The following is a 144,179-nucleotide window of genomic DNA, read 5'->3' as shown; positions in this document are numbered from 1 at the left end:
TGTGTTTGAGTGTGTGTGAGTGAGTGTGTGTGTGTGTGAGTAAGTGTGTGTGTGTGTGTGTGTGTGTGTGTGTGTGTGTGTGTGTGTGTGTGTGTGTGTGTGTGTGTGTTCGTTCATATCCTGTATTCTTCAGGCTGCTCTAGCTACAGGGCTGTACATGGCTGTCATCACATAGTCATTTAGTCAAGGTCTGTATGTCTCTAAATTACCTCAAGGGTACAAGGGTATGGAGGTCCTTGCATTAGATATAGAAAAATATCAGTGGAATTTATTTGAAAGAAATCTAGCACAAGCGCACTTTTCAGCGGAGGAAAGCCCAGACATTTAGACTGAATTAAATGTGTTATGGGTTAAAAGGATGTATTATCACAGAGAGAGCATTATCATTTCTTCAAAGTCTCAGATTTTGCTCTTATTTGGGCAAATGATCTGCACATAGATAACAGTGATGTGTTTTAACTGTCAGTTTGCATCTCAGATTAGTGTGGCATCACAATGATAGGGTGTTGTTGGTGGTTGCCAGTGTTGCTAAGAGGATTCTAGAGGTTTATCCACGTTATTCAGCCCCGCCCCTTTACAGCGCACCGTTCTTCTGCATTTTGTCATCTAACTTCCTGTTTGTATAAAGCTACTGAGAAGAATCGATCAAAATGGATAACGGAAGAGTTATGGAGAACAGAAAGATCTGATGGTGTGAGTCTACAACAATCCTTTACTACGTGAAAATGCTCGTGAGGAGTAACACGTATCTTGTAATTTTCAGTGTTTATGAGTTTTTCTATGCTCTTGAATAAGCAAGTTCATAACATTATAACTGTAATATAATTCCAATTATTAATTTTTAAATTAATTTGTCACCATGACATTTTTAAGAGGCTCAAATGTGATTAAAATAGCTGTAAACGGAATATAAAATGAAACATACATTCACATGTGTGTATGCACGCGTGTGTGTGTGTGTGTAACACTCAAAAAACACAATAGGTGAATGACACGAGAAGATGGTCAGAGGTGTCATGTAGAGATATTTTTAATGACTTTGTGTTGTCTCTTGGAGTTTCATGAGCACGGAGGAATATCAGTACATCTACAGCATAAAGTTAAGATCTCGTGTTTATGAATGAAGTAATCTTGTTTTAAAATCTCCCCTCTTTGCTCTCAGTTGTTATGACATCCACTGAACACATTAAAATACTCATGATAGCTTATGACAACTCTATAACCCGTAAATCCACTTCACTAGCTAATTACACTTTGACATCAACACCATAGATATCTATATAGAAAACGCTAGACCAGAAGTTCAAAGACAACATTTACAAGATGGCTGAGTGCTAGTTTCTCTGCCGCACAAGGTGAATAGAATATTGCTAAGTGGTTGCTAGGATGAGCCCATCTCCATCTGGTCTAGATATAGCGGATTTTATCCGTTTATAGGGATTTTATCACCCGATTTGAGAAAATCCCCTAATCCTAAGTATAAGCAACCCAAGCTATCCCAAGCATCACTAATAATTGAGATGATTCTAAAAGCACTATATATTGCTCTATATCAAATTAGTTTCTTTTATTGGGGTTTTCATACCAGTTGCATTGGGAATAAGCCACTTTTCTATTGAGAAATCTGCACATTGTAGTATAGACTTATAGGAATTCTGGCTAGTCACACAAATTAAATGAAATGTAATCAAATTTCTCCAGTGGTTATCTGGGTAATTGAATACTGAACATGTGGATGAGACCAAAGCATTCGGTCATCAATGAGTAGAAAAACAATATTAATGAAAAAAGCAATGAATAATGAAAAGAAACTATTTTATGCTCAAAGAACTCAATATTGCTCTGCACATACACTATATCATTGGTAAGTGCCTGTGAGTCCATTTTTTCTCTCTCTGTGCATTCCTTTGCATTGCCCACCTCTCAATTAAATAAATAATTTATTTAGAATTAAATACTAATCAATATTTAATTGAATACATTATCTTACATTTTCCTATTAAATTAATACAATAATTAAACGATTAATTGAATTAACTTCATTTATTTATATTTGCTGAGAAAATCACACAGGATTTGTTCTTGTATAAGTACACACACACACACACACACACACATATATATATATATATTAAGAATGCAATAACGCATTATGTGTGAACAGCTCTTTATTCTGTGCAGCCTATGAAATATATGAGTTTTTATGATTTATTATTCATATTTATGAATTAATTACATAAGTTGAATTTATAACCCTAGTTTTTCCTTATCCAAGAGGAGGGGATTGTGGTATTTTGTTGAATGATATCTTCTATCAAGCCTGGACACAGATTTGTCCTCCTGCGGCACTTTTCATATTCACGGCCCTCTGTCATGACATGTCTTTGGCACAAGTAAAAAGCCATCAAAGACAAGTGAAAACACTTGAGGGGAGATTCTGTTTATGTCTGAAATAATTCATCTACAAGTAACCATTATTTATAGCAATCACTTGAGGTGGGCATCGCTCCATACATCAGCGTTAGCATAGCCTCACTTTTCATCACTAAATGCCGTTAACTGCGTCTCAACATGCCAAAACTTCAGAAGCTTCAATGACAGCGCAGATGAACTAAGAATGAGTCATATTTAGGGGTGTTCTGGTGTTGTAGTGGTTGGGTTTGTTTGTGAAGTGGACTAGTACCAGGTGTGCCATCTTTACCTCACTTTAAGAGTAATCTTCTAGCTCCCTGAAGGCTGAGGATGTGTTTGTTTAGCATCTCATAAATTCTTCTGTTTCAAAAGGTGCTTTTCTATAAAAGACAGGTGATTCAAAATCCATAGAACCATGTACAAAACAGAACTGAATGGAATGATGTTGGGGAAAATATCAAACCAGTTTGTCTGCAACAGATACAGATACCCCAAATACTATCCTTTCCCTTATTATACAGTTATTAAAATAATTAGATTTGATCACCTTGAACAAATGTGAAAATGACAAATAAACATTTTGTCTCAAAATAAATGTGATAATTACATCAAAATCAACCATTAGGCATTGCACAGTAATGTTGTAGTACATAGTAACAAACAGGTGTTTTAGGAAAGATGTAGTAGTTTGTGTTGCTGTTTAGTGTTTTGGAAGAAAACCTTTTCCCTGGGGGCATAAGCCTAACACTACCCCTAACCCTAAACCTAACCGTAACACTACCCCTAAACCTAACCGTAACACTACCCCTAACCCTAAACCTAACACTACCCCTAACCCTAAACCTAACCGTAACACTACCCCTAAACCTAACCGTAACACTACCCCTAACCCTAAACCTAACACTACCCCTAACCCTAAACCTAACCGTAACACTACCCCTAAACCTAACCGTAACACTACCCCTAACCCTAAACCTAACCGTAACACTACCCCTAACCCTAAACCTAACCATAACACTACCCCTAAACCTAACCGTAACACTACCCCTAACCCTAAACCTAACCGTAACACTACCCCTAACCCTAAACCTAACCGTAACACTACCCCTAAACCTAACCGTAACACTACCCCTAACCCTAAACCTAACACTACCCCTAACCCTAAACCTAACACTACCCCTAACCCTAAACCTAACCGTAACACTACCCCTAAACACAGATTTGTCCTCCTGCGGCACTTTTCCTATTCACGGCCCTCTGTCATGACATGTCTTTGGCACAAGTAAAAAGCCATCAAAGACATGTGAAAACACTTGAGGGGAGATTCTGTTTATGTCTGAAATAATTCATCTACAAGTAACCATTATTTATAGCAATCACTTGAGGTGGGCATCGCTCCATACATCAGCGTTAGCATAGCCTCACTTTTCATCACTAAATGCCGTTAACTGCGTCTCAACATGCCAAAACTTCAGAAGCTTCAATGACAGCGCAGATGAACTAAGAATGAGTCATATTTAGGGGTAACCCCTAACCCTAAACCTAACCGTAACACTACCCCTAAACCTAACCGTAACACTACCCCTAAACCTAACCGTAACACTACCCCTAACCCTAAACCTAACCGTAACACTACCCCTAACCCTAAACCTAACACTACCCCTAACCCTAAACCTAACCGTAACACTACCCCTAAACCTAACCATAAGACTAACCCTAAACCTAACCGTAACACTACCCCTAAACCTAACCCTAACAGAAAACATTCTGCATTTTTACATTTTCAAAAAACATAATTTAGTATGATTTATAAGCTGTTTTCCTCATGGGGAACGACAAATTGTCCCCACAACGTCAAATATTTAGGGTTTTATTATCCTTATGGGGACATTTGGTCCCCACAAAATGATAAATACACACTCACACACACACACCGCGCACACACACACACACACTCACACATGTAGTGTTTCCATGTTTTATGGGGACTTTCCATAGACATAATGGTTTTTATACTGTACAAACTATATATTCTATCCACTAACCCTAACCCTACCCCTAAACCTAACCCTCACAGAAAACATAAAGTGATAAATACTCACTCACACACACACACACACACACATGTTGGTGTGGCTATCCTTATGAGAGCTCTCCATAGACATAGTGATGTTTATACTGTACAAACTATAAATTCTATCCCCTAACCCTAAACCTAACAATCACTTAAACTTATTTTAATTATAGGGACACTAGAAATGTCCTCATCAACCTCATTTATAGCATAATACCCTTGTAATTACAAGTTTGTAACCTAAAAAAAGTTCCCCGTAAATCACCCAAACCCACCAACACACACACACACTGATCTGCTATTATTATAGGCTGCAGTACAATAGATGTATAAAATTGAACTGCACACTCTTATTAACTTGAAAATCTCTGCAGATTTTGAAAAGTGCAGGTAATTGAGAGGTATCGCATGCCGCCTCAGCCCAACCCAAGCTAATATTTCACTGTAATAGATCTCTGTGCATGTGCACATTATACAGTTTGTATCAATCAGTAACCCAGTTTTCACTACATGGTTTTAAATATTTGATGTATTATTTTCTTTTGCCACATAAGTCAGATCCTGTTACGGCAATGGACTTACCAGAAGTTATGAAAACATCTCAACTTGGTTGCACAAAAATGTAAGTGTCATCAGCTTTAGATGTAGTTTTAATTATTTTCTTTTGCATTTCTGAAATACATTCTGAAAACACTTCTGCGATCTTTCTTTCCTCCATGGAGAAAAAAAAGGATGTGTTAGGCAGATAGTAAGCCTCAATAAAAATGCAGGGATTGTTTGTGCAATACATTCTCACACAAAAGAATAAGTCAATTAGTCAATAAGACAATCGCAAACTGACAGGCCAGATATTTAGCAACTCACTCTCCATTCATCACAGTTGTGCAAAGGCTTTTGGCTGCAACGTTTTCCATGGGGGTCAAGCTCGTGAATTTAACTCTCACCCCATCATCAGCACAGATCTCAACTATCCCTCATGTTCTGTTTGGGCTCTTAGAGACCCCAAGGCCCTTTTATTATCTCAAAAATATACTGAACGTATTAGTCCAGCAAAAAATGTAAAGGTTAGGGTTAGTTGTTACAAAGTAGTACACTGTTTTTATGTGATTATTTTACATACAACCACTGTTCATAGTGACTACGTCTATCAAGCTCCAGTCTACATCTATCAAGCACCATAAAAGTAGTCCATATGACTTGTATAGATTCCAAAAATGATCCAAAAACACCATAACTTTTAAAGTAGTCCATACATTAACAGCTTGTGACCGCAAATATAGGAGGGGCAGACTCTTGCTCTGAACATTATGTTTAACCACAGGGAAGTTTTGCATTATTTCACTCGTTGAACACATAAATGCATTACCTGGCAGAACGTGTTGTAACAAATGACAATATTGGCAGTTTATTATATGGATATTCTTATTCAAGTGGATGAATATTTTGTGGGGAACTGCCCGACCTGGCCATATCAACCTTTTCCCTGAATCGTGTTTTACGATTCACAACGAGAGTTTCCGTTTTTTGGTCTCCAGTGTTTTCACTCGCATCTGCTCATGTTTTTAGAGAGTATTGTGATGTTAAGGATATACGTTAGGTTAATATTATTAATTACTTCGATTTGACAGCCAACAACTGCATAAGTTGAGCCTGAAGTACTTTTACTCCAACTAAAACTTAAAATTGTTTTTAATCTCCATCTGGATCGCTTGTTTTGGTCGTTTTAACAATACTTCTAATGGAGACCGTAGCCATAAACCAGTCCAGCGGCAATCAGAATCATCATGGCGCCACCTAGTGGTTGTTCAGGACAACTGTGGATAGATTAGCCGCGGCTGGTCCAAACAACTTTACGTTCCATGTCTTCTGAAGCCATACAATAGCTACAACAGACCAAGATTTATGTCATTTTTGTCCGAAAATCTCCCCCTCCGCTGAAGCTTTCAAATCTCATTCACTGTTGAACACATTTGAAATGGCGCATTGTGTTTGGTTATGGGATTATGCTATCATAAGGTTTTAGAAGACTTAGTAACACAGTGCATAAGACATATGGACTGCCTCATTGTGCAAATATATTAAATATATCTCAAAATATATTTTATTCTATTATTTTCTAATTGTCTGGGCATTTTGTAGATCGTTTTGTGATAGATATAAGTGCTGGGCCAGTAAGAAACCACCCACAACTTTCTAACAACCACTTTGCAATGCCCTAGCAACCCCATAGAAGCACCCTTGTAATGTGGCAGCGAGTTTTGGACTTTTCAACTAACCCAAACTAGGAAATCAGTTTGGCGATGATCATGTTTGTTGCCCTTAAGAGTTCCCAAAATCCCAGAACGTTTCCCTCTTTCCAAGCCCAAGCCCACGTCATCCCCCATTTTTATTTCCACTCCATCTAAGACCAGAAGATTAACAATAAATGCCACGACTACCTCTGCTTTTTGTTTGGTTAAAGTTGCATGTGTGCTGTAGTCGTGGGCAAATTTTGAGAAAAAGGTGAAGCTGTTGTCATCCTAAGACAAATCCCTGACATTTCAATTTCGTCCGAGAAAGTTGACCATATGGTGCCATTTGGTTGAACCCTTTGTTGGATTGTTTTCATTTAATTTCTCATGCGCTTGCTTAAGAGAATACACAGATATTTCTGTTTATCTCACTAATGGAATTTAGATTTGTTTAATGGCTTTGAGTAAATGTTTATGGCCACAGAGAGGGAAAATAAATTATGCTGGTGACGATTTCGAGAATGAGCAACACCAGCAGACCCTCTGCCAACAGTAAACAATACTGATTTTGCAAGCGAGATCTTGAAGAACAAATCACAAATGTTTAGTCTCCTTGTATTTATTTCCGCAATTATATTGTTGTGTATATCTATCGGTTTGTTCATTTGGCGCCATTCTTCACAGGCGCTAATCATTTGGTCTTTGGTGTCACCTCATAACAGTGAGGATCTCTAGAACATTGCACATCTGCTAGATGTCATATTTAGTTAATAAAGCTACACTGTAAATACTAATAGTAATCTCAAATTTAAAAACAATTTGTTTATTCAACTTAATCTTACATTTTTACTATTCTTACCAGTTTTAAACAAGTTACCGTTTGTAACATGTTCAAGGAATGAGGAAGTGGGAGACGGTGAATACAACTCAAAGGTAAGTTTATTCTTCACACAAACACATTAGCTTGACTGCATAATGGTAAAGCTTCATATAAATACTCATAACACTCGCCCCTTTTATTTCCCCCATCTCCCACTGAAAAGAGAAACAGCAATTACCAGCAGTTCATCACAGGTGAAAACCCTTACTGCTTCCTCTCTCCCCAGATGAATGCTCGACCACGCCCTCACCTCCACATACACCCCCCCCCCCCTTCTCGAGAGGAAGTTCTTGAGAGACATCTGTGTCCCCAGCCAGTGGACCACCTCAAACTTAAACTTAAACCAGATACCAAAGGGTAATCCGGGCATTGGCATCCTTCATGCGGTGGAGCCTCCTCCCCATCCACCACTTGGGACAGGACAGCACCCAGTCCCCTGTCTGTTGCACCCATCTGCAAAACAAAAGGGAGAGAGAAGTCAGGGAAATGCAAAAGCGGCCCAACACAAAGTGTGGCTTTTACCTGCATGAATGCTTGTTGGCATGGCTCTGTCCACTGGACCAGGTCTGGAGCTCCCTTTTTTGTGAGATCAGTCAGCAGGCTGGTGAAGTCTGAATAATTAGGCACAAACCTTAAATAATAGTCAGCCAGCCTATTTATTATAGAACTGTCACACCTCTTTGTTCTTAGGTCTCGGGCATGTAGCAATCAATTTGGGGCCACACCTGACCATAACCCAAGTGGAACCTCAGATACCGTACCTCCATCCACCCAATTGCACACTTCATCAGGTTTGCTGTAAGCCCCACTCGTCGCAGCGACCTCAGAAAGGCCCAAAGATGCTGCATTTGCCGGCATACACGGCGTGTGGTCTGAGGACCCTGTCCATAAGATGCTGAAACGTAGCCGGTTCCCCAAACAAACTGAACAGAAGGGTCACAAATTGGCCAAACGGTTTTGTTCATGGGACATTGATGTTAAGGGGATCTGCCAACATCCCTTTGTTAAATCCAGTGTCGAATAAAAGCGAGCTGTGCCCAACAGATCGAGCAGTTCGTCAATATGAGGCATTGGATAAGTATCAAATTTCAACACCATGTTAACTTTTCTTCAATCCACACAGAACCGGACCGATCCGTCGCTCATCAGTACCAACACCATTGGGCTTGCCCAGTCACTGTGGGATTCTTCTATTACTTCTATATCAAGCATAACCTTTAATTTCTTGTGTTCAGGTAAGTGTTATGGATGACTATGTACCACTACCCCTGGGATTGTCTCGGTGTGGTGTTTTATGAGATTAGTGTGGCTGTGGAGAGGTGAGAACACGCCAGAGAAATTAATTTGCAACCTGGAAACCTCTGTATGTTGTGATGGTGAGAGGTGGTCTCCACAAGGGGTGAAGTGATTAGCTTTTAGATTCAACTTTGGTCTGAGCTCCTCCCTCTGCAGAACTACAACCCAAGCCGTCCATTTGTGGATGGTTCACGCATGTCCGAATCGATTTAATACCCAATAATTCATACAGCTTGCGTAGTGTATGTGACAGAAAATCCATGCCCTTATCAGTGAGCACTGCCTCCAGATACTGAATTGCGTAATCCACCAGGACTAATGCAAAGTGAGGCCCGTGTAATGTCCGTTCTAATGGCCCAATGAGGTCCTGCCAATTCATTAGAAAGGAACCTCGATCAATGGAAGGGTGCTCAATGTCACTTTTGGTGTGGCCAGTGGATTCACCAGCTGATGTTCATGGCATGCTGCACACCACCAGCGAACATTCCTGTGAATGCCCGGAGAATAGAAATGGGTTATGAGACAGCTTAGTGTTTTCCCTGTCCCAAGTGACCTGTCATCGGATTATGATGAGCCACCTGGAATAACATTTCCAGATGGCTCTTTGGTATCAACAATTGTGTTATACTTTCATTTGACCAAGTGTCCTGTGTCACTCTATACAACCAATCTTTTATAATTAAAAAATATGGATATGTGAGTGCGATGCCTGGCTGGAGACATTAACCATCAATCACTTTCACTTGGTAAAATCCATGCTTCAGGGTTTTGTCTCAAGACTGCTCTAGCAGGAAATCCCTACCGGGAATTCCCTGAGGTCTGGGGAAGATGACACCTCCCCTTCCCCAGCATCAGCCTGATGCAGAGCAGAGCAGACGCCCAGGCCACGCCTCCCCAGCCAGCGCTTTGCACATCCCACACATTCTCAAAGAACCCATCCACACACAACCCCTTCAATAATGATTAAAAAGCCGGCCAGTTAGTTCCCAAAATTAGCGGATGGGTGAGGCAAGGACTAACCATGGCCTCGATATTATGCTTTTGTCCCTGGAATATTACCGTGATGGTCACTACAGCATAATCATGAAAATCCCCTTGCACACACCTCACCTTCACCCGATTATTTTGCTCCAGTGTCCCATTTTGAACCAAGTACTGATGAAGTGATTTTTGATTACAACCTGAATCCATAATATTCACAGGTATATGGTACGTCCCTGCTCACTAGGGGTCAGTTTGTGGGTTGTTGGGGATCCAGATCAAGGCCCCCACCTCCATTAACGTGCACTGCTCTCGAAAATGACCCAGCTCCCTACAACTGCAGCAGACTGCCCCAAGCTTTCCGCCCACACTTATGGCAGCGGACTCTATCACCTGGGATGAAGAGAGGGGAGATATGAGGAGTTTGTGGAAGCAGATAACCCCCATGACCGGGGAGCCAGTCTTGGGGGAATGTTCCCCTGCTTCTTGGAAAATGGAACAGAAAAGAAGGAAGAGGTGAGGGGAGAGAACAGGGGAGGAGACATTGGAGGGAAGAAGGGTATGGGGAACACCGGCCCCCGGATATGCTTCCAGATGGTCTTATGGCAGCTGGATCACTTTATCCACTCGGCCGTTCCCTTCGGCAACCAGTAGAGGAACAGCTCTAGCACCACCAGGTTGATGACATCCTCGGCGTCCCTGTGCTCCTTGCCCAGCACCACTGCCAGCAGGCATCACAGAGCTGCTGGGCAAAGGCAAATGGGATGGACTTCTTCAGCACTGAGTAGTCCAGGAGGTTGGTGACCGGAAGCTGTTGTGCCACGATATGGGCTTCCCCGGTCAGCAGCAGTAGAAGATGGACCACCCCCTGTTCCGGCGGCCATTTCAGAGCTTTGGTGGTGTGCTCAAAGAGCTCAAGGTTGGCCTTCATATCATCTTGATGCCCCCTCTTGGTGAGCAACATGTGGGGGTGCACTGCTGCCGGGGACGGAGAGGCCACCCCCTTCCTGGGGTACTAAGCTCCGCAGCACCTGCTGGTCCTCCTCCTGGTCCCAAAGGAGTGCCTCAAAGCTTTGATGCTGCTCTCTCTGAAGCTTGTGGCCTGGTGTTGGCCCTGGTGGATGCTGGCAAGGGGCCGGAAGACTTCCTCAAGCGGCAATGACTTCATGACACCGTTACTTTCTAAACCTTAAAGTTGTCATTAATAAAAATTGTCTGGTCAAACAAGGGAACTTATGTAGTAAAATAATATACATACTTTTTTTATTATTTAAAAATGTATTAAGTTTTCATTCTAATTACTATTGCTGTTGTTTTGTTGTTGCTGGTTGATAATTGAGATTTTTGTGAAGTCACAATGAGTGTGATTAGTGTTACCTTTAGCCTGTTAAGTTTACTCAATTTTACTTTAAGAAAGTGCAAATTTATGTGCAATAAGAAGTACTAAGTAGAGTCCAGTGTGCCATATGGCTAACCTAGAGTCTAGTCATCAGTTCCCTTATACAGTATAAAACATGTTATAACCCAATTTAAATAATTATATCAAAACAACAACACTTTAATCATAGATGAGTTAAGCTTACTTGTAACTAGTTAACGTTATTTTAAAAAATTAAGTTAATTTAAAATAATGAATTTACTTAGAAAATGCATGCAAACCGATTGTCTTGAAAAATCGATGTAAGGTCAACTAATTAGATTGTACAGTGTCAAAGAAATGACATAGTTCATTGAAATACAGAGTGTTGAAATAAATATGTGTGCACTGTTTTTCCTGTTTTGCGGACTCTTTGGCTCTTTGCTTCTATGACATTTTCGGCTCACAAGTTGACTCGCATGCTCTGGGTGAACTGATCATTTTACAAAAGCAGCAAAACTTTCGAAATGCTTGACTTGCTAAAACCACACATCACCAGTGCTTGGTCAAAGCACCTGGTTTAGCTGTTGTGATGATATGTCAATAAGTTTCTTGACCCCATGGCCCTGGCGCTATCGAGTTCAGCTATCAAATGACCAAATAAAACTTTGCCAAGCCAAGAAAAAGACAACTGAGCTCGGTAGTGAAGGCTTGATCAATGTTCCATGCCATCAGATAGTGAAATAGAGGGTGCTTTGGCAGACCAGACTTTCAGGGTGCATTCAGGTACAATGGAGCCCAGTGTCATCTGGGAAAGCATGCTACAATCGAGCTCCTTAAACTGACCACCAACATGAATGGAAGGTCTTTGGGCAAGTACAATATTTATCTGGTTAACTCAATTTAAATCGATAACCCCCATGTCTTGTAAGATGGAGTTTGCTTGTGATTAAGTGCAGCCAAGCAGAAGGAGAGATCGAAAAGAGTTTCCTGCAACACATCATCTACAGACAGACAAAGTGGGCTGTAAATATAACTTGGACTACATTTAGATAAAACACATGAAGAAACATTTCTTAAAGTTAAATCAAAATGTTAACCGTGTGCTCAGTCTGTTATATTCATTTGAGATGCAGAGATTAGACTCTCTAAATTACAATTTGATACAGGTCTCATGGAATTTTCGCCAAAACTGACAGCTGTCCAGGTTGACGAACACCCCACAATTTGACAAAAGTTGGGGATTAATTTTATATATATATATATATATATATATATATATATATATATATATATATATATATATATGAGGATTACATTCAAAACTCTCCATGCCTTTTGTTCATTTTAATGTGCTTTTTATGTACAGGGGACAAATGGGGACAATGGAAAATTTCTTCTGGTTGCTATGGAGCCAGAATTCTGACAAAACAATTTGAATTATAAGTGTGATTTGTCCAAATGTAATATTACGTTGTATTTTAAATAGGTTTGAATTTGAAAATTTTTAAACTCCAACATTTCATATTTAACAAAGTTGAATTGTTTTTTTTATATGGCACAATTATGTATTTTCAAACAGCAAATTTTTGGTTCTGCCACTGTAAATATTCAGTTTTAAAAAATACAGCTTCAAGTTTTCAAGATGAAGAAGAAATTCAGAACACCAAATTCAATATTACGTAATATTACATTTGGACAACTCACACTTATAATTCAAATTCAAAAGTCTATAATTCAAATTTACACAATTCAAATTCAAATTGTTTTGTTAGAATTCTGGCTCCATAGTTGCAAAGTGTATCAAGATTGACAGAATATGTTTCTTTTTATTGAAAATGGATGAAGCAACACCTTGTGTGGGGGGCCTCGCTTGCTCAGTGGTGAAGATGCTGGATACTACACCTGGAGTTCACTAGTTTGAATCCCAGGGTGCGCTGAGTGACTCCAGCCAGGTCTCCTAAGCTACCAAATTGGCCCGGTTGCTAGGGAGGGTAGAGTCACACAGGGTAACCTCCTTTTGATCGCTACAATGTGGTTCGCTCTCGATGGGGCACGTGGAGAGTTGTGCGTGGATGCCGCGGTGGATAGCGTGAATCCTCCACACATGTTATATCTCCACGGTAACGCGCTCAACAAGCCACGTGATAAGATGCATGGATTGACGGTCTCAGACGTGGAGGCAGCTGAGATTTGTCCTCCGCCACCCATATTCAGGACTTAGAGCACATTGGGAATTGGGCATTCCAAATTGGGAGAAAAAGGGAGGGGAAAAAAGAGGTCTTTTTTTGTACTTTTGCATTCGACCCCACACTTGTTAAAAATAAACACTTCAGAAAACAGTGCACCATTTTCAGCTCATTTCAATCACATTTGGCATTTCATGATATCTCAAGTAGTCTGTAAACAAATTAATCCTGCAAATTAATCCTGCAAAATTGTGATTGGATCAGTCACTGTGAGCCCACTTGTATCATTTTTCACAACAATTCCCACTTAAAAAAAAAAAAAAAAAAAACTGTTTTATCGGGGGCTTTTAGCCTTTAGCCCCGGCAACACTTATCTTTTCACTTATTGGACAGTTAATAAAAACTTTTGATTTAATCACATTGAACAAAAGTGAAAATAAAAAATATAAGTATTTTGTCTCAAAATAAATGTTCTAATTGCTGCTCTAGGTCTTGCTGTTTTGAGCACAAACATCCCGGACACATTATTTCGCTCATCTGCATTTTTGTAAATTGTTGGTTTATGTATACATGCATTAGATGGACATCTTTGACTGTTTTGATGCATTTCCATGAACCAGTCATAATACGATTGAAGCTTTGTAAAGGAACTGTTATTGAAGGATGGGGCCGTTAAAACCACTTGGACCTGATTAAAAACGTAACTAAACTGTTTCATTCATGAATATTTCAAGTGTCATGACTATTTGATATTTTATGGTGCTGAGTGATAACAGTTGTAATTGAGATAAACAGTGTAATATAACCGGATGCAATGTGTTGGATGTGAGTCATGTTTAAACCCTGACATTTTGTTTGATAATATTGTTGAGCTTGTTCATTCTGTTCCAATTGAGTTTCAGATATGTCCGTATTCGAGGGGCTGCTTGATGTTAGCCAATCAAAACAGTGGGGGTTTATGTTGAAGTTTTAAGGAGGCGCTGAAGCCAAAACCAAGCCTTTTAGACAGAGGGCCAGAGACAGTCAATACTAATTTATGACTGTTTTGGTGCAAAACATCTTTACTAACATTATCAGTGGGGCACAGGGAAGATAATAAAAAAAATGTAATTGTGTTTCATTACCCCTACACTAACATTAACATTAACTAATACAATTAAACTATGATAACCTGAACAAAGACTAAAATAAACCAATTCTATATTTATTGTTGTTTTCACACAATCTTAACGTTGTGGTGTCATATGTGACCAAAATAAATTATAATAATTTACTAGTACTCATACTAATTTGCTGTATGTTTGAAATCACAAAACTGTCATAAATGTGTCAATCTCATAATTTCAGATTTTAGAGTCTTATCTCTGATTGTATTTAAATAGTACATCCTACATGTCTATGTTTGTCACTGTTGAAACACACTTACATTTTGGCTGAAATGTCCTCAAATCGCTTTTAAATCTGTGCTGTAACAGCCATCTTGATTACAGGAAATATCTCTAGGTTGAGCAACCCTTAAATATTCCTATCAGATTCGGCGCTCTGTGAACCCTTTAAACGCCGTTAGCAGCAGGAAGTAGACATGAACTGCACATGCAATTTGCACAAAATTGCTAAAAATTGCAACGAAAGCATTTGCAGTGTTTCTTAAGTTTCAAGAGAGCTCTTTGGAAATAAGTCATATATTAAATGTTTTTGAGAGACATTTCTTTATATTAACCCTCTGTGGTACATATTGTGTTCTAGTGACATAAAAATGCCACAACAGAAAATAGTCAAACATGTATTTATTCCTGATAAAGAATCAATTTCTCCTCTAAATTAATTAATGGTTCTTTATAAAAAAAAATGCTATATTTTATATTTGTAACTATAAATTCAAATTAAGTGAATTACTCTTTTGTGTACTCTTCTTTATTGGTATTTCTGAGCCGACTTCCCATGTGATAATGTTGGCTCTACAAAAAAAATTTAGTAATTTTTTCTTATTTTATGATACAAATATCTAAATATACGTAATACAAGAAAACAAATTGCAGATGGATTATGACAAATAATTTCTGCTATCCCACCTTAATATTCAAAGACTGTTATAAGAAAGTAATTTATACCGTAGGTTAATTTTCTCTAAAACTGTAAACACTGTGTCTCTCTTGCTATAAAAATGCTTGTGTTTGTTTTGAGACCATCTGATTGTATGAACAACAGTAGAGGATCAAATGAACATTGTTTATTTTTGCAATTCCATTCAGTGGCGCTAGTGTCACAGAAATGACATGCTTCAGCTATAAAGGTGCACTCAGTAACTTTTGTCTTTGCGTCATTTTGGACTTACAGTGACACCTAGTGGCTTGGATGCAGCATCATTTAAAATCAATAGTTTTCAGTTTCAGATTGTAGGCATTGTAGAAATGTTATATTCACAGTCAGCCATGATTAATCACTGAGTGTCAAATAACAGGATGGTTACTGAGATTAAGCGAGAAGTATTCGGCTGGTCATGTGATTATAACATGTCAGCCCCATGTGGACTTCTCCATGTAGAATAAAACAGCTTTTATAAGGTTACTGATATGACTGGAATCTACATTTTAATGTGACTGCACATGGTTTAAAAAATATATTGCAAAATTACAATGAATGACTTTTTGAGTTAAATGTTTTTGATGAGGAAAAAAATTACTGAGTGCACCTTTAACTTATTTGAGACAAACCCATTTGGGGAGAAAATCAAATATCATGGGGTCTAAAAACAGCATAGTATTGGTCTCTTGTAATTGCAACAAAGCATCTTTTTGCTTTTTGAAAAGGCAAGAGAGTATTGACCATCATTTCTATCAGGAAGACTCACAGACTTGAGTGAAATTTAAGATGACATTTATTTGATGAATATAAAACAGATAATAAAGTCTCTCTTTGGTGTAGGCCCCGTCTGGTGGGCCAAAGAAGTTGTACTCGGAACCGTCATATCATGCAGGAGGCAGGGGCGAGGAGCCTACCCCTGTGTGGGACGGGACTCAACTGGTGGTGGTGGGGTAGTGGAGGTTGCCTGTGTTTAGCACACTGAAACAGCAATGTGATAGATTGTGAGCAGACTTATAAAGCAATGGCTTACATGTGATTGGCAAGGGGTTACCCAGCTAATGGTCGATGATGTGCAGCTGCTAGTCTTTTCAGGACAACCACAGAAAGTAACAAAAGCATTGCATGTTGGAGTATGTAGCACTCAGCTGGCTCTCTAGAGATATGGCAAGATGCTCATTTCTGCATTGTGGGTAGTGTTTTGTTTTATTGCTCCATCAAGCTAAACTGATGCCTTAGCCAACACAGGCATGCCAGAGGTGTCATTTAGCTGTTTTATGTCATCATAAACATGAACATTTTAAAACCTCAAGACCAATCCAAAGCCACGTCGACACACAGGAAGGATTCATTTGACATACTGAATGTGTTTATGTATTCTCAAATGAAGACGTATAGGTATTCATTCAAGTGCATGCATACATTCGCTGATTTTTAACACTGATTTTCTTGTGTATATACTGTACAATAGAGACTAGGGCTAGTTGTCACAATGGCTATATCTCATTAACTATATGGCTATCAATCAATTGTTTTGAGTTGGTTTCAAAGATCTAGTTTTAATTTCTTAATTGTATATACTGTATATATATATATATATATATATATATATATATATATATATATATATATATATATATGGCTGAAGGGTATGTGCCGAAATTTAAGCTCTGGTCTCTCCTATTTATTTGTGTAATTTCATTTTATTTTCATTTTTTTCCATCCACTACTTCCCATTCACACAGGACTCATGACCTCATAGTGTGAGATCACACAAGCTGCTGTTAAATTTATATCGTGTCAGCTATTCAAACGCTATTCAAAACACCTGGGCACAGACTGGTACCACCCATAGCCTTAGTCTGGAGGGATTACATTTGATTGATTCACTTTTATTTTTGTTTGCAATTAAAGTTTTTTTTTTTTTTTCCTGGAATGTTTCTAATTTATTTGGATGTTGTTAAGCTGTCATCAGCCAGAAAATCAGCTCATGTGTGTCTGTGTGTATTCCAGTGTGTGTGTATTCAGTTTTGGCAAGGACTGTAATTGCATTAGCCATTTGTAACAAGTACATTGGACCGCTCATGAGTTTGACATTCTAATAAGAATAAACCAAAGGGGAACACAAGATGCATGCAGGAAAATGTGTAGCAGGAGAATTATGAGTAATATGATTAAATATGACTGCTAAAGAGATGGAGGGGTGAAGCGAAACATAATCAAAGCCTGATAAACCCATTATAACTCATTAAGAAGCTAAACATCAAACACAAATGTTACAGTTGGTCCATAACAGACCTTGTTCAATCTTATAGGCCTCATGTAACATTTTTAAATCTAGACCTTTGGGGGAAAAAATACATTAAAACAAGTTTTGCCCATGCAAAACCATCTACCACCATGCTAGGGTGTTGTGCCTGGTTGCTACGGTGTTCCTATGCTGTTCCAGGTTGTTCTGAGTGGTTGCTACTGTAGGTGGTTGCTTACTGGCCCAAGTCAAAAGAGCCCACCCAAAAGTGTCTACGATATTCATTACCATACAATCCATTACCATTACTATAGATACATTTTTGCTAAACTATTTTTACATGCATGGCCTGATGTACATATTGCATCAATTTCCTGGTGAAATGAACACTAACTGCGCTACAACAACCATGACTTTCATGTCTCACAAATTACAAGTAAAATGGCAGATGAACAGTTCATAAACACTTACTTTCGCCATGTTCGTCTAAACACTTTTATTGTAGCGCATATTATAGCGATACATTTTAAAGTTTGCGTTATGTAACCAACTACATTTACAAGCTTGATCACATGTGATCAAATTGCATGGTAGCTGAACCAATAGAGCGCTGCACTTGTGATGCAAAGGACCGGGGCACAAGAGCGCACGAGTCAACACGTGAGCCGGAAGTGTCATAGAAGCACCATAAAATTACATGGTTGCATCATCAATTGTGTTTTTCATCTCACATTTGCTTTTTATGACATTATCGGTTAGTTTTAGTTTTAGTTAGGCAAAAGCCACATCATTTTCACCTTAAAAAACACCACTAAATTGTTTAAATTGTCTCAGAAAGAGAGGGATGGACCTAATGGATCATAAAATGATGTGAAGAAAACATTGTGTCTGTACTTTCAAGTCTAGTAGCCCACAACGACAGTTAGTTTAGGAATGAGAGAGAGGTAGTATTAGTAACGACGTCGCCCATTACTGGTTCCGGAGTTTGTGGCACCATCCTGTCTGTATAGAACGGACTCGAGAGGCCAGGCAGATAGCATCACAGCATGGCCAGTGAAAGGCGAACTCCCCCCAGATAATCACTGCTGAATTCCAGCACACAGGAGCCTGAAAATATCGGGCTGGAATGATATGGCGAGATATTCTACTCCCTTTAAAAACGAGCTGCAGTAATGGGCCGTGAGGCATAGTTTGTCATGTTTGGTTGCACGTGCCTAGTATATTGCTGCACTTATAGCAAATGCTGTCTTAAAAACTGATTTGATTTACTGTTCAAATGAAGTCTGAGAACATGTGGACACACATTGTCACATGCCAACAAACACACTGATGCTATGTTAAATTTGACTAGTAAATATATTAATTCTTAATATAATGTGGACATAAATGATACCTTCTGGGGTACCAAGATTCCAAGGGACCCGAGGGATCCCTATAGAGACCAGTATGCCACTTTGGGGTTGGCTCTTTTGAATTGGGCCAGTAAGAATCCACCTAAAAACCACTCAGAACACCCTAGCAACTACCTGAAACACCTAAGCAGTGTAACTTTAAATGCAGTTATTGAGCTGTAGAAGGTTGATAATAAACATAATGCAGCTAAATGTGAATTTTAAGTGATTTTAACAGGCTCTTGAATACCAATGCCGCAGTGAAACTGGGCCAGTCTGTGGTCCAAAGAACTGCGCTGTTAATGACTTTAGACTTCCTAAACTTAAGCATGGAAATGATTCAACAGGCATAGTATGCATTGCCAAAATTGACACATTGTGTGCAAACATACACGCATACCACACTAGATAAGCTTAACCACTAATTATCTGTAAAATAGCAGATTTTATAAAAAGTATTTATCATACATGTGCACTGTAAAAGTCATAGAAAAACACAAATTTCCAATTATTCATTGTTTATATTACCAATTAATACAAGTCACGACAAGCATGTTTATATGCACGATTGTACACCGATTACACTTAATAATATGACAACATGTGTGGTCATGTAAACTCCATATAAAATCGGTTTTCCTTTACTGATATAAGGTCATAAACATGATCACATGGGAAGTCTGCATGTTGTTTTTCTAGAGTTGCGCATATTTTTCCCACAGATAAATACATTTTTACTCCACTGATGGTTAGGTTAAGGTTTGTGGTTTGGAGCGTTGGGTTTATAAAATATGCATTTTTTTTCACAGTATCACAGCCTTTACAGCTGAAAAAAAACCTCACTTTTGGTGCCTCTCTGTGGACATTACACCAGGAATATAGAGCTCACTTGTGCCCATACACCCAACAACACTTACCGCTTTGGCCACCGGGGGCAGGATTTCGCATTTCATTAAGCACAGTGAGATTTCACTGTGAGATCAGTCAGCATAAACCATTTAAGTAAAAAACAATCTGTATGCCAAGTTTTTACGTATTACCCCAATTCCATGTGACTGTACATGTTTCGACATCAAAAGTTGAGAATAACCTAACGATTTCAGGTCGCATGTAAACGTGGTTAGATTTTTTTTAAAGAGCTGATTTTTGATAGTTATTACCATATTAAGTTGCATAAACATACTTATTGTGTAGATTCAAACTTGATTGAAACCATGAACCATGAAACAATGCAATTGTATTGAGTCCAGATCTGTTTTCTTAGTGTGTTTGTGTTCATTGGTGTGTGAATGAACGCATATGTGTGTTTCATTTGTGTAAGAGTTTGGGGCACATTTCTCTGTTTGTGTTGGCCATCTGGAGGCAGAGTTAAATATCAGCTCTTTTAAAGCAAAAACATATTTCACACTTCCTACCACAGTAAGAGAGCAGGACCTTACATCCTTTGCCATAAATCACACACACACACACAAACACACACACACACACACACATGCACACACACACACACACACACAAACACACACACACACCATCTTTATTACTGATTTTCTCTCAAATTAAAGGGGGTTCAGAAAACAAATCAGCAGTTTTAATTTATACATCAAAATATTGCTAAAAGAGAATTCCAAAGGCTTACAAAAAATTTTGTCCAGCATGTTAACAATAACGGAGTGACTATTTGCACTAGATGTAGCACCTGCCACACAGTGCGGCTATTTGCACTCTGGTGTAAGTCTGGTGTAACGACGTATGGATGTGCTTTTCGCTTTTTCTCCCTTTTGTCCCACTAGTTCTCATCCTGTTTCCTGTCTCCACTTTTAATATTTCCTTTCATTTCCTGCCATTGAGCAGTTTCTCCCCCCTCTGCAACGGTGCACAGCAGAGATCGCCCCTGGGCGCTTAGGCAGAACCCTAAAAGTGTATATTCTAAAAGAGTGTAATCCTGAAAGAGTATATTCTAATGAGCGGCACACACGGAAACGTCTTTTTAAAGATGCCTTTCCGTTTGTGTGTTGTTCCTGGTTGCGGTCGTTATCTTTCGCCTTCTGATGGCCACGATTGCTGTCAATTACATCGTTCGTTGATGAGTCATGTGCTCATAGTTTTTATGCAATTAACCATGGTGTTACTGTAGTATATAGTAGGGACTAAAAACGGTCCAAGGAACAAAAATGGAACCGAAAATGAACAACATTTTTAGCAGAATGTAACTGAAAAGTGGAACATGGTGATTTTCAATTGTTCCATAGTGAAAACATTATTTTGAAATGCTGGAAACAGGTTGTAACCTGTTAATTTTGTTCCGATAATTTTTTCATGAAACTAAAGGCCAAACGGTTTATCACAGTATATTTTTGGAACTACACCACTTCATGTTGGCCGAAAAAAAATTAAACCTGTGCTTTGATCCTGAAGGAAACTTCTGCATCACACATTTCTTTGCCTAATTGCCTGCTGTGTATGTCGTATTCTGTGAATTAAGACCATTTTAACATCTATGTATAAATACCACATATTCTGTACATGCATGGTTAATCCAGAGACAAATTATACTTAACTGTTAATTAAAAATATGCTTGTTATGATTTCTATACTAATAAATCCACCACACTGGAAATAATATAACTGCTTTTTTCCCTTATTTTTATTTATTTTTTAGCTTATTTTGGTGAGGCTAGGTGCTTATTTTGAGCTTGTTTTCCCAGACCAGGTTGTTTGTTTCTCTTGTAAGATCTGGCAACACTGCAATTTGTATTTCATCCACCCCTTAGCGCAGAGTACATTTTAAAAGAACATTATTAATTGTTCTTTTATTTTGTTCTAACCAGTAACCTTTTGGAAAGTAGGCTGCAGAACTTGAACCGGAATGAAATTAAAAACATTTTGTTTTTAGTCCCTGATATATAGTAATCATGTTTAAAATCGTTGTTACTATAATTTTACTTCAACATACCATTGTGATTACTGCTGTAAAACCATGGTTACGTTTGTAAGGGAAGGTTAGGGGGGTTAGGGGAATCTTTACATTGGTCCTGATTTGGAAATCTACAGTATAATTGAATGCTATCCCTCTTAGCAAGCCACCCATATATTAAGATCTATCAAACATGGTTAACCCCCCCAAATTTCATATTAATCCAAAGTATGATTTATGGTGGTCATTATGAAGATTTAATATGTGCTTCATGTGTTCACGTGACACCCGTTACACTGTTCAGAAAGGTCCCTCTGTTTCACATTCTGTGTGTGTGTATGATGTGGCGATGAGTTTTGTGAGCACCAGTCATGCCTGCTATAAATGGCTCAGTTACAACAAAAAGTGGAAGCCAACACACAAAAGCCTTTATACTGTTTAGCTATGTTGCTGTGCATATACGAGTCTGTCTGTTTGTACAGTACGTATGCACTCATGCATGCTCAGTGACTTTGGGGTCATGGGTTGGCGATTATTGGCCCAGAGATGGAAGAGCACACTTTTACAGCACCATAGCGGGTGAGTCTCATGGGCAGTTGTGGTTCAAGCACGTCGTCCACTGCCAACCTCTCAACCCACAAACAAATATTGCCTAATAAAAGTATTAAGGGATCATTTCATACTGTATTTGTTGTTGTTGTTGTTGTTCCCTGAGGTCAACTTATAATGTAAGTATCCAGTATGTGTGAAATAAACAACCTGATCTCATGAAAACTATGCGACTGTGACGTAATTTTTGCAAAATTATATTACGTGGTTCCATAAACATATCACAGCAGTTCTGAAGTGAAATGTCCACTTTGTGGCACTAAAAGTGAGTTAAATGTTCTCCCAAACAGATGAGGTTTTTAAGGTTAATGCTTTATCGGGTTTTTAATCATCAAAACTCCCTACCCTAAACATTAAACCTAAACCTAAATGATAGTGTCATGAAAAGTAAATGTAAGATGAAAAACACAATTGCTGAGACAACCATCTTGACAAACATATTGTTCTGCTTCTATGACATTTTGAGCTCACGTGTCGACTCGTATGCTCTGGATTCATCCCGGTCCTTTGCATCACAAGTGGTCAAGTGCAACGCTTTATCAGTTGAGCTACCACACAATTTGATTGCACTCAAACAAGCTTGTAAAGGGCGAAATGTACGTGTTTATGAACTGATAATCAGTCCCTCCAGGATTTTGCAAAAGTTCTGGCAAATTCAACCAATTACATTATTTGGGTAATTTTTTATATAATTCCGCACATTTTCCACAAAAAATATCTAATATGAGGGGATCCTATAGCGTTCCTTCATGTTTGACGGCAGCAAAACAAATGCTTGAAAAGCTTGAAGCAGTCGCAACATATCAAAATGCACAGCTGCCATTGTAGCATCTCCATAGCAACAAAATCCTCGTCTAAACGTTCGCAGGACTGCAGACCGCACACATGCCACATACATCACAGCTAGCGTTTAATCTTCACACTGAGTGCTGTGAATGAGACACAAAAACCCACATATATACAAAGAATCCTGAACACTTGCTTAAAATCCCCATCAGTTGTGTAGTACAATGTGATTACAATTTGACATTACAAATTTATGCTGTACATTATACGCTGAAAATAAATGTCTATAAATGTTTTACTGATATGAAAAGGTCACACATATACATGTATGCAACATATATTTAAAAATATAAATAAAATTGCCATTTTCATATATGTGACATTTATATTTAAAACATTTGTGGAATTTAAATATGTACATAAATGCTCAAATATATGAACTTGTAGATGGCCATATATCAGACAATGTAATAATTGCAAACAGGCCTAATGAATCCTCATTTTTGTTTATAGTTTACAGATTTATTGCATGTCTATTTTAACCTTTAGGTACGTTTTCTTGCATTGTCTGAGGCAGAACATTTTAATACAAAATAATTAAGGGTCTTCCAAAACCCACAGGTTTCACCTAAATGTATTTTATAATTGTTTTTTAATTTTTTTATTTGTGCTTGTTAACTGCATATTCAGTTATATTTACATGTATTTGCATTTACAATTTAATTAACACAATTACAGAGGTAATGATGATTTGTGAGTTTTCACTGCAAAACAATCCCTAAAAATGCTGCAAATTGCATCACAGAATTTGAGAAAAGCCACAGCAAATTCAATCATTTTGGGCCGCAAAAATCAGGAAAAAGTGCTGCAAAATCCTGTTGGGACTGGTTAATCTCCCATTTTAATTGTGATTTTAACTCTTTGTTATTGTAGCGCCTCCATTGTTCATTTCACCAGGAATCTGCCACAATACATCCAGACACATGGTTTTTAGCGTGCTAACAGTCCAACAGAATAGCACACTAAATCAGCATGCTAATACCCTCGCTGAAAAGATATATCTCTAAATGCATCCCCTTTAAAACATTTCTACAAAAAATATTAGCACTAAAAATGAAAACTAATTACAGGGAAAGAAAATCTAGCTAAACTCATTAGTTGACCGCAGTAATGAACTAGTTGGTTGCTGGACAACTAATCACGCATCCTGACCACATATCCATATCGTGCATAAATAAATAAAAAATGCTTGTGTTTGTAATATTTCATTCAGACTTTCAAAATAATGTGTAATTTGCTCCACCTCTAAAACAGGGGTGAAAATGATATATTGTCATATTATTTCGATATCTGAGTCACAATACAAAAATAGTGATTTTTTTCTCTATTTAGTGTATAGTTACTTAAGACTGCTATATTGCAATCCTTTACTCACTTGTTTCTCTTCTGCATTGGACTTTGTTAAATTACAGTATATTCTTAGATTGTTCTGAGGATGGACTTTGCGCAAACGTCACCAAGCCCTATTATTTTTATTTATTTATCCTTTTCTTAATCCTTTCCCCTCCAACCAGGGCTATAACCACCACAACAAATTTTGGTAGTCCGAAATTATAAAAATTAGAAATCTTTTTTTTTTTTTTTATGTGTCAAGCTCATAGAAATGTAGTATATTTGTGTATGTGTTGGTTTAATATATTTTATAAAAATAATTATTGCATTTTCTACAAATAAATTATTTAATGACTTGGTGTAACCATCAAATAAAAGGTAAGTCTACACAACTCAATCATTCATTTCAAAAAAAGTTTTCAAACATATTTTTAAAGGATTAGTTTTTTTTTTATAAACAAATTTTAAAAATGTTTGAATCACGAATATCAAAAAGCTTTCTTGGGGTTGTTCCTTTTGACCTAAAGAAAATGTGTGCTTTTTAAAATAAAAAATTTGTTTTTACTTCACATTACTTCATATGGGGTCCTCTCTCTTATGTTTGTTTTAGAGCTGTCAGAATTAATGCATTAATGCATGCAGTTAGTTTAAAAATGTTAACTTGCGTTGAGTTCAAAGCGCTGTTTAACGCTGGCATTGACACTCTGAGGCGAATCACGAATGCCTCAGAATTTTTTCTGCTTTCATCTCATATAGTGTTGTACAGAAGTTAGAAAGTCATGCAGGTATGTAATGATGTAAAAGTGACTTATAAATTTCATTCAGGTGAACTATTCATTTAAATATCCAGAATAATATCCTTAACACACAACTTATCTTCATCAAAGACAGATCAGCTCTAATGAGAGCCATATGGAACAAACTATAAGTCAGAACCCAAGAGACAGAAATAATCTATATTGTGATGGGCTGCGTTTTCCTCTTATCTTTATAAAGGAAACGCTGCAGTCAGGACTGACATCACTCAGGACAAGCTGAAGGTGGGAGTGTGCATGTAAACACTAACACACAACTATACAAAAACACACACACACACAAAAAAAACACACACACGCACACGTTGGGTTTCCATGTTTTATGGGTACTTTCCATAGACATAATGGTTTTTATTCTGTACAAACTTTATATTCTATCCCCTAACACTAATCCTAACCCTAAACCTCACAGAAAATTTACATTTTCAAAAAACATAATTTAGTATGATTTATAAGCTTTTTCCTCATGGAGACCGACAAAATGTCCCCACAACGTCAAAAATGTCGGGTTTTACTATCCTTATGGGGACATTTGGTGATAAAAGTGATAAACACACACACACACACACACACACACACACACACACACACACACACACACACACACACACACACACTAGTCTTGAGTTATCACTAACTAGAAGCCTCCTTTCTGGGGTCTTTCTGGGGTCTTTCTGGCCCAGCAGGGTGGTGTTAACAGGATTTACTGTGGTTTAAGTAACACATACTCAACTAATATTAAATCACAAATTATTTCTAAGCCTATAAGAATGTTTGGTTGTAAATCTGATTATATGTGCAGCACAAAAGCTATTAAGTCCACAACTTCTGTTTAACTCAGATCTCACAGAGGTGACCATTTATCATTCAGTCACCATTCACTTTCAATGCATTTGTTTTCAAACAATGAAAGTAAATGGTGACTGCAGCTAAAGACGGTCACACTAGCTGATGTTTCCAGCAATTTTCAGGTGTAAGCTTCATTTACACTGCCAGCCAGTAGGTGAGAGATGAAGCGCTCATATTATCACAAATGCAGATTGTAATCCACAGTAATTGGGTCACCAAGTGTTTTTTCCTGGGGTTCTCCAACACTAGTTAATGATTCATGAAATCAGAAAGCAGAGGCTTCACATTCTGCAATACATCTCTTTTTGTATTCCTTGTTATATAGAATTTCATACGGGTTTGGAACAGCATGAGGATAAGTGAATGTGACAGCATTGTTATTTTTTAGGTCCACTTAATAAACATAATAATAATACGGTTCTAAATATGATTGTAAAAACACATGTATTTAATTGTATACTTTAAAGTAAACTTGGTACTATGTTGGGTCAACTGTATAATATGGTTTCTGAAATAAGATCAATTGTGCTAATCTTTATTCTGGAAAGTTCAGAGACCCTGTTGTGTTGTGTGTGTGTGTGTGTGTGTGTATATACAGTATATAGCATTTATTATTTTGGCTCTGATTGTAATATCAGGTCAGTATTTTGATAGCAATTAGCCTGGGTCATTATAAATGGTTCTCATAAAGTATAGAGGAGGGTTTGTAAGATCTACTTCCTGTTCTGTCTTCCTGCCAATTCTGTACATATGTGAGCTTAAAAGTTTCCAGGCCGCAGCCTATTTAAAGCTCATTTCATGAGTACGTTTTGACTCGAATGAAATTGAGGGATATTTAAGAGGGTCTCTTAAATGAGATGCACAGCATAAAGCTATCAAAAAGCTCCGTGATCACATCTCATTTACCACAACTCATGTTGTCTGGAGTTTTTCGTCTCAATGTTTCATCAGCAGAACGATCCAAAAACATTTTCAAAAGCATAGCTACAAGATGTAAATGGTGTATATGTTAACATGATTTAGTGTCATAAAATTTCTTACTTACCTTATCTATTTAAAGTTATGATCCATATTACAACTTCATTGTTTTAATGACATAACACCAGTAAACCCTATAAGCAATTGTTTTAGACTAATATCATGTAGAACAGATTTTATCACTTTAAATCAGGTGTCTTGTGAATATTGAAACTATAATGTACACTATAGACTATAACATTTTAATGTTTATGGACTGGCCCAATTCACTTTCATTGTAAGTGCCTTACTGTAACCAGGATTTTTAAATAAACTAGGGGCGAGTTGAAAATATGATGCAAATTTGTTTTGCCTTAAATCCATACTTCAGGTCACTTTGGTGACCCGGGACCTCGTTCCACCTCCAGGTACTCATCCACTATTGGAGATGTACCCACGCCTCTTTAGTATTCTTCAATCTCGCTCTCTTATAAATAGTGTCACACAAAAAAATGCCATAATTAAAAAAAAATGTTTTACAGATAATAATTATAATGGTTTAGGCCCCAAAAGTGTATAGGGTCATTAGAGACCCTTGGTATGTAAGAGTGTCTTTTTTTTTTTCTCTCTTCCATAAATGGAAGCGCAGCGTAGTTCTAGCGGGAAGACTAGCAGCTGTACATCATCACATCATTAGCTAGGTAACTCCTAGCCAATCGCATGTAAGCCATTGCTTTATAAGTCTGCGCACAATCTATCACATTGCTGTTTCAGTGTGCTAACACAGGCAACCTCCACCACCCCACCACCACCAGTTGAGCCCCGTCCCGCACGGGGGTAGGCTCCTCGCCCTTGCCTCCTATCTCCGGCAGAACATGACGGTTCTGAGTACAACTCCCTCGGACCATCGGACGGGGCCTACGCCAAAGAGAGAGATATTACTTCCTGTTTTACATTTATCAAATAAATGGCATCTTAAACTTCACTCAAGCCTGCGTGTCTTCCCGATAGAAATGATATTTTTATGATTATTTCATATCTATTTAAGTTTGCTATCACAGTATTTCTATTTCTTTGTTAATTACATATTACATATATAGTACTATATTCATACAAATAACATATAAAAACTATAACATTGATGTTCAGTGTAACAATGAATTAACAACAATGATGATTTATTATTATTCCAAACGCATGTACAAATACATATTATTCATGCTATTTATTCGTCAAGGTGGCGCTGTTGATTTAGTGATTGAATTTATTTACATTTTACATTGCTATTTGATGAAGAAACAACATGGAAGTAAACTATAGCAAGTTTAACACGAGAACAGTATGATATATTTATTGTCATTTTGGTATACTACTGAAAGGATGTAAGTTGTGCATCTAGTTATACTCAAAAAGTGCCTGTGAAAATACTTATTTGTATCTTATGTGTAGATTATGTGTTGTGTAGCTCAATGAGCTCAAGCCAGATGCGTCTCATGAAATGTCAGTGTGAAAGTCATGAATACTGTTCTAGCTTTGCACTGATTTGTTGCATTTTCTCATTAATATACAAACAAATAAAACATCAGATTATATAAAAATAATTTTTGTTCTATTGTCTACAAAAAAGTTTGAAAATGTCATTTTGGGCATTTTGTAGATCGTGTTGTGATAGATATGTGCCGGGTCGCTAAAATATATAAGAATGTTTGGTGAAATTCCCATGCATTTAATGGCTAAACAAAATATATAATTTCTTATACCTTAATTGGATTTTTGGGTGAAATGTGACCTGGACATGTTCATGGCAGGGTTTGTGAGATACAGTTTTGTTTGTCTAATTTATTTTACATTTAGAGAACTGTCCCAGGACTTTTCAGACAGGCAATAAATAATCTCAAATATGGTAGCCACAAATGTTACTTACAGTAATCTTACTATATAGATTTCGTAATAAAAATTAAATATATTTACATTTAATCTACAGCTTTTGATAATCATTTTAATCACAGTGAAACTCATTTTAACATTGAAATGAAACTTTGAAATGAACGTGTGAGAAGTAGCAATGAAGAGAGAGAGAGAGAGAGAGAGAGCCAGCTGCCACATGTCTGCTATTAGGTCTGCACTGTGTTGCGGTTAAGTGGTGATTAGGTCACTAACCGGCTAGAAGAGGAAGCACTTCATACTGGAGTAAAATGTAACCAGGTAATGAAAGGCCAATGCCATGACCCTCAGTCAGGAGGACCACGCATGACTGGACTACTGACATACTGTATGCAAAGAAAGTGACTCTAAAAGAGCAAAACTGCTTTTTGAAAACATGTTTTTCACCCATTATATCATCTGCTCAGCAAAAATCCTAAGTTTGATCAGAAATCTGATTGTTTGGGAAAGTATTGGCACATGATTTGAGGTATAGTTCATGTCCATAGCACAAACAGTGTGGGGATGAATGGGTACTTTGTAAATCCCGAATCGTAAGTACTATGTCAGCAATAATAATAGTGATGAAAAACTAATGAGCTGATTCACTGCTGAAGATAGACACAGTATTGCACAGTTTCTGTACCCTGAAAGATTAATTTTGAATAATCGTTTTAAAAAGTTTAGGCAGTCAACTGGCAGGAGGCGAATGTAGTCATGTTTTGCGTGACTGAGGTTCATATAAAAAGACTTTGTCCCATAATTTGCTTGATTTGGGTGCTGTCCAGCAGCAAGGGGTTTCTATTTGGTGCCGTTGGTGTGACGGGGTAAACCCATGCACAAAAGCTTATCTCAATATGGTTTGCATTTCTCATCTCACTCTTTATGCACAGTGATTAATTTGCTGTCATAATCATATAAGAGAGACTATTGATCTATATAAACACACATTCACTCACACACACAAACTTGCATCTGTGTTTATATCCTAGGGGGAATGAATTCTATCCCATTTATAAACACAGACCAACACTGACAAAATGAACATTGAAAGCATAGACTATTGAAACCGCTTTGCGGAAAACTGTCATTTCTATTACTCATGAATCTATGTGGCAGACCTCCATTTGCTAACCATTAAATAAGTCATTTCGAGATCTTCCAAACCAACAGATTCCTGTTCTCTTCTAAAGTTCAAACCACACAATCATTGGGATTGAATGTTGCTCCTATGGATTCATAGTTGCAGTATTTCAAGCCCACAAAACTTGATCTTGTGGTTCTTTTAAAGATAACATGAAATGTTGTTCTCAGCCCGTTTCATTTTTGATAATCTGACGCCTTTCTGAGAGAAACAAGTATATTTAAGCTGGCACATGAATGGTACCTCAATGGAGAAAGATGCTTTTTTGCAGCATGATAGTGTAGTTATGGCATCTACCAGCAGGGGATAATTCACGAGGGATATGTGATGTCAGCCGAAAGGGAAAGTCATTTCAGAGGTGGAGCAAGTTAATAATTTTTGCTTAACGATAACCAACTTGTTTTTTGCATGATGAATCATGCACAGTAAGACCAGGAAACCCGGTCATGATAATAGCAAGAGATGTTGAAATCGTGCAAAATCGTACAAGTTGACTCGTAAAAAAAAAAATAGTATGAATTCTACTCACATAGAGAAAAATAAATAAACCAATGAATGATTTTATTATGATTTTTCTCAAGTCTAACCCCTTAAACCTAAACCTTACCATGATATTAATAGCAAAATTACTTTTGTGTATGACGAAAGAAAGAAAAACATCAGGACTTGTAATAAGATGAGGGATTGTATTGCATGTTATCGGCATACATCAGTCATCTAAATTGTTTAAATAAACATGTAATGTAATGTAAAAGTAATCAAATTTGTTCACCTGATGTGGCGAAATGTCCAAGTCACACCAGCTGACCTCTGGTGTTCCTCAGGGATCAGTGCTTGGACCCCTCCTCTTCTCGATCTACAGTACATCACAAGGACCGATCATTAAGGTACATGGATTTTCCTACCACTGCTAGCCAGATGATACACAGCTTTACCTGTTGTACCAGCCTGATGACCCCACCATCTCCACTTGTATCTGTGCCTGCCTCTCGGAGATCTCAGCTTAGATGAACGAATGCCACCTTCAGCTCAAGCTTGCCAAGACAGCACTTCTCATAATCCCAGCCAACCCGTCTGTTGACCAAAACATTCTTTTCATCTTGGTTCAACTACATGGCTGTCCTAATGCCAACCAGGACAGCCCGGAAACTGGGAGTGGTGATAGATGACTAGCTTAATTTCATCGTTCACATCTCATCAACCACCCGGTCACACTTTACCACATCAGGAAAATCTGAAAATTCTTGTCTGAATATGCTGCACAGCTCCTGGTCCAAACTCTGGTAATGTGGGGCTAAACTGAACTACTGTGGGGGCCTGGGGTAGCTCAGTGGTAAAGACGCTGGCTACTATCCCTGGCGTTTGCTAGTTCAAATCCCAGGGCATGCTGAGTGACTCCAGTCGGATCTCCTAAGCAACCAAATTGGCCCAGTTGCTAGGGAGGGTAGAGTCACACGTGGTAACCTCCTCGTGATCGCCATAATGTGGTTTGCTCTCAGTGGGGTGCATGGTGAGTTGTGCGTGGATGCCGGGGTGGATGGCGTAGATATCTCCGTGGTAACGTGCTCAACAAGCCATGTGATAAGATGTGCGGGTTGACAGTCTCAGACATGGAGGCAACCGCCACCCGGGGAGAAAATCAGCCAAACAGGTCTCACATCACCCCACTCTTTATTTCACTACACTGGCTACCTGTAGCTGCCTGCATCAGGGTTTTAACTCTGGCCTTCTCCACTCACTCGTTGCAGTCACAAAACGAATGGCATCTGGTGGTCCCATCGCAAGTCGATTTCACAATCACTCACTTTCTCTGTTCCTCTTTGGTGGAATGAGGTTCCAACTTCCATTCAATCTGCTGATACCATCTGAATATTTAAGAACCAGCTAAAAACACATCTGTTCCGCGAGCACTTAACAAATCCACACTAATTGCATTTACTATTATAAAAAAAGTCTTACCTTGTCTCTCTCTTTCTTCTGTGCTAGCTTCTGTACTACTCCAGCCTCTTTGTGAACTTGGCAGTGTGATACTGCAATTAATGTTGATTTTTGTATGACAAATTGCTTGCGATGTTCCTCATTTGTATGTCGTTTTGGATAAAAGCATCTGCTAAATGACTGAAAGTGAATGAAATGTAAATGATTGGTTGTTCTGAAAAAGTTCAGAATCAGAATCAGAATGAGCTTTATTGCAATTATGCTTACACACACAACCATGGAGTGGTTGTGGCGTAGTTGGCTAAAGCAATAAACTGTTAAGCAGAAGGTTGCTGGTTCGATCCCCACAGCCACTACCATTGTGTCCTTGAGCAAGGCACTTAACTCCAGGTTGCTCCGAGGGGACTGTCTCTGTAATAAGGGCTCTGTAAGTTGCTTTGTATAAATTGTCTGCCAAATGCATAAATGTAAATGTGTCAGATGCTTCCAGTGCAAGAGAATGCAACATATATACATACATAAAAACGTGTACATTAAACATATATACATATAGTGACATAATCTTTTTGTAAAATAAATACAATATAACATACAAAGAGAAATATACAATAGTACCATAATGTTGTTAGAATATTTTATATACAGATATACTATTATGTGCAGGTGATGTAATGTTTTGAAGAAGAGGATATGTTGAAAAATATAAATGAAATATGGATATAAGTAGGAATGGATGGATTGAATATTGCACATGGTTGTATTGACCAAAGGAAAGTATTTAGGGGCAGTTTTAACTGTTCATGAGGTGAATGGTCTAAGGGGAAAAAAACTGTTCCTCTGTCTGGCTGTTCTGGTGCTCAGTGCTCTGTAGTGCCGGCCAGAGGGCAACAGTTCGGAGAGGAAGTGGGCTGGGTGAATGTGGTCAAGAGTGATTTTACCAGCCCTTATCATCACTTAAAAATACAAAAGAGTCAATGAGGGTCTCCCACTTCAGGTCCTGTGAGATGGTAGTGCCCAGGAACCTGAATGACTCCACTGCTGCCACAGTGCTGTTCAGAATGGTGAGCAGGGTTAATGTTGGGGTATTCCTCCAAAAGTCCACTATCATCTCCACTGTTTTCAGCGTGTTCAGCTCCAGGTTGTTTTGACTGCACCAGACGGCCAGCTGTTCAACCTCCCTTCTGTATGCAGACTCATCGTCATCTTTGATATGCCGATGACTGTAGCGTCGTTGGCGAACCACTGCCAGATAGAGCCAGGAACAGAGAGCTGTGTTAATTTAGTCCATAGGAATGGGGTTGATGGCGTTAAAAGCAAACTGAAGTCAACAAATAGTATCCTTGCATAAGTCCCAGGTCTGTCTAGATGTTGAAGTAGGTAATGCAGTCCCATATTGACTGCATCATCCACAGACCTGTTTGCTCTATAAGCAAAATTGAAGGTGATTCAGAAAGGGGGCAGCTGGTCAGCAGAGGATTGTATGATATCTTGTATGAATTATTAAGAGTTGTCATGAGACTATGTTGGACCAGGAACATGCATTAAGAAAGTAAATAGGGTCAAGTTTGGTTTCATGTTGACTTTTACAGTCGTAATAATGCATGTGGAATTCCTCTACAAGGAACATTGAGCTTGGGTTGCTGATGTTGTTGACAGACACGATGAGTGTTTCATTAACATCATCGATCACTTCTGATGATTTTAATATGGCCAACACAAGCTCTACTTACTCTAGATGGATGTTGAAAAGTCCAAAAGTGGTTCAACCTGTATTGACCTTTTTAACCAAGAAATGTACGTATTGTGTTTACTGTCATTGTCCAACATTGTTTATGTTCAGGGATGGCCTAAGATTTCTTCTCCCATGTGAATGGAGCTCCGATTTGGGAATTAAACAGACGGTATGACTTGTTTTTCATCCAGAGATGGAAGGTTCCAAGTTGGGTGGGGTTGGGTGGAGATGCTGGGGCCAGCTGTGCGCTCCACGGAGAGTGCCAGCAATGGCCTGGACGATGGCCTAGAACCACAACCGCTGACGGGCCTGCACCTCTGTCAACCTGAATCCCAGGACAAAGACCTTTTTAGAACTCTCTCACTCTGCTTAACTCGCGTTTTTCCTTTGCAATGGTCCAGCCACCTCCAGGAGCTTGGAAGCAAGTGAAAAAAAAAGATGAAATTTCCTAAATAAATGTAAAATAAACATTCATAATTTCCATTACAACTTTCATCCTCAGCACTGACCGAAGGGTAGGGAAGGTCTTTGTCAATTCATTTTTAAGGAACACATCTAAATGTTGTGAAAACATTTGCAAAAGGAAGACAAAATGTAATAAAATAAGTCCTCAGAAATGCATTAATAACACTTTTTGCACAAGCATCTCACCATAATGGCCACAAGACTCTTCACTCTTCAATTACAGAACAAGTAACTGTGAACCCTCTCTGTTTTTTGGATAATCTGTTTTAGCCAAGAGCACTTCAACAAGAACAAGCAATAGAAAGAGAAAAAGAGAGTTAGGGGGCAACGGTAGTTGGAATCTGGAATAAGTGTGTCTTGCCAAGACAAGATTGGAAAGGTTCTTGTTCTCACAGGTAGACTGCATTGAATCACAGCCAGAAAGAATACTGATTTAATTACATTCTAACCCCAAGACAAGCACAGACATTCCTGAGCTTTTGGAAGGGCAGTCTCCTTCAACCCGCAGCCGGCAAGCTAATTATCTACACAATAGACACTGTGTGCAGGTAAATGACTTTAGATATTGAGCATTAGCCGAGGGAAAATGGGAGGGAACGTTAGCAGGGTAGCAGGTTATCCCTCTCTCATATGGTGTTGAATGAACCTTGCGTGTGCTTTGCATTCATTGGCGCATTTATTTCCCTCAAAATAATGTGGAGTCTGTGATGTCCATGCTCTACATTCTAATTAAGTCATGCTAAAACCGAAACTGCCTTGCAGCCAGCAAGTATCACTCAAAACGCTATAATAAGGAACACCAAAGGCAATATTGGGAATTGAGAGCAGGTTCGTAATCTTCCACAGATGTTGACAAAAACACTTTGTGTTTCTTATGCCGCTACTGAATTTACAGCTTGCAGTTGTGAGCCTGCAGTCTGAGTTAAAGCGGAAGTGCAAATTTTCGTTGTTAAATGCTTAAATAAATCTTTAAAATTAATAAATCTCCACTTTCAAACAGCCCTACTAAGGTCTCTCTAATCGCATTCTTCGTGCATATCGTCACCTACTAGGCAGGGAGGAGAACTTACAGTAAAAAACGACTTTTTATTGTTCTTTTTGTCACCCACACCTATCATATCACTTCTGCAGACTTGGATTTAACCACTGGAGTTATATGGGTTACTTTGTGCTGCATTTATGTGCTTTTTTGAGCTTCACATTTTTGGACCCTGCTTACTCGCATTGTACAGAGCAGAGATATTCTTCTAAAAATATTTGTTTGTGTTCAGAGAATGTGAATTTTCATTATTGTCGTGAAACTACCCTAGTTCACCAATCGTTCACACTTCAGACTGAAAAAAGACTTGCAGAATAGGCGAGAACAAATGTAAACATGTGGGCGTTACGGAGGAGGAAGGCTGGCAGGACAGGAGACAGCTGTAAGTAAGCCATGTGTAAGATCATTTTCTTGATAACTTTAAACACGGTCTCTCTGTGGAACTATATCAATTCCTCTGCGACCTGTCCATACTGACAAAATAACACTGACTCTACCAATGCTGTAAGTTGAGGCCATGACAGCTTTAAGTGTGATGGAAGTGGAAGACTGTGCACCACAAAATGACACATACACCATTAGATGGTGACAAATGGTCATCTTTTATGTGGTATTACGAGTGATTCTTTATGACTAATTTGTAAAAATAAATAAATGGTCTGCACTTATATAGCGCCTGTTTAAGCCTTAACGGTATTAAAAGTGCTTTACACTGTGTCTCATTCACCCATTCACACACACATTCATACACCAATGGCGGCAGAGCTGCTATGTAAGGTGCTAGCCTGCCATTGGGAGCAACTTGGGATTCAGTGTCTTGCCCAAGGACACTTCGGCATGTGGAGACGTGTGGACCAGGATTCAAACCACCAACTGAGCCACAGCCACGGTTGTGGTTTTACAAAAATGTAAATTGTTCACGAAAGAACTACCATTAATTATCTTTGTAAGTTATACATGAATGCCCCCTCAAGTTTAATTAAGACTGGGAAACTCTGAGATAATTTTCATAACTGAGTTTCCGAGTAGGAAGAAGTCAACATTCAGCATGTTGGATGAGAGTATAGTTTCAGTCGTGATTATACACACCCGGTCCCTTATCAGGCTAATTGAGCCTCCGAGAGGGATAAAGGCCGATTGCGGACGGTGGTGCGATGAGAGAGAGATCGTTTACGGACATGTCCGTCATGTGTGCGTGTTTATCTTTTGTTTAAGTTTATCTTTAAAATATTATTTATATCGTCTGCCTGGAGAGCCTTGCTCTCATTCAAACACAAGACTATTAGTGAGGCTATTAGTGAGGTCAGGAACTGATGTTGGTCGATGGGGCCGGACTTATAGTTGCTGTTCCAGTTCACCCCAAAAGTGATCAGTGGGGTCAGTGGGGTCTGGGCTTATTACTATACTTATTGAAAATGTTCACTAAATGTTGATCTCCTGTGCACGTTCATGATAGGGCACGAGAGCAACAGTTCACGCAGCCTCATCGCAACATTGGAGTATTTAAGCGAAAACTTGCTTTGTTTATCTAAAAATATGTCTGACACAGCGATAGTGACAACAGAACAAAACACAGCCTCACACAAAACAGAGGACAGAACTTACAAAACATGCCTGAAGAGTTTGTAGTTGAAGATTTTATGCATTTCTATGTCCTACCTTATTATTATTATTACTAAGATATCAAACAGAAACACAGAGGAGGCTCCAGGCAGCCACAGTCCCACCGTGTCCTAACCTGACAGCAAACGACATAACATAAAAGGCCAAAAAAACCAGCTGTGACAAGCGATGGTACATTGTATTGAAGGCTTGTTTTAACTTCTTCCACTGTGAACTGGTGTCCAAAAACATTAAAAAGATCAAATAAAAAATAAGGCTGGGCATAGAAATGCATAAATTCTTTGAGGCTGTGTTGTGTTCTGTTGTCACTATCGCTGTGAAGCCCTGTTTTAAGATAACACCCCAATGTCGCAAGGGGGCTATGTGAACTGTTGCTTTCGTTCCCTATCATGAACGTGCACAGAACATTTTCACTAAATAATACATTCGATTTTGGTTTGTAACAATCATGAGTCTCATGGAATAATTTATTAGACTTATTATTTATCATACTTTTGTTTCTTTTTGAAACTTGAATAGGGGGTCACCATAAACTGCCATTGTATGACATCACTGAGCACAACATTTTTCATAATTTCTCCCTTTGTGTTAAGAAAAATAAAGAAAGTCATATAGAGTTATAACAACACAGGGGTGAGTAAACAATGACAGAATTTAAATTTTTGGGTGAAATATCCCTTTAAGAGCGGTATTGTAGAGCGGTGTTCTACAATGCACATTCAACTGTAATCAAATGTTATCAAAATCATGCAGAGGCAAAGCTTCAGGGTGACTGATGATCATGTTCCACCTAAAGGTAAGAGGGGAAAAACCAAGATAAGTCAATTCACAGCTCTCATAAAGACACTTTTCAATTAAAGCTCATTTATGAGGCTCCTGAACTACTTCATGGCTGTTTTTATTGCCGAATGCTAACACTGGAGTTTATGACAGTGGCTGCACATCTGCTCACCCTCTTAAACTTCAGAGCCTATAGATAAAATTGACTGCTTAATTCACTTGGAGATAGACAGAGTGATAGCATCTATATCTAGCAGTAGCGAATTCTCAGGGCCAGCAAGCCTTCTCTGCTGGCCTAACATGCCAAATAAATAAATATTTTCATGCTTTCATTCTCAATCACCGTAATTAATCTACAAACAAATAGAGAAAAACAAAAAGTTTAACCAGTCAGAATTTATTCCTTGATGCTTACAAGCAAAGTGTGACAACTGTTTCACAAATCGTATGGCTGAAGCCGAGCTCATTAGCCGAAGCAGCGCATGAGTCTGAGCTCCACCTCGTCAGGCCTTCAGAGTTTCTTCAGAATCTCTCAACAGTGAATGAGAAATTAAAGTCAGATTGTCAGATTCATCAGCCAATCAGATTGATTTATTTGTTCTTGGTGGTGTGATATTTAGTATATGTCCCAGTCGAGGCCTTCTGGCCTTGAGTGACGCAATCACGCTTTAAGTGATGTAATTTGAAAGCGAAGAGCGTGAGATCTTGCTGACAATTCGGCTGTCATCACAGCCGCTATCACCATTGAGAAAGATATCCTTAAGGATTTAAAAACTCTGATTTTCACTTCAAGTAAAATGGAAAGTGCTTGGAATGAGTTTGTTTCCACATTACATGATATTAAAGCTTGTTTGACAAACGCCTGCAGAAACAGGTGTATAAAACATTATAATCTCTTTTGATAATCGTACACCTGTAGCACAAATGCTAGAGCTGCAGCATTGTTTATCAGTTGGGTTGCTAGGAAACATCTCTAAAGAGAGTCGAACCCCTGCTTAGCTAACGGGAGCGTTGCAGCTTTGTTTCCTTAAACGTCATCTTCCGAATATTTGTGAGCGGAATGCATTTATGGTTTGAGATATCAAGTAGGAATATCCCACATCCAACTTGAATGTAATGCAGCATAACCGTGTACACTGACAAAACGACATTTATTGCAAGCAACATTTAAATCGCAAATATTATTAGATCGATTTTTCCAGGTATTATATGGGGCTTTTCCACTGCACGGTACAACTTGACTCAACTCGACTATGCATGCTTTTTTGGGGGTTTTCCACTGTGGATAGTACCTGGTACCTGATCATTTTTTTAGTACCACCTCGGTCGAAGTTCCAAGCGAGCCGAGCCGATACTAAATGTGATGTCAAAATCCTGTAGATCACTGATTGGTCAGGGAGAATAGTCACTCTCAGCGTCACTGGATTTCCGACACGCAACATCAACCCGCTAGTTTAAAAGTTAGCAACAGCGATAACAGCATAATTTGTTCACGCGACTTCTGAATTGTGAAAAAAGTAATGGCTGTGTGCCAAACAACGCCATGTTCAATAAAGGAAGTGCAGACGGTCCACTTGTTAGCGATGAGCGAAACGATAAAGTCTCTCGGGAAGTGTCTCAGCTGTTGGCCGCACACGGCTACCACCGGACCTACCAACAGTGTAGGGAAAAGATTTAAAAAAAAATGTATCTACAGAACCATCAAAAGTGACTACAGAACCATCAAGGAAATGTGGAAGTGGTTCGACCAAATGGACGCTATCTAAACTGGCGAGCAATGGGAGGGAGTGTGCCCTGTACTCAGCCACGATGGAGGATGGTACGTTTTGTTACCGTAACTATATTCTGCTTGAAAGCTTCAGTTTATTTAGTTGACCAGCTACTGGAAAGCTTCTAAAACAACCAGCCCAATTTAACTGTTACACTTGTGTAAAATCACCATGCTACAACTGCTTTATGCAGCACAATGAGCTAGTAGCTAACAGCTAGCGGTCGTGATATTGTTTTGGTCAGTTTGTGTCACGTTTAAGATGATGTCACGGCAGTAGAGACGGCGCAACTATGATGATCAGCCTATAATCCCACCCACGTTGAGATGGCACTAAACTGCAGTGGAAATGCAAGCTCAGAAAAGTAAAGCGAGAAAAGTTGAGGCGAGTTGAACCGTAACGTGCAGTGGAAAAGTGCCAATAGACCTCCTTGGTAGATTCACATGAAAAATTATGATTTTTGACATTCATTTTACAAAACAGTCCTGCTGCAGTTAAAATCAGGCTTGCTTGAGCGTTAAGTGTCATTTCAAGTTCTGGATTTTGTGCGTAGACGTGTTTTTAAAATGTCAGTTGGTATTACTAGTTGACCGCTACGTAATGTATGATGCAGCATATGGTGTCTTATTCATTGTGAAACTGTGTTTTCTTAATAGCATGAATCGCACTGAAGGCCTAGACTTTAAATGCACGGCCTGCGACTGATATCTAGTATATTATGTATGATGCGTTCTTGTAGCCGTCATTTAGTGCGTCAAATCCTGACCAAACATAAACTATTTATTATTTTTTTCTTTGAATAGAAAAGGGGTTGCGCCAACTCCAAAGGGGGCTGTCACCACCTCTCTCAGTTAGGGTTAGGGAAAGGGATATATGTATAAATGTATATGGGCTCCCTACAGTATGTCTGTGCTGTGCCCCTTTTTGGAGCTCTGTCTGCAGTTTTATCCTTCTCAGAAAATGAAGCAAAACATAGGATTTGGAACATAAAAATCAGTTTGCAAAATGGCGGTAAAGGTGTTTACATGCAACACGAATTCAGTGTATCTACCCATGTCGATCGGTTTATTCATAAGCCGTTTATGACCTTGCATGCTGTTTAATGCATTTACATGACCAAACACACGTTGTTGGCTTATTAAGCATAATCAGTGTAAAAACGTGCATTTAAACGCACTCATTGTATAAATTCACCAGCTAAGTGCAAATGTATGAAAAACTGAGGCGCCCTGCTCATTGTGGCTTACGTTACTTATTAACTCCGAGTCCCGTCCTCCATCACTCGTCTTATCTGCGAGTATGGGTCTGGCAGGGACTGTCTCGCCCTCTCACACCCAGTTTATGTTGACATTCCAGAGGACCCTGCCTTTTGCAAACACCCTGACCCCTCTGACAGATGGAGGGTACAAGTATGAGTAGTTTGAGTAAGTGATGGTAGTGCAAGCTCTAAGCCAACTTTCTGATGGGCCCTTCTCACATATTTCAACACGACTCTTAGCTGTATAGGTTTATGTGACAGATGTTAATCTCAGGCTCTCATTGAAGGGATAATGCTGGTTGAGACCTGTAATAGGGTCTGAATTCTTCTGTCACTGAAAATCCTGCTTTTATTTTCAGATTTCTGCCACCATATGTCTTCTTTTTCAGATGAGTAGAAGGTTATGCTCTCTTGTTCTGAGGATGTGAGCGGACACACCCGAGTAGGCAATTCTCACGAAACCTCTCATGAAAAAGTCCTGGTCATATCTAAACCCAAATACACACACACACAAATACATTTTATTTTCAGTAAAGAAAATGAAGCCTACAGTACATAAATTGTCATGACTGCTATGTTGCTCGGAACTGCACACAAGACTTTCACCCACTGTTGCACTTGTGCATATGGTCATGTGACAATAAAGTGATTTTATTTTATGTATTTTTTATTTGACATAGGACCAAGATTTTTAGCATTGGGACTTCATTTTCAGGGCACTTAGCAACACTTTACCTGTCAGTGATAAAACGGTAGAGAAAGGATCTCTTAACGCTATTTGATGTACAAAATTAGCCCAGATGGGAATTGTGATAGAAATCAAGTATTTTTAAGAAGCATGTAAGGCACGTTTTCATTACCACAGAAGCATGTCAAATCTTAACTATTACCAAAATGTAAAATGAGATGTTTTTGTTTGCAAACGCTTTTCATGGTTGGTTGCAACATTGCTGGTATTGCCGCTTTTTGACGTGAATCATGACCGCAGCTTCACGATTGCTGAAACAAAGCGGATTGTCCCAGTCTACCATGAGGTTAATATTGTGAAAGACGACAGTTTGAGGGATTTAATGAATATGCAACCTATGTCAGGACTAGTTTTATTCAATTAGACAAACTCCCACTTAGACTTTGGGAAATATTTAATGTTATTTGAATTGGTGATATTTTAGTGCATTGTCTTTATATTGTTGAAGGCTTTACAATGTTGTTTTGTTTTCTTTCCTAAGATGGAAATAAATATATTAAAAATCTGTGATTATTGCAATTAACTACAAAAAATTACGATTAATCATGATTAAAAAAAAATATTGACTGACAGCACTAATAAAATGTCTTGTTTTTAGCATTTTTTTGTTTGTTTCTTTTGATTTTAAAGTAAAATAGGACCAGGACATGTTTATTCAGAATCACCCGATTGGTGCCGTTGCTCTGAGCAGCTTTTTAGTGTCTTAAACTTCCATATAAAGAAACATATTAATCCTAATTATTTTTGTTTATATTTAACCATTTTTATAAAATAAATTTACTTGAGAAGCAAAATGCCAAAAGATTCGAAGCCTTATTTTCATTTTACATTTTTTTAAATTTTATTTATTCAAGATAAATGATTGAAAACATTAATAAAAAGTTAATAAAAAGCTCTGTGGTAATCGACAGCAAGACAGAGGCTGTATAGAGCTTGAACAAATAGTTAAGCATTCTACATGTGTCATTTTGAATTCACCGACAGCCTTGTCAATAGTTAATGCATGCTTTCTAATTTTAAATATGTTTAGTGAAATTTGAGTAAGTATTGGGTAAAATAAAAAATTATTTATTATGCTAAATTAAATAGCATTATAAATCAGCATTTTATTCTCTATTAAAATCAGCATTAAAATAAGACATTGTGACCCATGTGGGTCTCGTTGGAATACTTTTGAAATTGAACAGAAATACAAATTGAGAAACACAAAAGACACATTTCATTTTTTTATCTTTAATTTTACAAATCTGTCAGGAACACTTGTTGAGAACAGTCTCGTCTTATTTGACCAGAAGAAAATAAACAATGGAAAGTCTTAATACTTTTGATTTCTGCAAACTGTATTTCATCTAAATGAATGGATTGAGTGGATATGGGTATAACTGCAAAAAAAAAAAAATAATAATAATTTCCACAAGTATTTGTCAAATTCAAATGCAGACTTCTGTGCGAGTAAAATAGCCAGATAAAAACAACATTGTCTACTATAGAAAAGGGATTAGCTGTCTATAAAATGTACGTTATTTTTGTATTTCAACTTACCGTTCACATTCAGTATATATATATATATATATATATATATATATATATATATATATATATATATAAAAAGGTAAGAAATTCAGATCTTTCTGAATACAGCTACAAATCATTATTTGTACCATTGCTTCATTGAAATGTCATTTTAAATTACAAAATAAACATTATGAATCATTATTGTTTCTACCATCATCATTAATATTATTATCTCTTTATTACGTTGATCTTTTTATTCTTTTGATTTATTTTTTAACATAAGTCAATAAATTAACAAGCTATCTCTTTCCCTGAAAGCCAATACTTGACTGTGTCAGCAAGTGAGAGTTGCAGGACTCGACATTAAACTTTGTCCTTCAGAACTGGAGATTTTCTGTGCCCGGATTCGAACCAGCGCCACCCACCTGAGCACCAAGGCTCAATATGAATACAACACCTGCGCAATCTCCTGCACCACACTCCCAGACAATAGTTAATTTCGAGTGCTGCTGTATATATGTGTGTTTGTGTGTAAATGTATGTCTGGGAATGTCATAGAAACATCTAAAAGGGGGAAGAGAGAGGAATTGTTCGGAAGTCCATACAAAAAATAATTCATTGTAAATATATAATATATATTTTTACATATTTGAATATATTTACAAATATACCCAGCACTATATACCATGTATTATTATTATTATTTTTACCAAGAATAACTGCATGGTCTTTTGTACGATAACTGTGTTATCAAGGTAAAAACGGAGCATAAAACAAAATGCTAAAATAAAAAATATCAACCGGAGGCCGTGTTGTTATGTTTTCTTCTAGTTCGTCTTGCGTTAGTTGAACGTTTCCTTACTGTACTGTTTCCTACTTTCTCATTTTGTCGTTTTCATTCTCTTAAGAGTTCTGCACATCTTCCATGTCATTTCTCTTGGGAACGCAGGCGGACTCATGGAATGCCAAGAAACAGATCAAAATGGTGGTAAAAATGCAAGAGAATTCCAACATAAATGGAAAAAAAAAATCTTCAAAATAAACAAGAGGTGGGCCCTTGGGAATAGCTAGTCATTCAGTGACTAAACTTCGGTCCTGTCCTCTTCTTAAGAGCTTTATCATGTGTTTTTGTGTGTTTAAGTGTGTGTTTCCACAAAAAAGGCACCTGCACTTAACACACTTCAGTTTGTTTTTCGGAAAGCAGCACTGCTGGCCTCCCTCGGTACGCTCCGAAAGTTCAGCTGGAGCTTCTTGAAGAGTCTAGAGGCAGCATACGGTTTTGGGTAGGTAAAGGGAATTGTGGGTTAAGTCTCTCATTCCTTGAGAACTGATGGTGTAGCTTGGATGTGGTGGGCTTGGAGAAGATTAATGATGGAGGAGGGCAGCTCATGTTTTTATGCCTCCGTTGATGTGCTGGTACTTGGGGAGACAGGGCTCGTCCGCTAAAGGGTCGTGGGAGAAGACCGAGTCGTCTCCGGAGGAGCAGGAGCTGCGTGTATCAGGGAAGCTGGGCGAGTACTGATCTACTGGGGCACACAGGTCCAGATACTCCTATTGACATAGAGAAAGATGAACTATCAGTATATGTATTATTACATATACATGAAGAGACATACAAACATCTTTGAAAGCAACACCAAAACAAACGCTGTGTCATGTGACCTTGTCGTCATAAACGCCAATAGATAAATATCTTCCATGGAAATCTTAGGCCTGAAACATACTCAATTTACATTTATGCATTTGGCAGACGCTTTCATCCAAAGCGACTTACAGTGCACTTATTACGGGGACAATCCCCCCGGAGCAACCTGGAGTTAAGTGTCTTGCTCAAGGGCCCAACAGTGGCATCTTGGTGGTGCTGGGGCTTGAACCCCCGACCTTCTGGTCAGTAACCCTGAGCCTCAACCACTGAGGCACCGCTTCCCCGTGGCAATTATGTGAACGTCTACGGAGCCCTTTAGAGGACAAGGAGGGTAATTATGTTTCCTTGCAATTCGTTTTGTGTCCCCTCATAATATTTTTGCATTCCGTAACAATGTTTGGGATCCCTCGCAATAAATTAACCATGGTTTTAATTCAGTAACCATTGCTGAACTATGGTATTTGTAGTAAAACCATAGTTACTCCTAAATTTACCATGGTTTAAATATAGTAGCTTTGGTACAGTTTTGGTGTTTGTAGTAAAACCATAGTAATAATAATACAGAAAAATAAAAACTATGGTATTATTGTGGTTGCTATGGTTTTACTACTAATACCATAATTCTGCTATGGTTACTGTATGCTTAACACTTATGAAAATGTACCATGTCTTTACTACAGTATCTATAGTATTTGTAGTAAAACCATAATAGCCACAAAATGTACCATGGTTACTACAATATAGTAAAACCTTGGTTTCCGGCAAAAAAAATAATAAAATATTATTATCATAATGGATTTACTAGGCTTATAGTAATGTTGAAGTAATCACGGTTTTTAGCCAAAATGCAATGCAAAGTAAAACCATGGTTAATTGTATCCAAACATGGTTTCCGCCAAAAACAAATTGCTACTAACAAGGTCAGAAATGAACTTTTCCATTAGAGGGCAATATTTGCTTTCCTTTTATGTGAAATACATCATTTGAATCAATTCAATTTGAAAAATGAGCTACTGTAGGTTGTTGCCAATAAAATGAAATCAACATCAACTAATATTTGAGGGCTGGGTACTGGCGTTGATCTCCCAATTTAATTTGATTCAATTAGATTCCAGTTTTGATTGGATTCAATGTCAGATAATTTGGAAATATTTCAGTTGCAATGTCAACAGGTATGCTTCTGATCTTTACACGGGACAATGTGCATTGTGACTGGATAGGCGAACTTGTTTTTCTAATTCACGTATCTCCAAAGATTCGTTGACATTGCATTCATGTCTGCATTTCCGTACTTGCACAGAGAAAGTTTCTGCTCTTAGTTTTTGTCCCTACTAAATGAAAGAGCATAAACAGCACAACTTTTTTTTCGCATTTGATCATTTACATTTATACATTTGGCAGATGCTTTTATCCAAAGCGACTTACAGAGCCATTATTACAGGGTCAATCCCCCCGGAGCAACCTGGAGTTAAGTGCCTTGCTCAAGGACACAATGGTGATGGCTGTGGGGATCGAACCAGCAACCTTCTGATTACCAGTTATGTGCTTTAGCCCACTATGCCACCACCACAACTGTGCACAACACATCGAACATTGAGGCAGATGGGCTACAAAAGCAGATCACGTCGGGAACTTTTTAGGACACTAGTATTCCTAATTAAGTACTCAGTGAGTGAATTTTCATCAACCAAATGACTTATAGAAAATACAGCATTTATTTATATAACTCAAAAACTGACTTAATAAATCATGTAGCTGTGAAGCCACAGGAACTTTTCACTAGCACCAAACTACTTGCCATTTTCCTCCAAAATAATGTGAGTTCAATGTCAAAACAACTCCGAGTTAGCCACACTAGAAACCACTGCTTTAGATTCCATAGAACTTTACAACATAGCGTTTGACCAACATTTGGTTATTGAATTTCACTGAAGCAAGCACAAATCAGAAACAAAGAGGACCACCCTCGAAGACATATATATTTTAGAAGTACGTATCTATAAACATCCAATGCATATACAGTGTATACCACAAAAAATGTTCAGAAGGAAATTGTTGTCCATTGTTCCTCAAACAAAATTGGAGCCTTTTACCCTTTGTGGCTGGTACTGAAATATTTGAGTTGGAGAGGAAGAGGATGGTTTTGGGTTGCTGAAAATGAGCGTTGGCTTGAACTCTCGCTGCTCAACACAAGGCAGCTCACGTTACTAAAGATCTTCACATCTGTGAGCAGTGTAAGATGGGGGGGGGGGGAGGGCAGAGGCGCTTTATTACGTTTGAAAGTTCAAAACAAAGAGGGTTTTTGGCATCATCTCACTACCACGGCTCAATCCCCCCTCCGACAAGTCCTGACAGATTTCCATCCCTCCCCATCCCTCAGTCTGCCGCACGGATATAGTGTATGACAGCCAGGAAATGGAAAGAATCGTCTGGCGTAGCGACGGAGGGATTCATCTAACCACTGAGCAATGCTAGCACAAGAGTCACGCTCAATCCTGGATGAAATCAAGCACATGTAACTCTTAACCTATACGTTGGCTATTAAAACCATCTGCTGATTTATTTCTCTCAGAAATAGCGAAAGTGATGGCAGAAGTTTGATAAATCCCAGAACTATAGAAGAAGTGTTAATGGTTTTGAGTCTGTTTTCGCTGAAAGAACAGATTGAATGAGTGCGTGTGGGTGGGTTTGTTTATGTGTAAAAACTCTCACCTCATTGGTTGCCAAAGTGAGAATGCGGTCCAGGTCCTCTACCAGCTGTTTGAATGTGGGTCTGTGAGAGGATATTGCATGCCAGCAGTCCTTCATCATCATATACCTGAGATAGAGGACAAGACAAAGAAAAGGGAGATAATACCAGTATCAAACGAAGCATGTGACATCATTTATTTGATCAGAAATCAGTGTTTTAAGTCAACACTTTTTATTGAAAGCAAGTGTTGCAACTATTTGCGTAATCAGACGCAGTCAATGAATGTATTGGAGCGATAGCGATTTCCCCTCAAAGCGTTCTGGAATCAGTCCGGTCAAATTCCACACCCACCAAGGGTTTTACATTTGCTTTTCCTTGCACACTTCCTACCCACTGTTGAGATAAACACGCTTCAAGTTCGCTCCATAGCCAAATTTGCCCTCAGTTACTGCTCCACTGTAAAGATCTTTCAATATATATATTTTAAATAATATCAGGAATTTGCGAGAACAAGATGTAATAAGTGAACTCACGTTTGTGCAGTTTCCATGGTTGCAAGGGCCTACATTCCACAATATTATGATTGTTCTGGAAAAATTGCTTCGTGTTTTCTTGACATGTCTTTTAAATTGCACAACGAATTTAAAAAATATGTAAAGCTTACACAGAAAGTTGGTGGCCAAAATAAAAGACACTTACTGGGATGCTAGCTCATGGACCCAGTGCTTCATTATCAATTTTATACTAAATATAAGAGGTCGACTGATAGTGAATTTTGCCGATACAGGTAACTAAGCTGGTGGCAAAAGCCGACGACACCTTTAATCAGCAGATCATTTTAAAATCGATTAATTGAATGTTTAATTTTTTTTCTTTCATAGAGGCAGGCAAAAAGAGTCCAAAATTAGACAAATCCAAGATGCAGATTACTGTGCAACCAAAATCCCAATAAAAACCAGAAATAAAGTTAGATTTGCTGCATAACGTGGGACATTTAACTATAAACAAGCCCAAAATACACCGGGGACTCTTATTTTGAAATTTCTGTCCTCCCAGCTCAGACAAACTAAAGGAAACAAAATAAGCATTGTAGATGACTGTAAGAGTGTATTTCAATATAAACACTATAAGAATATATGTTAGACTGTAGAGCTCTACAGGGCTAGCGACAGAGGAATTATAATACAACTATCTGCAACTATCAGCATAGATCCTTACAGATCACCGATATTTAGAAAAAGCAACTATCGGTACCGATATATCGGTAAAAACCGTTATATCGGTTGACCTCTACTAAATATAAACATATTTTTAATATGACGTAATATATATACTGTATAAATGAATAATACCAGTCTTACTAGATAGTATCAATAATACAAAATACTGACTCACCCACGCACTGTCTTGTTGGTTTGTGTAAGAGCACTTGCGATTGCGCATATCATTTAGCAATAATTTGTTTCTCGTAAGCACCTATTTAAGTCTATTTTCAGCCTGCAATCATCAATACTAACTTAAAACAACCGACCAATAAATCATTGGCTTCAAAAGTGTCGATTGTACACAATGTGGGTCGACTATGAAAAGCCAAATGGGACAAAACAGGATCTGAAGCTCAGACAAAAGTTAAAAAAAGAGTTTTAGTTTAAAAGTTTACTTTATAAATGACACCTCACATTTAGACTTTTATTATAAAGTATATTTCAATATTTTCATCAAAGAAAGTTTTCATTCTTTCCACAGAGTTCCGGGATAAGCCCCAAATACCCAATGACTCGAGAACCACCCCTGTGCTATCTTAACTGTTGCACTGACAAGATAAATCACAAACAGAATTTTAATCTGAACAAATTTTCATGGCCAGATAGCAGATTTTACAAAATAAAAGATATTAAGGATCATATTTATGAGCAAAGAGCTACCTAATTTTTTAGGGGTAGGTTTAGGGTTGAGGTAACATTTCTATGACCAATGAGGTTGTGCTTTCCTGTTGAATAATACCGAATAGTCCAATCAGGAGCTTTCCTCACAAATATAAATGACTATTCCCCTTTACAAAATGTCAATTTCTAATTTCAGAAATGAGCTGCCAGGTAAGACTGCCATTACAAACACAATCTTACCAGCGAGCATTATACAGACAGGTGTGAAAACTTGAGACTTACAATTCGTTGGTGCAGTTAGCAGGCTTGTCCATGCGATGACCCTCTTTTAGTAGTTTAAAGAGCTCCTCTACAGGTATTCCTGGATACGGAGAACCACCAAGCGTGAAGATCTCCCACATGAGAACCCCAAACGACCAGCTGAAGAGTGCAAAATTTACAATAATCAGATCACACCAAACACTTTCATTATGGGGTTCAGGTTTCACTTTCAATCAAATGCTCACAGCCCACTGGTAAAAAAGTTAGCTAAAATCCTGCTCCAACAAAATTTCTCTGTAGTAGGCTATACTTGTTACCAGGCACACAAACACACGCCTGAGCAACTGTCCCTTTGCCCACATGGAGTGAGGTGCCCCTCTATATAGGCTATATGCTGACATTTATTTAATTACGAAATGCTTAGTAACGTACACATCTGAAATTATGTGATTGTATTGATATGTTTTAGTATATAAAACCTTGCTGGTTATTTTGTACTGGTTTGCAATGGCTGTTAGATAATCGGGTCTACCAGATTTTGTAATGAGTCAAATATTTCTATGTTAGCAAATCTTGATTTGAACATCTTCAAATAAAGCCATAAAAACAGTTCTAATTACTATTATTTACTTTAAAAAAGTTATCAAACATGTCTCTACAAGATATAAAACATATGTGCGGTGGCGCGGAAACTTGCATACGTGCAAATTCTCATTTAAACTGGATCTGAGTGACACAACTGACCCAGAAAAACTCAATCTTTTCAACTTTATAATGTTTTCAAGTCAGGTATGGCAATAATGAAAACATGGGCTGGTACATGGCAATCAGGCCTATTGCTTATTTTGCAGATTCCCAAATCAGCATATCAAGAAGTGCATTCTGGGTTGAGTGAGCGGCCTGAGCAAGTGGAGTGGAATCTTCAAAAAGGCGCTCTCCGCTCTCGCTCTGCTCCGCTCACATGCCCTGTTAAGTGTATTTCACTACATTAACATTAAATTACATACAATAAAATGCACTTATTGTTTAAAAACATGTTGTTCTGCAATATTCTCTTACGATTCACATTTGCTGCTACTAAGGTTGAGGTCCGTTAGGTTTGGGGGTAGGTTTAGGGTTTAGGGTAAGAGTTGGGGTAGAAAAAAGACAAAAATTCCATGTCTTAGGTCAGTCAGGATCACTACTTTATTTTAAGAATGTAAAATGTCAGAATAATAGTAGAGAGAATTATTTATTTCAGCTTTTATTTATTTCATCACATTTCCAGTGGGTCAGAAGTTTATATACACTTTGTTTGTATTTGGTATCATTGCCTTTAAATTGTTTAACTTGGGTCAAACGTTTTGGGGGATCCTTCCACAAGCTTCTCACAATAAGTTGCTGGAATTTTGGCTCATTCCTCCAGACAGAACTGGTGTAACTGAGTCAGGTTTGTAGGCACATGCTTTTTCAGTTCTGCACACAAATTTTCAATCAGATTGAGGTCAGGGCTTTGTGATGACCACTCCAAAACCTTGACTTTTTTGTCCTTAAACCATTTTGCCACAACTTTGGAGTTATGCCTGGGGGTCATTGTCCATTTATAAAACCCATTTGCGACCGAGCTTAAACTTCCTGGCTGATGTCTTGAGATGTTGCTTCAATATATCCACATAATTTACCTTCCTCATAATGCATCTATTTTGATTTGCACTTTTCTCACCAAACTACATTCATATCTAGGAGACAGAATGCATCTCCTTCCTGAGCGGTATGATGGCTGCATGGTCCCATGGTGTTTATACTTGTGTACTATTGTTTGTACAGATGAATGTGGTGCCTTCAAGCATTTGGAAATTGTTCCCAAGGATGAAGCAGTCTTGTGGAGGTGCACAATTTTTTCTGAACTCTTGGCTGATTTCTTTTGATTTCCCAATGATGTCAAGCAAAGAGGCACTGAGTTTCAAGGTAGGCCTTAAAATACATCCACAGGTACACCTACAATTGACTCCAATTAGACTTACAGAAGCTAATTGGATAATTGCCTAAATGTTTGACATAATTTTCTGGAATTTTCAAGCTGTTTAAAGGCACAGTTAACTTCTAACTAAACTTCTGACCAACTCAATTAAAAGTAATCTGTCTGTAAACAATTGCTAGAAAAAAATACTTGTGTCATGCACAAAGTAAACGACTTGCTAAAACTTCAGTTTGCTAATATGAATTCTGTTGAGTGGTTAAAAAATTTGTTTTAATGACTTCAACCAAAGTGTATGTTAACTTCTGACTTCATCTTGTACATTGTAGTTAAAGACACCAAATATAAAGTGGGTCCACTGATTTTAAGCTGCAACAAAATACATCCAACATTATACTATTAAAGTGCATTTTAAGATGCATTACAAAATTACATACTTTGTTTTATATATATATATATATATATATATATATATATATATATATATATATATATGTATATATATATATATATATATATATATATAAAACAAAAAACAAATTTTTACTTTAAAAGTATATTCTTTTTATAATAAGTATTCTTTTTAAAAATATGTTTAAGTGATTTTTTTTTTCTCAAGTGTTGACTGAAGCCTCTTAGCTAACTCAAGCAATTTCACGTGTCTTTAACATAAGTGTGCAACAAATTCCAGCCTTTGCCATGTACCATCACTTCACTATCTGCAAAACCTGTACAAGGAATGCTGTGAAATTAAGTCCAAAATTTGTGTCATTTAGATCCATGTATAGTAGCGCTAACAACACATTACTACATTATTACATAACTCTAGGGCTCTCAATGTTGTTGAGCGCTTGACTATGTGGACACTGATGAAATGCCTCTAAACTCAAAGCTGGCCTTTGTCCACCATGGAAGACCACAATGACACATATTGTCCAGCCAAAACAAACATTAGTGCGACCCACAGGATACACACGTCCTGAGGGCTGAGGGAGGGTTTGAAGATTGTAGCGGGGAATGATTTTTCAACACATGCCAATTCTGTGTTGCTTCATCTACGATAAGGGAAAAAAATAAAACACAGTACGATGATAAGAGTTTCCACAGAGGGTTTGTGACCATTGTGTCCCAAAATATTCAAATGGTAATGCAGAGCCATATAATCTGCCTAAACCTTTGTTAACGCAGAGTTAATGAAAAAATGTCACAATCGCAAAAAATAACTATTTGAAATCACCAATGATGCATTAAACAACAATGCGCTTTAGAAACATTGAAAAAGTTACACACTTCACCTTTAAAGGAAGCAAAACTGAGAGCTCTATTAAGTCTTCTGAGCTATAAACGTGCAAAATCTGAGCATGTGTACACACACAAACCTTTGCTGGTGACCCACAGTGGCCGTAACACACAAAGCAAAGCAGAAAGACTGTTTACTCCTGTGGTTACCCATCCTTGCATTTGTTTACATAATCAGTTACCTTGTCTGTTCATTATCTGGTGCTGTATCTCATCTTAAATGTTTGCCAAATTCATCATCTCTATTCAATGCGTCTGTGTAACCACAGCTAACCTCCCAATGAACAATTACTCACTCACAGGATGAAAATAGACCAAAGGGTCAACGCCATGCCCTCTTGAATCCTCATGCTCGAATGCAATAGCCTGTACGTGTGGAAATACAGACTGTCATGCGGTAGTCTAGTCTGTGGCTATATACTAGATCTTACTTTTGACTCCAAAATCAAAAGAACATTTTTTAATTATATTGTTAAGAAATTTAAGTCTATTGAAGACATTTTTCAAAGCAGAATGTTTGCCTTGTGACATTATTGTCATGACAATTAAAGACATTCATACCTTACGTAACATGTACGTTTCACTTTTGCATTTATTATAATTCCAATTATTCCCATGCCAATTCTCAATATATTCTCATTACTGTAATGGAGTAAATAAAAAAATACTTATTTTTTATTATTATTTTTAATATATGTTTTCAATGATTACATTTATTTTTGAATTATTTTTAAATGTATATTTCTTTTAATATTTAAAAAAATAATTCAGCATAAATTAGCAGAGTTACTACAAATATTCAATCATGTAAATATATTTTACCATTTAAATAATACATCTTTTTATTTATTTAAACATTTAAATTTGCATCACAATAATGAGAACAACATTTTTCCACTTTGGGGGGAGGAATTGTTTACTCGTGACAATCTTCAGTAGTATTGAATAATAAGAATGATTTGACCCCAAAATCAAATGGAAAAATAATTTTAATGTTAAGAAATTGAAGCCTATTGAAGAAATTAAGATTTATTTATTTTTTTGCCTTGTAACATTATTGTTATACAGTATTTTTTAAATTATTTTAAATAAATTAATTTTACAAAAATGATGTCAATTTTAATTATTTTTAATTATTAGATTTGAAAAAAATTATCAAATGGTTTTGTTTTATATAATTCTGTATAAATGTACAGTTATTAAATGTATTTTCATTATGTATACAATATCTGTCAATTTAAATCTATCCTTATTTTTATTAATTTATTTTTGCATTAAAAAAAACGTAATAGTGTGCAAAATATCTTAAAGAAATTGAAGCATATTTTTAGGACCATATAACAAAATAACATTTATGATTTTGGGGTGAGTATGACCTGGTCATAATGTGAGATTTACTAAAATGCTAACTAGTAATATTCAAATAAAGGCAAAAGTGGAGCCAATTTGTATAAGTTAAATGTGGATGACACCTTTTCTTCAATCTAAAAAAGCTGACCTTGCATGCTGTGGATGAATCTTAACCATAAAATCAGCCATTCTTTATTTTAAAACACAAAATCCCCTCACACATACACATCTATATTTCTATTGATGCAAGCTCCGCAGGTTACATGCTGCTCCCCAGGGGTCCTGTTTGTCAAAACGTGCCAACTGCATCATAATTTATGTATTCATTTAATATGATGTCATATATGGACCTTGTTTGTCTTTTAGCCAATCAGAGAGCAAAGTGACTGATGATGCATAATTACCGTTGAACCTGCGACAAAAGATTTAAGCGTTTGCCATCAACAAATGTCCCTTTTATATTGATTAGATTTAACTGCACAGACCACACAAAGAGCTGACACGCATGACAAATGCTAATGACCTGTATTCGATTATACAAAACACACACACACACACACACACACACACACACACACACACACACACACACACACTGCAGTCTGATCATGCAACAAAAACTTCAAAACATCCCGAGGAGGTTGCATGAAAAATCCAACATGGAGCAAAGCTTAACATTCAGTTTGAGAGAAAGGAAACAAGCATGCACTAGAGGATAAACGCGCACACATGCTGCAAAAAGGAAGGATTATTTCACCCTATAGAAGGTAAAAGGAAGAGAAGAGACTTTCAAGTTTTCAAAAAAAAAAAAAAGGAAAACAAAGAGGCGGGGAAGAGACAGAGTGTTTGGGAGGGGAAGTTCGAGGGCACTTCCGTCCGGGTCTCTGGGAGGTGAGAGTCTGGCCTGCCTGAAACACTTTGAAGCCACGCAGATTAGTAACATGGCACTGGCTGCAAGTCGAGCGTGAAATCTCTCGCTTTTGGGCGTAGCGCTGGCCGTGAACAGCCCTTCTGCTTTCTCTGCCTGACAAACACACTTCCTCAACTTTCCATCACGCTTGCTCCATGTTTTTTTCAAACAGGAATAAATTCCTCTTGTAGCCTGTGCTCACCTGCCAGCAGTTCCTCTTCATTCTCGAACGACTCACGCTCTACAACAGTACAATGACTGTAATAACAGTAGAACTGCTTTCCGGTTCCACAGTTCGAAAATAAACAAAAATAAGCTATGGTTACGTCTCTTTAAATTTCTAATTTAAGGGTCACTGACTGAGTGTTTTTGTTTCTGCTTAAAGAGGCCATACTTTAAACTTTTTTTGCATTTTACTTATAATTAAACAAATAAAGGTTTCAAGGTTTCTTGCATCATTTAGTTTAACATCATGAGCATTTTCCTCCCTCTGTCTGTTCCTTAGAATTAAACAGGCTATTATTAAAATATTATTTATATTGAAAAGCCGGTTCTCGCCTCCTACTTTCCATTGAATACCTTTACACTGGTGCCGAAGCCCGGGAAGGAGGAGGGATACGCCGTAATAGAGTTCTCGCCACTACCGTCCACCCCAACAGAGCAGCCGCGGCCATCTGACGGGGGACGAGGAGCCCAGCCGTCTGAAGAGGATGATGGCCGCCGACCGCGAGGGGAGAAGGGGCTCCTAACCGACCGCCTGGAGCGGTCAGGGCCGCTGCCAGGGGCGGAGGAGTTCCCTACCAGCCGCTGACACGCGCCAGGGTTTAAGACCGCCGACCGCGAGCGGGGAGGGGCTGACTGCCGATCGCCTGGAGTGAGAGAACCGCTGCCAGGGGCGGGGGAGACCCCTTCTGTTCCCCGAAAAAGCGGCGGGGTGTTCCGTCCGCCAGGGGCTGGAGGACTGCCTCGGATCCGCCCAGAGAGGCACGGCTGTTGTCCGATAGAGGGTGGAGGAGTGGCCGAGGAACAAGCTGCGGCGTATCGGAGAACTGGCGAGTAAGAGTTTTTTTTTCTTCATCTCTCTCTCTCTCATTGTCGCTCTGCGTTGGCCTTTATCCTCTTTTAAATTTTACAGTTTTTTGGGGGGTACTACACTGTTACAGGAAGTACCCCCATTTTAATTATTTCTGTTTCCCTCCCCTTGTCCCCTCCCTCATCCAGGTAGATGGGGATGACCTGCCGGCAGACAGCGCGGAAGGCGCGCCCTCCCCCAGGGAAAGAGGGGGTGGGGGGGTGTACGTCAGGACGGGGGCTCCCCAGCCTGAGAGAACGAGGGAGGAATGTGGCAGGGCGGAGGGCGGGGCCAGGTCGTGATCCTACGCACCCGGTCCTGTATTAGGCTAATCAAGCCTCCAAGGTATAAAGGTCGACTTGTCCGTCATGTGTGTGTTTATGTTGTCTTTTAAGTTTCTCATTAAAATATTATTTATATTGAAAAGCCGGTTCTCGCCTCCTCCTTTCCATTGATTACTTTACAAATATATAACAATATATAAATAATTGTAAAAAGTGGATACATTTTTAATGCCATAAGACATGCGCATAAACTACGATGGAAACACATTCACAAAATATCTTCCTATAGAATTTATACAGAAATATATATATATATATATATATATATGCATAGGATATTTTCACAAAAACTGTAAACACTGTGTCTCTGTGGCACTTTCAAATTCCTCTGTTTGTTTTGAGCGACCCGCTTAGACCCCTTAGGGGCGGGACAATCTGACTGTTTCAACAACTGCAGACAAGGGGCGTATTCGGAAAGCTGTTTTGAAAACATAGTTTATTTTTGCAATTCTGTTTCATGCCACTAGTGTCGCAGAAATGACATCCTTCAGCTTTAAGAGAATAAAAATCAACCAAACAAACAGAAAAGAAATGGCTGACTTACACATCACTCTGGTGCGTATAAACTCTGTCGAACAGCGCCTCTGGAGCCATCCACTTCACGGGAAGACGACCCTACAGACATTGAAAAGAGAAAAGGTCAAAATTGGTCGACTCCCAACATTTAAACGCTGTGACACTTACACATCTTCATCTGTGTGAGATCCTTGTTAGCTTAGAATTTCATTAGGCCCAGAGCAGCACGCCAATAATGACTGCAAATTAAATGCTTTTGCAAGTCCTGGCGGGACGTATCCCTGACCTCTAATTTCCCTAAGGGGTCATAACTCGTTTATAAATTGAAGCTAGTGGATAAGATACAACAGTCAATAGAGTCTTGAGAGGCAGATATTGGGTTTAATCCAATCTGAAGGGCAAGAGGCTCACAAACTTCTGGCTTGTTTTAGATTCGAAAGAAGTATCTAACAGCGGTTTTATTTAGACCGAGCTGTACTGAAGTAATTGAATCTAACCCAAGCTATTATTCAGTCATCATTAGATCTACGTCATGACTCTCCATTCTTATCAAACTATGTTAAACGATTTATAGACAGACCTTGGTGACCTTAGCATTATTCAAAACTAAAGTGTTATTGCTGAATATAAGCTTGGAAAGATGGTCGTTTTAACATACACACTAGCTTGCATTTTCCTGCTGGAAAACCATTAGGTCAACAGCTAGTTTTTGGAGCATAATAGCTGGTCTTTTGCTCATCCAAATTGGTCAACCAACTCTAACCAGCTTGACCAAGAATGCGCACCAGGCTGAAAACAGGTCCATCATCTGATAAAACATCTAGACCAGCTTGGACCAGCTAATGACCTTTTATGACCAGTTTAGGCCAGCTAGAAACCATTCTAAAAACAAACCAGCTACCACCCTCCGAAGTTCCAACAGGGTTAATTAATACATCCAAACTAAATATTGAGTTGTGCTTGGGTCGATTTGGGATTTGGAAAACCATCTCATATTGAAACCAATGATTCATTGAGATGACTCAGTTGATTCAATGAGATAATTCAATGAGTATCTGAACCATTGAGGACTTAAAGGAATGTTCCGGGTTCAATACAAGATAAGTTCAATCGACAGCATATGCGTCATTATGTTGATATCACAAAATATAATTTTGATTCTTCCCTTCTTTTCTTAAAAAAAAAGCTAGAATTTAGGTTGCAGTGAGGCACTTACAATGGAAGTGAATGGAGCCAATTTTTTGAGAAATTAGAAGCTTATTGTGTTTAAATCATCGTTTTAGGGTTTTTGGGTTTATGGCGTTTATGTCGTCCTGGCCAAATAATTTTTTGGGGGGGATATAACTTTACACAGAAAAGGTTATTAATGATTTGATCAAACTAAAATCACATTAACACTCATATTGTTAATGTCTTAAGCCATAATTTTGAAACAGTGAGTATTTTAACGGTTTACAGATTGGCCCCATTCACCTCCATTGTAAGTGCCTCACTGTAACCCAGATTTGTGCTTTTTTTTTTAAGAAAAACAGGAACAAGTCTAAATTAATTATGCCACAAATGCTGTCAATTGAACTTAACTTGTATTGAACCCTGAATATTCCTTTAAATGTCTACATAAAACGACAATCACAACCCATTTTACAACCCATTATGTGACGCATTTCCAAGTACATTTACATTTATGCATTTGGCAGACACTTATCCAAAGCGACTTACAGAGCCCTTCTTACAGGGACAATTCCCACTGGAGCAACCTGGAGTTAAGTGCCTTGCTCAAGGACACAATGGTGGTGGCTGTGGGGATCAAACCAGCGACCTTCTGATTACCAGTACTGTGGTTTAGACCACTACACCACCACAACTCCATTGTAAAAAGGCTTGATTTTATCCATCAGGAATAGATTGGATCATGAAAAGATGGCATTCCAGACATCAGTTGAACTAAATCACCAGTTGAGAGATGGATCAGGCTATTGCATTTTGTTGAAAAAGATTGGATTTTTTTCTATAGAATGATGAGTAGGGAGTGGTGGTGGTGTAGTGGGCTAAAGCACATAACTGTAAATCAGAAGGTTGCTGGTTCGATCCTCACGGCCACCACCATTGTGTCCTTGAGGTTAACTCCAGGTTGCTCCGGGGTGATTGTCCCTGTAATAAGGGCTCTGTAAGTCGCTTTGGATAAAAGTATCTGCCAAATGCATATAAATGTAAATGTAATAGTATGGGGCCTTGGTAGCTCAGCAAGTAAGATGCTGACTACCACACATGGAGTCGCAAGTTCAAATCCAGGACGTGCTGAGTGACTCCAGTCAGGCTCCCTAAGCAACTAATTGGCCCGGTTGCTAGGGTGGGTAGAATCACGTTGGGTTAACCTCCTCGTGGTCGCTATAATGTGGTTTGCTCTCGGTGGGGCGCGAGAATAGCGTGAAGCCTCCACATGCGCTCGGTCAACAAGCCACGTGATAAGATGCATGGTTAGGAAACTGAGATTCATTCTCCACCACCTGGATTGAGACGAGTCACTACATCACCACGAGGACTTAGAGCACATTGGGAATTGGGCAAGCCAAATTGGAGAGAAAAGGGGAGAAAATCCCCCCAAATATAAAAATAATTGAATGATGAATAGTGCATAATAAGACTAGGTGCATGTATCAAGAATGTAAAAGGGGTCCATTTTGATTTCATGTTGACTTATGCAAACATGGACCAAAATGTATTCTTTGTAAAGATACTATCAATAATCAAATGAACTGGAACACAGACAGAGGTCAAACACTCTCAGATGAGTGATGGAGAGGAAACTACAGCCTAAAAAAGCATCTCAGCCGGGGTGCAGACTGGTATAATGGTGGGAATGAGAATTAAAGCTATGCTTTGTCACTAACATTTCTTTCTCATGAGCTTGAACAACAAGCTTTTGGAATCAGAGAACAAGAGGGCAGGACCAAATAAGCAAAGAACTAAAATCACTTTACACGCCGACTGCCTGGGAATCCACAAATCATGCCAAGACTGGCGAGAGAAATAGACAGAGAGAGAGAGAGAAAGAGAGAACGTGGTGGAGATAAACACAGAAACAAAGCGAGAAATGAAAGAGAAAAGGTAAGAACAAATAAAGAGATGGCAACAGGCTGAAAAGAGTCAAGGATGAATATGTCAATGTGCAAAGGAAGCTTAAAGAAACCGAAATCAAAATTGGAAGTTTTGTGGCATTTAGTCCGTGTCTATTTGTTTCGAGGCCTTACATTTGCTAGCGTATAGGGTATTTTCTTTCCTACAAAGCAAAAACCAGATTTGATACAGGAAATGGGTTAACAGGTAAAGAAAAGCGAAATTACATTTGTTGTCTTTTTATAGTAATCTATGTTGTTCACATCTCTGGCCAGGCCAAAGTCTGCAATCTTCATAACGTTGCTTTCCGTGACCAAAACATTCCTGGCGGCCAGATCTCTGTGTATACACTGCCGGAGAAACAGAAAGAGACCATCAGATATAACAAAAAAAACATTTAGGTGCTTTTAAGATACACTGAAGGGTAGATGTTTTGTATTCAAAAGTGTGTATGAAAGTATAATAAGGCTCATTGACATTTCAGATGGGAAGGAGAGCGTAAGGACTGTGTTTACCTGGTTTACTTGCTAGATTTTTGCTTAATAGTTCTGTGTTAAAGGTAAATAATATTTATATGTACGCACATACCTTTTGGGAGGCTAAATACTCCATGCCACGAGCTACTTGATAAGTGCAGGAGATCAGATCTTTGAAGGTAAGTGGTTCATCTGATACTCGGGCTATATCGTAGGAGTATTCCATTCCCGGGGGCCGCCTGGCCCTCAGATACTCTCGAAGGTTACCTTTAGATGCATATTCCACTATTACATATAACGGACCTACAATGAGAAAGAGTTGTTGTCAATGATCACATTGCTTTTTTTACAGCTGATAAATCAAATATGAATCAGAGATTCATGGACTGATTCGCGATTCAAAGGACTGATTCATAGATTCGTGGATTAATTGTTCGCTCACCGTCCTGTGTGCATGCCCCCAACAGATTGATGATGTTTTTGTGTCGACCAATCATCTTCATCATCTCCATCTCTGACACCAGGTCAGAAAGGTCCTTCTCTGTTGCATCATCTAAAAACAACAAACAAACAAATGAATGAACAAATAGAAATACATCTTGTTTTTGATGCATCTCCTCTTAATTTAGAAATATCCTAAATTAATCCTCCTGTTTCTTGTTGACTATATGGCTGTGTTTGGAATGTAATCCTATAGTACTTCTTACTGCATACTACTGTATATACTGCATACTATTTTCGGTATGTGAAACATTAGGCAGTTTTGACATTAACATTTCAAATGGTAGTATGCTACACTGTTGTTACATGATCTCACAGCATATGTACTGCTTAGTGAATACTATGCAGTATATACTATATGTTTTTTTTTTTTATAGTATGTGAAATTTAATATGATCTCACTATATACCATATACTATAAACTATTTCAAATAATAGTATGTGAAACATTTCAAATAGTATGCTACACAGTTGTCATAATCTCACTGCATGTGTGCTGTTTACTGGATACTACACAGTATATACTGCATACTATTTTTAAATAGTATGTGAAACAATGTAGTATGCAATGATAAACATTTCAAATAGCATTATATTTCACTGTTGTCACATGATCTCACTATTTGTACTTTGTATTGAATACTACGCAGTATGCACTATATACTGCATACTATTTTTAAATAGTATGTGAAACAATGTAGTATGCAATGATAAACATTTCAAATAGCATTATATTTCACTGTTGTCACATGATCTCACTATTTGTACTTTGTATTGAATACTACGCAGTATGCACTATATACTGCATACTATTTTTAAATAGTATGTGAAACAATGTAGTATGCAATGATAAACATTTCAAATAGCATTATATTTCACTGTTGTCACATGATCTCACTATTTGTACTTTGTATTGAATACTACGCAGTATGCACTATATACTGCATACTATTTTTTAAAGTATGGGAAACATGCAGTATACCATGATAAACACTATATACTACATACTATTTGAAATAGTAGTAAGTAAAACATTAAGCACTTATGCAATGATAAGCATTTCAAAAAGTGTTTTGCTACACTGTTGTCACATGACCTCACTGCATGTGTACTGCTCAATGAGTACTATACAGCAGAGGTCTTCGCAGGTCCACCCTAACCTCGAGGAACCGAGACCTGACACAGGACACGTACGGGTTCAGATCCACATTTTATATGGTCAGCTGGGTCCGGGTCCATTCTATCGCTGCAGGTCCCAGGTCTGTTTAACCTTATGTGTAATAACCGAGTCGATCCAGGAAGACCCCGCCGTGATCAGACAGCGCTGATGATGTTGGTGCTCTGTGTGTGTGTTGTAACTTGCAACATTGTAAAATTAGGATGAGAGAGTGTGGGCCGGGACATAATGCAGCAGAGCCACAACGAGCTGAGTGACGCCAGAGGCAGAGCGGAACTAAGGCACACAATAGCAAATTAGCAATGCTAACGTTAGCAGCCATGGTAATGAACAAGCAATCGTTATTATAGTTCAAAAGGGCAAACAGTCGAAGTTATCTTATGCAAGATACAAAAAAACTGCTAAGCTGATTCTAAGCTATTTTACCAACTTTCTTGGCAAGGAGGATGGATTATATGCGTCATGGCCAGGCACAGGGGAGAAGGCTACTGACGTTACATTAGGTAAGACATAAAGTTTTGTTTTCATAACTTGTAAATTAACTTGTTAATAGCAATCAGCTGTGAAATCGGTGTCGATCGGGTCTGTGTCGCCCGGCCAGGTCCCAGCCCTTCAAATAATAGACGGGTCAGGTTCGGGTCCCACAATTCTCGGTTCTGCATGGTAGAGGTACAAGCTTTCAAATAATAGATGGGTCCAGTTCAGGTCCGGCTAGTACATTTCTAGGTCTCTTTGAGTTTGGGCACTAATTTTTGGACCTGTGAAGACCTCTCCTTTGCAGAATATACTATATACTATATACTATACTCTTTTTAAAGCATGTGAACATTTTCAAATAGTAGAATGCTACACTGTTGTCACATGGACTGAGTTCAGAATTGCATACTACCATACTACACATACTATTTCTGCCATAGACACATATAGAGTAATAAGAGTAGTTTGAGTAGTATGCCATTCCGAACTCAGCTCTCACTGCATGTGTTCTGCTTACCAAATACTTTACAGTATATGCTGCATTCTATTTTTAAATACTATATGCAACATAATGCAGTATGCAATGACATTTTTTTAAATAGTAGTATGCTACACTGTTGTCCCATGATCTCACTGTTATGTGTACTGCTTGCTGAATACTATGCAGTATATACTGTATACTTTACACTAATTACATTTTTTTTTTTATTTCAAATCTTATGCATTATTCAATAATAAACATTTCAAATAGTAGTATGCTACACTTATGTCATGATCTCAATTTGCTATGCAGTAAATACAATATAGTATACTGCATACTAATTTTAAATAGTAGTGCACTACACTGTTGTCCCATGATCTCACTGCATGTGTAATGCTTACTGATGATACAAACAAAGATGATGGTTGATATTACTTCTGGTTCTATCGTCTTTCTGGAAATGGAATACAATGGCAATGTATGTATTTGGCAAAAGTATAAAGTATGTGCAGAGTATGCATACTGCATGCTGCAAAAATAGTATGAGTAGTACTATTACTAGTACGAATAGTACGAGTCCAAACATACCGTACGTGAGTAGATTGATCCGACTGGCCTGCTCATGTCCCAGTGTCTGTGCATGTGGTGTCGCTTTACACTGAAGAGCCGACACACACAGCTCTCTTTTCATTGCCTCACGATTAAAAATCGTTTCTTCCATTTAGAGTAATTACCTCAGAGACAGTCACCTTTTCATTATCTGCCTGCTGATCACCCGAGCGAAGCTGACACAATCCACTGACCAACATTCCTGTCTTATCTTACTTAATCCCATTTTTTTTCTTAAGAATGCTATGCACTCTTCCTTCCATAATGGATTCCTGAACATTTCAAGGACTTTTCATGAAAACACCATTTCTCTAAAAAAGTTAAAGATAATTTTACAGAAATTGGACTCTCAAGCCACACTTAAAAATGTATGCACGTCATTGCATTAGACAAAACAATTGCAAACAAACTGGAATTTAAAGCTAGCATAAGCAGACTTTTTAAGCAAATGCATTTAGAATTTTTGTGTGACAATTTCCTCACACAAATCATAAGGCATATGGCTATAGAAAAATGTATGGTGCTTTTATGGAGCTTTACAATATAAATCATCATCCCAAAAAGCACTGTAAACATTCTTAAAACATCTCGTTTTGTGTTCTATAGAAGAAAGAAATTCCAGACTTGGAACAATAGAAAGGCTAATAAATGATAGCAGATTCTCATTTTCGGGTGAACTATTTCCTTGTGTCTAAATACTTTTCGGGCCACTTTACATTAGTAATTCAAGCAGGACTAAGAGTGAACTTGCACTTGTTTCAAGTGTTTTCTACCGTGGTCTCTTCTCAGCAGCCCTGCCCCCACTCAGACCTTTTTCCTTACTTTAAAACATTTTTTGAGACGCACGCTCCCTCCCCCACTCTCCTCTCTTTCTGTCTTCTTTCTTTCTTTCTTTCTTTCTTTCTTTCTTTCTTTCTTTCGGCATGAGGGTTGGTCTTTGTGCAGGTGAGGAGCGAGAATTGTGCAGCTGGTGAGCAGAGGGTCAGCTATGCGGCCTCTTGACCCGTGCTCTACCAGAGTCTCTCAGCACCAACAATAACCCCTCGCAGGCCTCTAGACTACAGACCCTGCTTATCCCACTTTCTTCTGCAGTCACAAGTGCAGAATAAATATACACACTGAGATCAAAACACAACATTTACTAGTCTGGTTAACTTCTTAGTTTTTCTAAAATTAGCATTAAAATGGACCATGAGTGGCAAAATGCCATCACAATTCTAAAATAAACAAATTTGAAAATGTTCTGATGAAATGCGAGTGGTGCTTGCCCATGCAAAAATCGTCACCACGATGCTAGCATAAAGAGCGCAAAAGTGCCCGCCCACTTTTTAACTGTCATGGTTTCCGGAAGTATCTTTTCCATAAATTTTTTCCTGCAGGTATTTAATATAATCCTTCAAAAAACATTATAAACTTTGATTTGTAACAACAACAAAAAAACGATGAAAATCATCGTAATCAAATTGAAAATGGTAGAAATATAAAACTATTGATTTAAAGGAGTGATGACATGAGGAATCACATTTCCCTTGATCTTTTGACATATCACAGGCCATTGTACTACAAAAACATACGGTAAGTTTCAGAACTCTAAACTTCCTCATCACTGTAAAAAGAGAATTTGCTGAAACCAAGCTGTCAAAATGACAAGTTCTCTACTTCCTGCACATTGTGATGTCACACTGTTGGAGACATTTGCATCTGACGGCCTCCACAACAACGCATCAACGCCTACTTTACCTTTAATCCCACCCAGTAGCAGTGAGCAGTTTGCCAACAGAGAGCCAAACATAAAAGTGGGCGTTTACTGTTAAGTCTTAAAGGAGCAGCAGCACCAAAACTGAGTGTTTTCTGACAGAGGGTCAGAATGAGTGTGGAAAAATGATAATGTTTTAAAAATATATGACTATTTTTGTGCAAAAAAACGTTACTGATATTATAACTGAACCTTAAGGAACATTTTTAAATAGTAAAAAAGGCATGTCATGTCCCCTTTAAAGTTATAAGTACAGAAACAATACATTTTAAATTAGTTACAAAATGTTCAGATATATACAAATATAGCAGTCGTTTGAAAGTGTAGGGAAACCAGTTGCGTCATTCACAGTGTGTCATGGGAGTGGGCGGTCACTGCAGAGCTCTTTTGGCGTGCTTTGTTAATGCAATTGTGGATTTTCCTCCTCGGGATCATGGGTAGTGTATTTTTTCACCAGATCTACACAATGAAGTTAAAATAACATGTACTAAATGCTTTAAACTGAATAATATAGAATCAATTATACAACTGATCTGTCTATAAAGGTTTATAAGTTAGAATTAAAAATCAATTTGCTTATGGCGAAAATGAATGGGATTTTAGGTGGTTGCCAGGGCATTGCTATTTGGTTGCTAAGGTGTTCTGAGTGTTTCTGTGCAGTTTCAAAAGTGTTCTCTATGTTAAAATACTGTGGCCCTCAGATAAAGCTCAAGTCCCTCCTTCAGTGTAAGTCTAAGTCCAGGTTTTATTGTCCACCAGTCCAATTGGTTATAAGGATAATATCAGCACTTTCAATAAGCTGCATGGTTTGAGGTATCATTCATGTCTGCAGTATGGTGTCAGGTTTATTCAACTCCCTAATCATGAACAATAGTAATTGCCATGTTTGCCATAGCAAACTCCACTAATTAGTAAACAATCCTGAAATTCTGCGACCATCAGGATGAATGAAAACCTTCTCATTTACTCACTGTGTACAAGTAAACATGAGCTAAAAGCTGACTGGAGACACTCTGCAAGACACAACTGTGCTGAACTACATCTTGGAAATGTTTAACATACAGTTGCATGTGTGATATAGTTTGAAATGGCCTCTTACCTTTCAGCATCTTGACAGCTACAGTCAAGGCCTCTTTTGGTTTGTCCTTGTCAATGCCCAGAGCTTCAGCCATGACCACTTGACCAAAGCAGCCCTCGCCCAGCGGTTTACCAAGAGTTAACCTGCACAAACACCAGTGACCACAAACATTATAAACTGACAATTTCCTGGGGCTAGGTCTCATTTGAGTAGAATTGAATGCGTTTGCTAGGTATTTAGATATTTATAATCATCAACATTCAATATAACATATTAGAAGACGTTTTCACATTTTCTGTGATGATTTTGGGGCAACATCTGTAGCATTCAGAATTCTGCAATGAGACAAAAGTACTACACTCTTATTCAAAGCGTAAAACACCATCAAATTTGCAGAAAGAACCCAAAAAAAACAAAGGCACACAAATTCAGCTTATTTGTAAAACTTTAAGAATGATGGGCGCTCCAATTCTGTGAAAATCTGTTTGAGAGTTCTGCGGTCGAGGATTTCGGCTGGCATATTATGTATGGTATGTGACTTCCAAGTTACAAAGCTGTCTAGGTTGGCATCCCAATAGGTTTTGGTACACAGCTCATTTCTGTCTGTATATATCAAACACAAGTATTGCTGATATCAGGTATGTCAACATTTAACTGTATATCATATTTGCAGTGTGCGTGTTGGTGCGGTGTTGTGCTAACTTAACTCAGAAGTGTTAAATAGGTGCCCTTTGACTTCCATTGCAAAGCTTATATTAGACATTAGCAAGTGTGACAGCGGAGTGTCTGGCGGCGCGATCTAGAGTTACAGGTCTCTAGGGTGAATAACAAATACGCCTTTGGGGGTTTAGAGACTTTCATAGTAAGAGAGGGCTAGATGTCACAGCTAACACTTGACTATTGCGCTCTGGTCAAGTGTGAAAAAGATTAGAACATGTACCTAAAGAGTGTTGTAACCTATACGTCACTCGGTCACAAGACTTACGCTATTTGAAGGGGATCTTAAAGGTGAAGTGTGCCCGCCCACTTTTTAAGCAGTCTTGGTTTCGGAAGTATTTTTTACATTCATTTTCTCCATAGGGATTTGATCAAATCCTTCGTATAAGAGTTTTAAGCCATTATAAAGAAAAACAACCAGCTCTGACGTAAAGTAAAATATATTTGAAAATCAGACAAAAAGTCAAAGGTACAAGACTGTGCACTTAATGTCTTTAATCTGGGAATGAACTACAATCTCAAGAAGTATTGCAAATGAAGTAATTGAATTAAAAACAAAGGAAATATATAAACTATTGATTTAAAGGTTTTAATTATAGGCTCGCCAATACAATATATTTTAAGTTTATTGCAAAATATTCAAATTTATAAAATATATAAGCAGTTTGAGAGCGTAGGCAGACCGACTTGTTTGCATTATTCACAATGCACCATGGAAGTGGATGGTAGCTGCATAGCTCTTTTGCCGCACTTTGTTTGCATTATTCACAATGCACCATGGAAGCGGATGGAAGCTGCAGAGCTCTTTTGCCACACTTTGTTTGCATTATTCACAATGCACCATGGAAGCGGATGGTAGCTGCAGAGTTCTTTTGCCGCACTTTGTTTGCATTATTCACAATGCACCATGGAAGCGGATGGTAGCTGCAGAGCTCTTTTGCCGCACTTTGTTTGCAATGATTTTCTGATTCTCTGGATCTTTCTCTTTAGGATTCACGGGTAGTGTAGTTCTTACCCAGAAGTTTCGCCATTAAACATTTTTTAAAAATTAATTTGTGCATATACCATCAGCCTCGGAGCTCACTTTCTCTTTGAAAGTTTATAAGTTATCGTTAAAAATCAATTACCCTATGGAAAAAAAATGTATGCGATTTTTACTAACGTAACAAGACTGTTGCGCACTAGTGGCACTGAAGAGAATAGCAAAAATAATGACTGTTTTTATTAGGGCTGTCAACCGATTAAAATTTGTATTCAAATAAATTACATGGTATGCCGATTAATTAAACGAATCGATCGCAATTAATCGCATATGTAAATATCTGCTGAGTTCAGGGGACATGGTTAACTGTGTTAACTACTTTTTAACACGTTATTTTGTTATACAATTTAATACAAGTTAATGTGTTAAATCGACAGCCCTAGTTGTTATACAAGTTTTAAACACTCCCCCAGTCTTCCACTGTTCGGTTAAAGCCCTGCCCCAAACTCACACCATTGGTTGAGCCATTGTTTTCATGTCAGGAACAGTCAGGTCACCTAAACACGCTGACATTTCACCATTTTGCAGTTCTGTTTAGTGCCGCTAGTAAATACATAGTACAATTTGAAATATGGGCATATACGCTCAAATACATTAACTAATATTTTATTTATATATTTTTATATACAGTATATTCGATTTCTGTGTGGGGTAAAAGAAACCTTTTTTGAATTTTTTAGCAAGTAAAAAACAGTATTTAGCATTTATAATAACTTTTGTTACATTTCTTAAAATGTAACTTCTAGGGACATTTGCAGCAATTCTTTCCCCAAATTATGGCTGGTTTTGAAACAAACAAACACACTCACACAATCACACACTTAATCTTCATCCCTCACAGTTACTATGACATCCCGACCTCTTGACCTGCCAGCGGCCCTTGGTCAACTTTTGATTGACAGGTGTTGGGTTTGCCCCCGGGCTATGTAAACATTCACACCCGCAGCGGGATCTAGGGCCGATCTTTTGTCTGTGATAACACAAACCCCTCTGAGCTGTACGCTCAATGGCGGCCTCTGTCTGTTCAGCCCACCACAGATAATCAATGTTATGTTTATCCTACACGCCAGCCGCAAATGTTAACATTCCACTGTCTTCTGCCTCTCAAAGGCATGAGGCCCCAGGGCACCAAGAGATAAAATGGATAGTCCACCTAAAATTATAAATCTGTCATGATCTATCCTGTATGATGTTGTTCCAAACATCAATGACTTTGCATGGAAGAAAGATGCAATGAATGTGAATGGTGACTGAGTGTTTCACGAAAGAACTTCATCACACAAACATCATGAGGGTCACGGAAATGATGATAGAATTTTCGTTTTTGGGTGAATTACATTTAGCAACAGGTAGACAACAAAACATTTTGGGATACATTTTTAAGGAGTCTAATAAGGTTATTTACTGTGCATTACAATTGAAATGAAAAAGAAATACTGTATCATTTCTAACTAAATCTTCCTCACAAAAATACACGTTTTAGCTTGTTTGCCCAAAAGCAACAATTCTATGGTGGGCGTGAACTTAAATTCCATAGAACGGGGCTTCCCCTTAGCTCCCGAATGAACATTTCCGGCCTTTTGTAACGTATATTAAATAGACAGTAGTTTTCCTTGGTATCATGGTACAGTCATATAATACTGTACTTTATACAACAGTAGGCTATTAAATATTACAATGTTCAAATAATATGGCATTTACAATGTATTCAAAGGAACGTCAGAGAACACCATATTATTGTGTTCCAAAAAACCTTTTTGTAAGCATTTGAACTGCAATATAGTGTTGAAATCTTGCGGCCTCTTTAACTGTATACAAATCAATAACAGTACAAAAATGACCACCTTTTTTCTCCATGTTCATGACAGACTCCTTATACAGGGTTTCTTGGTGATTTATATATATAAGGTTTTAACAATACAACAACAATGGACCCATTGAAAGCTACAACTGATACCGGAAGCATTTAGTTAATATTAAGCACGACAATTAAACATTAATTTGAGAGTCTGAGCTCTGTTGGGTTTTGTTCGCTTAATCACACTGTACAGGTGTGAAATCGAGGTCCAAGTGTCAGAAGAGAATGCGTAACACATACTGTATAGAAAGTTATCAACAGCCAAACCAGCAGAAACTCATATCTCCAAGATAAATGGGTAAAATATGATCTCTCTTTAAGACTTATGGGGTATTAATGGATCAGTGGTAATGGATGAATGATTAATTGTACATTGCAGAAGCATTAGTCACCGGTTAATAATTATGCATAATGGGATTGCGACCACATAACAAGATTAGTTTCACATCACAATGATTTCCAAGTTAAAAGATGCATGATTGCACTTTGAATTTAATACAGGTGGCAAACAACTACAAAAACGAAAGAAAATGAGTCATTTAACTGACACTTTTATCTAAAGTGACTTCAAGTGAGTTTCTTGTTCAAGGGCACATTGATAATGATTAATGGGACTTGAACCGACAACCGATTTGTATCAACTATATGTCGCACCCACTCTACCAATCCCACTTTGAGGAAACTCACTTGTCTCTGGAAAACTCCCAGCGAGGGTCTTCAGGAAGGTCATACTCAGGGATGGGGTCATCGTGGGCGGAGCTACGGCGAGTTGTGATCCTGACCAGTGGCGTGCTGGAGCTCATGGAGGAGCTGGAGTCAGAAGACACCTGTGAGGAGAAAGGTGAATGGCTGATCACCTGTGTCTTTGAGACAGCACCATACACAATCAAAAGCTGTGTGTGTGTGTGTGTGTGTGTGTGTGTGTGTGTGTGTGTGTGTGTGTGTGTGTGTGTGTGTGTGTGTGTGTCATCATTACATGCTGTGACTAAAGACCAAATAAAATATATGGCAAGCTGTCTTGCTCTATTTAATCAGGTTTACGTAAAAGTCATGCAGTAAATAAAATTACATTTTCAATCAGTAGACTCAAAACAAACTTAAATATGTATGATATTTTCCATTTAGAGGCTTCTTTATCAATAACGAAGAACTTACCCCATACAGAATACCTTCATCTTCTCAACAAGGGAAACTGACATGTTATTCAATAACTTACAACATCTAAGCATCACATACAAAGCCACCACAGTGCAAAACTTTAAGGCATAATCTTCTATTGCAGATACACATACACACGACCGGTCAAACGTTTTGAAACACTTGACTGAAATGTTTCTCGTGATCTTAAAAGTCGTTTGATCTGAAGGCGTATGCTTAAATCTTTGAAATTAGTTTTGTGGACAAAAATATAATTGTGCCACCATATTAATTGATAACTTGGACCAAATAATAAAGAAAAGCAGCCAATAAGTGCCCAACATAGATGGGAACTCCTTCAATACTTTTTAAAAAGCACCCCAGGGTGATACATCAAGAAGTTGGTTGAGAAAATGTCAAGAGTACATGTCTGCAAATTCTAGGTAAAGGGGGACATCTTGCTAAGATGCTAAAATATAACACCGTTTTGATTTATTTTGGATTTTGTTTAGTCACAACATAATTCCCATAGATCCATTTATGTTATTCCAGAGTTTTGATGACTTCACTATTATTCTAAATTGTAAAAAAAAAAAAAAAAAAAAAAAAAATTATAATAAAGAATGAGCGTTTCAAAACTTTTGACCGGTAGTGTATATAATATTGAAATACTATTCAGGATAAAAATATTATTTAATACAACATACCTACAGTACAATAGTTGTGGCATAATTTCCAGCACACCAAACAATTGTGCCTCAAATAAATAGTTTTTTTATTTATGTCAAAAGTTACTTATTAACCAATTCGTTAACCAAAAATGTGTTAAAACATTTTTACCGAGACCACAGTACTAAAAGATTAAAAAACACCCCTATATAACGATAAATCCTTATCTTAAAGTATATATGTGTGTATGTGTACGTGTATAAAAGGTTTTTGGAACTCTTTATCTACTTTCTGTTACCTGGCGGCGCAGTGGGATCTGTTTGGTCAGCTTGTGAACCGCAGGTTGACTCCCAAAATCAGGCTTCTTAGCTGACGTTCTCATTCTGCAAACTACGACGATCACCACCATACAAGCGATGAGAAAGACACCTATGCAGTAGATTGCAATCTCTATGTAGTCCGGAGGGTAGTCTTGCTCAATGGTGTCTGTCTGGGCTGTAGTGTAGCGAGGATTATCAGACAAAATTGGACAAAGAAATGAGAGAACAAACCAGGAAGGCCTCTAGCTAATCCTCAAGCAATACAGCGATGGAATATTGCACCAGAAACTTTATTATTTCCCAAAACATGATTCCAAATCGATGCGAGAGCTTGAAGATTTCACAGGAGAATATTCCAGCAGTGATACCAAAACAGAGCAAAAGGAAGGGTTGTTGAAGACTGCAAATCATGCGAGAGGCACAAACATACACACTTAACACATCAATGACTTTTCAAGCTCTCGCTCTAAACTTCTAAAGGAGTTCCACAAATACCTTTCATGCAATAAATACAATTCCTACAAATAATTAGGGATCCTGTAGCTCGAACGGTACAGCATGGCACTAGAAACACTTTGGATAAAAGCGTCTGCCCAATGCATAAATGTAAATACATGTAAATAAAAAATTGACACAAATGAGACTATTGCTTACATACACTAAGCGTGTAAAAATATAACAAGTATTGTTGATAGAATAGCTCAAATAATTTGGTCTTGGAAGAATTTGATGAGAAATGTTTGAGTTCATATTGTGATTTCGGACTTTTTATTGCAAATGTGTTTTTGAAACTAAGACACGTTGAGTCTTTTTCTCAAGAGAGCAATCGAAGAGGCAACAGACTTTAGCAAAAGTCTCAATTTGATCGCCATTTAATCTTATTGAGATACAAAAGTGACTTGGTGATCATGGCTGAGATTTTCAATAGACCCTACCCCTAAAGTTAACTGTCACACAACATGTTATATTTTCATGAATACACTATTTACCTGTTAATTAAACTGTTTTGCTTATGGGGATTTTTGGTTGGGCACATGGTCAATCGCAGCATACATTCTGATACACAACCACCAATGCAAAATCATTTACATATGACCATAGTATCGAAGTACTTCCTGGCACTTAAAGTCCTTCAGGAATATACGCTTCATGGACACGCCGTACACTAACACACACAGTTCCATCTGTCTGACTACAGACTAGTAAGTGGTGCCATTAGTAGACAAAGATTTCTTCTGTTTCCTTGTCCGGAAATGTACTCTTATTAAAATGTGATGAGGGCCATGCTGTTGCATTATGCATGTCAGGATACACATAAGACTCATATAGACCTGTTTAGCTTTTTGACAATGTGTTCTTAAAACTATGAAACATTTTTAATTCAGTGCTATCCAGTTAAACCTGCCCAACGTAATTAAACTTAATGGATATTATATACTAAATCAAGTCAGTCTGGAAACTCCTTTAGACACTCACACACACTCACACACACACACACACACACAAATAAACACAAACACTGCGGTTTTAGAGTTGCTCTAATGACCAAGAAAGCCCAACATCTGATAAAGAAAGCAAATGCTGGGACTTTCTTTAGAGAATTAAGCAGTTATTAGAGCTGAAATGAAAAGAAAAAGACAATGAAGCACATCAGAATGGCATAGGGCTCAATGGACAAATGGGTATAGTGTTAAAAGGAAAGGTTTACCCCAAAATACAATTCTGGCATCATTCATGTTCCAAACCCGTACTTTCATGGAGCACAAATATTTTTTTTTTTTGAAGAATGTTCACGGTGCCCCTTTCGTTTCATGAAAACATACAGTAACTAGGGCTGTCAAGCTCCTAAAAGAAAATAAGAACCATAAAAATATCATAAAAGTGGTGCACATGGCTTGTGTATGATATTCCAATTCTTTTGAAGACAAAAGACAGCATTGTGTGAAGGACAGTCCAAAATCTGAGTCGTGAAAAAATGTCCTTTCTCTGACAACCCCTGGTCACTGTATGCTTTCTTTGTAAAGGCAAGAACAGCTTATACATTCTGCCAAACATCTACTGTAGTCTTCCACGAAAAGTGAGATAAAATGACAGAACTGCCATCTTGGGTGAACGATTCCTTTAAAACACATCTTTTAAAAAATGCGACCATTAAAATGTTAGTTGGGAAGAGAAAACTGGCAACAAAGAGGGAACTAAAAAGCACTTGGGTGCAGTTTTTGGACACTTCCACCCAACAGACTATTGCAAAACTCTTATATTTGACAAGACTTTTTATTGCCATGTTGAACAAACTCAACAGTGATCAATTAAGGACATTAGATTTGTGTTCAAATGTCTGAGCATCGTTCCAAGTGTCTTTCACTCCCTCTGAAAGAGATTCGCCTTAAGATTGGCGTGGTATCAACCAATACCACTGATGTAAAGAAAACTGTACAGAAGCAGTAGAGGACAAGTGTATACCTGGAAGCACCGTCAACCAAGCAGTGTGATAGGAGATCCCAATAGAGTTACCCGCCAAGCATGTATACTCCCCCGCATCCTCGAAAGTTACATTAGGCAGGTAGAGCACCTCAATCTCTTTGTCCGTAGTGTTCACACCTGCCGTCTGAGAGAAACAAAGGAGGAACGCAGAAGAAAAGTGATAGAGAGGGAAGATTGGAATGAAAGGAGAGATACAAGAATGGACAGAGGAGAAGTGGAGGGAAGACAGAAGAAAAGAAACAAATCAGACCCAAAATACCAAAAGGAAAAAGAAGTGGGAGAGGTTTAATGTTGTATTTCTCATCTACACATAAGAGATGGTAGATGTTCCATTTTGGTAGAAGGGATCATCAAAAAGGAAGAACAAAACTGCCATAATGAAATGTAAGGGGATGAGGAAAACAACTTTAAACAAATACGTCTGAAACCTTTGTGCCCCGAACCAAACAAAGGTGAGCCCACCTGATCCTTAATGTCCATGCAAACACAGGTGAAGAAACATGGAAGACAAGCCACTGCCTTTTCGCCAAGAGAGAAAGAACAAAATGGAGAATCAAATAAAGAAAAGCAGAAGAAACTAGGAATGTGTAAAACTACCCATGTTCAGAATTGACTAGTCAGTGGGATTGACTAGTTGATTAGTCAATCTTGAGAAAGTGGAAACAGGGTCATGTCCACCACAAACACAAATCTGAAATGTTTTTTAAAGATGGGATATATTTAGTTTTTTCCGCATTTCGTTATGTATCACACACAGTTGAGCGCACTAGCCTTTCAAAGTTTACTTTTTTGACAGCAAGTCCATAAAGTACGCATTCAACACATGCCTGCTACAGCTGCTTTGTGATACTCTTTAGTACAGTCAAAAATGTGCACAAATTCATGCTGACAATCCGTGTCTTTGCTGGCGTAATTTAAGTCAGGCAAACTCTGTGCAAGCCGAAGCGGTACATGGAAAAACAAAGTATACTTTAGGGTGGCGTTCTTATAAAACGCAATGTTGTGTTGAAAAACAGATAGACGGAGCTCAATGGAATGGTACTTAATGCAGGGGTCTCGAGATGGGTTTTTAATAGTTGAACTATTTTCAACTTGATAGGCTTACAAGGCATTGCTCACAACAGATGATTTGAATCTGACATGAATTATATTGAAATATCTTTTTAAAGGTGGTGAATTTGTTGCACAAGCGGTGCTGTGATGGCAGTAGCAGCACTGCTTTAAACAGAACATTTTTAAGGCGCAACTTCTCGGATAGAGCTTACAGTGCTAAAACGGCACAATCAAACTCTGCCATAATCGTTTTTTGGACAACTTGTCAACTAGTCCATTGTTGGGGGCTCTTCAGGATCAGGAATGGAAAACACTGGACTAGTTGTTGAACTTGACCAATCTCTGGCAGAAACCAAATGGACAAAGTGGAAAACAGACATGGGAAATCTGAGAAAGAAAAGAAAAATAACAAAGCAGAACAGGAAGACTGTGGCAAGGACAAACCAAAGGCTTGTTTCCATGGCCGATTGGCAGGCTTTTAGGAAGAGATCCACCAAAACAAATGGGAAAATTAAAACACCAGACACACCACAACAGCTCAGCGGAAATCCCAGGATCAACAAGATGACATAAAAACAACCCAAAACACCAGCAGGGGGAGATCGCCAGTGAAGATCAATGTTTCTCGTTCTTTGTTTTTACCTGGTAGGACAGTCAGCCAACCGGACTGGTTGACCTGCCCAAGATAATTGGAGACCTGGCACATATATTCACCAGCGTCCTCTTCAGTGACATTGGTGAGAATGAGTACCTCCACGTCCGAGCTGTTTATGCCCGAGCGCTAAGGGGTACCACAACAAGTACAAAAAAACACACATATTTCGTACATTAGGAGAGTGGATAATATGGGGAGAAGAAGAGGGAAAGACCACCACCCATGACGTCATATAATAAAAAGAAGATGTCTAGAATCTTTCCAGCAAGAGTATGCCTTGAACGTCCAGTTTGTCCTCTGCAAGAATAGAGATTAGTATTTTGTTTTTGCAGTGGCCAGGCCGTGATGGAGCACAGCCGGCACTGAATCAACTAATCAGCTAAGAGCGAGATAAGGGGCGGCCGGAGATGCCGGTTCGAGAGAGAAAGAGAGATGCACGCAGCCATGCTGCACATTTGTTTATGTTGGTTTTAAGTTTACCATTCAAGTTAATGTTTACTGTTCAGCCGGTTCCCGCCTCCTCTTTGCCCGTCCTTTACCTGTTACAGTGGTGCAGACACCCGGGAAGGAGGGAACCGGCTGAAGAGTATACATAAACTTTAATGTTAAACTTAAAACCAACATGTACAAACATGCAGTGCGGCCGTGTGCGTCTCTCTCTCTTGAACCAGCATCTCCATCCTCCCCTTATCTCGCTCTCCCGCTGATCAGCTGATTCAGAGCTGGCCATGCTCCATCACGGCCCGGCCATGCTCTCCTCCTCATCATAGTTGTGTTGTGGATGCTGCTTCCCAGAATTGTGTTGGTATGTTGGTACCCCTACTAAGCTGGTCCAACCACTATTAAATCAGCATAAACCAGCAATTCATTCTGGTCTAAGCTGTTCTTTCAGCAAAATGTTTGTCAATAAAATATTCCAAGAAAAAGGACAGAATAAAAGGAAAATGGATCAGACTGAGATCCAAACAGATACTTTAAATAAGAATACAGAGGTCTGATTGGTTAAGACAAACTAAGCATACCTTCAACACGCGGACATATGGGAGTCCATCGGGGCCATAACGGCTGCCGTTCTTGATAATGTGTTGCAGCCACTGGATGTGAGGCTGGGCATCGCTGTAGACTTTACAGACAAACTTAGCATCCTCTCCTACGTGTACGGTGATGTTAGCCGGCAGGCCTGCCTGAAGAATTGGCCGGTGCGGAGAGCGTTCTGATATAAAATAAAAAGAAGGTGCATCATTATATCAATATGTACCTCACTGTAGCTTTATTCTGTTGGTTCTGATTGAACACTATCAATAAAGAGGCAAACTAACAAAAGCACAACACAATAGCTCTGTTTCAAAATCTAGGGAGCTGTCTGGTTTACATAAATTTGTCTCTGCATATTAAACTGGGATAGGACAAAGTATTTTAAAATTGGCAAAATTACAATACACACTTTAACAGACTTTAACACTGCTCCAACTCTATGGCTGTAATTTTTGTTTTCTCAGTTTTGCACACTCAAAAAATTGAATAAATTCAAAGACTCACAAAAGTAAATGGTTTTAAGTAGCTAATACACTTGGTAGTACAGTTTCCTTTTATTTTTTAAACTGACTGCAAACTATATTTGCTTTTGGATCCTTACACTTAGAATTACTGAACTAAATTTCCCATTAAATCGAAACACACACAAAGTAGACTAAACCTAATTTCTGAACCACCCATACACACACCTCTTTGTCTCCACAACACAACATTATTCTCACCCTGTCATTCAGTTCTGATGTGTCTCCTGGTAACCTCGACACACACAGATACACAACCGTGATGTCACACAGAAGATGTGGAGAGGATAACCTCCACAAACAAGAAGTGAAGTCATGTGGGGGATGTAATAGGATTTAGGACTGAGGAGCACACCAAGAGGCTCAGGAAAAGCTGAACACAATGGTGCAAACCAGAGAGAGAAAGCAGAATAAAGAGGGAGCCGGGGTCAAAGGATGGTAAGTATAAAGGATGCCCAACAGATGGGCAGTGAAAGGAAAAGACAAACAGATGAGGAACAAAAAGTTAGAGACATTAAGTTGCTCTGGGGTCCACTCATGCTGGGGCAAACTGGACACTTCTGTGAGTATTTGACTACTATTTGAAGGTAAAATGAATATATGTGCTGTAACCATAACAACTGAATTTTTTTCTGTCTGCTCATCTACCTCATCCATCCACCCATCCATCCATCCATCTGTTTCTAAATATATAAATCTAACCATTAATTCATCCACCCATTCTTCCATTCATCATCAATAAACCCATTTAATTCATGAATTCATTTATCCACTAATTCATTCAACCGTCATATTTCCATACATCCATCCATCAATCTGTTTCTCAATCTATTCATCTATCCATTCATTCATCCACCCAATCTTCCATTCATCCATCCATATACCTATTTAACTATCCATAAATTAATTCATCCATCATCTTTCCATGTATCCATCCATCTATTCATTCATCTATTCATCCATCCATCCATCTGTTTCTCAATCTATTCATCTATCCATTCATCTTCCCATTTTTCCATCCATCCATATACCCTTTTAAATATCCATCCATTCATTCATTCATCCATCTATATACCATTTAACCATCCATCCATACACCCATTTAACTACACATCATCCATCCATATACTGATTTAACTAACCATCCATCCATTTCTGAATCTATTTATCTAGCCATCCATTCATCCACCAATGTTTTATTCATCCATCCATTCACCATTTAACTATACATTCATCCATCTATCTAACCATCTAACCATTTACTGTAACTATCCATCCATTCATATACCCATTTAATGATCCAACCATCCAACCATCTATCTATCCATCCATTCATTCATCCAACTAGCCATCCATATACCCATTTAACTGTACATCCATCCATCCATCTACCCATTAAACTATACATCCATTCCTTTCTCCAACAGTTTGCTGTCCTCTCTATCCCTCAATCACAATAACAGTGATAACCAAATACAAAAATAGAAATCAATTAAAGAAGAATTTTATCCTTCACCCAAGTCATTAAAAGTTCAAATAACTCTTAACTCAAATGACAATAGAAAGCCTAAGCACCAGTGAGTAAAAAACAGGGACCAAAGCCTGATTAAGAGAGATTAATTAATCTGGTAAGTAATTTAAATCTACAAACAAGTAGTTGCAAACAGATACAAACCTCTAGCAAAAAGTCTTCCTTCAACAGACACATAATCGCTAAAACACACGCAGATGCATGTTTATAGAAATGCTTTGCAAGCAACACACCCCTGACCCTACCAATCTTAAGTGGCGGAGTGGTGCACAAGCTCACTCCAACAAAATCATTTTCCATATATCCAACCATAACCAGTTCAGTGTCAGATCTTTCTCTGAGGCTCTTTATAAAATCACTGAGTCACCCTTGAATTGTGCCAAGTGCCATTCACTCACCCACATCACCACCAAATCACAATCTATCAATTACATCATTAGCCAGGCTTTTACAGGCCAATCTGGCGTCCCGAAGCGAGACCGTTGAACTTTGTGTAACCTGCTGACTTGGCATACACGGCCCAGAGAGGGTCGCTGTCGTTGGCACAGTATTGGTCAAGAGAGACATGATGGCCGATGACTGAGTCACTGTGCCAACTAGTGCTGGGCAATATGAAGATATGCAACTAGGGATGTTAATGATTAATTGAAAATCAATGAATTGTCGTTAACAATTTGATCGATTAAGCTTATCGATCGTTGATTAATTAATTTCAGGACAAATGCATTCAGTAATCATGATTACGATCCACAACATGAAGTTCTAATGAACTCAAATATGTATACAAATGATATATCTTAAGTATCTTCAGATAGAAGTTACTACTAACAGTATTTCATTAACAGTAATTAAACAATTACAAATTCGAACTAAACAGTCTAAATGTGTTTAAATACACTGAACTAAGCTTAAAATACTCAACTTTCTTAAGTGTATTAATTAAAATTATATCTAAACAATAGGCTATTTGCACGTATTAGAGTCCTCCACGAGCGTTTTGCGACATTAACGTTAACGATTAATTGATTGTTAATTTCCACAACGATCGATTATGAAAATGTCTGAAAATTGACATCCCTATATGCAACGGTAGAAATGTGTCAAACAGGGCTGAACTGGTAATCTGGCATATCGGTCATTTTCCCCGTGGGTCGACGCACTTTGGGGCCAATCAGGGGCGGACTGGCCAAGGGGAGAACCGAGCGGGCCGGTTGGTCACCTGCAAAACGGGAAAGAAAAGGACAGTGACCCCACCCCCCTAACAACTTTTGCACCAGTTGCTATGTAAAATCCTGAGCCGATTTCTCTTCCCAGTCCAGCCCTGGTGTCAAACGATTTTGCAATACCGTTTATATTGCAGAACTACTTTTAGCGACGGAATAATATTAAGATGTGAAAATACAGAGTGGATGCATTCCAAACAAGTCAGGACGCGAGGATGGGCTTTGTTCGGCACAATGCAAAGCAGAGTTTAGTTGTTTACGGTTGCCGAGCTTATTTTACTGATGTGCGATGACAGGTGCGCTTATATCGGCTATTTTACAAACGTCTTCGAATGCGGCTCATCCAATCAACAATTCGAGTCAGAACGTTTTCTTTTATTATATTAGCTTTACAGTTTTGAGTCTTTGCGCTGCTGCCAGATTTAGTCATTTGTTATGAATAATCTCATTTTTCGGTTTGCGCCCATCAAGTTCCAAATAAAAAGAGAAAATAATCACATAAGTACTCTTCATTAGCTAGCATTTTATTCACTAAATTATCCAAAAATATGATATTACCACGGTTATTCAGCAAATATATGTGAAAACAAAATACCTAGATTGTCATATATAACGATACCATGACATAAAATGACTTAATAACTCATATCGTGATATAAGATTTTGGTCACAGCAGCCATACCAAATGCTAATAGTGTAGCTAATGTCTGGCCACCCAAAACTCCAATTATTTGATACTGTATATAATGTGAACTCAAATTCTCAGATGGGGTTTTGTTGGAAATAATCTACCGTTGAAGTTTCTTTACTGGAATTTGGCTGATGTCCTTGGTAAACAGCAATAATTAGAGTGTGTTTGGCTCTTTTGAGTGTTAGCGCTTTGTACTTTGTTCAGCTTTGAAATGCAGGCCATTTCAGAGAAGAGCCACTTTCAATGACCTCTCAGAACAGTCAGCAAGATTCCGATTCTGGCACAGAGAAAAATATTTCTCTCTTCTGACCCTCCAATCCACTTCAAGTCGATTTGATAGATTTATCTGGTAGGTTACTTTGACATTGAGGTGAACAAAGAAGAGCAAAAAACACTCTCTGCCTTGTTTTGCCTCATTCTCTCTTGCTTTTTCTGTGATGCGGGTATTAGACTGAGCCAGACACAAAAGGGCTTTAAAGCCTTGCAATAAAACCGAACAGAAAAACAGAGACATTCTAAAAGATTGCTTATACTTAACCCAGATCAGAGGCCCTAAATAGGGAGCATTTATATGTGTGTGAGCCTATTTCGTTGTATGTCTGCATTTTGTATATGTCTGTGTGCATTAGTGTATGCATTTAAAACAGTAGTATGGTTTCAGGATGGTTTCGATTGACCTATAGATGAAATTACTAAACAAACAGTCTGTGATGACACTTCTGGGTTCTTCTAATACACCATAAAAAGAGCTGGGTAACATTAGCACTTCACTATAACTGCTTACCAAAAACATTATGAGAGTTGGATTCAAACAACCCATTTTACATGCAAAGAAACGTGTCTACACACATAAAGCATGCAAACTTTACTTACCCACTACATCCAGGGTGTAGGTGTGGTTGATGGAGCCATAGGAGTTTTCAACCAGGCAGGTGTAGTTGCCTTTATCAGAGGGAACGACACTCTCCATAATTAGAGTCCAGTGTTGGTGTCGAACCTGAACCGCAACACAAAAATCCATTATATACTGTACTGTCCATTAACACAATCTTAACTTCCTGCATAGTACAACAGGACACATTTTGAACTGTTTAATTCGTGTTTTCCAGTTGTTTGTGCCATGTACTAGTTTGGTGGATCGTACCTCATTACAGTATCTGGCTGGCACTTTATTTTATTCATTACGCATCAAATTAATCTTGACCAAAACTCAAGACTTAGTCTAGACTCTGGAACAATTATACTCAACTTTAAACCTATTTGTGAGCAAATCCAGATTTGATAAATGTATATAGCTAAAAATGAGCTTAGCTAAACTTAAAGCTAATCCTTTGCAGAACGCAGCAAGTAACATTATAAGCTTAATTGAAAAAAGAAGCTTGCTACATTTAAGCTACTTCATTTTTTTTTGTTGAATTTTGATCTAATACATGTATATTAGATAGCAAAAAAAAGATCTCCAAATGAAGATTGATTGAAGGGAAAATGTAAACATTATATAGAGACACTAATTTGCTACTTAATGTTGCTAAACTAATAGCTTCACAATTCGAAGCGATGCTAATCACCCGAAACCATGGTCATAGAACAAAAACTGAGGACAAAACTGAGAGTAGTACAGATGACAGGCAGGAGAGAGAAAGAAGCTGGGCCAGAGAAAGTAGGTTTTCAAGCGAGAGCACCATGGGAAAAGTAATATCATCATGCCGACAGACGAGCGTGCTCCCGCCCCCACCTCAGGAATGCAGCTCTCGTGACTGCAGGCCACAAAATCGAGCGTCTCTTCCGTGGACTCACTCCAGAGCCCTGTTGCACCGTGAGCGCTCTGAGACAAACTGGGAGTTTCTGTACCTCAGGCACTGCAGTTTATGTAGTTTATCCATAACAATATTTTCTCACATTTATGACGATATCATTTTTTATTCATTTTATTTAATTTGCAGTTTAATTTAAATCAAAGTACTTCACACAGCTGGAACTAGTTAGTTCTTATATCCTTAATATAGAGGGTTTTATATGAAAATATAAAAAAAAATTTAAAACAATGATGAAAACTAAAACTAAAACCAGATTAACCATTTAATGGCCGCAAAGTGTCAAAATGTAAGCGTCAAAATTAAAAAATGTAATTAAATGATTAAATTGTCACTTTATTTTCACAGTGACATTGCATTGTCCCTGTCAAATTAAAAACTAAAATGCAATTGATGATTTGCACATGGCAAGACTGTCTTTTATGCAATTCACAAAGCTTTTTCTTAATGTTAACGCAACAATAGTGACATAGTTCAAACTATGTAATCAATGTAATGATGTAAACTATGTAAATGTAATACATTTGTTTATGTCAGTTAACTCCACCCCCTTCCCCTTAACGTTTAAGGAAATATATTTAAAAACATTTTTAATTATATTACTTTAATTATAATTATATACATGTTATATAATTATATTGACATGTTAATTATGGAGAAAATTGCATGTTTATGATTATAAAGTTTAAATTTAAGTTTCAAGTTTTTTATGAAAATATTTAAAGGGTTGTTTTGTTATTATATTTATTGAATTTTTTTATATCATAACCAATCATTAACACTCATTACAAATCACATTTGATCATACATTACATTATACATTAATAATCAAAATCTTTTCATTAGTTGCACCAGATAAAATTAATTTCTTAACTGAAATTTAAGACTTTTTCTCTTTAGCAAAACTCTTACTCACAAAACCTGCTAAAAGAGTCCAACCAAAATAAAGTTCATCAGATCGCAGGCACTCGAGGGTTTTAAAGCAGCTGAGCCTCTCCAACTCATATTCAGTTTAGAGGAAATAAAACACGGTTGGACTATTTGAGTTTTCCATGATGCTATGCCTCAGGTATGTTAAGAGTAAATAAACAAAGCCGAACATATATTTCAAACCATCACTGAGAAATAAGTAAAATAATAAATGCTTTCCTCGACAAAATATCAAGAACAGACAGCAGAATATCATACAGTTCAAATGTAAAAATGATAGTAAGTCATTTTGTCTACAATTACAGTAAATAGTAATATGAGCATATATAATTAAACAAATCATTTCATAGTCCTATAGTAAGTCATTCCGCTCATATCTGTGCCTACAGTTCAATCGAGTTTGAGCAAATGGCTGCTCAATCATTAGTGACCCTCTCTTATGTTTTCAGAGCAAACAGATAATGACTGGGGTACACTTTAACCAAGACCTGGTGCTTTTTACCAGCTGTTCCGTGCTAACTATTTTGATGCCCTTAAATCCATTGAATATCATGGAACTTCGATATACCATAATACTCTATGATTACCATATTCATGTACCATGGTTTTTTCTTTGGTACAAGCACAAACAAAATGGTTGCATTGCACTAGTGAAGACGTCTTACCTTGTAGCCACCCATACGATCCTCCTGTCTGAAGAGTTTCCCATTTTTCAACCACCACATCTTGGGTTTGGGGTTCCCTCCAGCTGCGCACCGAAACTTCACAGTGTTGGCCGCCGGTACGGCGTGTAGCTTCTTCTCCATCTTGTCCGGCGAGGTCCAATATGGTGCCCCTGCAGAAAAAAGGAGCAATTACAACCAACTATTTACAACATCCAAAAATCAAATCAACATGAATCAACATAAATCACATGCTTATGTTTTCCTTCTTGTCAGTTTTCAAGCTTTCTAAGATTGCTTCATGTTGCACAGCTATACAAACCAGCCTAAGATGGTTTGCAGGTCTTAGATGGTTTCCCAGTCTGGGAAAACTGGTCTGTTTGCTGGTTTTACAGAGATATAGGGCACATTTTAGCTGGTCAGGCTTGGTGACTAGCTGGCAGACCAGCTAAACCAGCTATGGACTAGCTTGGCCAGACTGGGAGACAAGCTAGACCACCTTAAACCACCAGTTACAGCAAAACAGCTTAGGCTGGTTTAAGCACCAGGGAATTACAAAAAAAACAGACTCCCCAACCCCAACATAAATACGTCCTGGCGCAGACAGAGAGGAAGAAAGAAAGAAAAAACCCATCTGAAACTCAGCAAGAGGAAACAGGAAGGCATGCCTGCGGATGCAAATCGAAACAGTTATTCACACTTGCATCACCTCATGACTGCACCGCCCATATGGTTAATGGAACCCTGCGATTCACGGTGAACGACTTAAATAAAAACATATTTCGGTTTGCTCTACATACACGAGAGATTAGGAGAAACAAGTCGGTCCAAAAACTCAATGGCCTGCCAAGAAAGAACTGGACCGCCAAGAAAGAACTGGACCATCACATTAAATTTCTTTTGTTCGAAAGAGATGCTAACCGGAAGATTAAAACAACTTGATATGAAACGTGTAAACAAACGTCTTCCCTTCAGCATGTAGGCATGCTAATTGGTTGTCAACCCAACCCTTTCCTTTAACGTCTAGCTATCTTTCCTTCTTTCCTCACCACCCAACTTTTCATCTCATCTCCTGGGAATTTTTTCCCTCTTTCTGACCTCAACGTCTGTAAGCTTGGCTCCTTTGAACTATTTAACGGTTAAGCTTTCAATGAGAACAGGAAGAAGATGAGACATTGGGGAGGTAGGGTCAAAGATCCCAGGCCATCTGACCGGACGTGCCGAAACCCTAAAGCAGGTGACCTCTGGTGAAAGATGGACTAACCATTCACTGACCCGGACTGGTCCTGTGACTAACCTACAGCCATTTTTCAGTCTTCTGTAAGGACAACCAACCCAGTGTATATTTAGAAAATTGTATTGCACTTTTAAAGCACATAAGACTTAATAAAGTTCTGAATTATCATTTAGGTTTCAACTTGGTCTCAGATGTTTCTCTTAAAATGTCATTAGAGCCATAAAGTTCAGGTAGATAGCATAGATCGGATCATTGAACCTTGGAAGAATGTGATGAGAAATGTATGAGTTCATATTGAAATCCCTGACTTTGCTGTCTTGGAAAATTTAAGCAGAGTTTGAAACATTGTTGAGATCTTATCTTAAACTCAAGAGACACATGTGAGATTGCAGGGGGCATTTTTTCAGGAGAAAGCAAGTCTCCAACATTTGCTCTCTATTTAATGTAATTTTTGTCTAGTAGAAACAACTGAGATCTCTTTTGTTATTTTTCTTTCATATGGGAACACAATACCATTGGTATCTTCAAAGAAATGTTAATGAAATCCCTGGCCAATCTGTAAACAGAAAAATTGAGACATCCTTGAAGATAATTCAACTAAAGTTTTCAGTCTGTGTAGAAAACCAGACCTGCAGTTGTTGAACAACCCCAGTGTTGTTGTCTACTTTAGTCCACCTCATCAAACATTTCACAAATAAATGAAACTTTCTCATGAGAGGGGACATTTTTTTTTTTTTGAGAGTGGTGTTGTTGAGGCCCCCTTTGCTAAGAAATATCAAAGAGTTCTGAGTTGTTCAACTGGGCAGAAATCCAACCCACTGAATGCTCAATACACTAAAACCCCCCTTCCTAACTCCAAACCCGCCTAAACTCCACTCTTACGCGGCCAAAGGCCAGACCTCCAAAGCATAAACAGAAAAGTGTTGGTCCAGATCCAAATCCAGAGCCCATTAGTTGAAAGACATTGCTCCACCTCTCTTTCCAACCACCCTCTTTAATATTTAGTTTTGCACAATTCAAAACAGATTTTGTTGGGTATGGTGCTTGTTTCAAAACTGACATCTAGTCAATATCCTTCCCTTAGTTGTCATGGCTTCTTTTAGGCCTCCAACTTTCTCCAACAAGTGATCAAAGTTCAAGTCAGAAAACAAATTGACCCTATTAACAAAACAAAATAGTTTGTCTTCTTTGGCCATGTCCACACTAATGCATTTTTGTTTAAAACACCAATATATTGCACTACATTACTCCTTTCATCCACACTGGAAGCATTTTTACCCACCAAAAATGTAATGCTTTGAAATTGGTCATAATTACAGCATTCTATGGACAACAATGATCAGGGCTGGACTGGTAATCTGGTATAACGTGCATTTCCCCAGTGGGCCGACGCACTTTGGGGCCAATCAGGGGTGGAATGGCCATCGGGAAAATCGAGCAGGCCGAATGGGCCATTATAAGCTAAAATGAGCCACCGCGTTATGCAGAACGGACCACAAAATGGCGTCGCGATATGCAGAAAAGAACAGCGAATTATCACTGATTATGTAGATGGGTTGTAAATAACGTTTCATGTTGGCTTTAACTATCAAATGCAACAAGTCATAAAACAAGACTTGAAAGCTCTATCTTTCCTTTTTCCCATTCTCTGAGCATTACCCAATCACAAACACATCTCCTAGCAGGTAAATAAAAGAGAGCCCAGTTAAGGCCCCTCCCCGGGTTAGACAAGGATCGACTAGGCCCTGGAATTCTGGGAATGTCTGTGTTGAAATTGTTTAGTGACATAGTTAACATCTGATTCCACTGCTTGCTGTCAGTATAACACTGAGTGGGGTTTTATTGACAAATAAAGTGACAAACATGATACAAAATACCTCACTGAATGAAAAAAATATGTGGGCTGACACAACAAACAACTGCACTAATAAATGACAGTACTAACTCAGATCTAGCTAGCAGCCATTTATTGTCTATAACAACTCCTTGTCATCAGCAATGGAACAAAACCCAAAAAATTCACATGGAATTTAGTGTTCTGCCCCGGTTCCCGATACTCACGCATTTGTTCGCCGTCTGCCCCGACATCTTCCGATCGCTCTGTGTCGTCCTCATCGTCGCCGGATGAGATGGCATCTGCGGAGAGCACCGGCAATATTGTAACCTTCTATGGAATACTGTCACCATCTATGCAAACTATTACTAATAAACCATTTCAGGAGACATTGGTGCGATAATCTCCACATCATTATTATGTTATAATGTCACAATATCTACTATGCAAATTAACCAAGCTAAACAAACTTCAAAAACAAACTTTAAAACAACTATTACATGATAAATAGTATTTAAATAGCACTTAACAGGCATTCTGTATGTCTTAATACAATAAAAGACTTAATGAGATGACACAAGAAAGAAAAGGAAATCGGATAACAACAGGCTTCTTAGATAAAACAAAAGGTAAAGTCATTTTTGTGGCTCTATAGAGTATATACGTTATATATACTATAATGAGTGCTTTCTATACTATATATCTTTGCTATATCACTATTCTATACTATATAAAATAATGAGTGTTTTCTATACTATACATCTACAGTATATCACCATAATTTACTTTATGTATTTTCTATATTATATCCCTATATATACTATGAGTGTTTCTATACTATACATCTGTGTCACCATAATTTACTTTGGCCATTTTCTATACTATATCAGTATATACAATACTGTGCATTTTCTATACTGTACACATCTATACTATACCACTATAATCTATACAATATATACTATAATGAGCCTATTCTATACTATTTATTTATACTTTATACTATACTTTATATACAATTATGAGGTTTACTATATTATATATCCATAATATATCACTACACTATTTTATAATGAGACTTTCTATACTATATACCTATACTATATCACCATTCTATACTATATGTACTATGAGTGTTTTCTATTCTATACTATACATCTACATCACAATAGTTTGCTCTTCTATATATTTATACTTTATTACTATACTATACATTATATATTTGTATGAGTATTTACTATTTGGTATATCCATACTTTATCACAACACTATTATATAATGTTATTCTATACAGTGTATATATACTACAGTACATCACTATTCTATACTATATATATGTAACCGGTCCTACTCGACATGCTCCGAGCGGGATTCGAACCGGCATCTGCGGCATGGGAGGCGGGCGTGCTAACGAAGAGGCTAAAGGCTACAACTCCTAGCATCAGTCGCTAGTGCACTTCTTGAGACAAGGGGAGTGAGGTTTTCACAATGCACAGCTATTTACCAGCTGGCTATCATTACACTCACCCCCCTTAACCTCACGTCCATCCAGGTCATGGCACCACTGTAACTGGTCCTACTCGACCTGCTCTGAGCGGGATTCGAACCGGCATCTCCGGCCTGGGAGGCGGGCACTCTAACGAAGAGGCTAAAGGCTACAGCCCCTAGCATCAGTCGCTAGTGCGCATCTTGAGACCAAGGGAGTGAAGTTTTCACAATGCCCAGCTATCTACCAGCTGGCTACCGTTACACTCACCCCCCTTAACCTCACTTCCATCCAGGTCTCGGCACCACTGTAACCGGGCCTACTCGACCTGCTCCGAGTGGGATTCGAACTCAGAGTCACTGACATGGGAGGCAGGCGTGCTGACGAGGAGGTATAAGGCTACAGCCTCTAGCATCTGTCGCTAGGGCACCTTTTAAGGCTAGGGGAGTGAAGTTTGCATACTGCAAAGCTACCTAATAGCTGGCTACATTACATAAATACTATGCGTGTTTTTTATACTAAAAATTGACACTATATCACTATGCTATATATACTTTGAGTGTTTTCTATACTATACAACTATAGCAACATAATTTACTTTGAGTATATTCTATATCAAATCACTATACTATATATACAATACTGTCTGTTTTCTATACTGTACACATGTATACTATACTACTATAATAAGCTATACAGTATATACTACAATGAGCCTTTTCTATACTATATATTTATATTATATAACTGTACTATACTTCATATACTACTATAAGTGTTTTCTATTCTGTAAACATCCATACTAAGCCACTATACTATCCTATATAATACAGTATATACTATAATTATCCTTTGCTCTACTATATATTTACAGTATATCACTATACTATACTTTATATACTATTATGAGTGCTTACTATATTATATATCCATACTATATCACAATACCTTTCTATAATGAATGTTTCTATACTATCTATCTATACTATTTCACTGTGCTATACTACATATACTATGTGTGTTTTCTATACTATACATCTATACTATATCACTATACTATACAGTATATATTATAATGAGTGTTTTTTAGATTGTATATCTATACAGCACTATATAATCTATGAGTGTTTTGTATTCTACATATCTACACTATATCACTAAACTATATATACACTATGAGTGTTTTTTGTTAAACCATTTCAGACCAGTTTCAAACACTCCTCTCATATGGAATTGTTAGAACCAAAAGGTAGTCCTGTCTTAAACTCACACAATTAGTTTAGTGAACCAATGTTGTCACAGCTGGTGCAAATGACCTCAAAATCACAAATATTGCAATTCCATTTGGTGCCACTATATAGGCTCCAAAATTACACAATACACCTTTAATCATAAATGGACTTCAAACAGAGCCAACAGATATCGTAAAGACAATACAAACTGATCCCAACATCAAGACGTTCAGCCAAATGGGGCATGATTAGTAATCTTAAAGACTAGACTACAAAGTCTTTTTCCAAAGTAACCACATTGTAAAGTGACTGAAACTGTAAATCAATGCACTAAACACATTAATTACAAATTAATAGAAACCTATCATTATTATAGCCCAGACAGGGATGGAAAATGCATGGGAAAAAATCGGCAAATACCTCACAGACACCACCTGTGGCAGACGAACGTCTCACCTGTTACGTTTACGATGAAGCAAAGTACGTCGCCGGCCTGCGAGCCCCCAGCACTGCACGCGTACAGGCCGGAGTCCTTAGGGGTGGCGTCGCGAATCTGTAGCCACTCCTGATCTATGAGCGTGCGGTTGTTGGGGACCAGTGAGGAGCCGTCTTTGGTCCAGACGATGGCGGCCGCCTCGGGCAGCGTGCAGCTGAGCTTGAGCAGTTCGCCCGGGTGCACCGAGCACAGGGTGGGCTTAGAGTTTTGGATTTTGGTTGGAGGCTCTGCAGAGCGAGGAAAAGGGAGAAAAGGGCAAGAGGAAAGGGGTGAAAGGGTGCACAGGAAAAGAGAAGGACAGGTGGGAGAGAAAAGAAACAAGCAAGAGTGTAAGACGAAAAACACTACTCCAACCGCACCTGGCAACCCTACAATGACTAGAGTGAGATGCGTTGAGAAAAGAGGCTTCAGAGTATCATTTAAATGGATAGTTCACGCTTAAATTAACTTTCATTTAGGGTGAACTATTCATTAAAGCAAACCACACTTTATAAACCAGAATTATCCCAAATACAACCACCTCAGAGTGCCCTATTAGCTGTGAATCATGTATACAGAGTTATTCTGGAGGCATGCAGCTGTTCCAGTAGGAAAAAGGGTGGCATTAGCAGAGTGTTGACATTAAAAGGATGCCAGCAGAGAAATAGCGCTCAATATTTGTTCATTTAATAAACAGAGTCTTTGGTTTTCTTTTCCCTGTCATTTTAACCTCGACCTTGTGAATTACAATTAAGCCCTGTTATTGCATGTTTACTCCATTATCTCTAATTATGCTCTTGAGGTATTGCAGTCTCTACAATAACTATACTGGCTAACCAAACACCGAGAGGGGCTTATGGGAGATGCAAACCGCCGTTCTGAGTGGGAAAACTCAAAGGCAAATCAAATACTCAATTTGGGATCAATGTAAACGGGGAATACCATTACGAAAGCAAAACCAGTGTTAAAAAAATACAAATATCTAGAGTACCCAACAATTAAGCAGCCTTTGAGACCGCTATAGGATAGTGGTAAGTTGATATATTGGCCAAAACTATATTACCAGAGGTAATCAGGGATAACTGTCCCCAGTTGGATCATTACATGTAATGGTCACTTGGCCTTGTGTCAATTCAAAAATATATAGACATACAGCGAATTTTTAGTAAACACTTTGTGAAATAAGTGTTAATTTAAAAGATGAAGTGGATAAACGTATACCTCTTGCACCACCAAAACATAACTGATAGTACAGAAGGGAACAGTTAAATCCTTTTCATACAATGTGAGCAACACCAGCAAATATATTACATTTCAGGACAATTAACATAGTTAGATGATTAAATCCAGACCACAGAAACACAGTCCAAACTACATCTCTCACTGACAAACCCTGGTGTAATTGTCCAATAATTTGTCAAGTAGACCATGTTCCACTTTTTAATAGTAAAGGTGAATGCAAATGTGTTGTTAGGTATGTGTATGTGAGTACTGAATGTGTTGTATGGATACCCCTTGAAAAAAATAACCATGCACCAATAGTTCCCGCTAAACTCATGCTAAACTCATCAGTATGATGCAAGGGTATATGTTATTGTCAAGGTGTTCTGGGTGGTTGCTTACTGGGCTAAGTCAGCAAGTCTTTCTAGCAAGTCAGTCCACAGTCTGCCATGTTTGGTACACTCTTAAGAAGCTATTTCCAGTCATGACAGTGCAGCTCGTATAGTGTGCTTCTTTAACTCAGATTACACTAAAAACCCAATTTTACCAGCTAGTATAGCTAATGTGCATGCGTGTTCTCAAGTTGATTGACAGGCTATGTCTGTATCTTAAAGATGATTGCTCTATTACCTGTAAGGCGATACTTCCTTTCCACATCGATGACCATTTTCTGCCATTGGGCGTTCCAATTTCTCCCATTCATTTTAATAGAAGTGGCCCATCTCTGCTAAATAATCTCATAACTTCAAGTCAGTAAACTCTGCCTAAATCAAAAGAGCCAAAACCGAAGTTTCTGATATTATGGTCAATAAATATGGGGTGGGTCCCTCCTGCAATGCAAGTCTGTAGGATTTTTTGTCCATACGCTAAAATATCTTACATGTGATTGCTTAGAAAAGTAATACCACACATCTCCCCAACAAGCCTCATGATTTGAGGTCTCATTCTGCCTCAAATCGCCCAAAGTTTAGTACTTTGGGTTAGGGGGTTTGAAAGACCACTAATTTAAAAGCTTCTTAGTCTATTTGAAGGGGACCCCATATACATGTATTATAATTTTACATTAGAAACAATAACTGTAGTAACTATAGTATTTTGGTGGAAACTATGGGTTATATAAAATGAAAAGGTCTATGCAGCTTTCCAGAGTACAAAAAGACATAAACATTGAAAGCAAGACGTATGGAAAGACATGGTTAGACTTGTCAAGAGACAATATATAATTAGTGGTGTAGAGAAACTCCCAACCCTTCCCATACTAACACACCTTTCTTCCTGCACGTTCTTGCCCTATTGTGCATGTGTATACTGTAGATTCAACTAAACACTGGCGGAAGGGAAAGTCATATGACTTACGCTCAGTCCTCAAGAGCTTTGGAGTGTGCTCTAAGGTCTACACTCTCTCCCCAGGCATGTTGCCCTACACAAGTCGAGTTCCTGTATTGTTCCTTTTTACCGCTACTCCGGAAACAATTACCTTTTCCTTTATGCCTTTTGCGACTGTGCGGCCTTACAATGAACTTTGTTGTTGATTGATTGAACCAGTATTCATTGCTGTGCTTTTTCCGGAAGGCCTCTGTTTGTCCAACTGTTATTTAACTGTTATTGGCTGCGTGTTTCCCTCTATTGTACGATTAAAGGCAAATGTGAAAAAACAAATGTATGAGGCCTGCTCCCAATCAAGCCCCAATAGAAAGTCAACACATGTGGCTCCGTTTTTACATACTTGCTAATAGACTTCAGGAAAATCTGTAGTATGACCAGTGGACATCATTGTCTCACTAATCTTGTAGTACATATGGAAAAGTAGATGAGATGCTAATAAGTAGTGAACAGCCGCAATAGAGTTAAGCTGTGCAAAAGTGGCGCATGCTGCAAAAAGCGAGTCACGCAAAAACATGCAGAAATAAGCGGAAATGCAAGCAAAGAAAACAGTAGTTTCTGCAGCTCTCCAATGTGTCCAAATTATTCATTGTAGTTTTTTTTTTTCCAACTTAGAGTTGGTCATTTTAATTCAATTCCAGTCAGTTTACAGTTTACAGTCAGTTTCAATAAATCGATTTAAAACTGATTCAAATATTTGTTTGCATCATTGCTTAAAAATGATCAATGTTAGAGTAAAAGTAGATTTTCTTCTGTGCAGAAGATCCTACATTTAAATATGTTTAATCTACGGCAACAAAGGCTCTTTGATTGAAAAAATGGTTTTAACCACTCTTTTCAAAATCACCCATTAACAACATTTCAGTGCAAATACAAAAATAATAAGATACTAATATTGTCGAAAAGGTGAGAAGTATCAAGATATACTTTATTTAGCAATTTCTCCCAGCCCTACACACAACTGAAGTCCATTCTGCCACTAAAAAGGCCAAGATCTTAGTAACCTCAACCTTTGAACATTCGCCACACTCTCTGTCTTTATTGTGTGAATCTAGTACATCTGTTCTTTGCCATCAACACCAGCTCCTGCTCCTCTGATTTGCTCTTTCACCTTTCACCCCTCACCCTGCAACCCTGCTGTCTCTGAGACACCAACCCTCCACAAATCTACAGCCTGTTGACATCCAGCAAATTGCAGATTTTTCTTGGGAGAAGGGAGGAGGTCACAGGAACATCCTATTCTACTCCAATTAACATGTTTCTTTTCATCGGGTTCTTATACAGTAATAGTACATGAAAATTCTGTCATTATTTATGCTCCATATAAAAAAATAGCATCATGCAAATGAGTAAATAATGACAGAATTTTCATTTTTGGGTAAACTATCCCTTTAAAAATATGCTTGGTGTCTGCACTGAGGTAAAAACACATGAAGGCAAGCATGCAAACTCAATTTCTCACTATGTGACTGAATCTGTTTTCTTGTGTTTTCCTTGGAGCACTTTTGAAGAGAGAGCCATCCCCTTTAAGTGGCAGTTATTATATAATATCTCGTCAGAAGTGACAGATACAGACTGTCTCGCACCTCCCGCCCACTGCACCACATAACATTAGCACCATCGCTGCAGTAGATAACTAAACACTCTGCCAGACTGTGACAGGATCCAGACTGTCCAATTCTCACTCTATCATATTTGACGGGATTGTCCAGAAATCAACATTTCAATATGGCTATTTAATATATAAACCAAGTTTTACAGATTTTCCAGAAAAAAATACTATATTGTGATATGCAGAATATCATTATCGTAACATAAAATTATTAATATTATGATATAACATTTAAGTCATTAGCATCGTTATGTGGTTGTTAAGGTGTTGTTAAGTGGTTGCTAACTGGCCTAAGTCAAAAGAGCCCACCCCAAAGTCTTTATGATATTCTGGTCACTAGATATGGCACGGGTCCCTCTTTCAATGTAAGTCAATGGGACTTTATCTCAATTTTAATGTCCACCAGCAGAAATTGTCATGCCGTGCTATGCAGAATGGGCCACAAAACCGTGCTGCAATATGCTGAAGGGGGCAGCGATTTGCAGAAAAGAACAGTGAACCCCCCCCACCCCACACACACACACACACACACACACACACACACACAGTTTGTGGGGGGGGGGCTCAGTTTCTATGTAAAATCCCAGGCCGATTTCTCTACCCAGTTCGCCCCTGACCCTAAGTATAAGCAAACATAAGTGATGCTTGCCTTAGCAAACACCACTAATTAAATCACAGGGCTTCAGCAGAGAAGAAAGTTTGGGGACCCTTGTTGTACACCCAACCACCCCAACTCCACAAGCAAATATCTCTACACCAGACACCCTCTACACAAGCTGTACAATCCTCTTATTCTTCTTTCTCGTCTTTTCCTGCTCCGTTTTCTCACCCCTTTGTATCTCTATTGCAGTTCAATCCCTAAACTCTTCTTGTTCCTTCCTAATCACAATCGCCTTTCAAATTGTAATTTCTGCAAGCTTTATTGTCATGACAATGGCATGGCCAACCAATGACATAGGCTGCTTAGGGGCACCCACGGCAACCAACCGACACAAACATCCGGGGCCCCAAAGTGTACATTTGATTGGCCAGATTTCCCCTCCAAAAACCACCAAAGTCACATATAAACGCTGGAATTTGGTGGTGTATTTGAACAAAAACCGTAACCATAAGTGTTAAAATTTGGTGCATGACTCATTCTGTGCTGTTAGTGCAACAGACATGAATGATACCTCAAATAATGCGGTTTGTTCAGGAGAGGTGTGCTGTTTCTTTTCTAAGAGATCCGATTTAAGATATTTCATCTGGCAGGCATTAAAATGGTCAAAAAAATCAGACATATTTAGCCAATTGCCATATCTAGAGAGCAGAATATCACATAGAGACATGTGGGTGGGCTATTTAGATGTGGGCCAGTGAGCAACTACACTAAATACCCAAGTAACCACATAGCAACAACCCAAACTCACTCAAAAAACCTTAGCAACTAGATAGCAACACCCTAGAAACTACACACAAGAAATGTTAAAATATAATTTAGTTTCTATTTTTACCAAAAAATGTATTTATCCCTTCCGATTGACCACAACCCAACTTGTGTGTCATTAAAGGTCCTTATTTCCTTTATTAAATCTTTAAGGAGCAAATCCCTTTAAGCTTCTCAATAGAGTACATCCATTTAAACAGACGTCAATGATGACGGTCGACAACAGCTAATTGCAACAGAAAATACCTGGAACATGAACTTCCCAACAGCTTTTAGTTTGTTTAGTGTGGCTTCATTCGCCCAGGGAAAACAAAATAAACAAAGGGTGTGAGTTTACACTTTTATTACAGGGACTTGCTATCAAGATTTAGGACCGTTTGGTTTAAACAGAACACCATTCGCCCAGGAAACCCCCTAATGTATGCAGGTAGTCACTTTATACATGCATATTGAGAAAGAGCGAGAGGCCAATCTTTTTTGTAGGGTCTAAGGATAGGTCATGATGACAGACTAGTTAAAAGTTCCTACCACCAAGTCGAAAAGTAAGTTCAACTGGTTTATCAACATATTAATATTTTCTAATTTATTAGATTTTATATTTTTGCATTGGTGTTAAATTGGAAAAGCTGAGTCTTTAAATTCATCCCCTTTAAAGCTACAGCCATACAAATGTAGATGGATATTATTGGTCGTTGCACATTGTTTATTGAGCGTCCTGCCATGAACGCTGCGTTTTTAGACAATGTGTCAAGTCAAAATTAGTCCAAATATTAAAAACACATCTCAAGGTGCCTGCATTGTGTTCCATTCCATTGCACTCCCTCAAGTTGCTTTTGAACATAAGAACACAAATTATGTGAATGCCCCCTAAAATAAAGCATCCAATCAGGTTCAGCTGACCTTGTAACCAGCTAAAAGGCCAAAATAGGCTTCGATTTTCTGCATGCCACTATGTCTCATGCACACTGTATAGTATAGCCTACTCTAGCCTTAAGTAAACAGATGCTGAGTTAAAAAATGGATACTAGCCATACTAATCTTGCTACTTCTGCCATGTTTGTCTATGGCCAAAATAATAAGAGTAGTATGGTAGTATGCTATTCTGAACAGAGCTTCTTCGACTAGACTGTGGTGAGTGGGGCGGGGCCGAGCGATGACTGTGCGGAGCGAATGCCGGGATGGACACCTTAGGGGAATTCTCTCGCCCAGCTTTTGGTGATTGCGGTGTTGGCGCAATATTCAGTTTTACACATCTCTAGAAGAGTGTTGAGTCTTGTCCTGTGCATTCCACCCCACAGTACTGGTGTTACAGGTTTGGCCATTCTCAACGTGAACAAGAACGTCTGGGTTGCACAGGAAAGCTTTTTGGGGTAACGAGCACAAGAGAGTGGAATCTGGACGATTCCGATTCCGGAGAATGAGTGATGGCAGAAAAAAAAATAAGATGTTCACTTGGCCACATGTTCACATTCAGCCAATGTTTTAAACATCATCAAAGCCCAGTTTGACTGTGTCTAATTCTGTCCAAGCCAACGGGACACACACACACTAAAACACAAGCAGAACCACTCCAATGACTATAAATAAATAACGCAATCCAAATAACAATGATCCCAACCAAACATGTGTGTCATCCAACATTTCCACCACTGGGTCAGCTTGGCCTTACCTCTGGTTCCAACCACAAACCTTATGGGGCAGCAAAGAATGAGGGGATGAAGGTGAAGAGCTTGAACTCTATTGTGCTCTGAGCCCTGTCAGATTACATTTGATCCAAGTTTGTGTTCCCAAACTTTCACAACGTGTTGTTTTTCAGCTTCCCGGAAGATTTTTATCACATCTTAAAAGAAACAACGTCTGTTCCAAATAAAAATAAGCTGATATTGGAATATTTTGCCACCCTCATTTAAAAAACATATTGGACATGAAAGATAAAGTGTGTAATTATTGCGCCACTACGGTCACTGAACAGATTTGCCAAAATCTAAACTGGTTTCCCAAACACTCCTCCGTCTGCCATTGGCTGTCGAAGCAGATAGCCCCACCCCAACCTCACACCATTGGCTAAATCAATATTGTGGTTTTAGGCTTCTCAAATGAACCAAAACATGTTTTCATAATTGTTACGGAAATTAATGTACAAACAGCTTACTTGTAGTTGTTTCTGCATGTTAAGATGGGATGGTAAAAAGTATCTAAAATAATTACACACTTCAGCTTTAAAACCAGTAAACAAAAAGACTAGCTTACATGAAACTCTGTAGGAATCTGGACTGCTCAAAGAAACCTCACTGATATGCAATCTTAAACAAAATCCCTCCTAGAAAGGGATTACAACCCACCCATCAGGTGAGGGCTATTGTTGTTTCCCTCCAGGGGTAGGCGTTTAATGGCAGGCTTTTTGTCTAAATGATACATATTTTGTTCATTCATACTGAAAGTATAGGTAAACATGTTTAGCACACCCTTCTCTGTAAAACAAGACAGTGGGTGGTGCGGTTAGCACTCTACACCTTTCACCAAAACCTCCGAGCCTATCCGCATCACATGACACCACTTCAGCCATTTAATCCTCTGTCACATGACCTCCCCGTAATCTTCCATCATATGATAGGAGAGAAAAGAGCAAGTCGTTTTACAAAGTTCCACAACATTGACTACTTAGTGTTAGAAGATGAAAAGTTAATCATCTGACTTTTGACAAAAGATAAGGGGGTTGGAAAATGTAGTTAAAATTGTGTAAAAAATGTATTTTGTATAAGCCGCTACACGAGGCATTATTTACATTTACATTCATGCATTTGGCAGATGCTTTTATCCAAAGTGACTTACAGTGCACTTATTACAGATACAATCCCCCCGGAGCAACCTGGAGTTCAGTGCCTTGCTCAAGGACACAATGGTGGTGGCTGTGGGGATCAAACCAGCAACCTTCTGCTTACCAGTTATGTGCTTTAGCCCACTACGCCACCACCACCACTTCTATAGTTATGAGAACCAATACTGTTTTGTTTCATTTGGCGTCAAACCTGACACATCTTAAGATGCTCGAGATTTTTAGCGAAAAAAAACTTGTATGGCTTTAGAAGACTTAGACGTCATATGGACTACCTTTATGATACTTTTATGGTAACCTTTTTGTCCTTTTTGAGCTTGACAAGCCCTGGTCACAATATGCTTTCATTGTTTCAGAAAAAAATGCTTGGAGATTCTTCAAAAAAATCTTATTTTTTGTTCCACATTAGAAAAATGTAATGGACAACATAAAGGTGAGTAAATTATAACAGAACTTTCATTTTTGGGAGAACTATTTCTTTAACCCTCAGTATGGACCCTCGTCTGACCCTGAGGTCAAAGGGTATCTGGACAATGTTGGCTGGGGGTGGGGTTGCCTCTAAAAGTGATTGTGTTTGACAAACCTTTCATTGACATTGTGTGATTGAAGCAGAAATAACAAAAGAGACTTACCCAACTCTAAAGTTCTAATTACCTGCTGGCCTAAACATAATTAACCATGTGGGCTGAAACAGCGAAATGGAAAAAAATGGCATCAATTGCCAAGACACACCACAGGGAATTTTGCCACTCCTCAACTAGTAAAAAAACCCAAAGAACCAAAGAAAAACAAGCAATTTTTAAAATGGGTTATTAATGAAGATGAAGACAACCCACATCCCGTTTAAAGGAAGTCAGGAAACCTACAAAAAAGTGGAACAAATCTCTAATTTCATTTTAACAAATATTTGAAAGCGAGTGGGGTTTTTTCTTCCCAAACAAACTAATACTGGTTGGTTTGCGTCTACGTGCCAAGCTAGCAGGTATGTGTGTGGTCCACAGCTCAAAACAACATTAAACTCAGATGGAGAGAGAGAAAATTTGGGGGGAGAAAAGGAAAAGAGATGTCACGGGTGGAACCACAAAAGCGACTCCTTTGAATAGAACGTACCATACTCAAAATAATTCCATACATTATAAAACCTCAAAGTTCCTCAAAAATACAGTATATGCTCAAACAACTTTCTCTACATAATTATCGTCATTTCAAAGACATGCTTCATGCAAAAGAAGTGGTTCCTAGGGTTTGCATACTACAGCAATAGCACGAGAGCTCTTAAAACAACAAACACTTTGGCAGTCTTGAATTGGCTGAACAGAACCATTTATGAAAAGTTAAATCTCATAAATCTGTAACTAATGATGTATGAAGCAAACAAAGTATCCTATACCACAAGACATTCCGCTCAGTAAAGTGTCTTTTCACCCAAATTCTTTATAGTCCTGAGACTTTCCCCAATAAAAACAAAATATTTTCACACATAGGTGCAGCTGCGTTAGAGAAGCGGGTTGTTTTTATTGCAATTAAGCTGTAAAGACGCATCTGTTTTCTTGTCAACAATGAAGCATCGAGATTTCCTTACAGCAGGGTCAGAAATTAACTGGAAATTAACATTTGAAATGTACTTGCTGGCCATCCCTTGCAGGATCTTACCTTCTGGTGCAAATGTAGTCTTCACTTCCTCAGTGGTCCTTAACGATGGCCGTGCCACAGACACTGTTGTCAGGGTCAAAAGTAGAAACACACCCAGAAGCCACCCCAGAGCAGACATCCCGTCAGCAGCGGGCGTAATGCCCCATCCCTCCCTCCTCGACCTCCCCCTGGACACAGATCCCATCTGAGGAGTTCCACCCAACCATGAACTTCAGGCTGGACGGTCTGTCACTCACTGGAATTCCCACCAATCACCTGGGCTGAGGAGAGCTGTCGAATAGGTGTAGATTGCACAGGCAGAGGATATCGTAGACAGTGGCAGGTTAGGTGTTTCCCAAGTTGATGAGGAGAAAATAAGATGAAAGAAGAAAAAAATTGAATGATTAGAAAAGTAAACCAAACAAACGTTTAAGATTGTGCCAATCATACTTTAAAAACAACTGGCATGCAGTATACAATAAAATGAGAAATTTCAGAGCGATAAAGTGTCATCAACACTTCTCTCAATACATAGTATGGAAACTGTAAATATCCAGCTGGAATAATTCAGATCTGTTGGTTTTAGATCATTCCTGCAGGTATACCTGCATTGCGAGGACCAAAATGCCCTCATAGCTTACGGAAACCTGACATCTCCTTAATTACGAGGACATCCCAAGTGTCCCTGTAATTAAAAATGCTTATTAAACATACTAAAAAATGTTCTCACAAAATTGTAGTGTTGGGGGATAGAAAATACCATTAGCTCAGTATAGAAACAAGAGACTTCAATGGTCAGTCCACGTAATGCAGGTACACAAACATGTGAGCATGGAAGAGAGAAAGAGAAAGATAGAAACTCAAGATCAATGTATTAAGCCTAGTCATGCACACTACACAACTCAAGTTCGTCTCTTTTGAAGTTTGGAGTCAGCAGCTGGTCTGCGACAAGAAGTATCAGATATTACGGCCAACGGTTGTGTTGTGTGCGCACTCCTGTGACTCTTCCTGACTAGTCGCAGACGCTACGACAGATTTCAAACCAGCTTCATATCTAGATAGGGTTGCCACTCATCCCGTAAAATACGGGATCGTCCCACATTTATAGATTAAATGATGTGATTTGTCCTGTATTTAAGATGGTCAGATAGCATCACTGTGAAGTCGTTCAATCGTTGATATGCATTGAAAATTTTGCCTACGATGCCTCCGATATTTTGACCATATGAGAAGTCCACACACTGTGCTAAAACTGTGGACAGTGTGGTAATGGGCCGTCTGAACCATCAAAATAAGCACAAAGACGATAACTAGCCATTTTTCATGTTTGTTGACATGTTATCACGAATAAACTCTGAGTTTGAGAATTTCGATATTGTAATTTTAAGATGCATTTTGGGGGATCCGTTTGAAACGGGATGTTGCTAAAGACAGCTGTAACGTGATCCAAACTGTTTTGAGATGTATCAGCATTCAGACATTGGGCTCATAGTGCCAAAGCAGGGGATTGCCAGCTAATAAAACAAGTGTTTAAACTTTGCTGGTCACATGCAGATTTCATGGGAATAACCATCCGATCTGAAAGTTTTTAAAAGCAAATGCATGTACATCCACAAGAACTTCACGGAATTGTATCTGATATCAACATGCAGGGACAAACAGGCACATTAAAAGCCCAGCTAGTACATATATTCCACTAATATAACGGAGAATTCTGCTCTAAACATAATGTTTGCGCTTATGTTAAATAAAAAGTATAATTAGGAGAAACTGTGCACCATTTTTGTAGCACTTTAAGACTTTGTGCACTTTATTATCATTCAGTAATATACAGGCTTTATGATTATTGCACGTCCTCATGAAATCAGAGACTGTCCCCTTGAAATCCGAACACAAGTGTCCAAAAGAGATGACCAGGTGTAACTGTGATGAGTCTCACTTGAACACTTGTGACTGGATCACCCAAAACGCATCTTAATACCAGATGCACACAAGACCTCAGTGGAGGACGAATGGTTGTGTAGATGATACACCCAGTCTTCGATCAGTCGGTATTGTGTGCACCACCACGATGGAAAACAAGACTGTGAGTAAGCAAGGCGCTGACTGCAATATGTGTAGTGTGCACTTGGCTTTAAAATGCTGTTAAACAAGCCTTGTCACGGACATACCAAAGCTCTTATTGTTTACTCCTACCTACATTCTGACACCTACACACTACTCCTGACATAACAACTCCATCAGTCTGTGCTCGAATGTTACATGCAATGTTTGGTTCTATAAAGAGTAAGTAACCTGTGTATTTAAAGCACTGTTTTCCAGCACCATTAAAAGTATTGTATTAGTCTGTCTATCTATCTATCTATCTATCTATCTATCTATCTATCTATCTATCTATCTATCTATCTATCTATCTATCTATCTATCTATCTATCTATCATCACAATTGCACAAGATTTGGCTTTTTATTTTTATTTCACTGGAACCAACTTCGCTGACTTCTCAACAAACAAGACTGTGACTTCAAATCAAAATAGAGTTGCTCCTGAAGTGATGTTCAGTTTAGGTCATGAAGAATCACTGTTGATGCGCGCGCTTCAGTCTCTGGAGATCTGGCGCGCGATCGGCTGCGGTATTGATCGCTTCTATTCATTCTTGTGCGTTTATCAAAAGGTGATTGAAAGGCGGGGGTGGAATTTCTGTTGCAGTAAATGGTTAATTCGTTTTTAACACGAGACGAGAGCAATGCAGGATGATGTAGCACGAGAGTGTCGTTTTAAAGCATTGCTATTCTCTCCTGACGTTTTAAATCGTACGTCATGCCCTATAGGTAAAGGGTTTGATTCATATGAATGCATTTATAAGTCAAATTGCGCGGCGCGTCATTTTTTACTCGCGTCCGATATGCCAAAGAGGCTGATGAGCACAATTTTGACAAATATTTCACAAATCATGACGTCAACTTTAGAACCTGTATTGCCAAATGCATCATTTAGTGCAAGTGTCTTCTGAATATAACGAGGGGAAAATGCAATCTAAAAGCGTTAATCACCATCCCATTCATATTCATATCAGCTCACTTAAAACATCACACCGAAAGCGCTAAAGGCTTTACGGCCAATGCAAAAAACACTGATGTTCCCCTGGGAATGAGCTGTGCGGTGCCCTTTGATTACATTTGAATTGTAATGTTATCAATTCTAGTGTTTGTCGAATTGCACATCCTAATGAGTTTATCATGACTTTATGAAAGAAGATTAACTTGATTACTTATAATCAAGTTAATATTAGTATATATAGGCCTACTGACATTATTACTGACAGTTAGTACTTTGAATTTCACACTTATCTTTTCACCAGTTTAACTGATAGCTTTACTAGCAGTTCAACAGCAGGTAATAAAATAAGATTAAAAAAAAAATACTAATTTCTCATTGCAAAGTAAACTTAACGTATGCAAGTCATTCTATTGCATTGTTCTTAATGTAACTACATGTTTCGGGACATGAAACTGTAATTGTCATGTCAATGGGAGAATAAAAACAAGAAAAAAGAAAAGAAAAAACAGGTAGGCCAGACTACGCCTTGAATAACAAGAATTATTGACTGGTTGCATTTGTTAATTTGAATCCAAAATTGTAATTTGCATACACTGTAGTGCATTTATGAAAATGAATCACACACTAATTACAAATGATTATAATGCATTCAATTGGAAATGTGAATAAGGGGTGGAAAAATGATTTTGGGTGAATTCAACAATTTTACAAAATTACCAAATTTTCACAAAACTTCCAAAACAAAAGCCAATTGAACATGTGAACATTTATTTTTATGATTTTTTTTTTTTTTTTTTTATCACCATTGGCATGCATCTTTCCAAAGCCATTTTGCAGTATATGTATCTCAGTTTCATAATAGGTTCATAAAGGTAGCTTTTACATGGTCCTCTTATATGAGTGGGAATATGGGATTTGATATCTTAATGAAAGAGCAAAATATGAGTTTTCTTACATGGTTTGTTACAACATTTTCACAAAAGGGTCTGACAATTACAAGTCACTTCATTTTACAGACACACTTACATTATAAAATGTAAGACTTTCTGTGGAGTCCATATCCCTTCTGGTATGCCAATAGTATGTGCATATTCAAAATGAGAATGTTTATTTGGCGTATTTCAAAAGTTTACATGGATAAAGACTCAACAGAAAAGTTTCATACTGCTTAAAGAAAAGTAAACAGTCTATTCACATGCAGTACCACCCCTTAAAATAAAGAAGAACACAAATAAAAAGATACTTACAGAAGAGGAGCAGAACAGCGAAGCTCAGAATCCGCATATAAACGGGACTCATGCATGGGCCGAATCCAGTGAAGAATGCTACCAAAAATCCACTATTCCCAAATCCAACAGGGCAAAATCACAGTGCACCAAAGATAGGATCGCATGCCAACAGTGGGCACCAGATAGTATCCTTGCGTGTTTGTGTAAATCCTTCCAAAGGGGGAAAAAAGTGCGTCCCAGAAACTTTTTTCGTCCGAAACCAAGTTATTGCGTTATTGCTTCACCAAACGGCTCGCGCAATAGCAATGCACCCTTCTTCTAAAACGAGACGCGATGCAATATTGTATCAAGCAGTGTGAAAAACATCCTCGCGAAAAATCCACTGATTTCCACTGACGTGACGCGCAGTCTCTGAGGATAGTGGCTCCGTTCTCAGACGCTTTGTTGGGTTTACGGAGATTTTTTTCCTCATTCTCCAACCCCCTAAAGAAATGTCACTCCCCCCTGAAACCCGAGACGTTTCCTGGCTTATAGTTTTTAGACTCTCCGTTTCTCTGCCAATCACAGATCTGAGTGCGCGAGCTCCCCTTCGAGCAGACTCAACCCACTCTGCAAAGTTTTGTCCGGAACTGGGGTCTCCCTCCTCCTCCTCCTCCCCTGATACGCTGTGTCGAAGGGCTCGAGTGTTGCAGAATGCAGCCGGTGTGCAGCGTCAGCGCCGTGCGTTCATTCACTGCAACAGCGACACCCAGCGGTAGATCCGTCTGAGAGGGGTCGGGGGCACCCTAGGCCCTTTAAATAGCCTAAAAACATACAGTGGCGACCAAAAGTCTGAGACTGCAAATGAAAATGCTTCTATTTAACATTTTTCTTATTTAGTACATTTTCCCATTGCATATATTATCAGCATGTCAATTTGAGTGAAAAGTTGAATTGAAAACAATATTGTTGTGTCCCCCTTTGCTTTAATGACAGTGTACACTCGAGCTGGCATGGACTTCAAAAGTTTGTGCAAACCTGATTATCAGAATGTTTCAAAGAGCATCTTGTACAAAGGAGTTAACATGGTCAAAAATGTGATTAGTGACCAAGAAATAGTGGAGAAACGTACATATTTATTTTATTTATTCTGCATTGTAACCTATGTTTGTTAACATTTTCAAACTCCTGAAAAGTTGTGTTCATTTTGAGGTTTAAATTCGATTCTCAACCCCTGATTTTCAATGTGGTCTCAAGCGTAACATATTAATAATTAAATTAATGGAATTAAACCATTTTAATTCTGGTGCGATTTTGGTCATTGGATCAGCATCGGCCATCAAAAAACCCATGTCAGGCCTCGTCCACACTAAAAAGTTTTCGTTCGAAAACGCATCTTTTTCTCTCCGTTTTGGTCCTCCGTCCACACCGAGACGGCGTTTTTCTCCACAAAAACTGAGCTTTTTCAAAACGCACTCCAAAGTGGATACATTTGAAAACAACGTTTTTTGTGTTGTGGTCATGTGACGCATTCATGCGATCTATTTAACCAAAACAATCAAGATGACGGCCCGTGAACTAGCAGCGCGGTTGTACTTGATACTCACTTTGATAGCATTGTTAAAAAATAAATGTTACTTTGTACAACCATCACATTGTGTTCCTTCAAAGGTGAAGGGAAGTTTACTCCGGCGACATCAAAACAAAAAAAGGCACCGTCCTTCGGATGAGATGTTAAACCGAGGTCCTGACTCTCTGTGGTCATTAAAAATCCCAAATTCCCCCCATTGGCCCCTATCTATCATGGCCTCGTATTAATCTCCATTTCTGAATTGGCTACATCACTCTACTCTCTCCTCCCCACCAATAGCTGGTGTGTTGTGGACGTTCTGGCGCACTATGGCTGCTGTCGCATCATCCCTATGCTATGTAAACGCTTTGAGTGCCTAAAAAAGTGCTATATAAATGTAATGAATTATTAGTATTATTATTATTAATTGCGTTTCAGACCGTACATGCAACAGAGATTTTCCGTATGTGCAATAACGCGATTTAAGCGGTTTCATACGTTTCAGTGTGGACGAGCAACTTTTGGAAAACGCTTGAAAACGCTAGTGCGGACAGAGAGAGTTTTGAAACGAAAACACAGTTTTCAAATGTATCCGGATTAATGTAGACGTAGCCTCAGTTGACCACTACTTTTGAGGTAGGAATGTTCGGGGGAAAATAAAAATTCTTATTGCATTTATTGCTAAACTGAGATTTAAACAGAACAGTTTATGAATCAGAAATACATTTAATAAAAAATTTTTTGCAAATGGTGTGTATCCTGGGTATCCAATCCTGTTCCAGGAGGGCCACCTTCTGATTTCCAGACCTGTGTGATGCAGCAGGTTGGAGATAAACTCATTGAAAACACTTCACGAGTGAACCCGCCAACATGCGGTCCATTCCAAAGGGCTCATCCCCGTGCCCTAATCCCTTCAAAGGGTTTACCCTCCAGAGTGAGAGCTTCGGAGAGTCGAAGGGTGTAGGGCTAAAAAATATTGGTAATACGGAACGCACTTCAGCGTCATCTATCCATCATCTAAGTGCCCTTCGGAGGCGGGTTTATCCTGTTTGGAATGCAGGGTCATCTGCCACTGCTGTCTGCTGCTGCCCTTTCACACAGCTGAAACGTCATCAGTCGAGACAGCCCAGGGGCGTTATTCATTTATATGTCCTCTAAGTGTTGGACTGGTAATCTGGCATACCGTGCATTTTCCCTGTGGGCGGACTGGCCATCGGGAGAACCGAGCAGGCCGGTGGGTCGGCCGCAAAACGAGCCGAATGGGCCGTGATAAGATCAAATGTTTACATTTAACATTTAGATTTAAGATTAAGTTTTCATTTTTATATTTATTTTTAAGTATTTGTTCCCCAATAAACGGACAAAAAATAGAGGAAAAAATATTAAATGCTTATTTACACAAATTTGGCCAAATTGAGAAGATGTTGTTTTTAAATCTGACAAAATTTAAACAAAATTGTAAAAACTTTTATTTTATAAATGGCACCGCATACAATCCAACGAATAATTCCTCAGGGTCCAGTTCTCCCGGCGGAACCGCGATCCCTATAAAAGTGAGATCAAGCAATCAGAGAAGTTCCCAAGTACTAATAATTTATTTATTTAGTTATTTATTTGTTTCAAATAAAATAAATATTAAATGCCTATGGGGGAAATTAATGGGGTATATCTCGTGCTTTTCCGTGGGTGCTCGAGTGTAACAGGAGCCAGCTGGTAGATAGCTGTACGGTGTGAAACCTCACTCTCCTGACCTCAAGAGGTGCACTAGCGACTGACGCTAGAGGCTGTAGCCTTTAGACTCCTTGTTAACACACCCGTATCCCACGCCGATTCGAGTCCCGTTGAACTTGGTGACCAGGGCCGGTTACATGAGCACCTGTGATTTAACACACCTGTGTGATAACATCTGGAAGACCTATTTTTTTTACATGAAGACGTCTAAGACGTATGCCAATAGATATGTCTTGGATGTCAATAAGACATTCAGCAGATGCCTTTGAGAGGTTTATGATTAAGAATGTTTGTCAGCCGGGTCTCCTAAGCACCCAAATTGGCCCGGTTGCTATGGAGGGTAGAGTCACATGGGGTAACCTCCTCGTGGTCACTATAATGTGGTTTGCTTTCAGTGGGGTGCATGTTTTTAGGATGTCTCCGCGGTAACGAGGCGAGTCACTACACCACCACGAGGACTTAGAGTGCATTGGGAATTGGGCATTCCAAAAAAAAAGCATGTTTGTAAATATTTTTGTGTATGTATTGTGCTTAGCCCAAATTACACTGATTTGTACACAGTGCAGGAAAATCAGATTTTGTTTTATTTTTTATATATATATGTTTTTTTAGATGGACTGTTCATACTGCAGGTTATATCTGGACAGATTAGATTTTTTGTTTGCAGTCACTTTTGCTATCACATCCACATTAATTGCCATAGTAACGATGCAAAATTGCTTATGTTCACTATGTGTTCACATTTTTACTGTCTCTGACGACTTTCATATTTCTCCCCAGTAGCATTCGCACCCTGGTCATAAAATAAAATACCCAAATTTTTGCAAAATGAGTTTTATGAGGCCTGTTGTACGTAACATTGCAGTTTCCTGGTGGAATGAACACTAGAGGCGCTAAAACAACAATGACTTTTATCCCCTTTCACTCAAATCACGAGTAAAATGGCAGATTTAATTCTGTTCCTCACACAATACTATCTTATGACATATAAACACTTTTACTATAGCGCATGACTAATTTTAATGTTTGCATTACACAATCAACTACATTTACAATAACAGGACGGTTACTGAGATTAAGCGAGAAGTATTCGGCTGGTCGTGTGATTCTAAAATGGCAGTACCCATGTGCAAACCTTTCCATGTAGAATAAAACAACTTTTATTAGGTCACTAATATGACTGGAGTCTTCATTTTAATGTGAGTGGTCATTATTTCCTACATATTTCAAAATTACAATTCATGTTTTTAGGAGTTAAACTTTTTGAATGATGGAAAAATTACTGAATGCAACCTTAAGAAAGAAAATCTGGAACAACTTAAAATAAAAATAATCTAGTCCTAAAATATAGGGGATGTCCTCATTTGAACACCTGTACAATGAACTTTAATAATGGGTTAATTACCACACTCAAACAAATCTTATATATGTGATATTAATCAGCTATATCCACAACAAAAACCACAACATGTGGCGGCTGTGGCTCAGGTGATAGAGCGGGTCGCCACTAATCGCAGGGTTGGTGGTTTGATACCCGGCCCACATGCCTCCACATGCCGAAGTGTTTTTGGACAAGACACTGAACCCCAAGATGCTCCCAATGGCAGGCTAGCACCTTGCATGGCAGCTTTGCCGTCATTGGTGTGTGAATGGGTGTGTGAAATGTGGAAAACTGAAAACCGGAATATAGCTTTGGCCATTACAATGCAGACGTAGTGTGCATGCGTCGAACATGTCGTATGGGCGCGCGGTCAAAAGAGTATCCTACGAAAGGCTGAGCATACAACCTTGCACGAGTAAATAATGTTACTGCATATGGAGCCCGTCTTGTTCCCAGCAATTCTTCCAATGCCTTATAGACTCCCATGTGCTGCTCCCCCATGGAGCTCTCTTTCTTCCAGCGCTCACACAGGGGAGGCTCCCTAATCAATGACCCCTAAATGTCAGAGACAGAGGGGCCCCCCAACCGCGCTCCACACTCCCCTTCCAAGTTGTCTTCTCCATTGGACAGGCTGTTTTCAAGGATCCGGATGAGAAAACTAAAGCAGCCAAGGAGAGTTATGGAGGAGGGAACTGTGGCTAATATGCTTTGGCCTCTTATTTTCCCCTCCACTCTAAACAAGGCTGCCCGAGCCTCCAGTTTTCCCCCCCCCTTTCTTCATAAAAGAAACGGTCCCATTCACTTTGAATGAGCCAGCTAATAAGGCTGTTAAAGAAAGCGAGAGGTACCTCAGTGAATGGGACCTTCGATCATGTCGTTTCTCTCTCGCTCTCCCACTTTCTTTCATTCTTTCCATTTAACCCACGATTCTCTCATTCACTCGTACACAGTGAAGACATCATGGGATCCCATAAAAGGTGACAGTTTGGATAAAAATGAAAGGGAAATGGGAATGGGTGAAATAAAAGATGGACTATACAGTCTTTCACACGTTCCCCATCGCCTGTCCAAGCCAGATTTATGTTGTTTTTATGGCTGTCTAGAATGAGGTAAGTCACATCTCCATCGACCAATTTCATTTAAAAAAAAGAGATTATCAAAATAGTTGAAATTTACTCAACTAAATCACACATTGACAATGTACCTTTACAGTACCAGTCAAAAGTTTGATTGTTAATAATCATATTAATAATCATATTGCATATGTTATCCCAAGATACTGCATTAGATCTTTTTGTCAACCAGTTTTATGCTAGTGGGGGGCACTCTGTTTTGTTCTCATCATTTGCTAAATTATTATCACAACAATTATATTCAATGTTGGTAAAACCATAAAAAAGATGACATAGCCATGTTTTATATCGTTGGAAAGGTCTCAGTTTGTAGAATGCAATGAGCAAATGTGTTTCACTCAGAGGCCAAAATACAGTGAGTTATAGTGGATGAAATTCCCATAGACACACATAAATATAATGAACAAGAGTGTCTTTTAATCACGTTTTTCCTTTTTTCTTCCTAAAAGAAAATACATATAGCATAGACAGTGACATTGTAACTTACAGCAGACTATCCCGATTCAAACACGCCCAAACACAACATCATATGATGAATAGCTCTTGAAATATTCCTCAAAGAGTGTACATGAATGAGCATGCACAAAAGGGCAGTGAACACACAAGTGTGTTGTGTGTGTGTGTGTGTGTGTGTGTGTTTTCAGATACCGTATGTGAACAAAGTCAAGGAATTTTATTCCAATTGAATTAAGTAAAAAAAATAATAATGTATCCACAACATGACAGAACGATGACAGAAGTGTCGCTGTCCTTTTCTGCATATCACTGCCCCCTTCGTCATATCACAGTGGCATTTTGTGGCCCATTCTAAATAATGCGGCGGCCCATTTCAGCTCATCGCGGCCCATTCAGCCCTGTTTCATGGCCGGTAAATGAGCCAATAACCTTTTAGATACAGACATCCCCTTTTAGTGCTTTTAAGAACATGCATGCGCATCAACTGCACAAGCCTGAAAATAGTGTTTTAGTTTTTTTCTTGAGCTGAGTTGAACACAATTTATAATGCCATTGTTGTCAGATTTTACTGCTGATTTTACCAATTTTATTTGATCATAATCTTGATCTACCATTTTGGAGATTTCAATCTTTCCCCATTCAAGTAGATAGCTGTAATTTTATGCCGCTTGTATCCATTCTGAGTGGTTTTTATCATGTTGCTATGCAGTTGCTTGGTTTTTCTGGGTGGTTGATAGGAGGTTGCTAACTTGCTCAAGATTTCAGATAAACAAAAGCAGCTTTACAAATGCCCAGTTACTTTTCGTTTATTAATTAATTTATTTATTTAAATTGTTTTATTCCAGCTGCTCCCTTGAGTGAAGATTACAATAGGACTAAATGAGGAAGTATTTCGATTATTAAAGGTTCACCCAAAATTCAACTGAATATTGCAAGCAATTTGCGGTAGAACACTTTACGAGTCATGTTTCGGCACTGCTCTTCTGGCTAATGAATCTCACGATTTAAGCTTACCTGAACATCGCCTGTGTGTGATCATGACTGGGGATATTCAGAGCCGGAGTCACAATGTGCCATTTTCAACAACCCCACCTGACAACATATCCAAGCATTAAAGCAGGTAAACAATTTTGCCAAACACTAAACAGATTTACTGTTCCATCCAGATTGCTGCGATGCTTTGAACTGCGTGAGTGTGACTGACTTAACTGAACGTAGCGTCTCCAGCCAGAACATGAGACAACTGGTACTACTGTCCTGTGTTTATGGACATGACGTAATGACGCAAGGATGAAAGTCATAAACCAACGATTTTGTGCCAAAAATCCAACCCGACAGCTCAAAATGCAAATCATTTTTATAGGCTTACCATAGTGAATCGGGGTAAGGTAAGGACATTGCTTTGAACACTGATTGTTTATGTACTCAATCAATAATGGCAATTTGTTAATTTTTAAACAAAAAATGTGTAGCTACCTTCAGCCCCATCACTCTGTTTGATTAAGGAACCCGGATCAAACAATAAGGCTGGGCATAGAAATGCATACATTTTTTAACTACAAACTCAAACTCTGACATGTTTTGTAAGTTCTGTTCTCCGGTTTGTGTTTAGCTATGTTGTGTCTTCTGTTGTTAATATCACTGGTGGTCCTGTTGAAGCCAAATAAAATGATTTTTCACTGGGACGGCCCATCTCACGAGTATCTGCAGCGTAATTCTCTAGTGGAAGGAGCTCTAAAGCTCACCTTTTATGAACGCGCACAGGACATCAACGGTCGGAAAAGAAAAAAGAAAGTCATATTGGGTTATAACAACACAGGGTTGAGTAAACAATGACTTTTCATTTTTGGGTGAACTATCCCACTCATTTAAAAAAAAAACATTTAATTCAGGGTGAGACCATGGCTGCATCTCAATTTGCATCCTAAATAATATGCAAGATTAGAATTGGTGTTTCCCAAATCACATTATATTGTAAATAGATGGCTAAAGGTGTCCTGATGAATATGTGTCACGTTTACCATCTTCATTTTTTAGTTCTTTAAAATGGTGATATATGTGAGGCCGGAGCTGTCACAGCAGTTTCCAACCCAGATAGCACACAGATAATTTTTATCTAGAAAACATCACAAATGAAAAGTCAAAAATTGTCCCCTTCACTTCCATTGTAACTGTAACCTCAAAAGAAAAAAATCTACATAAAATGTTATGCAATACTGCCATACAGTCTAACACACTCAAAAGTGAACTTTCTCATCAACAAAAAACTAAATACTTTTAGCAACAATGAAAAGGAAAGAGAATACTTAGCAAGTATGCTAACTGACACAGCCCATGGTATTAGCATAAGTGGTGCATACTTTTGAATTAAAATGAAATCTCAAACACGTCTTGACAAAGATTTAAAGACTCTTTTGGGTCAGTAAAGCGATTAGTTGAGCTAATGGAGTTGAGCATGGGAACAGGGACCTAACGGCATGCAAAGAGTGATCTTAACGCTCATTACAGCTCTATCCTGCTGCTATGCTAATCTGCAGTTATTTCAGTGTGGCCATCAACACTACAGTGTTATTTTATCTCCACAGGGCTGCCAAAGGGAGTCAAATGACCAGCCTTCTATGTGCTGCTGCCCCTTCTGTCTATTGACAGCAAGATATGATTTACGCCAGACAATTGTTTGGTCAGCTTTTGGTTTCAAAGCAATCTCAACAAAATGCAGAGTTTTTCTACTCTCTGAGGAGACGAAAAGAAAAAATTCACACAGAGAGAAAACATTTACTCCCCATGCATCATCTCCCTGGCAACTTTCCCGAGAATAAATACTCATTAAAGTCATTAAGAAAACACTTTAAGCAGTGCTGGTGCAATTTGGTCTTAGATGTGCCAAATATTTGTGCACTTATCTTATAGAGAATGACTTAAGTGTAGGATAATGTTTGTGTACTGTAGGTGTGCTTTGCCATGTATTACCATGTCCAAGTTTTGATTGGTGCAATAATCCTCTTGAAATCCACAAAGAACCCAAATCTTAAGTATGAACAATAGTAAAATGGATGCATGGAGCAAATACACATTTAAAACAGTCTTGGATAACCAGTCAGTGTGAAAATTGGAAAACTGTGTGATATATTTTATGAATAGCATTTTTTTTAAAAAACAGTTAAAGACCTTGTGGTGTTCCTCACGTTTAGATTGGCATTCTTTGGCCAGAAAGTGGTACCAGTAAATGTTCCTGTGGTGCTGTAGTTTTAGTGATGCCATTAGTGGTTGTGGTGAAGGTTTAAAACTGCAGTCCATCAAGCGTTATATGGTGTTTCCTTATTGCCACAACAAATAAGCAATTAGGTAAAGAAAAGGTTCTACAAGGGTTTTACCACCGAGGAGGTCCCAGCTAACAATGTCCTTCTCGCCATAAATGAGAGCACAATGATAGATTACTTTGGTCATTCAGACATAACAGCAGGACAATTGCAGATGTGTCATTTTTGTCAACTCAGAAGTCCCTGGCTCTATTTTTTTACTGGTAAAAGAAATACATGATTATGAAAGCCAGTGTATTTAATGCCATGGATCAATATTTACTGAGTAGTCCATTATTTTGTAGACAATTACAAGAAAATAAATAACGAGCGTGGTGGCGTTGTCATTATTTTATTTCCCAAATATGGGAAAATGGCACTTTTTTTGTTGTTTTTCCAAAGCTGGAGTGCCTATAACTCCAGAAGTGTTAAAGATATCTTAATATACTTTTAGATTCTGGTTAAGAACAAACATTTCTTTTGACATCTTCATTTTTAAAGCCCTATATGGATAAATTCCAGAGATATGGGACTATAATTTGGGGGGGGCGGAAACACAAAAAAGTAATTTTTTTCCCCCCAATATCTTTTTACTTACGTCATTGGCATAAAATACAGATGATCACACAGGAAGTCAACAAGTTGTTCCAAGAGTTCCTGTGCCCGTAGATCGGCCACATTATGCTGACTCACCGTCAAGCACCATCTCCTATCAGAAATTTTTGCATCGGCTCCTTTGTAATTACCTTCCCCTGTGGCATGGCTGGAAGCACGCTGCTTCAGCAGAGTGGGAGATCTGGGTTCTTATCCTGTGTTGAATCCAGGAAGTAATTGTGTTTGCATAATCAGTGACAAGTGCAATTTGGAGGTTGCATTTTTCCCTCTAACAAAACATTTCTACTCCTCCAATGGTTAGGTTAGGTTAGGTTAGGTTTGGGGGTGGAGGTCAGTTAATAAAATATGCATTTCTCTTCCCTGTATTAAAGCCTGTACAGCTGAGAACAACTCGCTTTTGCCGCCCCTCCATGGACAGTTCACCCTGAAATTGGAGCTCACATTTGCATATACTCCCAATAACACTTACTGCTTTGGCCACTGGGGGCAGTGTTTCACATTTCCGATTTCACTGTGCGAACACAACAAATGGTGCTGAAGTCAACTGATTTTAGTAATAGATCTTCCAATCTCAGATTAAAAATAAAATAAAGGCGCTGCCACCTTTCTACGGTTATTTTTTGTCCTATAATTTTGCTCCAAATTCATAGGTGAAAATTTTTATTTTGACACTGCTTTACAAAATAATTTATTACTCAGTAAATATTGATCCATTGGCATTTAACATTTTGGTTTTCATCATCATTTATGTTTATCTTCTTCAGAAAAAGCATTAACAGAATCAAAAAGTTTAAATTTGGTTGATTTGATGTGAAATAACCTGTATGCATGAACCGAAAACACTGTTTTATGCAACATAAAAACACTAGATGTCATAAAGAAAAAAAACGCACACATACTATCAATTTCAGATAAATGAAAACAGCTGTCCAAATAATTGTTGTCATTGTTGTTGGCTCCATTTGGGTGATACTGCTCCTTCAAGTGAAGATTACAATATGACTAGGCTGCTTCAATATGTTTTAACACCTTGATAGCACAGCTTCATTGTCTAAATTGACATAATTTTAGCACTTTCTAGGCCCCAGACTTCCTAAAAGTCCTGAGGGATCTTTCTTTCTTGAAATGTATTTTTTTCACGTTATAATTAAAAGATCAGAAGTAGATTACTCACATCCTGAGTGGAATATGAAACAAATGTGAAACGATGTATGTATGTATGTGTGTATGTATGTGTGTGTGTGTGTGTGTGTGTGTGTGTGTGTGTGTGTGGGCATGTTTGTGGTTTTTTAGGTTACAAACTGGTAATTACAAGGGTATTATGCTATAAATGTGGTATATGAGGACATTTCTAGTGTCCCCATAATTTAAATAGCTTAAAAAAATATTAAATTGAAAATGTAAAAATGCAGAAAGTTTTTGTGAGGGTGAGGGTTAGGTTTAGGGGTAGGGTTAGGTTTAGGGGATAGAATATATACTTTGTACAGTATAAAAATCATTATGTCTATGGAAAGTCCTCATGATAGGTAGACCAACATGTGTGTGTTGCCCCAGGTCTTAATTTGAACCATATACATTGACTGTGGAAACATGTTTGAATTGAGGGGGGGTAGGAAAAGAGGATGGAGGAAAATCCCAGATTAATGTGCAGAAACTTTAAAAGCTAAAAATGTCCTCTTTAGGTATTCTCTAAAAAAAGAAAGGTTTTTCAGTGGTTCTTTCCAGCCCTTTGATTGTTCTTTGCAGCTAAGAAACTTCTCATCCTTAAACTTAGAATTTAATCTGAAATTTTGAAGATGTCTGTATATCAAGTGATTTTTTTTATTATTATTATTTTTGTTAACACTAGACCTTTAATTATAGTAACAAAAAGTGCTACAGTCCACATCAAATATAGTGTGTTTGGAGACATGGCAGGAATAGCATGATAATGAGTCTTCTTAATTGAGTCTTTGTCTTAAATGGGTCATAAATGTCAATGGTTGGTGATTTGTTTGATCTGAAGGCTCTTAACCTCTCAACTCTCCTGACACCTCCGTGCATTAACACTTGCCCATCATTCCGCCCAGCGTTTTCTCTTCTCTAAATCATTCTCATCCAGCCCTGTGGGTACTGGACAGACCCTAGAACTGTGTGCATGCGTGCGTGCGTGCGTGCGTGCATGCGCGTGTGTGTAAAGCATTCAGATTCCTTAAATGTCTGGGCTGGTGCTTGGAATAACTTGGATGCCTGTTACTTAAGTTCTGCAACCCAGGAGATCGCAACACGAGAGAGACGGTCTGATTTCACATTTTGGCCTGAAGAGAGAATAGCTGAAAAGATACAGATACCCGATGAGTCTGTAAAATTTGCATATCTGTATTAACTGCAAGATTGTTGTTTTGTTAGCATTTATAAACATTAAATCGTATTGCTACATAGTGCTATATACAGTATAATATACATTGAGTTCATACATATTGTTGATGATTTAGTGGTATAATCACATTTTAAATTGTATTGACACCTACCTAATATTTAAAAAAAAAAAAAAGTAACTTTTATAATTTTATTTAACTTCCATTTTTTTTGCATTAATATTTTTGGTATTAAATTAATAATTGAAATACAAATTGTAAAATGTTCAATTTAATTTAGAGTTTAGTTTCATTTTAATTACTTTAATGCATTACAACTATTAAAAACGATATAATCATAAATTATACACTTGCGGCCAAATGTTTGGAATAATTTACAGATTTTGCTGTTTTTTAAGGAAATTGGTCCATTAATTCACCAAAGCGGCATTCAACGGATCACAAAGTAAAGTCAGGACATTACTTATGTAAAAAACAGCACCATCACTATTTGAAAAAAGTCATTTCTGATCATCATCACTCCAAAACCTTATCCTTGAGTAATCATGATAAATTACTAATCTGGTATTTGAAAATCTCTTGCCATTACATCAAACACAGTTGAAAGCTATTTGGTTCCTTAAACGTTTTGATGATTGCAAAATGAAATGTTTTGGATGTACTATCCCTTTAATCATACAGCCTACATTAGAAGATGGTAGTTTCCCAATGTTTTCTCACCATGTGAGCACCATGACATCACAACAAGATCTAGTGCAACACTGTTCTCCTGGCTCCAGCTAAATATTACCTTTTATATCCACAAATATTCTGCAAATTATTTCAGACCACTAGTTTTCTCTAGTTTCTTCTTTTAGTGATCAAAAAACTCACGGTCCATCATAATAGCTAGAAACGCAAATCTAAATGTTATTATGGAACAATCACACGGCTCTCCCTGCTAATGGTTGTAATAAATGTAATTCTGAGCTGTATGTGATGACCAGAAGTTAAGCATTTGTGCTGACTGAGCAAATCCACAAATCCATTCTGTCTGGACAAGCAGGAAACATGGTTAAACTTTAGCACTAAAACTTTCACAAACAGTCTCCTACACAAACCCCAAAACTCCCTGTGTGTCATTAGCATTAACTATAAAGATAATAAGACAACGGAGACTTTACAAACAGTTTTCGCAACATTAAACTATTTACATTTTAATTCAACACAAAGTCAGCCACAACGTGAATTGGTTTATTGGTTTGTCAGTGAAAGAAACATTGTTTGCCATCACTGACAAATGAACCGTTATGGATAAAAATACATACTTAAGTACTTAGCTCTGATGAGTAATACTAGTGTAAACATGAAGTTAGCAATGACAGACAAGTTTCTACAATAGCCACTCTCATGACTTCTGCTTAAAATACAAGACTTGATTATTATTGTTGGTGTTTGGCAAGGCAAGCATCCATCATTTTAATGAACATACTATGGTTCAGGGGTTTGAACAAACCCATAACACAAAGTATTGGACTTGCAAAGCATTGATAACTCAAATTGTGTTGCTTGTTGAGGAGAGGGGTGCCATTACTTTTCAATGCAACAAGATTTCAAGAAGAAAAAAAAAAAAAAAAAAAAATCAGGCTTTAAAAGAAAATGAAACTGTAATATCTATAATGTCTTAGAGTCATAATTGTGAATTGTGTTTCAAAATAAGCCATTAAATAATAATTGTATTTATAACCCCAGTGAGCAAGTCGAAGGCGACTGTTAATGGAGAAAAATAACCTTGGGAGAAACCAGACTCACTGCAGGGGCCAGTTCCCCTCTGGCTAAAATCACGAATATAATGCCAATATTATTTATGTATAGTGCAAGTCATGGTTTAAACACCAAGTAAGTGTTAAGGGTCAGTGTTTAAACATAGATTTTGTGTGAACTGTAATCCAGGATGGACTTCAAAGACATTAGCCATTAATCTTAGCTTCAGAAGTTCACATTGATGCAAGTGTCATTGTGAGTTGGCTGATGAAGGCTTTAGTTGGCAATTAAATGATAATCTATGTATTCCATTTCTAGAGTGTATTCCATTATTAGACCAAGATGATGCAGACAGACATCAGTTAGGTGCATCGCAGTTCAACCAGCCGGTAATTTCAGTGTGGTCTATCCTAAATCCAAGGTTCAGGCAATGGCATATGAAGTATCCCATGTCTTATCTTTGGAGTTGGCATCATTTCATCCTCTGAAGTCTATAGTAATGGACTGAAGTGATCTTTTGCTGGCACCGGCTGCTATTAATCATCAAAGATATGTAGCAGTGGAGTCCAACACGAAGCAGGAATGGAGCTAGACCCAGCCGGTTCTGGTGACCTCAGGATAGGAGTCCCAATGTTGAGACAGGGAAACCAATAGAAGAATATTAGCATAGATGCCATTACATTTTTTGCAGAGTTATAGATCATGATCAATGTTTCTGGTTCTGGCAGACCTAACTAAAGTAGCCTAATTGTGGGTTGAAGGATAAAGTAGGTGTATGCCTGGCTAAAGAGATGAGTCTTTCGTCTAGACTTAAACTGAGGGAGCGTGTCTGCATCACGAACAGGAGACTCTTCAATTGTTTAGGAGCAAAATGTGACAGAAATCTACCTCCTTTTGTGGATATTGATATTCTACTAACTATTATCAGGCAAGAATTTTGCGATTGTAAAGAACGTGATGGAATACGTTGGTGTTAGAAGGTCACTTAAGTACTGCAGAGCTAGACCATTCAAAGCTTTGTATGTAGTTTACAGAATTTTAAAATTAATATGAAATTTAACATGTAGCCAATGTAATGGCGATAAAATGGGGCTAATATAATCATATTTCTGCTGCATTTTGAACCAATTGAAGTTTATTTATTGATCTTGCTTGACATCCTCCCAGTAATGCATTACAATAATCTAGTCTTGAGGTCATGAATGCATTAATTCATTTTTCGGCATCAGCAACAGAAAGCATGTGTTGTAATTTAGCAATATATCTTAAGTGGAAGAATGCTGTTCTACAAACACTGGTAAATTGATTTTCAAAAGACAGATCGGTATCAAATATAACACCTAAGTTCTTTGCTGTTGAAGACTATGTAATGGTACATTCACCGAGAGTCAAAATATATTTTAGCAGCTTATTTTTATAGGTTTGTGGTCCAATAATTAGTACCTCTGTTTTGTCAGAATTGAGTAGAAGGACATTTCTGGCAATCCAATCTTTTATTTCATTGATACATTCTGCTAATTTGGAGAACTGTGAAATTTCGTCAGGTTTTGAAGAAATATAAAGTTGGGTATCATCGGCATAACAGTGGAAACTTATTCCACTATTGCTGATAATATCTTCCAGGGGAAGCATATACAAGGAGAAAAGCAGAGGCCCTAAAACTGATCCCTGTGGCACTCCATACTTTACTTTTGTTTGGTTTGACAATTCCTCAATTACATAGACAAAGTGGTAGTGGTCTGCTAAATAAGACCTAACCCATGCTAATGCAATTTCACAAATGCCATAAGCAATAAGATCTAAAATCACTATAGGTGAAATGCAGATGTGATCAGATGATAAGAGCAAGTCATTTGTAGCTCTGATAAGAGCAGTATCTGTACTGTGATGGGGCCTAAATGCTGACTGAAATTGTTCATATATACTATTTCTCTGTAGAAATGAACATAGTTGGGAGGATACTAGCTTTTCTAGTATTTTCGACATATATGGGATATTTGAAATCTGACTATTATTAGCCAGTTCTCCAGGATCAAGTTGTGGCTTCTTAATAAGAGGTTTGATAACTGCCATTTTAAAGTTTCTTGGGACATGTCCCAAGGATAGCGAGGAGTTAATCATATTAAGGAGAGGTTCTGAGATTACAGGGAATACCTCTTTTAAGGGCTTATTAATTGGATCTAACATACATGTTGTGACTTTTGATATTTTTGATATTTCGATAAGTTTTCTTAGCTCTTTATGAACTATGACAGCAAAGGATTGAAGTTGCATGTGAGGAAAGGCTACTGTGACAGATGATTGCACATTTTTTTATTTTACAATTTTGTCAGTAAAGAATTATGTAATTACCCTACTCATTATGTACGGACTAGAATATCACAGAGACTTGGCGGTGGACTCTTTTGAGAAGTAACCACTTAGAAACCACCAGAACACCAAAGCAACTCAATAGCAACAAGATAAATACCCATTAGAACACCTTAGCAACAGCACAGAAAAATGTAAAAAATAAACAGTGGTGGCTCCATGGTTAAGGCTCTGGGTTACTGACCGAAAGGTCAGAGTGTTCAATCCCCAGCACCACCAAGATACCACTGTTGGGCCCTTGAGCAAGGCCCTTGACCCTATCTGCTCCAGGGGCGCTGTTTCATGGCTGACCCTGTGCTCTGACCCCAGCTTAGTTGGGATATGCAAAAACAACAGTATTTCATTGGCTCTGTACCTGTACTCTGCACAATGACAATAAAGTTGAATCTTAATCTTAAAAACAACTCAATAACCCTAGCAACAACATAGCAATCACCTTCAACACCCTAGAAACCACATAGAAATGCTCAGAACACCTTAACAACCACATAACAACAGCCTGGCAACATCGCCATATAGACCACACAGAATACACTAGAAAACCAAAGCAATGCACATAGCAACACCCTGGGTACCACCCATAACACCCCAGCAACCACATAAACTTATTCTATGAACCACTCGGAATCCCTTAACAACAACTTAGTAGCACCCTGGCAACCAGCCACAACATCCTAGCAACCACATAGAAACAAGCCGAGAACCACTAAGAGCACTAAAGCAATGCACATAGCAACACCCTGGTAACCACCCATAACGCCTCAGCATACACATATTCTAAAACACATTCTGAACCCTTTAACAACTACTTAGCAACACCGTGAAAACAACCCACAACAACCTAGAAACCACATAGAAACAAGCTGAGAACCAATCAGAACACCTTAGCAACCACATAGCAACACCCTGGCAACCACATAGAAACAAGCCAAGAACCACTCAAAACACCTTAGCAACCACATAGCAACACCCTGGCAATCACCCACAAAACCCTAGTGGAGAGTTTTTCACAGGCAAGCAGTGGAAAACATTCTCTTTAGAAAATATAAAAATCTAGTTAGGTGTGTTATCACATTATTCTGATCACATTCTCTTGGTCTTTTATGATGTTAACACTCTGTCACACAGTCATTTGTCTAAATGTGGCTCCACTCGAGTCTTCTTTCTCTTCATCTTTTATCTCTGAGATGCATAAAGGCTTTTGAAAAGACAGCTGAGACACTAGAGGAAATCTAAAAAAGATGTAGAGGGAGGGCAATGCTGAAGAAACAGTTTATGGTAAACCTCTTCAGACGTGTGTTGACAAAGTATTGGATTGTATAGTGACAGCATCTGGCTTCAGAAGCTTGCCAATGAGAAAAAAATCTAGACACAATACACTAGCTATAACTTTATTAAAACAGAGAGTAAAGAGAAAGGTGACCAAAGGCTGACAAGTTTTTAAAAAAGGTAAATACAAGATAATATTTATTGTGCTGATGTGTTTGCTAATGCAAGCTCTACTAGTAGGTACTATCTGGTACTTTGCTATTATTAGTACAATGGAAGCTACCAACACACTCAAATGTAAAAATATTATAATTATTTTGTGTGTGTGTGTGTGTGTGTGTGTGTGTGTGTGTGTGTGTGTGTGTGTGTGTGTGTGTGTGTGTGTGTGTGTGTGTGTGTGTGTGTTTACCCTCCAGAAATGGTTCACAAGGTGTTTCAGACATTTCTAAATTTTTCCATTTTCGTTTGTGCCCAATTTTGAGTCAAGCAAAACACCCCCAAGAAACTAATCCAATAGGGCTCAGTAGAGCTTCAGAAAGAGCGCCAATGATCACTTAATCTGGATTAATATGAAACATTGCATTCTCGGAAAAGGAGGAGGAGGAGTGGAACGAGAAAGAGGAGAGAGAGGCAAAAATACAGTAGGTGAGGTGGAAAAATAGCTTTGAAGCTTTGAATGCAGTATTTGCTCATTTCATGCTTTCCATGTTCCGAGGAGGTGTGGAGAGACGACTCATGGGTTTGTTTTCATACACAAGTTTATACACATCAGTCCCAGATCATTTCATGCAATCAAGGAGCAGGGTGTTTCTTCAACTTGGGGTTGATTTTTATTAAAGCTAACAGATTTAAACTTATTTTCTTTTTGAAATATTAAAGTCACATTAAAACATTTGAAAAGGAAATGTTTTAACATGCCTTTCTTTCTTTATACACTTTTCTTCATATTATTATAATACTTTTCAAATGCCTTTTATGAACAGATTTTATTATACAGTACATATACTATAAATAAAAGTTTTAAATATGACATAAGATTATACATAATATCATAATTATCATACAATATGATCTAAACAAAGAGTGAAATAAACAAACCCTTTTAATATTTATGGTGTTCAAAGTTTTTACACACATTATGACTGTGCCACAACCAGCAATTTTGCACCTTATAAAGTTTTATCAAAAGTTACTTGTATTGTTTAATTTATAATTTCATGTTTTTTAACTTACTATTCTATGTGTCGGTGTTTTTAACTATTTTATTCTATTATTAAATTTTTTCAATTTATTTTATATATGTGACATTAAGATGTTTTATATGTTTTGTTCAAAGCACTTTGTAAATGCTGTTTTAAAATGTGCTATATAAATCAAACTTTACTTACGGTGCTTAATATTTCCAATCAAATTGCTATTCAACAAGCATGAAAATATTATTTAAATTTAGGCTATTATAAACGGATGAGCCAAAAACATTATGACCACCTGCCTAATTAAGATTCAACTTTATTGTCATTGTACAGAGTACAGGTACAGAGCCAATGAAATACTTTTGTTTTCCACATATCCCAACTAAGCTGGGGTCAGAGTGCGGGGGTCAGAGCAGGGTCAGCCATGAAACAGCGCCCCTGGAGCAGATAGGGTCAAGAGCCTTGCTCAAGGGCCCAACAGAGTTATCTTGACGGTGCTGGGGCTTGAACCCCCGACCTTTCGGTCCGTAACCCAGAGCCTTAACCGCTGGGTTACTGACCGATATGCTGTTGGTCCTCCGCGTGCTGCCAAAACAGGGCCGACCCACAGAGGCATTGGCTCTACAAGGCCTCTGAAGGTGTCCTGTGGTATCTGGCTCCAAGAAATTAGCATCAGATCCTTCAAGTCCTGTATGTTGCATGGTGGAGCTGCCATGAATTGGACTTGTTGGTCCAGCACATCCCACAGAATTTGGAGGCCAGTGCAACACCTTGAACTCTTCATCATATCCCTCAAACCATTCCTGAAAAATGTATGAATACCACTGCCATGAAGGGGTGTACCTGGTCTGCAACGATGTTTAGGCAGGTGGCACGTGTCAAATTGACATCAACATGAATGGCTGGACCCAGGGTTTCCCAGCAGAACATTTTCCCAGAGCATCACACTCCCTCCACTGGCTTGTCATCTTTCCACAGTGTATCCTGGTGCCATCACTTCTCCAGGTAAACAGCACACATACATGGCCGTCCATGAGATCTAAACGAAAACGGGACTCAACAGACCGGCCATCTTTCTTCCACAGCTCCAAGGTTCAGTTCCGACGCTCACGTGCCCATTCTAGGTGCATTCAACAGTGGATAGGGGTCATCATGGGCACTCTGACCAGTCTGAGGCTACGCAGTCCCATACGCAGCAGGATGCAATTCACTGTGAGTTGTGAAACATCCCTCCCGTGACCATCATTAAAATGGTCTGTGACTTGTGTAGACCTTTTGTCGGCTCGGACCAGATGGGATAGCCTTTGTTGCCCTCCTGCATTGATGAGCCTTGGGCACCCAACACCCTATCGACATTTTGTGGTTTGTCCCTCCTTGGACCACTGTCGGTAGTGTAACACAGACTCAGGTAAGTTGGGATCCATCAGCAGTTACTTTATTGAACTCACAGAGATAAACAGGCAATGGTCAAGCAGTGGGTAAGCAGGGCAATCGTAGACAGGCTGAGCACGTAGTGAAGCAGGCAGATCGTCAGGGCAGGCAGCAAGTGGCAATACGAAGAGGCAGGCAGGAGTTTCAGGTAGGTAGGTAGCAATCAATCGTAGTCAGAGAGGTAAGCAAGGTCGGTAGGCAGAGAATCAATCAGGTTTAGTAGTTAGAACGCTCAGTAGTGTAGCCGGAACAAACAAGACTTTGCAGTGACAATGTCACTGCGTGAAGCTTAAGTAGAGGAAGCTGGAATGGGAATCAGCTGTGAATTAATCAAGCCCGGTATGTGGGTGCACGGGTGATCAGAATTCAGGTGAGTCAGATCTCCGGCGGCCAATTGCGGAGGTGCTCTCGCCGGCATTTGTGACAGGTAGGTACTCACCACTGCTGACTGGGAGCACCCCACAATCCTTGCTGTTTCAGAGATGCTCTGACCCAGTCGTCTGGCCATAACAATTTGGCCCTTGCCAAAGTCGCTCAGATCTTTACTCAATAGTGTATATTATTAGCAATTGTGTGGATTTAGGATATACAAAATATAACTATGAAATAAGCATTAGCAAGCAAAACAATACAGAATTGTGTTCTCTTTTAATTTAAAAATGTTTAAAATGTAATTTTCACCATTGTATGCTTCAAATGTGTTCATAATATGAGATGTGGTGGTAATGACATATGCTGATGATGTTTCAGGGGGGACAAATGTTAACAAAAATGACTGTAGACATTGTTAGGGGCCATTCACACAAACGCGTTATGCTAAAAAGCTAGAAGCTAAAAAGTGCAAAGAACAAAGCAAAGCACAGGTGTCTTGAGATGAGTTTTAACAGTTGAAATTCTAAAATACACTGCATTCCCGCACGAGATGCTAAAAAACAATTAGACACGATGCCATGGTCATAGACGTCCATTCAGTGCATGTTTACATACAAAAACAGCACGGACAGATGCAAAAATGTGTTCAGCGTTAACAGCACCATAGTAAGCATGACACATAAGAGTGTTTTAAGGGAGATTCATTTCAAATAGTCCACAGTGCAAAAAGTGCCCATTGAAAAACCATTCCTATACTGTAATAAAGATGAGAAATTTCAGGGCATACTTGCTACTTTATCTGGCAGTACACCACCACCACCATGTTAATAAAAGCCATTTATGAGCAGGTTTGGTTTGATGGGTGTCAGGTCTTGGCATGCAAGTCTGCAGATGATCAAATGACAGATTTACATCATCGTCCTCCCCTTCCCTTTACTACCAGCCTAATTAATGCACTCAATTGCTCAACAGAAAATGCAGTAAAGATGAGTCTACCGCTGGCTGCACCTGTGGCAACTAGAGAGCAAGCCTACATTCAGCATGTTCAAACTTCTGGCGACGATGTTGCTGGCACACAATGTCCTTGCGATGTTGCCCTCAGGTTTCCATGGAATATGTATGCCAAACGGCAACTATTATAAAGGACTGCGGGCAAAGATATATTTAATGACTTTATCAGCAAGTTACAAGAACGGAAAGAGAATTAGCATGTTAAATGCTAAAACGTCCTCGGGGTAGAAGTTTCTTTCAGCCCTCTCTGCTATAAAAAGATGAGAAAGAGTAGATTTTAAAGTAGAAAGTGGCAAAAACTAACACTGTACAAATTAATACTAAACTGTGTCTGATTCCACACAACATATTCCTTGATAATGTTAGTCAGTTGCAAGAGGTATTAAGAGGGGTGACATTCTCATTCTAGGGATAATTTTATTGGGTAACAATTTGTATGAATGTAAGGAGAGCCAGCTGGTAGATAGCTGTGTGGTGTGTAAACCTCACTCTCATGACCTCAAGAGGTGTACTAGCGACTGACGCTAGAGGCTGCAGCCTTAAGCCTCCTTGTTAGCACACCCCACACCGGAGACGGCGCTTCGAGTCCCATTCGGAGCAGGGCGACAGGGCCGGTAACAATGGTGCCGTGACCCAGATGGGAGTGAGGTTTAGGGGGGTGAGTGTAAGGAGAGCCAGCTGGTAGATAGCTGTGCGGTGTGTAAACCTCACTCTCATGACCTCAAGAAGTGCACTGGTGACTGACGCTAGAGATAAAATCGAAATCTAAATTGAAAAAAAATCTAAATCTTAAAATAAAATCAGCCCCTAATTAGGCTGATGAACCCCAAGAGGGATAAAGGCCACCGGAGACGGCAGTGCAACAGAGAGAGTGTTACGGGCAGCTATCCGACACCTGTGTGTGTATTTGTCTTTTTGGTTAAATTGATCATTAAATTATCATTTATATTTTCAAGCCGGTTCTCGCCTCCTGCTTTCCATTGAACTGCGTTTACAGAAATGAATTCAATAACGGTAATTCTCACATTAGATGTTGATATAAATGGTACAGTATATTATATTTAGAAAAAGTTTCACAGAAATTTTGATAAGAAAATATGTGTTCACATGTATAACACTGGTTTTGCTGTAATTAATGTATATTTTGAACTTTCTACATTTTATTATTAAAAAAAACAATGCCATATTAATTCATAACTTTTATATTTGTCAGTTAACATGCCAAAATTATATATCTTTTTACATGTATGAACAGATAAAAACACATTAATGACTGTAGGGTTATGAATGATTTATAAGCTTGAATTCCACCAGGTCAAAATCGACCCATGAATGCAAAAGGAGTATACAGATACTGATTTTGTTAGAGGGTTCAAAAATGTGTCTTTATCTACTGTGCACTAACATCAAAATACATATAATACAATGTATTTATTGTGTAACTACATATTGAGTTCTGCAAAATTCTCACAAGATTCACATTTGCCGCTACTGAGGTTGAGGTACGGGTAGGTTTAGGGTTAGTGGTTGAGGTTAACTGTGTAACTACAGATGTAATTAAATGCAGGTACTTTAAATGTAAATACAATGCAACAACTAGTGTGTGTATATATGTATATATATATGATAATTACATTGTATTTACATTGTAAGTACATAGTAATTAAAGACACCTTATATAAAGTGGTTGCATTCCTTTTCCCACCATAAATGTTACCACCATTCAACCGGGTTTGGAATTCTACTCAAGGAAAAATACAAATTACAAGATTCAGAGTCATTGGCTCTTTAACCAGTTTAACTGTCATTCTACATAACAAGATTAACTTAACCTGCCTAGAGTCAGGCTTTACCTTGCCTTTTCCTTTCTTGCTGTTGCTAAAATAGAAGACTTTCAATTACTTCAATGAGCACTCTGTCCCTTTGGTCATTCTCTAGAACATTTGACTCCTCTGCATCTGGATAGCGATACAGTTTCAGAAACAAAATGCATTATGTTGACATAGATAGATAATGCAATAGCTTGAGTTTTGCTATATAAAAATGAAAAATAAATCTTGACAATTTTATGAACTTGTAATAGAATGATGTAATCCTACTTGAGGGAATTGCACACTAAGCATTTTTGTTCAATGCTTTTGTGACGTTATCTTTGCTTTTCCCTTTTAACTCTTGTTGATTTCACAATCACACTCTGAAAGCGCTGGGCATGATCTGAACATGACGATGTGTATGTAATTGTGTTGTTTTTTTGGGTGTATTTTTGTGACCCATCCATCTGTGAGCCTCCAAGCCCTGAACTTCAGGACTGTCAAAGTCCGTGCCAAGAACACCCACAAAACCAGCATGATATTCCAGTACCCTGACATTGACCCCATTCAGACAAATGACTTCCAAGTGCCATTTACCATCAGACATCTTTGCATTAAACATGTTTTTATCTTTTCCTGTGGTGCTACTAATGCTGCCTCATTAGGGTTCTGGTCCCGTGGAAATCAAGATGCAATTGAGCTAACAAAATAAATGGTGAACGCAATATAAAGGTTGTAAATTGTGTAAATAAACTTGCAAACAGTGAAACCATGCAAGCTCATTAATAATTTAAGATACAGTGCAGGCTGGGGACACCAGCTTCGAAAGGTACAAATTTACTTATTTTATTTACCACAGAAATTTAGGATTAATCCACTAGCGGATTTAGGTATAGGCAACATGGGCGCCCAGGGCGGCATCTTGCGGCAATGCCTGGGGACAGCACGGGGCGCCTGCACAAAAAAACAAAATCGGAATGGTGACATTTGTGCAATCAGTTTTCTTTCGCAATTAGTTTTTTTTTGTGAGCTAGGCAGGCTACTACCTGGGAAGTTCTCCCACTCAGAAGTACGAAATGGGGAGGGGGGTGGGGGTAGTTCAGGTCTAACCACCGGAAGCCCGAGGTAGGGGGAGCGGGAGAATCTATCAAATAGTGCACCTCTAACTTTGTACAGTACTAAAGAAAATAAGTCACACAACAAAACGTTACAAAATAATACTGTGAATATATAGCTTCGCCCAGGGCACCATACAAGCTAGAACCACCACTGGATTAATCAATGATGATACATTGTAAAAATAACAAACAATCATAAATAAAATGTACTTATAAGCTAGAGCATTCATTTTTACATGTTCGAATGTAGAATTGACTGCATATTTTCAAGTTCAAACGTGCAACCCTGTATTTACTTCACCACAAAATCTATTTTTTTTTCTCTCAGTTAAGGAAAATGATTTGAGTTCATATTGAGATCTATGACTTTCGAGACATTATTGAGATCTTTTATCTGTAGAGAAGACACGCGTATGATGTTTGGGGGCAGGGAGTCTCCATTTGCTCTCAATGTCATGTCGTTGCTGTCTAGCCAAACAATTTAGATATTTATGCGATCTCTCTTGTTATTTTTCTTTCTTATGGGAGTTGTTCAAACATTGTGCCCCACTTCTGGGTCAATGAGGGTTTGATTTTGGGTATATAACAAAACTTTATCATTGCATTATTATTTTTGCATATTGTTGCACACCTTGCATCATGGTTCAAAAGCATGCTGTAGGCAGATCTCAAAAAGTGAGTATTTCCTTATTTTCATCCTAAACTGTTCTTGCATCAGGCACAAGGGAAATGAAATCCGGATATCTACAGCTGGTGTTTGAGGGTAGCAAAGCTGGGACGGATTAGAGGTAGAAGGGTATCTGAGGGGCAACAATGGGGTAAAGATCCAGGAGTCAGTGGGTAAACACCCTAACCAGCCTGTCAAAATAGGGCATCTTAATCAGATCGAGGGGAGGAACGGGGTAAAATAAGAATAAGACCTAAGGCAAACGTGGAATATTCTGATATGCCCGTTTCACTTGGAAATATGTCGCATTACGGTAGTAAAACCGGCTGTAAATATTTCATGTTGATTTGAACTTAATAAATGTAAAACAACTACTTCACTTTTAATAGTCTTTAATTAATAAGTACACACAAGTGCTTCCAAAAACACCACCCCTGGCTCCGTCCAAGCGTGCCAAATCTCCAGTTGGCAGTCAACTAAATACTGATCTCCATTTCCAAAACTTCAACACATATTTGACCCTAGGGCGAGGGAATGTCATGTAGAGGCAGGCCAGAAAGACAGTGAGGTGACACTAGGGCCCCATGCTAACTGTGGTTTGAATAGCGGCGGCCCCACGAAGCCCCGTCACTCTGTGTGAGCTGTCTGCCAGCCTAATCTGTTAATGTATTTCTGGGGTCAGGAGGGCATCCACCAAATCAATGGCAGGGATTTACACAGCTTTCCCTGGAATGTGCCTGATCCGCACTCCTCTTCACGGCCAGGGGGGTGGGAAACATCCATTTTGGCAGTGCTGTCCAATTTTCCATGGAATTTAACCACTGTGAACGGTGGAGAAAGCCAGCAACAGCCCCCACTGACATAACGCTTTTTGCTGAATAATATTAAAACATACAAAGCCTAAAAACCGTCTCTCACAACTTAAAATGTGCTTGATCTGAAAGTTATGATGCAGTTGGAGTTAGAATGTGACAACGAAAAGGCCACGTCCTCACTAAAGGGGCGGTCACACTAGTCTTTGAGCATGCAAAATTATTTTGGACAATGCATTGGACAACAAATAATGTCACAAGCCAGGTCTAATGGTCTTATTAAATAATAAATCACAAATAGTTCATGGTATAATATTATTAATGTTAAAATACACACGCAGCTTTGAAATATGTTGATATGATGTTATTTACATTTACATTTATGCATTTGGCAAACGCTTTTATCCAAAGCAACTTACAGTGCACTTATTACAGGGACAATCCCCCCGGAGCAACCTGGAGTTAAGTGCCTTGCTCAAGGACACAATGTTGGTGGCTGTGGGGATCGAACCGACAACCTTCTGCTTAACAGTTTAGTGCATTATCCCACTACGCCACCACCACTCCATATTATTCAGCCAAGGGGTCAGTGTGTGATGTTTCGATCTTCTATTGGTCACATGTCTTCTCATCATATTGTATGAATTTGCAGGACAGAGTACACTGAATTTTAACTTTGTGCACAACAGAATGCAAAATCTCTTGCACTGAATGGGTGTGAATGGAGCGCGAAGTGTAGTGTGACCTCGGCTTAATACATTTTCATTTGAACACAAACTGATTTTGCAATGTTTACACCTCTCATCTACACTAGAAGGCTATTTTCTGCACCAAAAATGGAAACTTTCGAAAATGCAATCTGTATTGCATACTTGGGTTAACAATGATGTTAGGAAACTGAAAACATGGACGAAATTAAGTTTTTTTCTTCAAGTTGTCCCCAAATTTCCCACTCAATATTTTCACAGGTTTGAACTTGCAAATCACTGCAAATGTTTGTCAAAGGTTTGCAGCTCTTCACAGGTTGTAGTGAACCTGCAGCAAACCTTTAGCAGCAATGAAGAGTTTTTTGCAAATCTCATTTGCATGTGAAAATAATGAGTGGCAAATTTGCAGCAATTTTGCCAGAACTCTCCATTTTTGTAAGGGTTTGCAAAATAGACATAAATAGAAATGCTGTTTTCTTTTCTATGTTGACATATTTCCTTTTATGAAACAGGAAGTTAGCAATGGGACATCAAATAGTTTGTCCTTTTATTAGCCAGTAGCCTTCAGTTTACATTACACCCCACCAAAACCACATCTGACGTCTACAATGGACGAAAGCAATGAAAACACATAAAATATTAATAAATTCCAGCCACTTCATTCACAAATAGCAGATGGTTTGGAAGCAAAACAACGTATGAGCATTAGCGCAACCAAAGACCCACAGAAAAACTGATTTGCTTCATGCTAATGCAAGTCAGAGGTAAGTGGTATTTATGGGGGGACATTCTCATTGTATAAGTTATTTTACTTGTTTGTACGTTTAACTGTACATTTATACATCTTTAGTGTATATCTGTTAAAGAGCTAATTTTGTCAACTTTTAGGCATACGTACGTTAACTAGCATACCGATGAACCCAAAGCTAACAGATATGGACTAAAAGCTACAAAACTCCAATTGTGATTTCCTGTGGTCTTCAATGCATTCTAGTTAGATTTCTAAACAAGAAACAAATATTCTGTGTTCATATCATTAATTTTTAATAACACTAATGCAAAACTGAGTCTGGTTTCAGTCTATATACTCAAGTTATAATGCAAACCCATCGTATTTTCAGAGTGGAATTTCACCACCAAACTTCAAATAACACTACAAATGACTCCAAAAACCACTGCCAATACAAGCACGGTGTCTTACATAGATCACTGCCTCTGATAATCACTTTAAAGCTATGTGGTCATAGTTGCTGTCCTAATTGAATTTCTTATCTCCTGTTGCAGTTATATGCACTTTCTAATTTCCATTGTCTCATAAATAACCAGTCCAGAGAAAGACTGATGACCAAGACCAGACTATCAAACACTCTTCTATACCTGATGTGACTCAAAAAGTAGTAGCAGACTACTTTCCCCAACAAGCAAAGCAGGGAAACCTCACCGTAGCTGAATAGACTTGTGTAGCTGGTCACCAGCATATGATTGTTTTGATGCTGGACTTACTTAGTCTTAACAAGCTTAGCCAGCAATAATTCCTAGCAGCTCCAAAAATAAGCAGACTTGCTTCAGTTGGTTTGATGGACTTAGCTTGTCTCCCAGCCTGGTCAGGCTGGTCTAGTTTGCTGATTTTAGATTGGCAGAGACCAGCTTAAACCAGCTAAGACTTGCAAAGAATTTAAGCTGCTTTTTCAGCAAGGATACTGGTCCACCAGCAAGTCCAGCACTAGACCACCACTATCCAACATAAACAAGTCTTGACCAGCATAGAGATTCATGATAGTCTTAGCTGATCTTTTTAGCAAGAACCTCAGACAATTTAACTGATAATTAGATAAAAAGTAATTTTTTATCTATATATAGATAATTTCACTTTAAACTTAGTAAGAGCCAATTGGCTCAAAGACCCACGCTAAAACTTACGACAAGCTAAATAATAAGCATGTATTATCAACTTCGGTGAAGTAGCAAGCTTGTTTTCCAAAATAATTACTTTAAAAGCTTCATTAGTGCTTTTTAAGTAGTTAATTGGTTCATTTAAAACTCATTGCAAAGAATTAAACCATGGTAATGGTGTTTTAAAATTGAGTGGTCAGTGTAGTTGTAATGATATTCACATTTGTCATTCACAAAGTTGTTGGCAGATATCCAGCAAGCAAACTACTTTGATGCTATTTCCTCTACTTTCATCTATGGCAAAATGTTTATCCAAAATTGCCCAGAGAGAGATGTTATTGCTCATTAGTCGCTCACTCATAGCTCTAAACTAGAGAATGAAAATAGCTCTCAGTTAATAGTGATGTATGACTAAGTCCCTTTTAAGGCAAGTCAGTCCACACGACGCCCATCTTTGGAACGCTCCCGTGCAGCTATTTTCTGTGGATACAGATCTTATCAAATTGAATGGGGAAGGAGCGAAATCTCCAAAATGGTTGGTCAAGTTGGAAAATGGAAAATATTTCAAATCAGCATTTAAATATGACAACAATGGTTTCATAAATTGTGATACTTTAACTTAGATCATGCTAAAGAAACACACATTTTCAGGCTGGTCCAATTAATGCGCATACGTGTTTTCAAGTTAACTTAAAATGGTATTGGCTGAGAAATTGGGTGTTCAAATTGGGTGTTCCAACTTTAATACAAGTGGTCTGTCTTGGGCTAAACAGTCTCTGATGTCTGATTCTTGAACATTTGGAAACAACAATGTTGTTAATAATAATGCTGTAACAATAAAAAAAATATTTGACCTATTTAGGCCAACTTAGAGGAAAAAATAATGATAAACAGCTAAATGAAACGTAAAATTACTTTTGAGAACACTTTTGAGTGATGACTGGTGTAATGACACCAATCGTCCGAACAAACCAATTTGATCAAATGAATGGGACTTCCCAACTTTAATTGTTAGGAGTCCTTTAAATTAACTTCATCTCAGATTCTTATCCTAAAAGTTGACAAAAAATAGACAGAAATGACACAATTGTTAACAGAGTAAAGGTACAGATCTATATATTTTAAGTGGATAGCATAATGTGATGAGGACGGCAGGGCCGGGCGTGCTGACAAGGAGAGTGTAACACTGTTAGGGGGCTTTCACACTTGGTTCGATTGCCTGTTCCGAACCAGAGTTCGATTGCTCCCCCCTCCCTCCTGCCCTCGATGGACTGTGTTCACATTATATATTTGTATCCGAACCGCGGTACGCTTGCGTCATCAAGCTGCAGCTGGTGCGTAATCGTGTTGCTTGATAACCGCGAAATGAAAAGGCGTCAAAATTCAATGAATAGACTTGCTCGGTTCACATTTGTTCTTTTTTTTAACCTTTGGTTTTGTTTTCAACATCAAGATACAGAAACACACTTGCGTCTGTCTGCCGCAAAAATACTGAAATCGTTCAAAAGACAGCGGGCTGTCCGCCGAAGACAATTTTTGCGAAGGCAAGCAGAAATCATCTCTCTGCTTGAAGTGCGTGTGCGTCAATCCCGCTTTCGTCAAGGTAAGTGTATATACACACACACACACACACACACACACACACACACACACACACACGCACAAAAGTAAAGCCTTTCCGCTCATTTTGAAAGTGACGCGTGTGAGACTGACGACCACATTATACGTCATCAATAGCGGTTCACTTCCGCGGTTTGGTTCGATTGCGTTCATATCAGCAGCGAACCGTACTGGAGTTCACATGAACCGTACCCCAGACCACCTTTATAAGCGGACCCGAGTACGGTTCGCGGGTGCGCACCCGAGTTCGGAAGACAGAGTTCACATCATCCAAACGAACCGAACTCTGACCAAAAGTGCTAGTGTGAAAGCCCCCTTAAAGGATGGGCAAGGAGGAGGCGAGAACCGGCTTGTCAACATAAATCATAATATTTAATGAAACTCAAAACCAAAAGCATAAACAAACACACACATGACGGACATGCCCGTATTTCTCTCTTTCTCTTGAACCATCGTCACCGGCCGCCTTTATCCCTCGCGCACTTCATCAGGCCGATTGGGGACCGGGTGTGCGATATTCCGACCCGGCCCCCCTCCGCTCCACAGAGAGGTATAAGTGCGGCGGAACATGGCAGTTCAGGAGAGAGAGAGAGAGAGAGAGAGAGAGAGAGAGAGAGTGAGAGAGAGCCACATGCAGCTGCCGTGTGTTTGTGTCTCTTTGTTTTCACTAAACATTATTTTGACGGTTCAACAGGTTCCCGCCTCCTCCTTTCCCAACCTTCGTGCCAAAACCCAGGAAGGAGGAGGGATGTGCTGTCGTGGAGTCCTCGCCACTGCCATCCACCCAAAGGAGCAGCCGTGGCCATCCGCAGAAGAACGGAGAAGTTACTGCCATCCGCCTGGACGCGGAAGAATGGCTGCCAACTGCGAGGGGAGGAGGAGCTCACTGTTGGCCGCCAAAACGTGGAGGGGGCGCTCCATCCACCACGGGTTGGAGGACTGGTTCCGGTTTGCCCGGGAAGGAGTAGCTGTCATACCCCAGAGGGTGGAGTGATCAAGTATCAGGCAACGACGTGTCTGGAAACCAGCGAGCATGTTTTTTTCTCTCTTCTCTCTCTCTGCCTTGCCCTTTCCCCCTCCCCAGCCCTAGAGAGGCGGGGTTTAGGAGGGGGGGGGGGATGTACGTCATGCCTGGCCCCCAATTGGGCTAATCAGCCAAGGAGAGGGATAAGTGCAGCTGAACGTGGCAGTTCGGGAGAGAAAGAGCCACATGCAGCTGCCATGTGTGTGTTTGTGTTGTGTATTTATGTTTTCATAAATTATTTTGATGGTTCAGCTGTTTCCTGCCTCCGTTCCTAACCTTAACCATGTTACACATAGCTCAGATCATTTGACAAGAACTCTGACTTTTTATTGCAGAAATTGTGAGCACAGTTAGACTTGCTGAGATTACTAGGGTCTTTTTCTCAAAAGAAACATATGAGAATCAGGAAACTTCAGCAAAATACTCCATTTGATCTCATTACAGTATTTTGAGAACCAACTGAGATATTTAAGAGATCTAATTTCTGGCAGATTTTTCTTTCTTATGGGTGAACTGTGGACTAGATTGTCAGAAGCAGGGTGAAGGCATAACACAGATGATTAGAGCCATCACATTACCCACCCCATCATTGCTTTTCATTGCCATGATCTCTCCATTCATCTGACAATCTGTTTCCTATCTGTGACACCAAAGGTCAGTAGAGTGATAAACATGTAAATCCACCCCGCTTCACTATAAAGTAGTGCTGTCAGTCGTATAACATTTTTAATCGTTATTATTTAAATCAAAGATTTTATAAGTGCTGAAATTTGACACTATTTATATTTATTTCCATTTTAGGAAAGAAAAAACAATACGTCGCAATAATGTTAGCATTATTTTATTACAATTTTTCAAACAAAGCCCTCCTCAATATAAATACAATGCATTAAAATATCACCAATTCAAGTAACATTAAACATTTCCAAAAGTCTAAGTGGGAGTTTGACTAACTGAAATAACTATATTCATTGCAATGAGCATTAAATCCCTCAAACTGTCATCCTCCACAATATTAATCTGCCGGTAGACTGCGGCCATTTGTTTCAGCAATCGTGAAGCTGCATTCATGATTCACGTAAAGCAGCAACACCGGCACTGTGTGCCGCTTTGAACTCACCATGAAAAGCAATTGCAAACGAAAACGTCTCATTCTGCATTTTGGTGATAGCTAAGATTTGGTGTACTTCTGTGGTAATTAAAACATGCCTTGCATAGGCATAGGCTTTTAATAGGACCTTTCTCCATCAGTTTGTCACTGATTGAGAAGCGCGGTCAGAGATTCTTTTATTTACAGAGATAACCTCCGCGGCTCAATCATAGGAGAGAGCATAATGGTCAACTATCATGTTAAGAGAATTCAGCTCATATAATGTCTGTGGTACTGCCGCATTATGCTATTTTATGCTAAGCTTGTTGACTCTCATTGGTAGAAGGCCCTGTGGCGTGTGCATTAGTGTAATGACACTGGGCGGACACATAACAAAGGTTCCTTCCTTCACACTGTATTTGTTTATGCTGTATTGGCGGTAAATGCGTTAATCACGATTAAGAAAAATGTACATGATACATATTATTTATTAAGCACATGCGATAATGTTAATTCTGACAGCTCAACTATAAAGCCCTGTGTGCCCCCACCCCCATATGGACAGCACATCATGGCCCTGTCCAACCAAATGGCCCCCTGCCCTCTGGTTCCCACGGAATGTGTGTCCATCATTCAAGCTGAGTGACAGGCCTTTTATAAAAGACCACAGTCCCTCGTTTCCAAACTGTCATGAGATGATGACCTGCCAGTCATACAGCACTAAAGCAAAAGCACAAATGGGTCAGAGGACCACAAATGATGAGTCAAAATAGAGAACCCAGACTCATATGCTTAAAACTACAATATAGAGTATTGAGCATGGATCAACTTCCATCCATATAATTTCCTCCATATTATTCCATATTACATGTTTAAGAGTTTTTTAAGGTTAATGCTCCATCAAGTTTTAACTCAACCGAGCTCCTATCCTAAACCTTAAACCTGAACAAACCAATGGTGTCATAAAAAGCAAATGTGAGATAAAAAAAAAAACACAATCCCTGAAGTAAACATATTTTGTGGTGCTTCTACGACACTTTTGGCTCATGTGTCAACTCTTTTTAATCGCTAGTGCAACGCTCTATCAGTTGAGTTCCTGCGCAATTTGATTGCACTCAAACAAGCTTGTAAATGTAGTTTGTTATGTAATGCAAACATTAAAATGTATTGCCTTAAGGCACGGTCACATTTACCTTTGCACGGCTAAATTCCACGGGCAAAAAAGGCGTGAGCGCGTGTGTAACTAGCAAAGAAATTATCGCCAAGCAGCTTCTCTTTAATGCTGCACTTTATACTCAGGAGAGTTAAGTTAAAAAGAAACTCGCCACTAAATTAATATCCTTGTCCATTGTGAATATTCAGTTTAGTGGTGTATGAAGCACCGCCCACACAGAGGTCACTGCAAAACCAAGCAAATATTTATTCCTCAGAATATCATGAGGATTTGGGGTGTTTATTTACTTGTGCGCAGTAAGCAACCACCTAGCAACCAGCTAAAAATCAGTCAGAACAAATAATCTAGTTTGTGTAGCCTATATTACTCAGTGTGCCCTTCATGCAACATTCAATTAAGAAAATTGAAACCAATTGTTTTCTGAAACAACAGATGTGAACATCCAGTGTTAACCCATTTAAACTTCTTCTGTACCCAATATAACTCAAAGTCACAATGGACTGGGTAAACTGCCTATACACCAGGGCCTGGACAAAACCAGAGTCACTATCACACTGTCTGTCCTAAAGCAGCATTGAATAGGAAGAATGTACCATGCAAAATGTGCCCTCTATAGCAGATGGACAGTTGAATGGAGGCGAGCTGGTGCTGCAGCCTCTTGACACATTGATGCACCTATTGGTGCCATCCAGTGTCTTAAAGTGATTTGTCCTGGGTGGGTAAACAACAGTTACTCTCCCTGCATTTTCATGCATATAGGCATTTAATGGGGTAAGCCTTTAAACAAGGGTCTAGATGCTAGATAAAGATCTAGATGCTGACCCACAACAGAATGTTAAGCTTAATCATAAAACCTTAAAGGTGCACTAAATAATTTTTTCTAAAATGTCGTCTTGGACTTGGCCCAGGGCTGGACTGGTAATCTGGCATACCGGGCATTTTCTCGGGTGGGCAAATACACTTTGGGGGCAATCAGGGGAGGACTGGCCATCGGGAAAACCGAACGGCCCGGTGGGTCGGCAGCGAAAAGGGCAGAATGGGCCACGATAAGCTCAAAAGAGCCACCACGTTATGCAGAATGGACCACAAAACGGCGCCACAATAGGCAGAAAAGGACAGCGAACACCCCGACACCTAGGGGCATGGATGCAGTATCATTCAAAAATTATAGTGGTCGGCCACAGTGGCGGAAGCTGGAAGTGTTGTTTAATGTTTTCTGGGTGAAATGTCTACCGACTGGCACCAAAAACGAGGCATATTTTTAGTAGTAAATGATGTAATGCTGTAAGCAGGAATGCATATTTTATTAACACTACCCCCTAACCCAAATCCCAACCCTAAACCTAACCGTTAGTGGAGTAAAAACTTTTTTTTTAGAGAGAAAATGCAACCTCTGAATAGCGCCAACCATTGTTTAAGTGAGCGCGATTACTTCCTGGCCTCCATGGAACTAGAATATGACTCTTAGTAGTGCTAGAGGGAAATGTGATCACAATTAAATTGATTACATTTCTGGTGAAGGATGGCACTTAAGTAAATTGGCAGTAAATCGGCTGAATGGGGTTGATTTCAGGGTTGATTTTTTTTTAAGCAACATATCAATTTCCCATGATTTCTCATGTTCTTTAATTCAATCTTATTGCCCTTAAAACGTCCATCCACTTCTACTGGCATAGAGCTTTATTTTAAAATTTCTGTCTCCACCGGGCCACCATGCAAGTTACTAAACAACCCAAACCACGAGCTAATGAGGTGAATCATTCAAGACGTCTGCAGTCCATGATTAAAGATATTCAGAGACTATGTAGACTATGCAAGTTCTCATTTTTTGGTGAGTGCACCTTGTCCTGACCTGAAAACATTAGGACGTGGGTGTTGTCTGCAGACTCCTCACCATCTGGGTGATCAGTCTAAGGTTTGGGCTTGCGCTCTTTCCAAAGGGATTGCACTGTCACACGGCACATCCATTACAACTGCACTTCGTGATCGTTTGACTTCGGAAAGCCTGAGAGAAGATGAGCTAATTTCTTCTACATTGCAAAGAAAACCTCAAGAGAGGTTAAGAGAGTTGACTCCTCACATTGCTATTTTGGATACCGTTCATTTGGATTCCATTTTAAAAGAATCTTACAAGTGAGCATGAGTTTCCACTGCAGTCTGAATTATCACGGTGGGTGTTAGGGTGCTTACAGACTAGAGTTTACACTGCATCAGTGGATGCTGCAAATCCATTGTGAATACAATAAAATCTATTTCAATAAGGGATATAACATTGCAGGTTTTTGCAAAAGTAATGCTTCATAAAATTGTAACTTTTGCTGCAACACACTCTAATGAAGGTTTCAATTGAGACAATTGAGGGGGTTAACATCTGATATGGTTCTTAATATTCCATTAACGTACTGGTTTAATATATTATGGCATAAAAAAAGCATTAATGTTGATTTAATTTTTAGGGTAAATGGTCTGCACTTATATAGCGCCTTATTAACCTTAGCGGTATTCAAAGCGCTTTACACTGTGACTCAATCACCCATTCACACACACACACACATATTCACACACCAATTATGGCAGAGCTGCCATGCAAGGTGCTAGCCTGTCATTGGGAGCAACTTGGAGATCAGGTACTTGCCCAAGGACACTTCGGCACGTGGAGTCCTGTGGGCCAGGAATCAAACCGCTAATGTTACCCACCTCAGGCCAGGGTGGCTTGAGTGGATAATTTTAAAGGGTAACTAAACACCTGCTCAGAGTCTGACTCCACCCACTAGAAATCTTTGAAAATGCAGGAAAAGTGGGCAGACCCCGGCGGGGATAGAGGGAACGAACAGAGTGCGGGGCTGAGCGGGGGGCACCTGAGACTCGTAGTGACGGATTAATTGACAGCTGCTGTCAGACTCTATGTTATTATTATTCCTCACACGGTCGCAAGACGGCATGTACATGAATCTAGCGTGGTGAGCTGGAACCTGCTTACGTCAGCTGTCACCGCTTACGTCACGAAGTACCGCAACAGCCAATAGGAAAATTCAACTGCAGTAGCCACCGTTCAACCTGAAGAGGGCAGCACTCAGACGTTTTTACACCATATATTGTAGAATTAAAACACTTTATACACAAATGTCAAAAAAATTACTTGAATCAATGACCAGTACTAATAAAGCCCCATGCTTACAGATCATTAACTAAAAAAAGTTGGTTTAGGGTTTAGTTACTCTTTAAGTTGTATAGTGAACTGTAGAAAAAAGAGAAATATCATAAAATAATAAGTGGGTACAAGCTCTGGCAGCATTTAATTGAATCGGTTCATAATAGATTTTCTTCCTATTAAATTTCAAAGAAATAGTATCTTAATTTTTCAATGCATAACCACTTTTGACATTCACTGTAGATTCAACATCACATGTTTGTGTTAAGCACAAACACTCATTAACATGGACAAAAACTGCCCAAGTTCAATAAACACATTTTCAATAGTCTTTTCAAGTTACAGGTGTCTTTGTGCATTATTTTTGACTCATTAGAGTTTCAATACCATACAATATGATCTGTAATATTACATTGTCATAATAGTCTGTAAAGAAATATACAAATATTCAGTTCACACATTTTGCATTTTTCTTGTAAATATTAATAACACTGGTTGTGTTTACATAACTGTTAGAATAAAAGATTAATGCCTTTTACACACTGAATTCAGTTTCACATTGACCACGTTTCACACATGGAGGCTGCCATCTTGGATCTAACTCATTACACTCAGCGCCATTTTGTCTCTGCACCACTAACAGTAATTTCAGTTTAACTCCCTCACGTTTTCTCCGAACAGGCAAATTAACATACCATCTCCTTTTACAACATTTTTAAACTCATTTCATTAATATATTTTCAAATATTGGAACTTTAAAACCCTTATCTTTGATTACTAATTTTTCTTAATTGCATGAATCCAACAATAGCTGAACATAGACAAGAACATGTTAACACATTCCCTGCACACTCTGACACATACCGTTTACTTTCTAATTATTAATTTACATTCCTAACCCATTTGCTCACCTGTAGAAATAAAGAGAAATGTCATAAAACGATAAGTGGGTGCAAGCTCTGGCAGCGTTTAATTGAATCTGGCCAGATCATGCAACACCTCTTATACTCCAGGGCAAAGCGCCCTCTACAGGAGGCCATAATAATTTAATTCAACCCATACCTCTCTTAATACATCGTAAATGTTTTAATTGAACAACTGAACTTTGTTAGTTTGAAACGGTAATAAACAATACAAAAATACAATTAAAAGGGGGGTATTTTCTTTTTTGGATATAATTTCCAGCCCATTACA

General features: G+C 38.5%; 1 protein-coding gene across 6 annotated transcripts; it reads right to left on the bottom strand.

Annotated features, from left to right (window-relative positions):
• Nucleotides 1-43,258: 43,258 nt before the first annotated feature.
• Nucleotides 43,259-106,580, bottom strand: LOC127660529 (fibroblast growth factor receptor 2). Of its 6 annotated transcripts, none has more exons than XM_052150837.1 (18): nucleotides 106,027-106,580; nucleotides 101,742-102,011; nucleotides 91,592-91,858; nucleotides 88,645-88,719; nucleotides 85,350-85,519; nucleotides 82,814-82,937; nucleotides 77,962-78,152; nucleotides 76,927-77,065; nucleotides 72,726-72,922; nucleotides 71,309-71,448; nucleotides 67,026-67,147; nucleotides 61,368-61,478; nucleotides 61,038-61,228; nucleotides 60,677-60,799; nucleotides 57,361-57,431; nucleotides 49,906-50,043; nucleotides 47,758-47,863; nucleotides 43,259-44,951 (listed from the first exon to the last, which is right to left on the bottom strand). In XM_052150837.1, the coding sequence occupies exons 2-18, from the start codon at nucleotides 101,923-101,925 to the stop codon at nucleotides 44,787-44,789; spliced, it is 2,514 nt and encodes an 837-aa protein (XP_052006797.1). In that variant the 5' UTR covers nucleotides 101,926-102,011; nucleotides 106,027-106,580; the 3' UTR covers nucleotides 43,259-44,786. The 6 variants fall into 6 exon arrangements, with proteins under 6 accessions (XP_052006797.1, XP_052006796.1, XP_052006794.1 ...); XM_052150836.1 differs by having other exon boundaries at nucleotides 72,720-72,922; nucleotides 106,027-106,578; XM_052150834.1 differs by lacking the exon at nucleotides 76,927-77,065 and adding an exon at nucleotides 75,211-75,355 and having other exon boundaries at nucleotides 106,027-106,573.
• Between the last annotated feature and the right edge of the window lie 37,599 nt (nucleotides 106,581-144,179).

The sequence above is a fragment of the Xyrauchen texanus genome, chromosome 20 (assembly GCF_025860055.1).
Source record: "Xyrauchen texanus isolate HMW12.3.18 chromosome 20, RBS_HiC_50CHRs, whole genome shotgun sequence".
Lineage (NCBI taxonomy): Eukaryota > Metazoa > Chordata > Actinopteri > Cypriniformes > Catostomidae > Xyrauchen > Xyrauchen texanus.
This window is presented reverse-complemented; position numbering and strand designations above follow the sequence as displayed.

Excerpts from the sequence above, each read along its gene's own strand:
- LOC127660529 (XM_052150833.1), bottom strand. The coding sequence starts at position 101,925 with ATGGGATCTGTGTCCAGGGGGAGGTCGAGGAGGGAGGGATGGGGCATT. Across the intron at positions 61,479-67,025 it reads AGCTGTCAAGATGCTGAAAG|ATGATGCAACAGAGAAGGAC; the intron begins GTAAGAGGCCAT and ends TGTTGTTTTTAG. Across the intron at positions 57,432-60,676 it reads ACTATAAAAAGACAACAAAT|GGTCGTCTTCCCGTGAAGTG; the intron begins GTAATTTCGCTT and ends CAATGTCTGTAG.